Source organism: Lactuca virosa, chromosome 5, assembly GCF_052849685.1.
Source record: "Lactuca virosa cultivar CGN04683 chromosome 5, Lactuca_virosa_CGN04683_v6, whole genome shotgun sequence".
Lineage (NCBI taxonomy): Eukaryota > Viridiplantae > Streptophyta > Magnoliopsida > Asterales > Asteraceae > Lactuca > Lactuca virosa.
In genome coordinates, this window is record NC_136430.1 from 361,278,947 (window position 1) to 361,423,125 (window position 144,179).

At 36.7% G+C, this 144,179-nt stretch overlaps 9 protein-coding genes, 2 long non-coding RNA genes and 1 other non-coding gene across 16 annotated transcripts in view; 6 read left to right on the plus strand and 6 right to left on the minus strand.

The window, feature by feature from the left end:
• Nucleotides 1-171: 171 nt before the first annotated feature.
• On the minus strand, nt 172-4,568 carry LOC145116747 (heat shock 70 kDa protein 15-like). Its single transcript, XM_079053075.1, has 10 exons — nt 4,410-4,568; nt 2,526-3,757; nt 2,217-2,444; nt 2,035-2,130; nt 1,775-1,960; nt 1,496-1,690; nt 1,256-1,402; nt 1,028-1,177; nt 808-938; nt 172-698 (listed from the first exon to the last, which is right to left on the minus strand). The coding sequence occupies exons 2-10, from the start codon at nt 3,693-3,695 to the stop codon at nt 497-499; spliced, it is 2,505 nt and encodes an 834-aa protein (XP_078909201.1). The 5' UTR covers nt 3,696-3,757; nt 4,410-4,568; the 3' UTR covers nt 172-496.
• Nucleotides 4,569-34,503: 29,935 nt separating this feature from the next.
• On the plus strand, nt 34,504-35,636 carry LOC145111775 (uncharacterized). Of its 4 annotated transcripts, XM_079048027.1 has the most exons (3): nt 34,504-34,680; nt 34,744-34,879; nt 34,962-35,636. In XM_079048027.1, the coding sequence occupies exon 3, from the start codon at nt 34,987-34,989 to the stop codon at nt 35,509-35,511; it is 525 nt and encodes a 174-aa protein (XP_078904153.1). In that variant the 5' UTR covers nt 34,504-34,680; nt 34,744-34,879; nt 34,962-34,986; the 3' UTR covers nt 35,512-35,636. The 4 variants fall into 4 exon arrangements, with proteins under 4 accessions (XP_078904153.1, XP_078904150.1, XP_078904151.1 ...); XM_079048024.1 differs by having other exon boundaries at nt 34,744-35,636; XM_079048025.1 differs by having other exon boundaries at nt 34,833-35,636.
• Nucleotides 35,637-35,973: 337 nt separating this feature from the next.
• LOC145116751 (glyoxylate/hydroxypyruvate/pyruvate reductase 2KGR-like) lies at nt 35,974-37,569 on the minus strand. The gene is made up of 2 exons (XM_079053080.1): nt 37,000-37,569; nt 35,974-36,586 (listed from the first exon to the last, which is right to left on the minus strand). Exons 1-2 carry the CDS (start codon nt 37,420-37,422, stop codon nt 36,068-36,070), a joined length of 942 nt encoding a protein of 313 aa, XP_078909206.1. The 5' UTR covers nt 37,423-37,569; the 3' UTR covers nt 35,974-36,067.
• TRNAL-UAA (transfer RNA leucine (anticodon UAA)) lies at nt 37,544-37,626 on the plus strand. The gene has a single exon. It is a non-coding gene; the product is annotated as a tRNA-Leu (tRNA).
• Nucleotides 37,627-42,191: 4,565 nt separating this feature from the next.
• Nucleotides 42,192-43,665, minus strand: LOC145116752 (hydroxyphenylpyruvate reductase-like). The gene is made up of 2 exons (XM_079053081.1): nt 43,127-43,665; nt 42,192-42,888 (listed from the first exon to the last, which is right to left on the minus strand). The coding sequence occupies exons 1-2, from the start codon at nt 43,547-43,549 to the stop codon at nt 42,370-42,372; spliced, it is 942 nt and encodes a 313-aa protein (XP_078909207.1). The 5' UTR covers nt 43,550-43,665; the 3' UTR covers nt 42,192-42,369.
• Nucleotides 43,666-47,387: 3,722 nt separating this feature from the next.
• Nucleotides 47,388-49,451, minus strand: LOC145116753 (uncharacterized). The gene is made up of 2 exons (XR_013712286.1): nt 48,849-49,451; nt 47,388-48,062 (listed from the first exon to the last, which is right to left on the minus strand). It is a non-coding gene; the product is annotated as an uncharacterized LOC145116753 (long non-coding RNA).
• A 13,500-nt stretch (nt 49,452-62,951) lies between these two features.
• LOC145116755 (glyoxylate/hydroxypyruvate/pyruvate reductase 2KGR-like) lies at nt 62,952-64,412 on the plus strand. The gene is made up of 2 exons (XM_079053082.1): nt 62,952-63,460; nt 63,664-64,412. Exons 1-2 carry the CDS (start codon nt 63,032-63,034, stop codon nt 64,186-64,188), a joined length of 954 nt encoding a protein of 317 aa, XP_078909208.1. The 5' UTR covers nt 62,952-63,031; the 3' UTR covers nt 64,189-64,412.
• Nucleotides 64,413-75,052: 10,640 nt separating this feature from the next.
• Nucleotides 75,053-80,199, plus strand: LOC145116761 (rop guanine nucleotide exchange factor 12-like). 2 transcript variants are annotated; one of them, XM_079053086.1, is made up of 7 exons: nt 75,053-75,396; nt 75,510-75,638; nt 75,747-75,898; nt 76,006-76,080; nt 76,580-76,849; nt 79,102-79,422; nt 79,524-80,199. In XM_079053086.1, exons 1-7 carry the CDS (start codon nt 75,312-75,314, stop codon nt 79,731-79,733), a joined length of 1,242 nt encoding a protein of 413 aa, XP_078909212.1. In that variant the 5' UTR covers nt 75,053-75,311; the 3' UTR covers nt 79,734-80,199. The 2 variants fall into 2 exon arrangements, with proteins under 2 accessions (XP_078909212.1, XP_078909213.1); XM_079053087.1 differs by having other exon boundaries at nt 75,516-75,638.
• Nucleotides 79,894-80,783, minus strand: LOC145116762 (photosystem I reaction center subunit VI-1, chloroplastic-like). The gene is made up of 3 exons (XM_079053088.1): nt 80,594-80,783; nt 80,387-80,513; nt 79,894-80,263 (listed from the first exon to the last, which is right to left on the minus strand). The coding sequence occupies exons 1-3, from the start codon at nt 80,710-80,712 to the stop codon at nt 80,084-80,086; spliced, it is 426 nt and encodes a 141-aa protein (XP_078909214.1). The 5' UTR covers nt 80,713-80,783; the 3' UTR covers nt 79,894-80,083.
• A 13,460-nt stretch (nt 80,784-94,243) lies between these two features.
• On the plus strand, nt 94,244-94,935 carry LOC145117414 (small ribosomal subunit protein uS17c-like). The gene has a single exon (XM_079053709.1). The coding sequence runs from the start codon at nt 94,279-94,281 to the stop codon at nt 94,744-94,746; it is 468 nt and encodes a 155-aa protein (XP_078909835.1). The 5' UTR covers nt 94,244-94,278; the 3' UTR covers nt 94,747-94,935.
• A 35,824-nt stretch (nt 94,936-130,759) lies between these two features.
• LOC145116767 (uncharacterized) lies at nt 130,760-139,606 on the plus strand. Its single transcript, XR_013712291.1, has 4 exons — nt 130,760-131,061; nt 131,150-133,897; nt 139,023-139,242; nt 139,334-139,606. It is a non-coding gene; the product is annotated as an uncharacterized LOC145116767 (long non-coding RNA).
• A 3,105-nt stretch (nt 139,607-142,711) lies between these two features.
• The window catches only part of LOC145113526 (uncharacterized), an 8,819-nt gene continuing 7,351 nt past the window's right edge, over nt 142,712-144,179 (minus strand). The window contains exons 2-5 of the mRNA XM_079049598.1: nt 144,088-144,179; nt 143,543-144,009; nt 143,465-143,471; nt 142,712-143,389 (exon numbers count right to left, since the gene is read on the minus strand). The exon at nt 144,088-144,179 is cut by the window's right edge and continues 808 nt beyond it. Coding sequence (XP_078905724.1) covers nt 142,712-143,389; nt 143,465-143,471; nt 143,543-144,009; nt 144,088-144,179 — 1,244 coding nt within the window. The remainder of the gene's footprint in view (nt 143,390-143,464; nt 143,472-143,542; nt 144,010-144,087) is intronic.

Consider the following 144,179-nt stretch of genomic DNA (forward strand, 5'->3'; position numbering starts at 1 on the left):
TAAAAAAATATAACACTGTTTTGTAAAAATAAGAAAATATAATGTAAAAATCGCTTTCCTTTAATTAACCTATCAATTCCACTATTTGGTTACCTTGTTAAGTAATATTTCCACCATTTATCTGCTGTTAATAAAATGTTTTAAATTGGTGGTAATATGAACCCTCTGCAGTTACACATGAAAAGTAGCATTGAATAAAAGTAATTCGGAAAATAGATACAGGTCTCATTTGCGTCCAAAGAAACACCAAAACTCCTGCACTTTTTAACTTTAACAGACACTCACCATCACCATCATAGACCTACTAAACCATGAAAATTGAAAACAAAATAGACCACAAGAAGACATACGTGACATCACCAAAAATACCAGTGACACCTTTCCAGTTTTCGCCCAACAAAATCCAAATCCATCCATATTGACGACTTGAGTACGTATACAAATAAAACAAACCCCCCCACACACACATTCAACAAAACTAGGAAACCTTTTGGCTTTATTCAGGCTTCTCTGTTTCCATGGCTGCAGCTTCATCCGGGTTCCCATTGCTATCTACATTAGTGTTTGGGTCTGGGCTTGTGGTGGCTTGTGGCTCGCCTTCCTGGGCTGGGGCTGGTGCTGGTGAGGGTGGTGCCTCGGGTGGGGAGGCGGCCTTCGGTGGGGCTGGCTTCGGTTTCGACATTATTGGCCTGCATCCCCTGTAAAGACATATCAACAAATAAATAAATAAATAAATAACTCTTTTTTTCAAAATATATTCTCCACAAACACAAATTTTACAAAGAAAAAAGTCCAATGATTAATTACCTGTCAAGTGCCTCCGCTTTCCTTCTAATATCAGATGACAAAAGAACTGGATCAGCATGTTTTGGAAGGGACTCCTGCTGTTGTGTTTTCTCTCTTAGCCAGTTTTCAGCTTCTGAACAATCATTCAACACCTAAGGAGGAGGGAGGGAGAGGACCCACGTCAGAATACAAGAGAAAAAAAAAACGGTGCATAGAAAAATACGGAAGTTACAATTAAAACCTTTTGTTTCTCATTCAAGTCAATGTGTTCATATTTTGAATCACCGGATGCTGCAGCCTGTCTGTATGCATTAATAACACCAAGCAGTTGTTCTACAGCTGATCCTCTTTCTGAGTGCTCCTTGTAACGTTGCTCAATTGGATCACCTTGCTGCACGTGTTTTCTATGTATTAATTTTCATCTTAAAATAAATAAATAAATAAATAAGTGCAGAAAATAAAAACACACCTTTTTCAGCTCATCAAGTTTGGCAACATATACACCTTTAGTTTCGTCTTCACCGTCTTCATACAACCAATCTTCAGTTTCTTGAAGCTTACCAATTAATGCTTCTCTATCTGAATCCGTCACAAACTCTTGCAGTTTATCATGCAGCTGAATCAAACAAGACCATTTCTCATTCATCATCATGTATTGTATATAGTTTTCAGATGTAAAAAAATAAACTAATGGTAATTAATTAATTACCTTGTTCCTCATGTCATAGACATAGGCTTCCACAGCGTTCTTTTTGTCTTTGGTTTCTTCCATGACTCGGTCCTGTAATGCCATTTCAAACTCTTTTTCCACTGCTTTCTGCACATCTGCTGGTAGCATTGCTCCATAAACCACCTCTGAAACGGGTATGTTTGACTTTTTGACCTTCTTCTTTGGAGCCTCCACCTGTATCATAGCAAAATAACAAATCTTACTATATCTATACTTCAAAACTTTAAACCCACACATGTTCTATTATATTATACCAACCTTAGTATCAGTCTCCATCTGAACAGGAACATCTCCAGTTTCTGTAGCACCATTTTCAGCCACATTGGCATCCTGCATATTTACATCTGTTTCGTTACCAGATGCCACATCAGCTGGAGCCTTATCTGTATCCATCTTTGTTGCTTCTTTTGTCACTGGAACATCAACCTCATCTTCTTCAATAAGCTGGAATCACATAAAAAAGTTAAAAATACAATCTATTCTACACACTAGTTATCAAGATTTGATTAATAACCCACCTGTGCAGACTCCACAGACACAATTCCATGCAAATTCAAACGGGCTTTCACCTTCACCTTGGCACGTTCACCTTTTGTTGCTTGGAAGGGACCAATCTGGACACCATTTTCAAATTTAAAAGTTAAAAAGCAATCAGAATAACAATTCTATTAAACTATTTGAATTTGTGAGCAATGTTTACCGTATAGGTACTGATCTTTGCTGGTGCCTGCAATTCGCTGACATCAGCATACTGCACATCTACTGTGAACGTGCCAGCCCTGTAAAAAGTCAAAGCTTTCACACTTGGAATTGGATTTCCCTTGGGGAAAACAATTGTGCTTTGTTGATTCTCCACATTTCCATTCTGAGATTCTTGGGAAGAACCTTGCCATGTCAATGCAATTGAAAAAGGGAAGCTTTCTTGGACCTTCACACCAAATAAACAAAATCCAAATTAGGGTTTAATACAGTACAAGTTAAGACAAAAGTTGGGTCATGTAGATCATACCTGGAATTCTTTAACTTTAAATGTAGGACTGAGAATAGCACATTCCAAAGCACAACCTTTAGAGACACATTCACTCGCGTTCATAGTACGCCTCGGCTCCTTCCCAAAGAATTCTGTCAGAATCTTGATGACAGCTGGCACCCTTGAACCCGACCCAACAACCTCCACAGCATAAATATTATCAACTGTGAGTTTAGCCTCTGAAAGAGCCTTCTCTAAAGGCTTCTTCACACGTTCGAATATTGGGGCGCTGATTTGTTCAAATTCATCTCTTTTAATAAACCCTCTAACATCCTTGTCATCCATCAAGCACTCTATGTTCATAGGTGCCTCTGGATTTGCACTAAGCACCTTCTTTAGCTTCTCACAAGCAGCACGGAGTCTAAGGCAAGCCCTTGCATTCTGGAAAACATCAATTTTGTAGTCTGTCTTGAACTTTTCAGCAAAATGTTGGAATAAAACCTCATCAAAATCCCTCCCTCCAAGACACCGGTCAAATGAATGTGCCAATACCTTCAGTTGACCTTTCTTGAAACCTGCTATGCATACCTGCATGCTAGCATGTCCAATGTCAATGAAGGCTACATTGAGCTGCTCATTTTCAGGTAAGTCAGTTTTGTATATTCCATAAGCTAAAGCAGTGGCTGTTGTCTCATGCATCAACCGTAGAGGATGCAAACCGGCTATAGTTGCTGCATCCATTACAGCTCTTCTTTGAAGATCAGTGAAGTAAATAGGTACCCCAATGCAGCAATCCACAACTGCTGCATTCAAGTTCTTCTCAGCTATTGTCTTCATGTTTGAGAAAACCATTCCCATAACTTGTGTTGGGGTGAATGACTTTGTTTCACCAAGATACCTTGCATTGATCAATGGGAAACCATCGGGTCCCTCAGTAACTGAAAAAGGCAAAGCCTTGAGATCTTGTTGCAATTCAGGATCAGAAAAAGGACGCCCTATTAACCGCTTAATTTGGGAAATGGTGTTTTTTGGGTTCATCATACTGGTTGCAGCACCAGCTGTTCCAAGAAAACGCTGTTTATCACCAAAACACACAAGAGCAGGAGTCTCACGTTTTGACTCATCGTTAAGAACAACATCAATTCCCCTTTGTCTGGCAACTGCCACAACACAGCTCTCATTCCCAAGATCAAATCCAACTACGCTCATCTTTGCTGAGTAGAGTAACTCGTTTAATTAATGAGAAGTTACTCTGCCTCAAAGGAATCAATCTGCACAGATGAAAGGTAATTAGATTTGTCAACAATTGTTCGATTACTCATCTATATATGTACACACCATGTAATGAAATTTGAAGTTCCTTTACGTAAGCAATAGTACTAGTACTAGCTTTCACATTATTAATTATTGATTTGACTTTGAACTAAAACCCTCACACGTTTGTCTTTCTTTCTAGACGGTGACTATACCAACAAACAGATTTACTGCTGCAATTTTAACATGTAAACAGACTGATGTGTGCAATTCATATGTATAAAGCAGGAAGCTTCAATCCTTGGAAATATAACAATATATTCATGTCAAAGTTTTTAGTATCGTACAGCTTTAAAAAAAAACTTGAGAAACAAGTAATGGGATCTCTTTCGGTTTCTATCAAACTAACACAAAACGGTAATCATCACGAGAACACATTGGTCCGATTCTGTCTACATCCCTAACCTTTTCCTACTGCAAGAATAATCGACCACAAAACCTACTAAATCTGTAAAATTAAACGGCTGAAAAAGCATTTACTAAATCAAAAAGCAAATCAAACACAACTAACAAAACAGAAAGCATACTTAGATTGAATCTAGGAAGCTAATTGTAACAAAGACTTATAAAACGATACCCGATCTGATAAATTATAGATGGAGATCGAACCTAGGGAAGACGGAGATCGAGTACGGCTGCGGCGTGAGAGAAAAAAACCTTTGAATTCTCCAAATACTTTGGTAAAGCGGAGCTGTGGACTGGTAAAAAGATGGGGGCGAGAGGGAGGGGTTTATGTTGAATTTTTCACAATTAATAGAAGGCTCTTTTCAGAAGTAGATTCGTCCAGAAATCAGCTTCTAGAAATATCTTCTACATTTTGACCTAATTTGGGCTAGGGGCCAAATTTAATTGGGTTTCGTTTTTATGACCTAAGATAGCTCAGTGCCTTGGCCTCGCTCAATGACTCATCGGCCCACTGAAATTATAAATATTCATGAATCTTCTATCTTAGAGATACACATTTTTTTTCGAAAGAGCTAACTTAGTTTCGTCTCAAAATGGTTTGCGTTTTTCTGATCAAGTCTTTGAGTCGGTTTTTGCAGTCGGTTTAGCGGTTTTTGTATGCGTTTTTTCAATTCGGTTTCAGGATTTTTCCGATTAGGTTTGATATTGTTTTTTTTCGGTTTTAAGTTTTGTGTTGGTCTTTGACCAGTCCCGTACGATCTCGAAATGGTCCAATCTTTTTCGGACCGGTCTCAAAACAATTTGGTTTTTTCCAAACCGTCTCTGGCCGATCATTTTTAGTGCTGATTTTTCTTGGTCCAATCTCATTTAGACCAGTTTGGTCCTGACTTTTTTTCGAATCGATGAGAGACCAATCTTTTTGTTCATGTAATTTATCTTATTTAGTTCAGTCTCTGTCTTTGTTCACTAAAAAGATTTTTTTTCTTTATTAAAGGAACTTTTTCATTACAAATATGGTATGAAAGTAGCTTAATCTTAGAAGCTTCACGTCTATCAGGAATGATCATCAATATGTTGGACATCGCTAAAGATGAAAATCGGGCCATAGAATATCAGGGACCTCAATCCTCATCGCTACCCCCCCCCCCCCCAGTGGCGGAGCTTGAACAATTACCTAGGGGGGCGAAAGTATTATAAATTGAAATTAACATTCTTAAAAAAAACAAATTGTTTTCAACAAATAAACACCAAAAACACCTAGAAAAAGAATTACAACTCAGCCAATAACTCAAAATGAATGAACAGTTGATTCAATCAAAATCAAAATGAAGGAACAATTGATTATATCTAGCATAAAATATCTATAAAAATCCTTTCTTTTGTAAAAATAGTCTAGGGTTTTCATCTTTCCCATGATTATATCTATAAAAATCAAAATGAAGGAACAATTGATTCAATCAAAATCAAAATTAGAACAATAACCAATAACTCATTTAACAATTAACAGTGTGTGAAAACTGAAAAGTGAAACCAAATCAAATTGACAAATTGACAGCCAAATCAATTTTATAAAAATAGTCTAAGGTTTTCATCCATCTTTGTTTTCAGTTTTGTTTGAAGCATAACAAAATCAATACTTCCAGTTTGGTGTCCACTGTCCAGTTTAAGGTTTGAAGCATAACAAAAAATAGTCTAAGGTTTTCAGTTTATAAAAATAATCAATTTTATAAAAATATTCCATACTTCCAGTTTGGTGTCCCCTGTCCAGTGTCCTACTATCCTAATTCCTACAGCTTACAATAAATAGACTAGAAGGCTAAACAAATCATAATTGAATACTGATAAGTGATAAATCAAATTGACAAATTGATAGGAGAAACTCTAACCCCTAATTTGGAGTTTGGACCGAGAGAAAATAGGAGTCAGGAGAAACTCGCAAACAGCAGCAACAGTGCAACACAACATTCAATCAGAACAAAGAACAAGTGAACTGGAAAAGAAAGAACAAGATTCGGGATTCCATACCTAATTTTTGGTGAATGGCGCTTAGCGATGGTCGATGGCGAGAGTGAGAGTGTGAGACCAAGCGACTAAAGCGAGTGACTCAACAAGCCAACAGCGACAGCAGGCAGCAGCGATTCAGCGAACGGAATTGGGGAAGAACCGATTTTGATTTATAGAGTCTGAACTATTTCTTGGAGAATTCGGACTATGTTTGTTGTTTGGAGTCTGATTCGGGAGGGGTCAAAGCCCAAGTTTGAAGATAACAGGCCTGTAATTAAATTTTTTGAAGTATAATTCCTATTTCTAGCCCAAAAATCAGGGGGGGGCACTGCCCCTCCTGGCCCCATAGATACTTCGCCCCTGGTCATCACCTATTTCTCATCACCTAATTTGTTGGATTAATGTCTAAGTCCATAACTATATTTGGTATGTACTTGACCCGACCCGGCATGGTCCATTTGGGTTGCACTTCACCGGCACAATTTATAGAGTACTTGTGACAAAGGATCCAAGGAGGAGGACTTAGAGTGAATGCTGATGCGGTGTGAACGGTAGTATAGGGCCCGTACTACTGAAGACACCGGAGCAGTGCGCACCCTAAGTAAGAATCCATTGGGTACTAAGGAGCAAGTAGGGTTGAGTTATCGAGTGTGAGTATACTCGAGCGGGCCTCTGATATCTTATGTTGTATTTCAGAGAGACATCATGGTTGGGACACGCCACCGGCCAGGGACTAGCGAGGGGGTTGTGAGCGATGAGGAGCTCCGCCAGATGATTCATGATGAGGTGGCTGCTGCCATCCGCGCTGAGATTCCAGAGATGTTCGGGTCTATCAAGACCACGATGATGGAGGCTTTTGATGAGCGGTACGCCGCTCTTACTGATGCAGCTGTTGCTGCGGCCACCGCAGCCGTCACTGCTGCCAGGCCGCAGGGTGGTGATGCGTTGCTGTTTCGTGAGTTCAGCAACACAAAGCCACCGGAGTTTGACGGGACCCAGGACCCGATTGCAGCGATGAGGTGGATATCAGATATAGAGGGGTGTTTCTTTACTCGCGCATCACCAGAGCATTTGAGAGTCCGGTTCGCGTTGAACCAGCTTCGCTTGGGAGCGAAGGACTGGTGGAAGTTTGTGACGGCGCACTATTCGCCTACTGAGCTTGCTGCAGTGACCCGGGAGAGGTTCACAGCTATGTTCCGAGATGAGTACGTTCCCCAGGTGGAGAGGGAGCGTTTGGCCCAGGAGTTTCTGACCCTCAAGCAGGGTACTGAGTCTGTTACAGTTATTACGAGGATGTTCCATGAGAGGGCGATGTTCTGCCCAGAGCACGTGTCCTCCGAGCAGGCACATATGAGCCGATATCTGAGTGTGTTGAGGAGGGATATACGAGAGTTCGTGGCGAACTCGACGTACCGGACATTTGCTGAGCTTCAGGCAAATGCCCGGAAGAGGGAGATAGAGTTGGAGACCCAGGCTAGGGAGGAGGCTGAGTCTCAGGGGAGGGATCGGCGACCGGCACAGTCCCAGCCGGCTGCCAAGCGGGCTAAGCCCGCCGATTCGAGATCAGGGAGCCAGAGGGGCCGCACTTGTGTCAAGTGCGGCAAGAGTCATGATGGAGTATGCAAAGCAGGGTCTTGCTACAAATGTGGCAAGGAGGGGCATATGGCCAAGGATTGCCCCAAGGGGTTTGCAGTCTGTTTTCACTGCAACCAGACCGGACACCGGAAGGCCGAGTGTCCGCAGTTACGAGGGTCAGCTCAGGGAGCTTCTCAGGGATCTGCCCCTGCTGCTGTTCGAGCTACAGAGAGTCGGCCGGTGAAGGCCGAGGCGCCGAAGGCCCGCGGGAGAGCCTTCCAGTTGACAGCAGAGGAGGTCCGCACAGCACCCGATGTGGTAGCTGGTATGTATTCCTTCCTCTGTTTATTTTGAGTTTGTGGTGTTATGCTTATATTGTGATATGCGTAGGTACATTTCTTGTGTGTTCTGTACCTGCCTTAGTGTTATTTGACTCGGGTGCGAGTCGGTCTTTTGTGTCACTAGCGTTTATCAGCACATCAGTATTAGTCAAGAGGCGTTGAGTCGACCTCTGAGAGTCTCCATAGCTGATGAGAGGGCGGTGTATGCCACAGAGGTGATTCGAGGTTGTGTACTCGAGATTTTTGGAGTAGAGTTTCCGATTGACTTAGTCCCTATCGCGATGGGAGATGTCTGTGTCATCGTAGGTATGGACTGGTTGAGCAGATTTGGGGCGGTTATCGACTGCAAGCGACAGCTGGTGACCATACGAGACCCTAGTGGGGGAGTTCTTACGGTGTACGGGGAGGGTACACGTTATGGGTCGGCATTTTGTTCGGCCGCTAGAGCGAGGCAGAGTCTACAGCAGGGTTGTAGTGGGTTTGTGGCTTATGTGGTGGATATAAGAGTAGATGCAGAGAGACCGAGGTCGGTCGATGAGGTCCCGATAGTGCGTGAGTTCCCGGATGTTTTCCCCGAGGAGTTGCCGAGTGTGCCTCCCGAGAGGCAGGTAGAGTTCCGTATTGACTTGGTTCCGGGGGCAGCGCCTATCGCCAAGGCGCCCTATCGCCTTACGCCACCAGAGATGCAGGAGTTATCCTCGCAGCTTCAGGAGCTGCTGGGGAAGGGGTTTATACAGCCGAGTAGCTCGTCGTGGGGAGCCGATCCTTTTTGTCAAGAAAAAGGATGGTTCACACCGGATGTGCATTGATTACCGGGAGCTGAACAAACTGACGGTCAAGAACCGTTACCCCTTACCGAGGATCGACGATTTATTCGATCAGTTGCAGGGAGCGTCTTGGTTTTCCAAGATCGACTTGAGATCTGGATATCATCAGATGAGAGTACGAGATGAGGATGTCCAGAAGACAGCGTTCAGGACTCGTTACGGGCATTACGAGTTCGTGGTGATGCCTTTCGGGCTCACCAATGCACCGGCGGCGTTCATGGATCTCATGAACAGAGTATGCAGACCGATGTTGGATCGTTCGGTGATTGTGTTCATCGATGACATATTGGTGTAATTGAGGTCCAGAGAGCAGCATGAGGAGCATTTGAGAGAGTTACTTGGGGTTTTGAGATCGGAGAGGCTTTATGCCAAATTCTCCAAGTGTGATTTCTGGTTACGAGAGGTCCAGTTCCTAGGGCACCTCGTTAACCAGAATGGGATTTTGGTCGATCCGGCCAAGATTGAGGCAGTGATGAGTTGGGAGGTGCCGAGATCCCCCACCGAGATCAGGAGTTTCTTAGGGTTGGCTGGCTATTATCGGAGATTTATCAGGGATTTCTCCAAAATCGTCGTGCCACTCACCAGGTTGACCCGGAAGGGTGTTGCTTTTTCATGGGGCCCAGAGCAGCAGGCCTCCTTCGAGACACTTCGCCAGAGACTGTGCGAAGCCCCAGTGTTAGCCCTTCCGGAGGGGATGGAGGACTTTGTGGTGTATTGTGACGCATCGATATCGGGGCTGGGAGCGGTGCTGATGCAGAGAGGGCATGTGATAGCATACGCATCGAGGCAGCTAAAGCCTCATGAGACGAGGTATCCCACCCACGATCTGGAGCTGGGGGCAGTAGTGTTCGCCCTCAAGATCTGGCGTCACTACCTGTATGGGGTTCGGTGTACTATATACACGGACCATAAGAGCTTGAAGTATTTGATGGATCAGCCCAACCTAAACATGCGTCAGAGGAGATGGTTGGATGTGGTGAAGGATTACGATTGTGAGATCCTATACCACCCGGGGAAAGCTAATGTTGTAGCTGATGCCCTGAGTCGCAGGGCAGAGAGTGCCTCTATACGAGATGTTTATTTGAGATTGACAGTGATGACTCCGGTGTTGGACACCATTCGAGGGGCCCAGGCGGAGGCCGTGAGGCCAGAGAACCGTAAGAGAGAGCGGGTTATCAGACAGGTATCAGAGTTCGTTACCGATGGTCGGGGACTTATGACCTTTCAGGGTCGGATTTGGGTACCGTTTGTGGGCGGAACGCGTACCATCTTGATGGAGGAGGCGCATAGATCGAGGTTCTCGATCCATCCCGGGGCCACTAAGATGTATTTGGACCTGAAGAGAGAGTATTGGTGGCCCTGTATGAAGAGGGATGTTGCATGGTTCGTTGAGAGGTGTTTGACCTGTCGCAGGGTTAAGGCCGAGCACCAGAGACCGCATGGTAAGTTGCAGCCGTTGGAGGTTCCCGAGTGGAAGTGGGAACAGATTGCCATGGATTTTATCACCAAATTGTCGAGGACTGCTAGGGGCGTCGATGCAATTTGGGTGATTGTGGGCAGGTTGACGAATAGCGCTCACTTTCTTGCTATCAGTGAGAGCTCTTCTGCTGAGAGGTTGGCAGAGTTGTATGTGAGGGAGGTGGTATCGCGACATGGGGTGCCGATCTCGATTGTGTCGGATCTAGATGTACGTTTCACTTCCAGGTTCTGGAAGAAGTTTCACGAGGAGTTGGGCACGATATTACATTTCAGTACCGCTTACCACCCACAGACAGACGGGCAGAGTGAGCGGACGATTCAGACGCTCGAGGACATGCTTCGGGCATGTGTATTGGACTTCGGAGGGAGTTGGGACACATATTTGCCTTTGGCTGAGTTTTCCTATAACAACAGCCATCATTCGAGCATCGGTATGCCACCCTTTGAGCTGTTGTATGGGAGGAGGTGTCGGACCCCCATTTGCTGGGGAGAGGTAGGGCAACGTGTGATGGGTAGTACGGAGATTGTGCTTCAGACAACAGAGCAGATACAGCAGGTCAGACAGAGTTTGTTGACCGCTCAGAGTCGCCAGAAGAGTTATGCGGACAGGCGCCGGTCCGAGCTCGAATTTCAGGTTGGTGACTTCGTCCTCCTGAAGGTATCTCCGTGGAAAGGAGTGATCCGATTCAGGAAGAGAGGCAAGTTGGGGCCTCGGTATATTGGTCCTTTCAGGGTGATCGCCAGGGTGGGCAGAGTAGCGTATCGTTTGGGACTACCTGCGGAGTTGATTCAGATTCATGATACCTTCCACGTATCTCAGTTGAGGTAGTGTATCGCCGATAAGTTGGCAGTGGTTCCCCTTGAAGACATTCAGGTGGATTCGAGCTTGAACTATGTTGAGAGGCCGATCGCGATTCGGGATAGGAGGATCAAGGTTTTGAGAAACAAGGAGGTGTCATTGGTTCAGGTCCAGTGGCAACATCGGAAGGAGTCCGAGCTGACTTGGGAGCCGGAGTTAGAGATGCGTGAACAGTACCCAGAGTTATTTGCTGAGAGAGACTTCGAGGGCGAAGTCTGATTCTAGTGGGGGAGAATTGTAACATCCGGATTTCCAGGTACTGTATTTATCTAATTATTTTGGAGATTTTGGGAGTGACTCGGCGAGTTGGTGCTTAGACTCGCCGAGTAGGGTCGCGAATTCTCATCCGGGTTAATGACCGGACTCGGCGAGTCCATGAGTGGACTCGGCGAGTCCGCGCTGTTTAATGAAACCCTAATTCCCGGGTTTGGGACCTATTTAAAGGCCCTTAGGGCCGTCACTTGCGGCTACCAAACCCCAGAGAGAAACCCTAAAAGAGCTAGAGCGTTTGTGAGAGGAAAGGAGCCATTTCTTGATCTTTGTGGTTGATTCTTGCAAGAAGGAGGTGATTCCAGCTTAGAGGAGACCAAGGAGGTTGTGCATCTGGGGATTTCGAGCAAAAGACTTCATCTTTGAGGTATTATGTCGCCCCTTTATCTGTTTTGTTGAAGGAATCCATAGATGTAGAGTTTTTATGTCTTTTATTGGAAGGAGTTGTGAGAATATGGCCCCTATTCATTTTGAGACTTCGGATCTGGACCCATAGTGGTCTAAAGAGCTTATTCCAGCTTGGTTTATGTTGAGCTATGGAGGCAATGAGCTTAGGTTGTTGTTTTGGGGGCTAAATCACCAAGTGAAGCCTCATAGACATCACATGAGTGTCAAGATCCAAGCTTTACGTGATTATCAGGCTTGGGAAGGTCAGATCTATGGTTCTAAGGAACAGATCTGACCTCAGGAGGTCAATTGAGTTTGTGCATGACATGAACTCGCCGAGTCCAAGGGCAGACTCAGCGAGTAGGGTTAGGGTTTTCCCGTAAATCACTCAGTGAGTAACTTGCCGAGTTGGGGGAATGACACAGTAAGTCAGAAGGGGGATAGAGGGCTCGAGTTCACGACTGAACTCGCCGAGTCACATTTGTGCACTCGGCGAGTCTGGTCAAGGGTTGACCGTTGACTTTTGTTGACTTTTAGGGTTTGGTCAACAATGGAACTTGTGGACTGTTTGAAGGGTAAAATAGCCTTTTAGCCTTCTTAGAGGACATGTGAGAGTCTAGTCTAGCCTAGAGAGCCGTGATTGATTGAGATGATTATGTTATGTGTATAGGCAGAGGCTAGATCAGTGTATACACGGGCGGGATATTATCTGAGACATCCGAGGTGAGTCTTCTCACTATACTTTACCTAGTGTGGTAACAGAGTTATGTGCTAGCGTACTGTTGAGTTATGTGCCAGTGTATTTGTATGATATTTATGTGTTATTGTGATATGTGATATGCATGATTCAGAGTTTCCAGAGATAGGACCACTGGGTCCATAGAGTTAGGACCTTTGGGTCCATAGAGTTAGGGCCAGAGGGCCCACAGAGAGTTGGGACCGGAGGGTTCCACTGAGACACACTGACCAGAGGGTCAGCAGAGTTATAGCCTTGAGTGGCTAATATGTGTTAGAGTGGTATTTTGGGGAACTCACTAAGCATTTATGCTTACAGTGTTGTGTTATATGTTTCAGGTACCAGTGAGGATCACGGGAAGGCGCCGACTTGATCAGTACACACACGAGGAGTTTCTATTTTATGATCTTGGGATATGATGTTATGTTTTGACTATGTGAAACAATGGTGTTTTTGGTATAACAATTATGGATGAAAATGTGTTTTATAAAATGTGAAAAATTATTTGAAAATTTGGGTGTTACACCTAATTATCATCACCTAATTATCATCACCTTTCTATCATCACCTATCTCTCATCACCTAATGGTCATCACCTATTTCTCATCACCTAATTTGTTGGATTAATGTCTAATTCCATAACTATATTTGGTATGTACTTGACCCGACCCGGCATGGTCCATTTGGGTTGCACTTCACCGACACAATTTATATGGATAGTCTTTTGAGAATAGTATATTTATGATTTATATTAATATATTATAAGTTCTAATATATTAATATGGAATCATATTATTTAATTAGTATTGATCAAGAATTAATTTAGAATTAATTAAGTGATCAAAAAGAACTAATTAAATATGGACTCTTATATATATGGAATGGGCCAAGTTCATTTAGGTTGGGCTAAGCTTTCATGGATGGTCCATGGAGCTTTTAACCCATGGATCCTATGTAAATGAAAGGTCATGGGTATTAGGGTTTACATGGATGTAACCATAATCCTCCATAATATATAAAGGGGTCCTTGGCTCACAAAATTGGCACAAGTGTGTGAAAATAAGAGTGGGCCGATTTTAGTGTGTATACATATTCTCTCAAGTTCTTCCAAGGTGTTTTGGTGATTTGTGATTCCATTTGAGGCTTCCACACTATTGGGGCTAAGCTCTTAAAGCTTGAAGACATCAAGCTACATCAAAAGGTATGTCATCTAACTAGAACTTTGTAGTATAGGTGCTTCATAATATGCTAGTTAGGATGAAACCTTGGAATAGTTAATATTTGCATGTATAATAGAGAAAACATAGATCCAAGGTTTATAGGGTTGCATGTACACCATAGGAGTGTTAGAATGCTCAAAACCCAACAGTGGTATCAGAGCCATGAGTTGTTTTCTGTTATATTGATGCAAATGTTTTATTTTCAAGTTAAAAAAAAAAGGAAAAAAAAACATGACGTTTGTCAAATTTTAAGATAATTACTTGTTTTGTGAAAAACGAATTATTTGTAAAATTTGAATCATTTGTTATATGAGTTGAATTAGGTCAGATTTAGTAAAAGATAAAATGATATGATTATTTTATTAGTTTTAAAAGTTTGATCTAAATGTTTTAAGGAGTTACATATTTTGTCATAAAATTTTGGAGCTCAAAAGTTTTTTTTAAAGTTATGATCTTAAGGGTTTTTGAAACTTCCATAAGTTATGGATATGAAAGTTTTTTTTTTTTTAAAAAAAAATTTGATTCAAAGTTTTTATGGAGTTACATAATTTGGTGTTAATGTTTTAAGGAATTCCATAACTTGTTCTTAAGTTATGGAACATGGAAAATTTCATCATAAAACAACATTAAATCCATAAGTTATGGAATCCAAAGGTTTTCAAGAATTACAAAACTTGCCCTCAAGTTTTGGAATTTGAGAAAAGTTTTTTATGAAAAAAAGAATTGAATTCTAAAACTCTTGGGTTCATAACTTAAATAATTAATTAAATGGTTTTAATTTTGAGTTTAATAATTGGAATTATGATGTTTTGTTGAATAGTTCAAATTAACTCTTATGGACTTTATTAATAGTTAATTAAAGCATTTAATTAAAAGAGTATTATTAATCCATAAATATATGGTTTGAGTTTAATTAAATTAAAAGTCTAGTTTAATTAATAGATTAAACCACCAAGTATTTTAAATGTTTAAAATACACCCTTATATTATTATAATATTAAAAGTTTAATATATTATATATATATAAGAGCAAGTCGTCTTACCATTAGTAGGCCTCATTCACGAAGCCGGTCTATAAGGGGGGTATAAGGTTACTGCCTATAAAATGGCAGTTTAATGGGTGTCCACTCTCACTCACCGCTTCCGTGACCGGTGGAGGGTCGTTAGCCGAAGAGGTAGGACAAGGACTATAATTCTCCCTTCATTATAAGTATAATGATAAATACTAAGTAACTAAACACTTATAAATTCCCAATCTTAGTTACTTAGGAAAATGTGAATAAGGTGCTAATCCATGAAATTACACTTTGCACTTTGTTTAAGCTGTTAGTGGAGCGTGTGTGGTTAACCAGCACACTAACCTGGACTTAACAAGGTAGACAAAGGGTAACTTAATGTTTATCATAGTATCGTTGGAGCGTGTGTGGTTAACCGACACATCGATTGAGGGGTAAATATTAAGGGTACCAAGTATATTTGCATGGTTACTTCACACCTTGTTTTGTGATCCTCGGCATCCCAGTCACAAAACCTGAAGGGCACATTCGAGATTGAAACATGCCATTGAAAAGTTCAATGAATCTCAAAAGAATCTAGGAGTTTCAAAACCAATTAAAACCTAATAATACATTTCGTTTATCTTGGTGGAAATTGGTGAATCGTCATTTACCTACCTTCAAATATTTTATAGCTTGGATTACGGTATCCCTCTTCCAATTTATAAAATAGTTTGTTGAGTCCTAGCCTTAATATATTATATTGGGTGTTATATTAAGGACTTAAATCAACTTTACGTGAATTTCTCCCATTGTTGATGTCTGGTTTAGACAACAATGATCTTCCCAAACCAAGCTTTCCTAATGAATATGACTTCCCGAGTTTGGCTCATGGAAGTCATACTTCTCTTCCTCTACCTCCTCCAATTATTCTCCCTAACCCACAAGTTCAAGGTCACTCAAGCCCTAATGGCAAGCAAGGTCTATGTGTGATCACATCTTAGAGATGAAGTCACATATTGACAAGTCGGGAGAGTTAGGTGTCAAAGTCTTGAGAAAGTTGGATGTTCAATCACTTTCTAAGTCACATAGTGAGTTCCTTTGGGACTACTATGAAACAGACTATTACATGAACCTTAATGATCATATCTATTTGCTTGGTGCTGCTGAATCAGCAATGATTTGGAACGATAGTAAAGCAAATTTGATTAGAAGATCAACTTCCCAAAAACTTTATGGACAGTGACAATGGTGACACTGGAAATCCAGAAAAAGCATTCTCTTCCCAATGGAAAGGGATTGGCCATAGTCAACCCGGTTGACCAAATGGTAAAGAGAAAGGCTAAGTCTGAGATAGTCCCATTACCAAAGGGTCCATATGTTTATTTTGCCAAAGGAAGGGGCGTTGATTGCAAAGCTGCCAAATTTACCTAAGGATGTTAAAGTTAATAAGTTTGACTCTACATCAGGTAGAGCCCATTATCTAACTCTGTTAAGTTCTATTCTGAGATCCTCATTACATGATGTGACTGGGTCACATGTTGATGTTTTAAGAATCAAAGAATAGAGAGAAATCTTAAAGGAAGTATATGTTGATTCTGATCGCGAAGGTGGATTTCGATCGCATCAGAATTTGACCAGTTGCTTAAGAAGTTATGATATATTGCTAAGGAATAGATAACAACAATTTTCCATGTGGATTGTAAGGATAAGTTTTTCCGCAAAGTTTTAAAATAAAAGAAAATTATTTAATTTTATTTATTTGAAGTATCCTTACAATGGCATTTGTGGAAAATTGTTGCTTATATGATTCCAATGACAGCAATATTGGAAAATGGATTTGATTCTTTCATTTGTGGTAGTGTCTAAATTTACCAAATCAGGAAAATTCCTCATCGCCCAAGTTTCAATTGGACCGAAACTTGGAATCATGCAAGTTGAATAGTATGATGAATGAGAACTTTCAACCATTGGAAAATCAAGACTAATTACTTGTTCACATGGATGTGTGAGTCAAGTGAAGGACTAAAGGGATCGAGTACACATTCTTGTGCACTGGTCATGTCCACCACAAAGCTCGTTAAGACTATTTGATTTACTAAAGTTTAGTAGATATGGTTATACTTACAAGTTTAAGTATAATTCTGAAACATTTGTCATTATCCTTGACTTGTGACTATGGTTTTGACGATTCACATGGATAAGAACACATACACCATAAAATCTAAGGGTCATAAGGTTTCTCTCCGATTCATGAAAATGATGGTGAGGAAACACTTCCACCAAGTAGATTTGAAGCAGATGGCAAAAGTTCTAAACAATTGAGACTATGATTACGGCATCCCTTTTCATAGTTCTGAAATTGTTTAGACACACATGCATGCTATCTAAGGAAAGGTGTATGATTTTGATAAAGTTTTATCAAAGCATCTCATATCAGAAATCTGAACTTTGGTAAGAAAGTCAATAAAGTATTGATTTCTAGAAGTCTGAACTTTTGTTTTCTATAATTAACATTGCTAACTTGCAACACTAACAATAGTTATCATGCTCCCACTAACATGATGATTATTAGCATAACACTTATGCTCCCACTAGCTTTGACATGTACTCATAAATCAGGTGTATGATTTTGATAAAGTTTTATCAAAGCATCTCGTATCAGAAATCTGAACTTTGGTAAGAAAGTCAATAAAGTATTGATTTTTAGAAGTCCAGCTGATTTATGAGTACATGTCAAAGCTAGTGGGAGCATAAGTGTTATGCTAATAATCATCATGTTAGTGGGAGCATGATAATTATTGTTAGTGTTGCAAGTTAGCAATGTTAATTATAGAAAACAAAAGTTTCAATTCGTGAGGCTGCAGGGATTGAAAAAGTTGTTTTGCTATAATTAAGGGAGAGGATATACTTCATTTCAGCTCTAAACGCTTAGATTGAGACCTTAATCATCTTTAGTCAAGAATATATATATGAATGTCATGTTGGATTGGTTCAACTTAAGGAAATTCTATATATTACGTTCTCAAAATTCGATTATGATTACGGCATCCCTCTTCATAGTCAAATTTTGAAAACATGGCAAATAAAAATATTGTAGCAAAAGACTGGTCTAGAATCATGTCTTTATGTGAGACATCATGAATCGTGTACCATTTGCTTTGGGTACAGGATCGATTGCATGTGCTATAATATTTGTCATTTCTAAATTTTTCCAAATGCCCAGAGGCATTAAGAAGGGAAAAGGTCTAGAATTGGATATGACTAAAATGATTAAGCAATTGTCGAGGACAATATGAGGTTTACCAAAGATTGGTTGCTCAGGGAAAGTTGGAAGTATAGTGCTAATTTTGGAAGGACCATATTGACATATTCTGAAAAGAGGCGTCTCTTATTCAGAAGTGATAGTCAAAATGAGAATATGGAGTTGTCTCCATAGGTGGAAGTTATCTGTGTAAGATTAGAAAACTTAATGCAAGAAGCATGTCCAAATCAGTGTACTTTGAATATGAGACTTAGTTTCCATGGAGTTGATCTCCATTGGAATACCTTATAATGACTATTGACAAGTCTTTGTGACTTTGTACATATTCATTACAGGAGGGTCAATGGATATAAGTTTAAAATCTAAACAGATTTCGATAAATGATAGGAATTTGAAATTCTCACATTTTTCTATAAGGATTTGGGAGTGTGAAATTAGAATCATTGAAATTATGTTCAATTGGTTTATTTCACAAAGTAAGGATCATAGACAAACATAGAGTGCATACTTGGTGTATGGCAATGCTATTGGTTAAGAAAAACATAGTGTACATGCTTGGAGCATGGGACAACTAGTGTTTTTAATTCAAGTATAAAGTTGATAAAACCGAAACAATGAATAATGAGTAATCAGTATGGTGATAAATAAAAGTGTTTATTTATATTCATAGGGTTTGATACCGTATTTGATTCATTTATTCTTGTGTTTCACTTTGCATGTTTTGACTTCCAGAATAACTAAGTCGTTCTTCCTGAATGATTAAGTTATTCAAACCATCCACAGTCGGTCATATGTTGGAAGTAGATATGAATCAAGACTGTCATGGGTTGGTTTGTAGAGGTCCAAGTTGGTGGACAAAGTGGTGCTACAACACTCATGAGTGCTCATAAGTTCTGAGTATTGGATTCAACCCACGCTCATTTGAATCACTTCATGGATTTTATCACGAGTGATCATGAGACGATAATATCTTATATTCTTCAAACCTAGAGATATGAGTTGTTACTATGAGTTGGTTATACATTGATTGCACGAAAACGCATTTGGTAACTCGATGTTATAAAACGTGCCTTTGTGTATGATTCAACAAGTAGTAGAACAAGCCATATGAGTCGAAGTTTATCCATTCCTTTTACCTTCGGGATAAAAGTGATATCTGTGGGCCCCTCGATGATTTAGCGATGACACATGTGAGTGCTTGGCCAAGCCAGGACTGATTTGATTTGTTCAATCAGTCAGTCATCATAAATCGAAAATCGGGAAACAACAAATGGACAGAGAGAATGATTATAATCCATGTCTCAGTCCATATGATATCTAGAATGGAGGAATATATGATCCCTTATCTAATGGACAAGTCATTGACAAGGTCAGAGTTCGACAGCGGCTTTAAGAGCTACGATTGCCAGTTAGGTTTTGAAGTCATACTCAATAATAGTTTTAGACTTATCCAAGTGGGAGACTGTTGGATTAATGTCTAAGTCCATAACTATATTTGGTATGTACTTGACCCGACCCGGCATGGTCCATTTGGGTTGCACTTCACCGGCACAATTTATATGGATAGTCTTTTGAGAATAGTATATTTATGATTTATATTAATATATTATAAGTTCTAATATATTAATATGGAATCATATTATTTAATTAGTATTGATCAAGAATTAATTTAGAATTAATTAAGTGATCAAAAAGAACTAATTAAATATGGACTCTTATATATATGGAATGGGCCAAGTTCATTTAGGTTGGGCTAAGCTTTCAAGGATGGTCCATGGAGCTTTTAACCCATGGATCCTATGTAAATGAAGGGTCATGGGTATTAGGGTTTACATGGATGTAACCATAATCCTCCATAATATATAAAGGGGTCCTTGGCTCACAAAATTGGCACAAGTGTGTGAAAATAAGAGTGAGCCGATTTTAGTGTGCATACATATTCTCTCAAGTTCTTCCAAGGTGTTTTGGTGATTTGTGATTCCATTTGAGGCTTCCACACTATTGGGGCTAAGCTCTTAAAGCTTGAAGACATCAAGCTACATCAAAAGGTATGTCATCTAACTAGAACTTTGTAGTATAGGTGCTTCATAATATGCTAGTTAGGATGAAACCTTGGAATAGTTAATATTTGCATGTATAATAGAGAAAACATAGATCCAAGGTTTATAGGGTTGCATGTACACCATAGGAGTGTTAGAATGCTCAAAACCCAACAATTTGGCCCATTCGTATGTTTCCATCGCACAAGCACTAAATCGACCATATTGCGTCACAACTTCTTAGTCTTATGGTCAACGATTGCCTCAGGTTCTTCAATCAACCTCTTGTTTTCATCCAACCTCAATTCAGAAATGGGAATTATGTCGGGCACATCTCCCGTGAACTTTCTCAAATAACACACATGAAAGGTGTTATGAATACCCTCCAGTTCTTCCGGTAATTCTAGCTTGTAAGCTTGATTCCCGATTCTTTGAAGAACTTTAAATGGTCCAATAAACCTTGGACTCAAATTTTCCCTTTTACCAAATCTTATAAGTCCCTTCCACGGCGAGACTTTAAGTAAAACCGAATCTCCAACTTCGAAGGATATCAGTTGTCTTTTCTTGTCAGCATAGCTCTTTTAACGATCTTGAGCAGCTAACGTCCTTTCCCTAATCACTTTCAACTTTTCAGCAGTCTGATGGACTATTTCAGGTCCCATAAACTGCTTTTCTCCAGCTTCCAGCCAACATGACGGCGTTCGAAACTTTTCTCCATACAAAGCGTGATAAGGTGCCATCTTGATGCTCGAGTGGAAACTATTATTATAGGAAAATTCTACTAGAGGTAAGTGTTCATCCCAGTTACATTGGATTTCCGGGTACATGCTCTCAGCATATCCTCCAACGTTTGAATTGTTCGTTCGCTCTGACCATTAGTCTGCGGATGGTAAGTTGTACTCAAACACAACTTGGTACCCAATTCCTCTTGTAGACTCCTCCAAAAACCTTGAGGTAAAACAACTGTCACGATCGGATACAATCGTTAACGGAACACCGTGAAGCCTCACAATTTCCTTCACATAAGAATTCACAAGTTTATCCATAGACCATTTCTCATTGGCTGCTATGAAATGCGCACTCTTAGTGAAGCGATCAACGACCACCCAAATCATGTCGTGACCGTTCCTTGTTCTGGGCAGTTTAGTCACAAAATCCATGGTGATGTCTTCCCATTTGCCCATGGGTACAGACAAAGGTTCTAAACTCCCATATGGTTTCTGATGTTGTGCCTAAATCCTAACACAAGTTACACACTCGGCCACATACTTAGCAACATCGAGCTTCATCGTCGGCCACCAGTAATAGGGTTTTAGATCCCTATACATTTTTGTACTGCCAAGATGAATCAAGTACATGGTCTTGTGAGCTTCTTCCACCAGAAGATCTCTTACTCCTCCTGTCTTAGGTACCCAAATCCTATCTTTGAATACCTTCAGTCCTTGACCGTTTGTATCGAACACTAACGTTTTGCCCCAAACGTTCTTCCTTTCGGTCATTTTTCTCTAAAGCTTCCTCTTGAGCTTTGTTTATACTTTCCACAATGGTCGAGACAACTTCAAGTCTCAACGCTCTTGGCCTTTTATTTTCAAGATTTACCTTCCGACTGAGAGCATCAGCAACAACATTTGCTTTACCAGAATGGTAAAGTATCTCACAGTCGTAGTCCTTGAGTAACTCTAGCCAGCGTCGTTGCCTCATGTTCAATTCCTTCTGATTAAAGAGATATTGAAGACTCTTATGATCAATGAAAAGTTTGCATTTAGTACCATAAAGATAGTGCCTCCATATCTTTAAGGCGAATACTACCGCTGCCAACTCCAAATCATGAGTGGGGTAGTTCTTTTCATGCTCTTTCAATTGCCTCGATGCATACGCTATCACTTTATCCCTTTGGGTCAGAACACAACCTAACCCAACTCCAGAGGCATCACTGTAAACTGTGAAGTCATCAACTCCTTCAGGTAACGAAAGAATCGGTGCTTCACACAATCACTTCTTTAATTTCTCAAAAGCTTCCTTATGCTTCTCATTCCAAGTATAAACAACTCCTTTGTGGGTCAAAGCTGTTAATGGAGTAGCGATCGAAGAAAAACCTTGGATAAACCTTCGGTAATATCCAGCTAATCCTAAAAAGCTTCAGATCTCCGTAGGACTTTCAATCGTAACCTTCAAGTTACAAAATAAATCCTTATTGAGGACTCCTTCTTATTCTTAGAGTAAGTACTTTCCTTCATTTATTGTAACAGACCGATGGATCATGTTCTAATGATCTCTCATCGTATAAGGCACTACTTAGACTCAGATCTCCTAAGGACAAATTTCGGAACAAACTATACCTTCTTTCATGTTCAAATATGATACAATCACAGTTGAACATGTATCATTACTAACTACCAACTTCTTTAACAATGAGTGCGATACTTCTATTGACCGCTTTGATCATCTTTCACTTCAATCTTCTGGCTTAAGTCAAATACTATATCGAACTTGGTTCTCTGAATCACGTGACATACTCATCTTAGTCGGACTCGATTCGATATGATCTCTAAGATCGGAATAACCATCATCTTCTTAGTCATTACCGAAACGATGGTAACGACAAACTAGAACAAGACGGAATCAATTACTAGCTCCTTGGTAACCTTGTGACTTTCCCTGATCCAAGTACGAGTCCTGTGCTTCCGGTAGTATAGGCCTCTACTACCATTCACACCTACTCAAACTCGTCCCAAGTATTGTCTCGCAGTTCTCCAAGTCACCATACAAGAATTTCACATAGTCATTCAATTCATCAGATGACAAAACCATGGTTTATATTATTTCCTTGAAACGATTACACAGAGGTTCAAGTTTACCCTATACTTTGTCTCTAATAGGCTAAACCACTTGTTACTATTCACATTACTACTTCATAACTTGATCTTCGGGTATCAAATTTTTACTTCTAACTCCTAGCGTTGTTAATTGCTTCGTCAGGGATATTCTGAAATTCCCTTGGCGTTGGTGGTGCGCTTGGCCTTGTTACTTCATTTTTCTTCGGACAGTCCTTAGAAATATGGCCTTCTTCCTTACATCCGTAACACACCCCCTTGAGAATCGTACACTCATTCGCGTAATGTCCAATTTCTCCACACTTGAAGCATTTCACGTTCCTGTCATGATTCCCAGAGTGTTTATTTTTACACTTCCCGCACCATTTTCCTTTACCTCCTCTTTTGCCAGACTTTGAGAATATGTTGCTCTTGTTGGACCTTGAAGACTCATCAAATTTCCTCTTCTTGCCAACTTCAACCTTGTTGGCGGTCCTGTCTTTGATCATTTCTTCAATAGACTTAGCAACCCAGATAGTTGCCTCAAGAGCAGATGCCTGACGTACTGGCACAATAAGTTCATCCTTACTTTGTTGAAGTAAACGTTTTGTCTCTTCCATCTGTTGATCCAACATCGTAAGCACCATTTCCTGTACCCCAGCCATCGTGATTGGCTCAGGCTGCGGATTATCGTTTCCGAATCCACTTTGAGTACTCGTCATTTTGATCTATACACCAATCGTAGGAGAATTTAGATCGTTATTTTCGATAGACGTTAAATCTTCGTTATTACTCCGAAACGTTTACATGTTAGTTCTAATATCGTAGTCATACGTTTAGAATCCTACACACATAAGGTTTCCAGATCCGGTCGGCAACAGACCATAGATCCGAACAATTAATGGCATATATGGCAAACATATAGCATTTAGCACATAAAAGAATTTTAGGCATCTTTCCTAAAATAGACTAGTGCTCGTGTCTAAAATATGGTAGACACTCATCTCACAATCATCACTTAGCATTCTAAGTTTAAGTCTAGAAATCCTACAAATTCCTAGTTCGCTTAAACTAATGCTCTGATACCAACTGTGACATCCCCTAATTTCTCGGCCGGTTTTGTCGCGAAACTTCGACAGGTCATAACTTCTTTGTTATAACTCGGATTTTGGTATTCTTTATATATCCGTAATCCTTGTCACGACCACTACAACTTTCTTAATAGATATCGGCTTTATCTAATATTTATTTTCGATGCTCATTTTTATTCTTAATTAATTAAATCATAATAATTAAGCATAAAACACATAATATTCACATAATTCCTTTTCATTTCTTCAAAATGAGTTTCAAAGGTTAACCTAGACTATCATGTCGATATTAATGTCTGGCCTAGAAACACGGGCGTTACATTTAAGTTTAAAAAACTTCAAACCTATTTATAAATTACAAAAATGTTCATTTTTTTCATACTTGTTGGATAAAAATCAATAATTGGCGAGTTTGGATCGGTCAATAATTTTCTATATTGTTCTGGAAGTGCATGTGCACTACAAATATTTTCAAGGTAAAAAGAAAACAATAAACAAAGTTAGAAAGTATAAAATATAAAATAATCTTGAAAAAGTGAAAAGGTAAAAGGTAAAAGGACGAAATTAACCTTGCAGTAGGAAAACCCCCTAGGAGTTGATTAAACGGTTTAAAAGGCGAACTTAGCTCAAAGATTATATTTAACTTATAAAGATTCTTGCGATCAGAAGCAAATGATGCATAATGGTAAATATAAAACCTGGAAAAAAAAGTTTGAAATCAAAAATGAAAAAAAAAAACATAACAAAACCTTATATAATGCAAATATGTCCGATTGAAAAGGCAAAAACAATAATAAACACCTTAAACCGGAAAAATTATCACTGCCATGAACCAACACCTTCATATTAATAGTGCATCACCCAATAGGCTTTTTGTATATTTTAGAACATATAAAGAATTGCATCAAATAATTTTAAATAAAAATGTAACAATATAACAAGGATTTTATATGATGTCTACGATGATTTTACATCATAAAATGGTAAATAAATGGCGTAGTTTTTAATAGTTTTAGAGACTTACAACATCTCTCCTTATTGCATCCATCTCCTTAATAGTTTTAGTTGAAATATTCATAATACCGTTCCTTCCACTCGGGGGCGCCTAATTTAATCTGACAAACAAAACAGAAATGAAATTACTTATATACCCTTATATTATCTCAATCACAGTTTCTACTGTTTGTTCTCAAGTGCCTAAAAAAAAGACTTAAATAAACTAAATACTATAAAATGATGATGTAGTTACTAAAACCACCCAACTTCCAAAAACCATTATATAAACTATTTAATTTTTCCAGGTTTCTTGGTTGAGATTGCCAATAAAATAGAGTAATTTAAGCTAAAAAATTATTAACAGTTTTGTGATAAATTCACCAAATTAAAGAAATTTTGATCAAAGAAAATCTTCTGATTAAGAAAATGAAACACGAATAAGCAGTATCTGTCACAATTAAAGAAGAAATCAGATCAAAATTGAAGAAACTAACATACCTTAAAAATCTTCAATTTTTGAACATCACAATCTCTCACTCTCAACCTTTGAAGATATCGGAGTAATTCACAGGTCACCGGATTGGAAGTCTTCATTGATTGTAGGATATCTTCATTGTATAAATTTAGATGAAAAATAACACATATCAGTGAACTCTTTAATAAAACCTAATAAAAAACAATTCTTGATTACCAACAAAACATTGAATGTTGACAGACCTTCACAACACCTGTAGCTGCAACAAGATCCTCATTTGCTTTGTTTCCTGATGTACTCTGAAAATTAAAGATTCAACAATCACTTTACTTATGTCAGCCCAATAAAGTAAATGAATGGAGACATTATCATATAATCAGTTAAATATTAACCATACCTTAAGGGTGTAACTATCTTAAACTTAAGGGGAAACTAGAAATAGCAAGTGAGAAAGTGTAGATTACCGGAGGTGGAGCGTAGAAAGTCAATAGAAACAGGCAGGTGATGTTGTACTTCAATATTTGTGGTATTTTTCTTTCATGCATTTCATCGAGCACCTTTGGTGCATTTTTCTTCTCCCACTTTTTTTTTACCAGAATACACATTTAATAGATGAAGTGTAGGTGGATGTGAAGGAAATAGATGAAGGCTAGAGAGAACTCGACAAAATAGATTTGTATGCAAACCACGATCAATTCAGATATTACAAGAATGAAGGATGACTGTTATTGATCAGCGACAATAAAACCTAGATCGTTGGAGTATTACAGATTCCACATCGATTAGTGATAACCACTACGAAATCTGGGTCGATTAGGAGACGACAAGGAAGAAAGCGAGCGAGGAGGCGACACTCTTTGGATGATAGAAGGATGGAAGAAGATATCTCGTTCATTGTTGTGTGGATGGCGATGATTCCAAATGCTAGGGCTTTTTTTGGGGAAACTGGATTGATGAAGGATCGACAAGGATATATTGACGGAGAAGAAGTTTGCTGCCAGCATCAGAGAAGAATGTTTTTTGGAGGAGGAGGACAGATCGTGAATCACCCATCGTCAAGGAGGAGAGAGGGGGGGGAGAGAGAGAGAGAGAGAGAGAGAGAGAATAGAGAATGATTTTGACGTGAATTTTATCTGGGATATCATCCCTAAAATGCCCCTTGATTAATTTCATGAAGATACCCCCGTGTATTATTTTTCTGAAGTATTTACAAAAAATGTCACAAAGCATCTCAACCTTCTATCATTTTGATCCAACGACCCTTGTTTAGTTCTCGGGTTCTTGGGAAACTATAAGTTCTCAAATCATCATTCCCCCCCCTCTCTCTCTCTCTATATATATATATATATATATATATATATATATATATATATATATATATATCAATTGAGTTAAATCTATACATTTAAAAAATAAGGAAATAAGAGATCTTTTAACAAATACCTACAACTTAATTCCTCTTCCCGTTGTATATGTAGCATCAACATCAATAAATGTCATCAAAGCAACAGTTAAACTTTAAGAACAACGATGGAAACAAATGAATATAAGCTTCAAGAACAATGTCTATATTGCAAGAGAATGATGCTTAAAAGTTAAAAGTGTCGTTTCACAAGAAATTAAAGATAAACAAAGAAAAAATAAACTAAGTATAATGCTATAATAAGAAGAAAAAATGAAAGTAGAAGACCATATTATGTAAAAAAAAGTGAAAGTACATTGCTAGTTTTTGTGTTTAACCTAAAGATAATCATTCAAAGTTTGCTTTTCACAGGTGAATCCTAGATGTGCAAAAAAAACATTAACATATATCAGTCATAAACAAAAATTTGCCGAGAATGAGACTATGAGATATCATTAATTTCACCGTTGCGAGTATCACATTCTCTGTGCTCCAATAACATATAATGTAACATCCGGAATCCTAGGTATATTAATGGTGTGTTTATTTTGGGGTTTATTGAGTGACTCGATGAGTTGTGAGTCCAACTCGTCGAGTAGAGTCGAGTTGACTGCGTGGGTTTAATGAGCGGACTCGACGAGTCGGAGAGCCGACTCGCCGAGTAGGTGCTGTTTAGAGAAACCCTAAATCCCCGGGTTTGGGGCCTATATAAGGGAACTTATAGCCTCATTTGCGACTCATTAGTTGCCCAACTTCACTGAGAGAAACCCTAGTCGCCTTTTTGAGCTAAAAGAGAGAATGTTGAGCTTATATTGAGTATTTTGGTGCATCTTTGGAGGGGAAGAGAAGGAATTCATGCAAGGAACGAGAAGAGGCTGTTAGATCTATTGCTTGTCATCCAAGAGCTTCTGTAAAAGGTGAAAAGTTCATACCTTTATCATTCTTATGGTTAGATCTCTTGATTTTGGAAGGTTAGGGTTTATGCCACCTTTATTTGGGATTTCAAGCTTACAGAGTTGTCTTGAGGTTTAGACCTCAGATATGGACCTTGTGAGGTCTCTAGAGTCCAAAGGTCCCAACTTTATTCACCCATATGAAGGATATTGTGCTTAACACATTGTGAGAGCATGTTTTGGTATGTTGGAGCAAAACTACCATGCATGAACGTAAAGATTGAAGCTTTACGTGGCAATGGAGTCTTGGGATGCTAGATCTAGTGTTTGGAGTCGTAGAGCTGCTTTGAATCGTCTGAATAAGAAATCAGATTGAAGGGACTCGCCGAGTCTATGAGCTGACTCGACGAGTCGGCTGGGGTTTTTCCCCGATGAGTCTGGACATGGGTGACTCAGCGAGTTGGCGAGACAACTCGACGAGTCAAGGTGGACTTTCGCGATATGACAGAAGAAACAAGGGGACTCGACGAGTCACATAGATGCACTCGGCGAGTCGGGTCAAACATGGACTGTTGACTCGAGTTTGACTTCTGTTGACTTTAGGGTTTGGTCATACATGGAGGGGTAAAATGGTCTTTTACCCAATCCAAGAGTTAGAAAGAGAAAGAGAGGGCAACCTTTTGGTATTGAGTATGAATAGAGTATTAATTAGATATATTTATCCTATGTGATAGGCGGAGGCTAGTTCGAGATTTCCGTGTGCGAGATTATTACTTGTTAGCTTTCGAGGAGAGTCTTCTCACTATACTTACCTTGAGTGGTAACCTATGTGTGACCAGAGGGTCTTATGTGCATATACTGTGTATTGAGATATCCTGCTATTTGTCTTTGTGATATGTATGTTGTGTATTATATTGAGTTGTTGAGTTGAGGGACCGGAGGGTCCATCTGAGTTGTGGGGCCAGAGGGTCCCGCCGAGACACATTTGACCAGAGGGTCTTATCTGAGTTTATCCATGAGAGGCTGATGAGATATGAGTGGTATTTTGGGGAACTCACTAAGCCGGCTCGATTGTACACACGAGAGAAAGAGTTATGTTTGGAGGATCCTGGATTTGTGATAAAAAATTAAATAAAAAATTGTGTTGATAATTTGTTACTAGTGATTCTGAGGAAATGTGACATATGTTTATTTGTGTTTTGAAATGAAAAATTGGTTTTAAATTTTACGGTGTTACATATAATGTCATGACGGTTAAACTTTGTGTAGAATAAATGCTCTTATTTAATGTAGTAGAGGGTCTTATCTCATTGGTTGTTAACATTTTCTTTAAGTAGTTCATATTCCAACTTCATGAAAAAAAGTAGCTACACATTTATCAAATGACTATTATTCATTCAAGCAAACGCCAATAATGTAAGGAAATACTGTAAATTGTTTTGTATATGGATGACATTGTTATAATCAAATATATTATTAAAATATATCTATAATATTTATTTATATCTTTTTTTATGAAAATTTGGGAGAAATCAAGGAGATTGTTATCAGTTAAGAAGTACTGTAACTCAATTATGAGGAAAATGATTGTTTGGGGATCAAAAGATTTAATAATTCTATCCTTCAAAAAAACCACACTGTTAAAAACATACATTAGAATTAGGCCATGTTTTCCCCACTGACCAACATACACCATTCATTTATTCAATTAGCCATAAATTCATTAATAACATTGTAGCTACAAGAAGTTATAACTTCCTAATTATTTAGTTTACAATTTAATCATATTAAGTAATAATAAAAACTCTTAAAAAGTATAAAAAGATCTTTTAAAAAACTAACTTTATACAACTTTTACATTTAAATAAATCGAGATGCATTATGCAATTGTACTTTAAAATTAGTTACAGAATTGATCACATTTTTAAATAGATAGAAAGAAATCTATGAACACTATGTATTTTTTTTGCTGAAAATAGATGCCTCATTTTGATATCCAAGACAAATATTACAATTTTGTTGTCTAACATGAAGACTACTGCAAAATTCATCAAATGCTTCCTATCAAAAATGGTGGGGAAATACATATTGATCAAACTAAAGTATTCAATGTATCAGGTGGATTTTGTAACTTAGGCATTTTACCCAAGGATTTGTATCCCCACCTAAGTATGAGGATCCAAATTTCTTTAGAGACTTGGTACTCTATTCTAGAGTTGATTCACTTTGACTCTCAGAACCTAAGTACAAATACAGGAAAAGAAGGAAAAATGCCAGGAAAAAGAAAATGTTGGACAAACGTTTCTTCTAAGATAAATATGTTCTTACTTTCATTATGTTTAATGTTTCACAACGCTAATCGGACTTCAATTTAAATGTAATCTATATGAATCACAAAAACAATCATATAGTTTTGTTACATGATGATGGATATCAGTCGTATAATATAGTAATTGTTACCCAAAGCATGATCAATTTGTGGAATCCCTAACTTTCTTGGAATCAAAGATACTACACTATTCCAAATCCCAGATTTATAGTCCGACCTCCCTGTAAAAAAGGAAAACCTATATGTTTCAAATAAGAAATATTTTAAGTCAAGAATCTCCATAGTGTAACAGCCCAAATTTCCAATAAATTTTTTCATTTTTAGTAACGAAATCATTTCCATAAAATATAGCATTCCAAACACATTTGTTTCAAAAATCCATGACATCAGATAAATTATTCAAAACATCAGAGTGTCCAAACTAAAATGTCAGAGAGTGCACGCCGCGCCATCACACCGGGCCCTTGCCCTTAGATCCTGAAGTACCTGAAACAACCAACAAACTATAAGTTAATGCTTAGTGAGTTCCCTATAACATACCCCCACGTAAACCACATAATCACATAACCATATAAACCACATACATACTACATAAGCCATGCATACAAACATATAAGGATGTCGTGGACTCCCTCCAGGGTCTTACTCCAGGATGTCGTGGGCTCCCCCAAGGGGTCTTATACCTATGTGTCATGGGCTCACCCACATGGTCTTTAACTGGAATACCATGGGCTCCCCCACATGGTCTGACATCCAGCTGCCACGGGCTCCCCCGGGGTCTTCGCATAGCTAACCAATAAGGTACTAACACATTCACATACATACATACTAGGCATATCCATAATGATTCCACAATAATCATTACAACTAACTGGATGGGCCGGTCTTGGTGCCTTCGACCCATTGGTATGGTGATGAGACCCACCTCAAATGCGAACTGTAGGTGAGTAGGTCCAAACTCTGAGTATCAGCTCTGCCATTTTCCTAATCATAAACAATTCCTTAAATACAACAAAACCCTTCAAACCCTTAAAAGTCAATCTTGGTCAAGGTCAAAGTCAAAGTCAACGCTCCGAGTTGACCTAACTCGTCGAGTCCATCCAAAGTCAGAATAAGTAAAATGACGGAAACACCCCCAACATGCAAGGCACGTGGGGGTTTTAACTCCAAAATCAAACGGCAGGTTAGATGAGGGACCGGGCGTGTAATAAATCAAAGTATTAAGGATTGGCAGGGTTAAAAAATAGAGTTAGGGACTAGGCGCGTAACAAACACCAAACCATAGGGACCATTCGTGTAATTTGTCTCAAATAAATTTTTTTAACCCTTTTATATCCTGATAGTCTTCCCCATGATACTCTCTCTCTCTCTCTCTTGGATACCCATTACCCACGCCGAAGATCTTCAATCCACACCTTGCCGGTGACCTTCAACCCACTGCTCGCCGGAAACCGCTCCTAATTTTGCCACCTGCAAAATCGTTAACATATTTCAAGAAAACCACATGTTTAAGTACCAAAATTACCTTGCAAAACCATTCAAAACCACCATTAAAATAGACAATGTCGTCTTCAAGAAACCACCTGTAAGTATCAAAATCAAAACCACCTTTCAAAATCCATGGTGTTTAAAGGTTTTAAGATTCGATTTGCAGAAGAGTTCAAGTTTTGATTGGTTCAAGAGTTCTTTGAGGGTTCATCGTCAGTGACGAGTATGCTTCCGATCTAGTGCTTTCTAATGATGGGGGTGGGATGGTTTCTTGAAGACGATAGAGAGGCGGTGGTGGGAGGGCCTTTTCGGGCTAGCTTCGTCCCGTAATGGAATTGACCAGAAATGGGTGTTTTTATGGAAGTTCTGGTGATCCCTGTGTTTTTTATGGGTAAAGAAAGGAGGGTTTCTTGAGGACGTTGGAAGACAGGGAGGGAAACGAGTGGCCATTTATACACAAACACCGGTGTTGTAAATGGAAGAGAAAAAATGGGATAAAAGTATTAACAGTTTAACACATTTTGTTTAAATATAAATATGAGGGCATAATCGTCATTTTGTTTAAAAAGTTCGTGGATATATAAAAAAAACAGTGGAATTATCACCTTCCATATTTGATAGACGCGTATCGTGTAAATTCCACGTCATGCCATGAGCTTTTACACTCTTGTTGTGGCATGCGGTGCAGGGGTGATGTGGGATATCTATAAAAAAAAGGGAAAATTTCATATATACCCTAAATAAACAATGAAATATCATATTTGCCCTATTTAATTTCTAAATATCGTATATACCCTAAACAAGCATCTATAATATCATATTTGTCCTAAATATTTTTTTAATATTTTATAATCATTTTAAATCATTATTTTTATTTATTGACTATTATACCCCTTTTATAAAACTATATTTAAAATTTCATATATACCCTTAAATTGTCAAAATATCATATTTACCCAAAATGATCATTTTATGACTTAATATAAACAATAGTGTTTTAATCCATTAAGACCTTATTTTATATGTTTGTTATTAAAAAAATTAAATGATTATATTTGTCATTTAGAAAGATAAATAATAAAGATGAGAAATGAAAAGTACTACATCTAAGAACAAGAAATCAAGTTTACCAAATTCAACTAATAAACAAGTTTACCAAGTTTAAAAAATTAAAAACTAACGACATATTTTTTTCATGGGACACTTAACCTTGTGTGTCTCAAACAAGTTTACAAAGTCCTCAAAAACAAAATAATTTGAACTAACAATAAAAACTTTTGAAAACAACCAACTATCACGAGCACCGGTTCCTTTTTCTTGAGGTTGATGTTTCAGTTGGATCTAAATCTTCCATCTATCAATTCTCGATCTTGGTAAAAAAAATCTTAAAAAATAAGCAAAACATTAATATACATTAACATATATAAAAAAAACTATAATAATCTTAAACATCTAGAATATTATGTTTTTAGTTGCTTTATCATAAAATTGAGCAAATTCGGCAGCCTCATGATAGTGGGAAAAAACTTTAAGAGTCATGAACTACTCATCCACTTCTACTATTTCTGGAACAAAAAAAGGAATAAGCTGAAATTTGGGGTAGACATGGCCATAAGAGTCTTAGAGGGTGTTTGACATTGTTTTTAGATTGACTTTTTAACTTTTAACTTTTTCAAAAAGTTAAAAAAAACCAAAAGATGTTTGTATAATTGAAAAGTTCTTTTGAAATTACTTTTTGCAAAGAGTAAAAAAAAGGGTTTCAAAAAGTCACAAAAACATGACTTTTTGTGGCTTTGCATATAAAACTTAATCAAAAGTCATTTTGTTTAATCCAAACACTTTTTAAATAACATCTTTTGCAAAAAGTCCTTCCACTAAAAGTTATTCTACAAAAAGAACTTTTGATAAACACCCCCTTAATCAAAGAAGACAAAGGGTTGCCTTTAAACCGTGGATACATGCATTTGTAGAAAGAATACACACCATCAATAGATGTAATATAATATTGGCTTGATTAGGTTTATAAAGTAGTCAATTGCTTCCGGTTGAAGACTCAAAATTTAATGACGACACTTCTTGAAATTAATGCACATTAAAAGGCTTCAGTTTTCAAAAACAAAAAGTTTAGCGTGACAAAGAGCTTTAAAGCAATTAGTTGTTTTTGTGTGATTATGCATGAACGAATGTACAACATGTTTTTATGGGTCATAATTCTTGCAATTAATGTACTCTAAAAGCTTCAATTTTCAAAAATAAAGTAGATAATCAATGACATATAAACACCCAACCATCAATAGTATTGAAACACTCTGACACATAGGTGTATAATAACACTCCATGCAGGTATAATCAAGAACCATAGATGAAATCACTAGAGATATGAATGACATATTACCTGGTGTTGAAGCCGCTAATGATCAGAATCGCTAATTGGCTATGATCAATCAAGGTTTTCCGAAGCAGATGACGACGGGGCAAGAATGATGTAGGCGACGTGCGTGGATTGCATCTTTCAACAACGTAGGGCTTTGGTAATGTGTTTGGAAAGGGGTATTATGGTTAATTTATTTATTTTTTTCTAATTAAAATGATTTTAAATAATAATTACTAATTATAAAAGTATTAAAATTTAAAATTAGGGCAAATACGTATGATATTCTGGTTGTTCATTTAGGATATATATATATATATATATATATATATATATATATATATATATATATATATATTAATATATATATATATATATTAGTTAGGGTAAATATGATATTTACTTGTTTATTTAGGGTATATATGAAATTTTCCAAAAGGAAAAAAAAAAAAAAAACTCGTATCGTCACTCATCAGTCACCTTTCCACATTTGCTCTTCTTCTCCAAGGCTGTAGACACCGTTCGATTGAGCACATCGTCTTAATCCTTTGATTCATCGATCGATTGTTGAACATTCTTCCACGAAAATCGACGATTCCTCAACTTCTTCAAATATTCAAGTAAGATTTTTCTTTTCATGAGATCTGATATCGATTTTGAGTTTTGTTTGGTGTCGATTTCAGGTTTTGTTAACAAAGGAACAAAGCACCTTTATCTGCTATGATTTTATGACTTCAGGCTTGATTTTCATTTATTGCGCCTTTGATTTTAGGAGCCGATAGGATTTTGTTCCATCTATGCAGTGATTTCCGATTTTAGGTTTTCTATTTGATGATTTTGAAGCTATGTTGAAATTATACCACCTTGATTGTTGCTCCCTATGGATTCATACATGTGCTAGGGATTCAACTTCCAAGAATTTGCAAATGGAAGCCACCGGAGAAGCTAATATCGGTAGCTTGTTGGATAAAATCAAACCACCGCTACTCGAAGATGCAGGCCTTGAGGATTGTGCACTTCCTCCGGACTCCATACAAGAAGCCTTCCTGAAGGCAGCCACCGCTGTCCGCTCACATATTTTCCACGATTCCGATGATGAATCAGAAGGAGACTGCATCAATGATCCATGGCCTGGAAACGAATCTGGAGGTGACAGACTCATCGGAATCACAACCGAGGCTGATCCTCCGGGGGCTTGTGCTCCAAAGAAAGGCAGTGAATTGCCGGAGGTGATAGGAGACGAGGTAGTTATAGGCGAAAGAGAGGGTATACCGGATAAGGTGGTGGAACCGGAGGTGCCAGATGAGGCGGAGAAGTCATGTGTTGATGGACTGCAAGGATTGAAGATCGGAGATACCGATGGTAAGAAATCTGAAACTAACAAAAAATTGAACGAAGATGAAGAAGACGACGAGAAAAGAATCCCAGTTTTAACTGAAGTTTGTATATGATTAGCGACTGTTTTACTTTTATGCTTGTAGTAGCAGTAATATCTCTATCCATTTTACTTTATTGCTGTAACATGTTTGCTGCTTTGAGCCTTAGACCATTTGCTACGTCTTTTTTTTGTCAAAAATTTCTTTGTTGCGTCTACACCATACGTTGCTATCAAATGCACTTACCTATCGCCTTGTTTACTTCTTTGCAGATAGATTCGAGTTGCAATTTATTATTATTGTTATTATTTTATGAGTATTTTTTAATTACTAATGTTTTTGGATGAATTTACAATCAAACAAATTTTTCAAGCATTGCAAAGATCGTATCAAATTAAATTAAACAAAAATCAATCTCTCATTTTGACCAACTTCGATTGAAATTAGAAGCACCTGCAAGATTTATTTTTTGAACACCAACACAATGAACACAATGCTACATTCTGCTTTGTATATTTATTAATCTTCTATACGGGATCCATGAAATAGAAGTGGTATTGATGAGGAGTTTAAAGTTGCTAAAATAAGCATATTGACAACAAAGCACAAATGAATTGACGATAGTGTGTATTCAAACGACTGGGGTCAACAATGGGTTGTTGGAAAAATGAGCCTCTAGGTTTCCAACAACAAGATCAGCCATCACTATTCGTGTCTCAACAGTGCCACTCCCAATATGTGGCACGAGGACTACATTATCAAGCCCAAACAACTCCTCAGGGACATGGGGTTCATTCTCATACACATCAAGACCTGCACCTGCTATCCGCCTTTCAACAAGGGCGGATACCAGTTCAGGTTCATCTATGTGTGGGCCCCTCCCAATGTTGATGAGAAACCCCTTGGGACCCAGTGCATCGATGACTTGGCGGTTGATGATGTGGCGAGTTTCTTCGGTTAGTGCACACGCCACAACAAGGATGTCACAGTCGGAAGCCAATTCAACTACACTGGGGAAGTATTTGTATTTTGATTCTGGTTTTTGTGATCTGGAATAGTAACTTATTGGACAGTTGAATGCTTCAGCTCTCTTGGCAATTGCAGTGCCTATTCTTCCAAGACCTATGATTCCCACCTTTTTGCCACTGAACTGCAACAAGGAATATAAACATAAGATGAAAATTGTAGTCCAAAATGACATGAAGCAATCGAATCAATGAAAATGTTCTAGCTGAATATTCATTGAATCTGAGAAATCAGTGGTTGGCAACATTCATCAACGAAGACAAGAAAGTAACTATCATCAAAAGTCAAAACCCTAATTGAATCATGATAATGGGTGGAAATCAGATCATATACGTGGCACCTCCAATATTAGGTTACTAAATCAAAATCAGATCAGTAAATGTATGAAGCATCATCGGACTTTAAAGTGATATATCATCTGATATAGTAAAAATAACTATTTTTGATAATGTGAAGCAGCATCTGAAATGTGATTCAGTAAAACAGGAGATGATTAGAAAAGAAATTGCGAAATTCGCGTAGATGATGAAGTCAAACCTTAGTAGTCAATTTGAAGTCACCTTTCTTCCATAATCCACCTCTAACATACCGATCGCACTCACTGATCCCTCTTAAGGTCGTCAGCATCAATCCAATCGCTAAATCAGCAGCGTCGTCAGTCAATACATCAGGTGTATTGGTCACCCTAATTCCTTTCTGCTTACAATATCGCAAATCTACCTTGTCTAACCCTACACTGTAACATGATACAATCTCGAGAGCCGGCAACGAATCAATTAATTCTCGGTTGGCACCGACGTTAACATTTGCGACTACGGCTCGGATGGAACCGGAGTTGTCCTTGAAGAAGTTATTTTTCTGAGGGAAATTCCAGAGGCGGAAGAGATTGAAACGCTTATCGAGTTCCTGTTCAAGGTAAGAAGACATGGGGAAGGTGAGGAGTACACCGATGGCGTCCATTATCAAGGCGGCGGGTGAAGTTTAGAGTAACTAAAAGTCTACCGGTGTGGGAATTGGGAAAGATAAGTTTGCTGGTTTTGGTTTCTCGGAATACCCCAACACTTTACTCATTTTACATCTAGCTGGTTTGCCCGAGAGGTTAAGGGGGAAGACTTAAGATCTTCTGCATATAAGTGCGCATGGGTTCGAACCCCATAGCCAGCAATTACATCAAGTGTCTGGTGTGTCTCTGCGGCTTTGCTTTTTTAATTTTAGGTTGGAAAAAAGTTAAATACTCCAACTTCTTTCCTTGTTTCAGGAATTTTCATTTTTAGACGACGCGGTATGGGCCAGAACGAGAAGCAACGGAGCTGAGGTGGAAAAGGGAAACGGCGTCACGACGCGGGGAACACCGCCTCCCCAACTCGTTGTATCTCGTTATGGGGCATTTCGTTGCCGTTACCACTGGATTAAACGAGTATAATTTCGAACGTTACCAATTTTTGACCGTTGACAATATTAAATAAAAAAAAAAACTATTTTTTTTTCTAATTATAAATACATTTCATTCTCATCCATTTTATACACATTTTCATTTTTTCTTTCTATACTTCTATTTCAACAACAAAAAATTGAGCAAAACCCAAACACTCCAACACAACCATCCGTTGAAACGCAAACAGGAGGGAGAGGGAAAGCTATAGTGGTTGACATGGAAAATGAGGAAGATCTACATTGGTGGACACCGGATGAAGAAAATGTTTTGACGCAAGCATGGTGTGGTACTTCAAAAGACGAATGTCGCGGAAATAGGATGAAAAAAAGGTGTATATTGGGAGGCGGTGTGCAAAAAATTTCACACTATATTGAAGAAAAAACCATATCGAAATACGGACATGCTTAGTAGCAAATGGATTCAAATTAGCAACCGGTGAAACAAAATTCAATGACATTTATAACCGGCTTAAGGCACAACAACAAAGTGGAACCAACGGCGTGGATTTGTTCAACGCTGCAAAAGAACAATATCGGGTCGAGATGGGACATATGTTTGCGTTCGAGAAAGCGTGGGAGCTGCTGCGATTTGATCCAGTGTGGAATAAAACTACTACGTCGTAGTAAAATGTTTATGTATTAGGTTTAATTAATATTGTGTTTTAATGTTGTTTTTATTATAATTTTAATTTTAGATTTTTAAAAATTATGTCTTTTTTTGTTTTTTTAATATTATGATTTATAAAAATGTATTTTATTTAGATATTATGTTTCATTTTAATGATTAAAAAAATATAAAAACGAAAAAAACGAAAAAGAAAAAAAAACTAAATTCGAAAAAAAAAATCAAAAATAAAACATATTTATTCTCAAAAAGTTGGTGTTGCGTCTTATTGCCCATTTCCCAACTTGGTGTTATAACATCATTTGCTTAGGTGGCATGTGAGGTGGCACAACTTGGTGTTACATCTTGTTGCCCACACCAAATGCTCTTATTAACGTGTTATTTATGGTTTATATCAGCATTTTTTTTCTTTTAGAATTCGACTAATTTAACCATTTTCTATCTTATTTATCAAAAATTAACAAAAAAGAAAAATCTTTTTTGCCAAATTAACCACACTGAGTCCGTAGACAGCCTACACAAACTTTTTCTTTTTTGATTTTGCATAACTCCATACGGGTCCGCAAAGCTTGCTCTGCGGGTTTGTTAATAATAAAAATTTTGTTGCCATTGTATATTTTTATTTTTCATGAAAACACCACAAATATATATGAATTATTGTTTTGTTACATATTATAGTTGGGCATTTGAATTGTTTGAATGACTTTAATGCTCAAATTTTGAATTACTTTTCCAAAAATGAGTCTAGAGCAAGCTATGAGCACTTGGTCTCAAGCAATGAGGACTCGTTCTTGAAAAAAAATTGTTGTGTAGTTAGTTTTCCATGAAAACTTTACAGACATAGAAGAATTGTTGTTTTTCTATATATTATATGGTCAGTTGGATTTATGATCGCTTGAATTGTTCGAATAACCTTAGTGCTTAGATTTTGAATAACTTTTTTTAAGAACGAGCACGCAGAGTAAGCTCGGATAACTTGTCTCCAACTTTGAATACTTGTTTTTGAAGAAAATTTTTGTAGCCCATGTAAGTTATTATTATTATTTTTTTTTCGTAGAAACCCAATTGAGTACTAAAATAACAACAATTCTTATATATATGCGGAGTTTCCATGAAAACATTAAAAAAATACATTGTCCACAAATTTTTCTTCAAGAATCAGTCCGTAAAGAACTTGTATCCAACTTGGTAAAACTCATTTAGACTCCAGAGTTCTGCGAAATCACAAAAATAAATAAATAAATAAAAACCAAAGCAAAACTAGAAAAAAAAAATCCTTCTATTTATACATCTTGAGTCTGTAGAGACATCTTTTACGAACTCGATGATTAATTTTGGAAAACAAAATTTTCTTTATTTTTGGCAAATGGGGTAGGAATATGGTTAAATTCTCAGTTTTTTTTTTTTTTTGTTTTATTTCGATTACTAAGCTTTAATTTTAAACAAAAAAATTTATGGTAGTCTTTTTGTATTATTATTTTTAGTCTTTTACCATCATTACTATATTTATTATTTCTAATTTATAATAATTAAATCTTATTATCCTATTATCCCTATTTTATTTTTCATATATGAGCAAACCCAAACAAGCTGTATTTTTTATTATACTGAAATATTTAAATAAATCGTATATGAGCACCCAAACAAACTATAATTAGTTTGTATTTTTTTGTATTTCAATAATTGATTGAAATATTTTATGCTGAAATATTTAAATCAAGTTTAATGAAAGAAGATAAAAAATATTAATTGTTGTAGATCTTGTTTTAGCAGCTAAAGAATGAAGAAGAGAATAGGCATGAATGTTATTAGGACACAAAAGGGGCAATGTGGTCTAATTTCCCTGTCAACGTTACTTTTAGGATGACCCAGTAAGAGACGTATGGACAGTAAGACCCTTCATGTGGTGCTATCAAATGTTCTACCTCTGATTGAGTAGATGTAACCTATTACTAAATCGACAAAAGACTTATCAAACAAGGCTTTAGTTGCTGATGACTTTCAAATACCTTTGAAATCATTATCGACATTTAGTGTATTTTTGAATTTAATTAATTTCTATATCTTGAATGCATATAACTTTTTTGTTATTTTGCAAATACTGTAGAATTTTGTGAAATGAATGTAACATGTTTTGCAAGTTTTTAGTATGATATTTTACTTATTTGTACAACACCATATTATTTAAACAACCAAAATTTTCTAATCCATGTATAATAATACTTTTGTCTTTATTTTACAGTGACAAAGGACTTTCAGCCTAACGGTATCAGGTGTTGTTTTCTTTTCTTAAGGTTGGGGTTCAAGTCTCGTCCGGGACATAAGTGGATTAAGAAGTAATTTAGAAGTAGGTAGATTTGTCGTTAAAAGAAACAAATATTTGTATTTTTCATATAAATATATATCTTTTACGAAATGGCTTTAAGTGGTAATTAATGTTGTAACACCCGTAGATTTGACTTTTGAGGTTAGAAGAGCTTATTGAGTAAATTATTATATTTAATTTATATTTAGTTCATCATTAACTTGAGATTTATTTCAACGTGGATTGCAAATATGAGTTTACATATTGTGTGTTCAGCACGCAACGTTTGGGAGCGTTTGAGAGCTTTTAGCTTCTAGCGTTTGACAAAATGCTCCGTTTTGAACAAAAACCTTCGTTTGGCAATACAAATTTCTAGCGTTTAGTTTAAATAAAATGCTCCAAATCAAAATGCTACTTCATGCGTTTAATAAAACGCTACTAGCTAGAAGCTACCCGCTACAAGTTAATCGTTACCAGCTATTTTTGCCGAACACGTCCATAGAACCATAGAGGATTGGTGATGTAGTCATTTGAAGAGTCACATAAGTAATGTTGCATTCATTCATACTAAGATATGTTGATACTTGGGTATCCAAAAGAGAACAGTTGTGTTGTCATTGTGAAACGTTTTCGTGATACTTGGGGTGTAGTGTTTGAGCCTCTATTTAACATGCGTGCTTTGTTCTAGATTATAAAACATGCTTTACCTGACGACTATTTTGTAAGAGGGAAAAGGAACCCATTAAGAGATAATGAGAAGAGAGACATAGTTGACTTAGGATTTTGGTATGATATTCCATAGTCCATACTCCATACCATGCTTTAGACTGTTTTTGAATACATCATTTATCATTTGTTTGATTATTATTTAGTATACGAGTTTATATGTGATTCTTTCCTAAACTTAACAAACTGTCAAACGAGTTTAAAGAGTTAAAAGAGCTTGAAAGAGTTTGGAGAAGTTTTAAAAGTTGATAAAGGTTAAAAGAGTTTATAGAGTTAAGGTGTATAAAGCTTGAAAACGCTTATAGAATTGAAAATATTTTAAGAGTTTAAAAAGGCTGAAAGACTTTAAAAGAGCTTTTAAGAGTTTAAAATACTTAAATTAAAAGAGCTTTTAAGAGTTTAAAATACTTAAAAGAGTCCAAGAACTTGAAAATGTTTAAAAAAATGGAAAGAAAATGAAAAAAGTTTAAAGAGAGAAGAATTATTTTAAAATATAAAAATGTCAATTTTATATATTATTTTTATGGTTCATAATCATGCATAACTCATTTCCCTCTACATATCTTTCCAATCAAAAAGGCCAATTTTAAGTGTGGTTAGAATCAGTTGCAAAATCAAAATCTTAAAATACCAACACAATGCTACAATCTGCTTTGTATATTTATTCAATTTCCTTGCACAACCCATGAATTGAAAATGGTATTGAGGAATTTAAAGCTTTGCTAGAAGAATAAGCAGACTTTAAAAGAAGCTCACAAGTGTCAACAACATCTTTTTAAATGGTAGTAATTTAGTACCAATATCATCATAATCATAGTCAAACAACAGGGGTCAACAATGGCTTCTTGGAAAAGTGAGCCTCCAAGTTTCCAACAACAAGATCAGCCATCGCGTTTCGTGTCTCAACAGTTCCACTCGCGACATGTGGCAACAGAACCACATTATCAAGCCCAAACAACTCCTCAGGGACATGGGGCTCCTTCTCAAACACATCAAGACCTGCACCTGCTATCCGCCTTTCAACAAGGGCGGATACCAGTTCAGGTTCGTCTATGTGTGGGCCCCTCCCAATGTTGATGAGAAAACCCTTGGGGCCCAGCGCATCGATGACTTGGCGGTTGATGATGTGGCGGGTTTCTGCAGTTAGTGCACACGCCACAACAAGGATATCACAATCGGAAGCCAATTCAACTACACTGGGAAAGTATTTGTATTTTGATTCTGGTTTCTGTGATCTTGAATAGTAACTTATTGGACAGTTGAATGCTTCGGCTCTCTTGGCAATTGCAGTGCCTATTCTTCCAAGACCTATGATTCCCACCTTTTTGCCGCTGAACTGCAACAATGATTATATACAAAAGATGAAAAACAATATCACAGCAGTGAGAAACAGCATCCAAATCATAACTGATATAGTATGTTAGTCTACTGCGTAAATAGAGTGAAAGTAATTGCGAAATTCGATTAGGAAGATCATATCCATGATAGTGTGAATTAGCATCTAATATTTGATTTAATAGAACAGGAGATCGATTAAAAAAATTGCTAAATTCGCGTAGATGATGAAGTCAAACCTTAGTAGTCAATTTGAAGTCACCTTTCTTCCACAATCCAGCCCTAACATATCGATCGCACTCACAAATCCCTCTCAGCGTCGCCAACATCAATCCAATCGCCAAGTCAGCCACATCCTCGGTCAACACATCAGGTGTATTAGTAACCCTAATCCCTTTCTGCTTACAATGCCCCAAATCCACCTTGTCTAACCCCACGCTAAAATTGGATACAATCTCTAAAGCCGGTAACGAGTCGATCAATTCTCGGTCTGCACCGGCGTTGGCGTTTCCGACGACGGCTCGGATTGAACCGGAATTCTCCTTGAAGAAGTCGTTTTTCTGGGGGAGATTCCACAAACGGAAGAGATTGAAGCGTTTGTCGAGTTCTTGTTCGAGGTAAGAAGACATGGGGTAGGTCATGAGGACACCGATGGCTTCCATGATCGAGGTCGGTGAGTAACTGAGGTCCACTGGTGTGGGAACGATAAGTTTAATACTTTAATGGCTTTGGGTGATATGCAGAGTCTCGCGCGGATCTCACGTTTTCTTTCTCCTTATTATATAGGATTAATTGAAATATATATACCATACGTCATGTCATTTATGATTTTTATAACTTTGTCCCCGTTAGGTCATTATAGTTTTTTTTGTGAATATTATACCAACATGGTTGTTATAACCGTTTAAAAAGATAATAAAATTTTAATTTTGTCCACGTTAGGTCCTTAAGGTTTTTTTTTGTATATATTACACTAATATGGTTGTTATAACCGTTTAAAAAAGGGGTAATAAGGTTTTAATTCTGTCCACATTAGGTCTCTGTTTTTAATATTTTTATCATTTCATCTAACTTTTTTACAATTTATATTACTATCTAGTTAGAAGACTTCATCATTTCATCTTCTCCTTGTAGTCACCCATTCACCACAACCACAATTTCAATTGAAAGGTTATATAACAATTTTTTTGTCATTTTTACAAAAGAAAAAAAAACTAATAATAATCAAAGTCTTAATGATTAAGGCTATGTTTGGCGCACCACAACTAGCTGATAGTTTATTTTATGATCTTTTAAAATTTTCCAAATAAACCTCTTAATTAATTAAAAAAACATATTTTTTAAATGCCCTTTTATGTCATTATATAAATTTCAGATAGCTTATAAGTCAGTGGCGGAGCCAGGGTCAAAGTAAAAGAGTATCCCCGACAAGCAATGGGGTAGCCCATTACTTATCGGGGATACCTCATTACTTGTCGGGGATACTCTTTTACTTTGACCCTGACTCCACCATTGACTTATAAGTTATCTGAAATTTATATAATGACATAAAAGAGTCTTTAAAAAATATGTTTTTTTAATTAATTAAGGGTTATATTTAATTTTTTTTAATAACTAGTCTAAATAGCTTTTTAAAACGCTAGCTTATAAGCTACTTTTTGGTCTGCCAAATATAACAACTTAAAATAAAGATCGAAAAATAAACTAGCTTGTCAACTAGCTGTGTCGCGCCAAACATAGCCTTAATCATTAAGAATTTGATTATTATTAGTTTTTCTTTTTTTTTTTTTCTTTTTTTTTTTTGTAAAAATGACAAAAAGATTGTTATGTAACCTCAATTGAAATTGTGGTTGTGGTGAATGTGCGACTAAAATGAAAAGATGAAATGATGAAGTCATCTAACTAGATACTAATATAAATTGTAAAAGAGTTAGATGAAATGATAAAAATATTAAAAATAGGAACTTAATGTGGACAAAATTAAAACCATATTACCCCTCTTTAAATGGTTATAACAACCATGTTGTTGTAATATGTACAAAAAAAGACCTTGAGGACCTAATGTGAACAAAATTAAAACATTATTACCTTTTTTAAACGATTATAACAACCATGTTGGTGTAATATTCACAAAAAAAAAAACCTTAAGGACTTAATGTGGACAAAGTTAAAACCTTATTACCCTCCTAGGTCATTAACCCATTTATATATATATATATATATATATATATATATATATATATATATATATATATATTACTATTTTAAATATTTTATTTTAATTATTTTGATATACAGGTTGTAAGGGGAAATTTTGGTTATATTTTTGAAAAAAAAATTTGTGCAAATTTCGAGTATAATCACTATAAAGTCGATTTATTATTATTTTTGGTCATATTTTCGTATATAAAACAAGTTGTGATTATATTTTGACATGTATTTGGCTATTGTAAAAGTGTTCTTCAAAATGGTTTTTTTTGGCATGCTTTAAAAATAAGGTTTCCAAAACAGAGGAATCCTTACTTTTCAAGTGTTTTTGACATTTTAAACTGTATGAAAATGTTTATCAGATAACAATTAGTTAAAGATAAATAATATTAGAAAAATAATATACTCATAAGTTTTTATAATTATTTATTTGAAGATTTTTAATTATTACTGAATTAGCAGAAAATGAAAATGAGGACATCTTTGTGAAAAAGGATGTCTTGTGGAACAAAAGTAATTTATTAAAATAGGTTTTAAAAGGAGGGAAAAAATATAATATTATTAACCTTATTTGTCGACCAAGTTTTGTTGCAACTCATATAACCCTATGCATATGTCTCGTGAAAAAAAGTAATTTATTAATTTTTTTGCAAATGAAACTTTCCTAACCAGGGTTTTCGGGCCATCTTTCGTACACCGATTAATCCCTGCTACAAACATAAAACTATGTCTCTTGTCATGGAGTCACTACAGGCGAACCTCCATTGCCACATGGGCTGTGAAAGATTTATTAGTTAGTGTGTGAGAAACATGAAAGATTATTTTTGTCTTTTAATTTTGTATTTACATGAAAGATCTATACGAATATTGCACTAACAAACTACTACAATCAGATGTAGCCCCTCTACTAACAAGACGTGCGATGTTAAACATAAATCGTGAGGAAGTAAACAAACGTCTATACCGGTGATTACTTTGCGGATAATTATGTTTACGAGCCAAAGGATTGCAAAAGAAGATTTCATTTGAATAGGAATATATTTTTATGGATAGTCGATGCATTGGAAAGCATGTACCGTTTTTTTTAATTTTAATACATATTTACTATATCTTTATACAAAATAAATACAAATTTTTACATAATTAATATCTGTTTTGGTATAGATTTTTCCAACTGAGATATGATGCAGAGTTAGTCGAGGATTCACAACGCTACAACAATGTATTGCGGCCATTCGTTTGATGGCTATGGGGGAGTCACGCGATATCATGGACGATTATATGAGAATGTTCGTTCGAAAAAACTGTAAGAGAAAGTTTGTATAGATTGTCGAAATGTGTTGTTAAAACATTAAGTGGCGTTTATTTACGAAAACCTTTGTTGCATGATATACAAGAATTGTATGCAGCACATGAAGAAAGACATGGCTTTCCCAGAATGCTTGGAAGCATTGATTGCACACATTGAAAAGAAGTGGCATGGAAAGGGCAGTATGCAAGTGGTCATCATGAAGCGCCTTCATTGGTATTAGAGGTTGTTTCCAAGATTTATCTATGTCGCATGTTTTTTTCGGGGTTGTTGGTTCCAACAACGACATCAACGTTCTTGACCAGCCACCAATATTCGACGATAATTTATTAGGAAATACATCAGATGCTCATTTCATAGTGAATGAAAACAAATATAAGTTTGAGTATTACCTTACAAACGAAATATATTCTGCGTATTCCACATTCGTAAAGACATTCAGACACCCGGTGGAACCAAGAGATAAATTATTCAAGAGAAGACAAGAAATAGCACATAAAGATATGGAACGTGCTTTTAGAGTTCTAAAATCGAAGTGACGCATAGTAGAACATGCGACATGACTATTGGAGTTAGAAACTCTACGATATATTATATATGCATGTATCATAATGCATAACATGGTCGTAGTCTCTTTCGAAAAAAAAAAAAAACATTATGGTAGAAGAAAAAAGACAAAATATTGCACCTTATATCGCAACTGAGCCTAGACATGTTCAATTTCAATTGGGAACAACAAAATATTTGTAGAGTCGTTGACATTCAAGACATACAAAAACACAGACAACTTTGAAAAGACTTGGTGGATTATATCTACGATGGTAACGATGATGATGAATAATTTTATTTAGGAATAGTAAAACATAAATTAAACATAACATTTAAAATAGTAACATCTTCAGAAATGTTAGAACTCATGTTTAGTTAATAAGAACATAAAACATAAATCGGAAAAAAGTTATAGTGAAATAAGACAAAAAAAATAGTGAAAATCTGGCTCCAAAAATCAGACAAATGGGCATGGAGTTTTTTTTTTCCATACCTCTGCATCGTGTGCGAATTTTGATTTTTACATGATGGTTTTTGAGTTTTACGGTCAACATGACATGACAATACATGTTTTTCCAAAAAATACAATATTTTTATATTTTTTCAAATAACGTCACTTTTTTTTTGTAGACGCCGTCATTTTCCGTAGGCCAACGAAGTCATTTTTTTTTAAAGATCGAAAATCACACGACTCCAATTTTTATAGATATGACCTGTTAAAATAAAAACTATTTTAGATATTTTTTATTATTATGACTATTTTGGGTAAAAAAAAAGGTAAGTCATTTTCTCTATGATAAAATCAATTCTTATCTGGTACAGTTTGGCTGGATCTGTAACCGATATGTCCCCTTGTGGCTTCGTAACCAATGGTTTCCTCGGAGCTTCTTAACCAATTGTTCTGCACTTCTGCTGATTCCTTAGATTTTCTTGCGTCACGACACACCATAGTAATTCATTCCAAAATTATCGGCCTCGCTCCACACATTTCCTTCATATCTTATCCCTCAATCTTCCCAAAAAGAGTGATCAGCCAGATGAATAATGCAGTCGACGTTTCTTGCTCCCGATATCATGGACGATTATATGAGAATGTTCGTTTTAAAAAACTGTAAGAGAAAGTTTGTATAGATTGTCAAAAAGTGTTGTTAAAACATTCAGTGGCGTTTATTTACGAAAACCTTCATTGCATGATATACAAGAATTGTATGCAGCACATGAAGAAAGACATGGCTTTTCCAGAATACTTGGAAGCATTGATTGCACACATTGAAAAGAAGTGACATGGAAAGGGCACACATTGAAAAGAAGTGGCATTGATTGCACACATTTAAATGGTATGGAAAAAATAACTGAGCCTAGATGTTATGTTTAATTTAAATATTATGTTTTATTTAAATAGTATGTTTAAAATTATATTTGTTTTATTAATTATTAAAAAAACTTAAAAAAATAATAAAGAAATGATGACATAGAAATTCGTGGATGTTATAACATGATAACCATTTTCCACAATGGTTGGTGTTATAACACCATGGGTCATGTGACATGTGAGGTAGCACCTATTTGGTGTTATAACATGTTGCACATACATAATGCTCTAAATCAGTTAAAAATTATGAACATTAGTTGGGTATGTAATATCACTCATCAAGTATATTTGAACCTTTTTTTTGAACGGAAATTTGAGCCTTTTAAATGGATATTTGAGCCTTTTAAATGAATGTCAAAGCCATTGTAACCCTATTTCATGAGCAATACTTATATGCCTACTATGTAAACACTATTTAACATCAATAATGCTATGAAACAGCATCAATATTTGAATAAGTAAAACAGTACGTTGCGTAGATAAGATCACTGAAAGTTTTTACGAGCAGATGAAAAAATCTAACCTTAGTAGTCAATTTGAAGTCACCTTTCTTCCACAATCCAGCCCTAACATACCGATCGCACTCACAGATCCCTCTCAACGTCGCTAATATCAATCCAATCGCTGTATCAGCCACATCCTCCGTCAATACATCCGGTGTATTTGTAACCCTAACTCCTTTCTCCTTACAATACGCCAAATCGACATGGTCTAATCCGACACTGAAACTCGATATGATTTCCAGAGCCGGCAACGAGTCGATCACTTCTCGGTTGACACTGAAATTGGGGGTTCCGACGATGGCGCGGATGAAATCGGAGTTCTCCTTCAAGAACTCGTCCTTTTGAGGGAAGTTCCAGATGCGGAAAAGCTTGAAGCGGCTATCCAGTTTTTCTTCGAGGTAAGAATACACCGGGGTCGTCAGCAGTACACCGATGGCTTCCATGATCAAGGTTGGTTGTCTGAGGTCAACGGGGGTAGGAAAGATGAGTCCAGTGATTGTTGGATGCGTACCTATTTAGTAATCAGAACGCCTTGAAGACAGATAGGAGATTCCAATGACACAGATCGAAACTCTATTTACAGTTACACGACAGGACACGTACACATTCATTGATATATTGTGTCTTCAAGTAATTGGCGGATTCTAATATAACGACTTTTGATTTGTAGCTCTTATATTTGAATAAATGTTACTTATATTTTTCATATTTTTGTTGTAGAGAAATATAGCTACTCATTAAATTAAGAGAAGGACGGTTCCATGAGTACACCGACGGCTTCCAATGGGCGGACCTTAGCGGGGCAATTGGGGTCCCGGGCCACTGCTCAATTTGTGGCATGCAGTGTAAACTTTTTTTTTTTTTTCTATTAGGTGCACCCGTTTGAAGTACGATGGACACCCCTACTAAAACAGTCTGCGTCCGTCGCCACTGCTTCCATGATTTAGGATGGGTGTAGTAAAATGAGTCAATGGAACTCATGACGTAGTGGATTTTGTCCCGTGTGTTTTTAAATTTCATTTTTTGTGTTTAAACTTTAGACTATTATAATGTTTCAAAATAAATCTTTTATTTTTACAAAAAGAGTTGGTAAGAGAATTTCAAATTGGTTTTCTTTTTTAAATTATTAGGACAAGGATTTTATGATGAGAATACCTTTTAACACTAAGCTTATTGCTGTTTTTTTTTAAAGAATTAGCTTTTTTAAGTTGAAACTCTAATATTAAAGGCAAAGAGCCGGTTTAGTTAGAGCATGTTATGGAAGTGGAAAGTTTGATAAATCTTTTGTTTGGATAAAGTGTTTTCCTAAACATATGATAACTAATTTTCTATGTTGACTTAAAGCCGTAATATGGCATATATTAGTAGTACGAGCTTATCTTTTGTAGTTAAATTTCAGAAATAATGTATTTTGTTGTTAAATTCATAAGTACTGTATGTTAGTATAAATGTGTTATGCAATTTAAATACAAAATTAAGACACTACGTTTAAAAAAATATAAAAGACATTGAGTTTCTAAAAAAAATTATTTTGAAATTGTTACTTTTTCTTACAATTAGGAAACTAAGTTTTTACGTATTAGTAATTTTGACAATTTTTAATTTGTTTCAATGTTAACCACTTGACCAACCGAGTTGTAAAGTACCAATGCATGGTGACGTGTCATTCTTTGATAACGTGATTTTTTGGTGACATAATTTCTTGAGTGTCAAAAGTTATAAATAAAATAAACTGTAGTGACTTAATTGAAAATGAAACATAATATCAAAATCTAATTTTTCTGTGAATTTTGTGTCTTTTGTGCAATTTGTCTTTATTATAACATAATAATCGCAACTTGTTGGAGGATCGGGGACCCTTTGTGGGCAAGCTTTTGGAGCAAAGCAATAGAACAAAAATGGCGTCTACATATATAGTGTCATAATCTTATTGCTATTAGTTTGCATTTCAATCTCCATCTCATGGATTTTCCTCGACAAATTCTTGATTTTAACTGGCCACGATACTTTGATCTCGCATGAAGCCCGTGAATACTCTATCTACCTTATTACATTTATGATTTCAATGCAATTTTCAAGCCTCTAGTCATATTGCTCCAATCATGGAGCCTTACTATGTCATTGCTCATGAACTCTTCACATATTTTATGTTTCCATGTCCCTCTTAGTTGGGGTTTAATGTTCAAGTTAAAGATGGGTCACGTTGGTGCTGTTACGACGTTTTTTTTTAACGGTTGAAAATTATAAGAAAAAACTAGCAAGAAGTTAACAACCAAAAAAAAAAAAAACAATTACATTGTTAAATTCAAAAACAACTTTTGGAGCTAATCACTCCAAGAAATACTAACCTTATTATATTTATTACTAATCCACAAAAAATACACTCAACTATACTATCAAAAATACTATTTTTAATGGAATTTTATCCCCAAACACAACCTCATTCCATAATTTTCATAAGACCCACATGCCAACGTAAATTATCGCTTCTAACGCCAACTTTTGCAAAACAGTTAGAAGTAAATTATCAACCTAAGCAACCACTTGCATGAGAAGAAACATATGAGTAGGTTCAACATCAACCCACATAAAAACCTTCGGCCACATATTACTAGCCACCTCACTAGACCAAAGAACATGATCTGTCTCTTCCGACACCAACGAACAAACTGGACATAATAAAGAGTCTAACTCCTTCCCTTTCTGACTTAAATTCCACATTGTAGAAAAAAGGTTTATGAACAACTGTCACACAAGAATCAATACTTTTCTAGGAACATATCGGAACCACGTCATGGGAAAGTTTAGATCCGGAAGAATCGTATTATCAAATATGCATACGAGTATCTTTAACAGAAAAAGAAACTGACCCATTAAGCGACCACCTCCATTCATCACTGCCATTAGAAAGATCAACCTCTTCTAAAATTGAAATAAGATCAACCAATTGACTATTCACCTCCCCACCAAAGATTGGTTTAGACAAAGACCAATACCAACCATCACGCCACCTATCCGAGCGTATGACTCGTGGTGAAGCTAGACTGAAGATGGAGCCAACATTGAAGACTTATTTCATCTTTAGCAAAAAGCATGGGCCATGCCAAAAACACATGGTCAAGACAAATGGCCATGCCAAAAACACATGGGCAAAAGGCATGGCCATGCTAAAAACGCATGGCCTTATGGAAAGCACGTGAGCTTTAATAAAAAAAGTGAAGACGTCGCCATTTCAGAAAGGACGGTTTCTAGAGCAACTAGGGGCGATCTTGGGCGATTTTAGGAGAATTCTAGGAGCTTTTGAGAAGGCCTAATCATTGCAAACACTTTTGATTTCATTTTTGTAAGCATTAAACATTCAAATTCCATCTTTATACTTGTTTGATTTGTTCTTAGTCATGTGTGGCTAAGAAACCCTAGTTTCTAGTTCTTGTTCAAAACATGTTGATTGCTTGACTTGAAACATATGATTTGATGTTTGATTTGTGATTCTATTCTAGTGATTATGTTTTTGTTCAAACTAGAATCCTTGAATTTGATTTGTGTTTGATTGGCCACTTTCATGAATTGAATTTTTGTGTAGTTAATTAACTTTTAGAGCACCTAATCATTCTATAAAGTTAATAATTGGTAACAAACAATAAGTTTTCTTATTGTAAAACATATATCACATGTTTTCACACTTCCGAGCGTATGAGAAGAAATGAACATTGTTGGGAAGCTTGTACAAAACTTAATGCAGTTTTTCAATACAATCTAAGAGCGTGTTTAGGTTGAATTAGTAAAGCTAGGTCTAGTCAAAGAGCGTGTTTTGGTTAGATAATCTGACAAGCGAGAGGTATTAGAGCGTGTTAATATCTTTCAGTACCAACTTAGAATAGCAATCATGAATTACATCAAGTCATAATCAAGTTGAACAACAACATTGAGAACTAGAACTAGAACTAGAACTAGAACTAGAACCATTCAATCAAATTGTTTACAAGTTTATTTTATTTTGTGCATGATTTTGAAGTAGATTGTTATTTTATTATTTTACTTTTTCAAACAAATCTCCCTTTGTGATCAAAGTACCTTGCGCAAAGAGGTATAGACTTTTGTCCCGTGACTCTGTGGTTCGACCCTGCTTGCCTTGTACTACTTTTTAGTGCATTAAAGTAGTGTATTTGGAGTCCATTGTACCCCTACTATTTGTTGGGTTTGACACCCCTAACAAATTGGCGCCGTTGTCGGGGACACGGTGTTACTAATTGTGTATGCCAAGATCTCTTCGTACATGTATACCACTTCCAATTGACTCGGAGATAGAGAAGACTGCAAAGAGGATACGGAAGCAAGCTAAGCTTCGTAAGAGGCAACCGGTTTTCGAAACATCTTCATCATCTACCTCTCCGGTCATCAACATTTGGGAGGATATACCCCTCTCAAGTGTGTCAGAAACTGAAACAGAAACCCTCTCACTCTCACCTCAACCATCCTCATCCAAAAATACCACTCCACCCTCTTCACTTACTCATAACATCCCAAACTCCATACCCACAGAATCCTCAATTCCTACTCATACCATGGGAGATAACCATGGAGGGAATCCACCTCCAAATCCTCCACCCGAACAAACCCTTCGCCAATGGGCGATGCAAGAGGTTACTCAACATCCTCTTTGCATCACATATCCGGCAGCCACAAACCTTGAACTAAAATCCGGTCTTATCCACCTCCTCCCAAGCTTTTGAGGCCTAGAAAATGAAGATCCCCACAAATTCCTCACAGAGTTCCATGTTATGTGTGTTGGCATGAAACCACACAATGTCACGGAGGACGAAATCAAGCTTAGGGCATTCCCCTTTGCAGTGCAAGACTCGTCAAAAGATTGGCTTTATGACCTTCCACCGGGAACGGTCAACACATGGGTAGATCTTGCACGCCTCTTCTTAGACAAATACTTCCCATAAATGAAAGCCTCGGACCTAAGAAGAGAGATAATTGGGATCAAACAACACAAGAGAGAAGTCTTTCATACATATTGGGAGAGGTTCAAAAAGCTTTGTGCATGTTGCCCAATGCATGGTATTAGTGAGTATCAAATCCTCCAATACTTCATTGAAGGCATGACAACTTGGGAAAGAAGACTTCTTAATGCTTCAAGTGGAGGATCTTTGACTGACAAGACCCAACTGAGATTCGAGATCTTATAAAAAACATGGCGGAGGATTCAAAGCATACCAGTCAAGATGAAGATTGGTACACGGATGCACCCCGAGGTGTAAAAGAGGTGCACACTCCTCAAATTGAAGCTCAACTATCCGAGTTGACTAAGGTGGTAATGATGCTTGCTAAGGACAAAGGTGTGCAATCCACACCCTGTCCTTGTGGTATTTGAACTCAAGTGGGACACCCGACCGATATGTGTCCTCAATTGCAAGAAGAAGAATATGAAGAAGCAAATGCAATGGGAGGCTACTCCGGGAATAATCAAAGAGCTTATGATCAGCCCCAAGAAAATCAAGGGTGAAACCATAATCAAGGCATGGGTTATCAACCAAGACAACCACCTCTATACCAACAAAGACCATTATTTCAACCTCAAAATTTCCATCCAAGGCAGCCACAACATCCACCTCAACAATCGGGTTCATCAAGTATGTCCTTAGAAGATATAGTGAAGAGTTTGGCTACTAGCACCTAAACCTTTCAAAAAGAGACAAAAGCAAGCGTCAAGAACCTAGACCAACAAATTTCACAACTTGCTACTTCGGTTAGTAGGTTGGAATCTCAAGGAAAGTTACCTGCCCAAACTGAGACAAACCCAAGGCACAACGTATGTGCTATCACATTGAGAGGTGGAAAGAGTTATGATGGCCCATCAGTATCGGTTGATCAAGAAAAAGAAATAGAGAAGATAGTGGTGAAGAAGTCGAGTAATGAGGAGGAAAATAAAGAAAAATCCAAAAAAATGAAGTCTGCCACCACTGAAGTCAAATATACTCCAATCGCTCCATTTCCCGAAAGATTGGTGAACACAAAGAAAGAACGAGAGGAGAGTGAGATCATGCAAATGTTTCAGAAAGTTCATGTCAATATCCCACTCCTTGATGCCATCAAACAGGTACCTAGATATGCTAAGTTCCTAAAAGAACTCTGCATATCTAAAAAGAAACTTAAAGGTAATGAAACGGTAAAAGTTGGTGAGAACATTTCAGTGGTTTTGCAAAAGAGGATGCCCCCGAAGTGCAAGGATCCCGACGTCTTTAATGTGCCTTGCAAATTGGGGAATCTTCATGTACCTCAAGCTATGCTTGACTTAGGTTCATCTATAAATGTCCTACCGTACTCTGTTTACAAATCAATTGGCGTAGGAACATTGAGCAAAACCGGTGTAAACATTCAACTTGCTGACCGGTCGATAGTACACCCAAAAGGTGTACTAGAGGACGTGTTAGTTCAAGTCAATGAAATTGTTTTCCCAGTTGATTTTTATGTTCTAGCTATGGGAGATGATGACTCTCCAAATTCAAGTTCCATACTTTTGGGTAGACCTTTTCTTAAAACAACAAAAACCAAAATTGATGTCTACAATGGAACTTTATCAATGAAATTTGATGGGGAGGTCATTAACTTCAATATTTTTGAAGAGAAGAGGTACCCAAGTGATGTTCACTCTTTAAATTGTGTGGATATTGTTCAGCCTTTGACTAAAGAATGCTTTGAGTTGACTAACCATGATTTTTTAGAGTTGGCTTTAAGTAGGAACTTTGATAAAAATTTGGTCAAGGAGATTCCAAAAAAATTCAAGTTGGATAATGAGATGTTGGGAAATGTGGAGTTTATAGATGAAAAGAAGAACATGGGGTTCCATTAAAAGGGTATTCTCTGAAAGGCAAAGTTTCAAGAGTTGGCGGAATTCCAAATTAAACCTTCGAGAGCTTACGCATCTACAAAGACAAGACCAAAGTATTCCATGATAAGTACTTCTCCCGTAAGACCTTTGAGATTGGTCAAAAGGTATTACTCTATGACTCTCGACTTAAATGGCTTTCCGGTAAGTTACGGTCCCGGTGGGTGGAACCGTTCATTGTTACTAATGTATTTGATCATGGTGCAGTTGAGATTAAGAGTAACAAAACTGGAAAAGTGTTCAAATTTAATGGTCACAGGTTAAAGGTCTTCTATGAAGGTTTCCAAGAGAAAGACATGGAGGTTGATAGCTTGGAACGCCCGAACTACATTGAGTGAATCTAAAGGGCAAGGTCGAGTCAAAGACTTGAAACAAGGGCAGCTAACCGAGAGGCAACTCGGGAGTATTTCTTTCCATTTTCTTTATTTTACTTTTTTCTTCCGTGTTGCAATGTTTTTGAGTCTTTTCGAGGGTTCCATACAAATAATTTTCGTATCTAATGGTCGAGAGTAAATTGGTTTAGAAAAAAAAATCGTGATTTTGATGTTTACAGAAAGGAAACGCACGGGCCTCACGAAAAAAGCACGGGCTCATGCTAAAAAGCACGACCTGATTTTTAAACAATGTGTGTGCATCGAGGTTTTTAAGAAAAAAAGTTTTTTGGCACGGGCTAGCTTGAAAACGCATGGACGAAGGCAAAAACGCACAGTCATTTTTTTTACCCGTGCGATGCTATCGAGGATTACAAGAAACAGGTAAAAAAAACACACGGCCTAAGCTCCAAAACGCACGGGCTTAGAAAAAACGCATGACCCTTGCTTAGACCGTGCGTCCGCATCGCATCTTCCCAATAAAAAAAATAAACTCACGGCCATGGTCCAAAAACGCATGGTCCATGTATATTGGTCGCTAGCTCCCGATAATCACAAAAAGCGTACAGCCCCTAAACACTAATTAGAAAAACGCACGGCTAGTAACTCACTGACGAATCGAGAAAGCACAGCACAGCCTCGATCGAGCGACCTGATAAACACAAGTTTATTCGATTTTCAATTAACCGTGCGTTTCTCCTTCTTTCTTTCTTCTCACGATCGTGTGATTTTCTTTCCCTCCTTCCCTCTAAACCTATCTTCGGCCGAATCCTCCTAAACCCTAGTCTAGGGTTCGATTTCTTTCAATCAATCTGAGATTAAGGCGCAAAGGTATGTTATTATGGGTTCCTAACTTCATCTCATTCACCATCTAGGTCGAATTCATCATGCATTGGGTAAAAATTGATTTTTTTTTTCATAAACCCTAGTTCTTGATTTATAAAGTTCGAATTAATTCTTGTATTGAGTTTCAAAATTCTTGCATAGGGTTTGAAGAACAAGCTTGGGGAGGTGGTTTTGGAGGAAAATTAGAAGCTTTCATCTCCAATCGGGCATTCCGCCATTGAAGAATTCAAGCTTTCTTGAGGTTGAAGATGAAGTGAAAACGTCAAGCACACATCACAAATTCAAGCATTCGAACGATACATTCCTTCCATATCTCAAGTTTTACACATTGATTTTAAGTTTGTTTGGTTAGAATTGTTGCGAATCCGTTCATATGTTCTATATAGTTATACATCCGTGTCTTAGTGGGTTGCCCTACCCTCTCCAAGCATCGAGGACGATGCTTAATCTTAAGCTTGGGGAGGGGTCTTTGTACATTAGGTTCTAGTTTTCACATACATTTCATCAAAAAAAAAAATTTTTACTTTTCTTATTTTCATTTTTTTCATGCACTAGGTTTTAGTTTCTACATGCATTTCATAAAATTAAAAAAAAAACATTCCCAAAAAAAAAAATCCAAAAAGATTTTCTGTTTTTAGCATTTTTTTTAATCTTTTTGAATATATAAAAAAACACAAAAAAAATCGTTTATGTTCTTAGTTTCCATTTTTCTTCCTAGTTTCTTAAAAAAACAAAAAAATAAACAAAAACCAAATAATACGAGACGAGGACAATATTCACATACGATAGCTCCGCGAAGTGGGAAAATGAAAAATCAAAATAAAAAAAAAATCCAAAGTGACCGGATCGTTACCGGAAGTGTAGAATCAGCTGTCATAACTAGGAGACCCAAACATCGTAATTCGAGACACCGACTTTAGATAATAAAAAAATAGCATACTGAAATGTTTTTGTGGGCGGTAATAACAGTTTTAGGATGATTTGCTTCTGAATGTTTAAAAAGAATCCTTATCGACAACTCTGGACCCACAGAACACGAACCTATTTGTTGACACGCGTTACCCTCGCGGTAACAGAGAGCTTAAGTATCATATCCACACAGTCAAGAATGAAGAAAGGGTACAACCGTCATATCCGGTACCCAAAATCAAAATTCCAAGCGCTCAATCGAAGAAATTTTAAGAAATTAAAAAAGTTGATTGAAGAACTCAAGCTCAAAACGAAGATACAAATCCAAGTTCAATCAAACCAGAATCCATCTCAAAGTCAGATCTGGCGAATGAAGAACTGTGTGATATGATAGTTGTGGCTCTCGAAAAAGTGAAAGCATAGGAGCTGGGCCCCTTTGGGTGGGCTCACTGCTTCGGCGAAAGCTGATTTGCCGTGACGGGTTCTTAAGGATGCGTCGATTCTGATTCTTGACTATCTAGTCTTAAGGACATGAGATCCCGGACTATGTTATTTTCACTCACAAAGCTAATTAAGAGATAAAGTTTAAATAAAACTATGGTTGGATTATTGGGTTACATCGTTTCGTGGTCTTCCTCACTTTGGGTGTCTGTGATACATGAAAGGTAGCAGGATGGTCGCCTAGATATTAGTGATTGGAGCCCCATCGATGTAAAGTCTGATCGTTAAAAAAAACAAAAATAATAATAATAATAATAATAACTAATAATAATAATACAATAAAATATTATTTGTGTTTTTGAATTTTTATTTGGTTCATTCTTCTTTGTTAATCTTTTTTGTACATATGTTATTTTCATTAGTTTTTCTTTTATTTCATGCATTCACTCTTAATTCCCTTTAGGTCCTTTTCGTTCCTACCATTTTCATCTTAGTTTCTTTTTAGTCGCCTATCGTCTTCTCTAGGGTGATTCTTAATTTTGTTCTTTCTTGAGGACAAGAAAAGTCTAAGCTTGGGGAGGTTTGATAGGTGCATTTTATGCACCTATTTGGCATGTTTATTTCCGTCCTTTCATAGCATTATACTTCATAATTCTTGCATTTAGTTAATTATTTGGGCAACTGTATGTTTCATTAAGAATGTCTGGTATTTCACTGTTTTTGATTTATTTTGCAGACAATATGGAGCGTGGAGCTTGGAGCTTGGAAGCATGGAACTTGGAGTATGGAGCTTTGGAGCATGAAGAGAAGATGAACCGGTCATTCCATGGAGGAAAGCATGAAGACATAACCCGAGTCATTGTTGCATTGTCATCATAGCAAAGGACTAAGTTTGAAACACGGTTCCTGTCACACCGACACGGGTCGTTTTTGTCCTTTATCATCTTATATTTAAGCAACATGACTCGTGGTGAAGCTAGACTGAAGATGGAGCCAACATTGAAGACTTATTTCATCTTTAGCAAAAAGCATGGGCCATGCCAAAAACACATGGTCAAGACAAATGGCCATGCCAAAAACACATGGGCAAAAGGCATGGCCATGCTAAAAACGCATGGCCTTATGGAAAGCACGTGAGCTTTAATAAAAAAAAGTGAAGACGTCGCCATTTCAGGAAGGACGGTTTCTAGAGCAACTAGGGGCGATCTTGGGCGATTTTGGGAGAATTCTAGGAGCTTTTGAGAAGGCCTAATCATTGCAAACACTTTTGATTTCATTTTTGTAAGCATTAAACATTCAAATTCCATCTTTATACTTGTTTGATTTGTTCTTAGCCATGTGTGGCTAAAAAACCCTAGTTTCTAGTTCTTGTTCAAAACATGTTGATTGCTTGACTTGAAATATATGATTTGATGTTTGATTTGTGATTCTATTCTAGTGATTATGTTTTTGTTCAAACTAGAATCCTTGAATTTGATTTGTGTTTGATTGGCCACTTTCATGAATTGAATTTTTGTGTAGTTAATTAACTTTTAGGGCACCTAATCGTTCTATAAAGTTAATAATTGGTAACAAACAATAAGTTTTCTTATTGTAAAACATATATCACATGTTTTCACACTTCCGAGCGTATGAGAAGAAATGAACATTGTTGGGAAGCTTGTACAAAACTTAATGCAGTTTTTCAATACAATCTAAGAGCGTGTTTAGGTTGAATTAGTAAAGCTAGGTCTAGTAAAAGAGCATGTTTTGGTTAGATAATCTGACAAGCGAGAGGTATTAGAGCGTGTTAATATCTTTCAGTACCAACTTAGAATAGAAATCATGAATTACATCAAGTCATAATCAAGTTGAACAACAACATTGAGAACTAGAACTAGAACTAGAACCATTCAATCAAATTGTTTACAAGTTTATTTTATTTTGTGCATGCTTTTGAAGTAGATTGTTATTTTATTATTTTACTTTTGCAAACAAATCCCCATTTTGTGATCAAAGTACCTTGCGCAAAGAGGTATAGACTTTTGTCCCGTGACTCTCTGGTTCGACCCTGCTTGCCTTGTACTACTTTTTAGTGCATTAAAGCAGTGTATTTGGAGTCCATTGTTCCCATATTATTTGTTGGGTTTGACACCCCTAAAAAAGGTGTTTTCCACACCAGTCCCTACCCCATGGGAGCCAAGGTTCGGTTCGCCTTGGATCTTCTACATCGGGCGGCAAGGAGTTGCTGGGAATTGATTGCGCGATCTATTACGCTTTCTGAATTGGAGACTATGTCTTGGGAGGAGTTTGTGACCCGATTTAGGGCAGAAGATGTTCCAGCTGTTGTAGTTCAGCCGTTGGCGAGTGAGCTGGTGAGCGTGACAGGGTGTCAGAGCTTAAAGGATATGACTTCCAGAGTCCGAGGATACGAGATCGATTTGGAACACATTGGGAAGAGAGGGTCGTGTCAGGTGCGTATAGTAGAGGGTCCCGAGAAGAGACCCAAGACTTCTGATCATCGGGTGAAAGGCCAGTAGGGCTGGAGTCAGTGCAACACGTGCGGGAAAGTGCACAAGGGAGTTTGTCGTTCCAGGGCTTTAGGCTGCTACAAGTGTGGCGGGGTTGGTCATGTCAGCAGAGATTGTTCTCAGGGGGCAAGCCCATTATGTTTTCACTGCGATCAGGTGGGCCACAAGAAGGCCGACTGTCCGAGGAGGAGGGCAGGAGCCCCAACAGATAGGATTCAGGCCCTACAGTGTCAGGCAGGAGAAGTCAGGACTCCAGCAGGCGATGTTGCAGGTATGTATCTTTGCCTTCTTTCAGTTTTATCTGCACATTGTTGTGGGAATTTTGCTTTGGTTTGGAATACTGTAGTAGATTGAGTAAGTGTATCCTTGGTTTATTTCTTTGCTCCTGTTGGGGTACATCTTCAAATATTGTCATATGCCATTTGCATACCGTGAATCACTAAGTAGTTAGTGAAAAGCCGTTTCCCTTTTTTGCCGGATCGGGGTGTTTAGTGTTATCACGGTTCAAAGTAGAGATCGGTCAGGGGTATTATGTGGAAGGCCTGTGATTAGCTTTATCGAGCTAGTCCACCCGTATCGATGGGATATAGAGGTTTCATCATATGTTCTGGTATGATCGACGGTGGCCTATGGGAGAACTTCTGGGTTCTAGCACTACTGTCACTAGAAGAGAAGCAGTAGCAGAAAGATACGAGTGTTAGACGCATATGTGTTTGGTCATTGGATGTCCAAGAGAATTGTAATTTCGCATGGGTTGTGTTAGGTTAGAGTTCAGTGGTGCTGCGAGAATGGAGGTGGGAACGAGGGTTCGTCAGTCATGGTAAAGATTAAGGCCTCCGGTCGCCAGCATGGGAAGTGGATTGAGGTATCGGACTGGACCACATTTCAAGAGTACTCTTCAAGACTTCTGAGGATGCGCGGTCTTAATTCAATATTTTGTTACATTAGTTCAATATTTTTGTTGTTATTTTCGTTAATAGTACTTTTGACTGGGATAATCCCTACAACTTTTTAAACAAGGATAAACTTGTATGTTTATATTAATTTTTTTTTTGAACAACGAAAATTTATTAAACCTCTAGCAAACAGCAAAAGGCCAGAAGAAAAAAAAAAAAAAAAAAAAAGAAACTCTACATGTAGGTTTAAGAGACAGAAAATGGAAAAAATACACCATGAAACCCAATTTAAGGAGATCCTTTTCCCTCTATTTGCACCCAAAGGAATGTAGTCGCCTGTATATCTTCAATCACTCGAACCGGAGAATAGGGAACTTTGTTGAAAATCATGTCGTTTTAGCTCTCTAAATTGGCCATAGAGCATACATGATCACCGTATGAGTCACCTTTTTTGATTTGGGATTGACAATAAACATGAGAGATGGATAGGAGCTCCTCAAGAGAAGAAATATGTGAAAAGTCCAGATCGCACCAAGATTGGAGCGAAGTCCATATCTCTTTCACCCAAGTACATTGCAATAGAATGTGAATGGAAGACTCATCCTCAAACCCACATGTCTTGCAAGTAACCGTTGTCCTGACTCCCCTTTTGGTAACTTAATTTTGCAAGGCAAACAGTTTAGAACCAACATCCCCAACAAAAGAAATTGAGTTTGATGGGAACCCAAATATTCCAGAAATGTTTATAAGTAAGCGAATGACAAATCTTTGAATCCCAAATAGCCATAATCGAACTCACTAAGAACAACCCCAAGGATTGCCCAAGCCAACACCAAGAGGTGAAACCAAGAGTCACGTGAGCTTCCGAGGGCCGAATCTGAAAGCATCTTCACACAATCTACCAGCTCAACATTTTCAGTTGCAACTCTCGATGATCTATTCCAACTCCAGGTAACAATTAGTGACCCCTCAGTTTTGGAACATCTCTCTGGAAAAAAAAGAACAATGTGTTTAGACTTGGATTCTTGTCTTTTGAGGAAACATTAAAACTCAAGGTGAAAGTTGATATACACTTCAAACATCTACTTAATTTTAACTAATCATTATAACCTTACAGACACAATTTCAATCTTAGTAAATTAATAAAAATTTTCAAATATTTAATTAGTCATTATAATTAAAAATTATTAATAATGGTTTTCATGGGTTCTAATAATTACATTAAATTTGAGAAGCTTTTTCGGATCGGGTCCAACTGGCCCGTGTGTAGTGTGTGTGCTCTCTATCACTAGCCCCGTAGCGGCAGCTTGGCCAGTAAACTTACCGACCTCAATCATGGAATTGAAAGCCATCGGTGTACTAATGACCTACCCCATGTCTTCTTACCTCGAACAAGAACTCGATAAGCGATTCAATCTCTTCCGCTTGTGGAATCTCCCTCAGAAAAACGACCTTTTCAAGGAGAACTCCGGTTCCATTCGGGCCGTCGTCGGAAACACCAAAGTTGGCGCCGACCGAGAATTGATTGACTCGTTACCGGCTCTGGAGATTGTATCCAGTTTTAGTGTAGGGTTAGACAAGGTGGATTTAGTGCATTGTAAGGAGAAAGGGATTAGGGTTACTAATACACCCGATGTGTTGACCGAAGATGTGGCCGATTTGGCGATTGCATTGATGTTGGCAACGTTGAGAGGGATTTGTGAGTGCGATCGTTATGTTAGAGGTGGATTATGGAAGAAAAGCGACTTCAAATTGACTACTAAGGTTTGATTTCATCATCATCATCATCATCTCCTTTTTTACTATTTCAACCTATGCAACATAATTACTTTCATTCTATTTACATTGTAGAGAAAAAGGTCGGATCATGAATCGTTTTTCAAGATTGTTATGTTTTCAGTGTCGTATGCCATGGATGCTATCTTGGACTAGTGTTTTTCATATTTTGTTTATAATCCTTGTTGCAGTTCAGTGGCAAAAAGGTGGGAATCATAGGTCTAGGCAGAATAGGGACAGCAATTGCAAAGAGGGCTGAAGCATTCAACTGTCCAATAAGTTACTATTCAAGATCACAGAAACCAGAATCAAAATACAAATACTTTCCCAGTGTAGTTGAATTAGCTTCTCACTGTGACATCCTTGTTGTGGCGTGTGCACTAACCGAAGAAACTTGCCACATCATCAACCGCCAAGTCATCGATGCACTGGGTCCCAAGGGTTTTCTCATCAACATTGGGAGGGGTCCACACATTGATGAACCTGAACTGGTATCCGCCCTTATTGAAAGGTGGATAGCAGGTGCAGGTCTTGATGTGTTTGAGAATGAACCACATGTCCCTGAAGAACTTTTTGGTCTTGATAATGTAGTACTCGTGCCTCATATTGGGAGTGACACTGTTGAGACTGTAAAAGCCATGGCTGATCTTGTGGTAGGGAACCTAGAGGCTCATTTTTCCAAGAAGCCATTGTTAACTCCAGTGTTTATAGATTAGAAAGCTACAACTAGGATCTCACACATGACACAACTTTCAATGATTTTCATCTGTTATGTAGTTAAACTACATTTTTAAGTTTAAGAGATGAAATTGTAATCTATGTGGTGTTCACACATCTACATGGATCATCAATGTCTTACCATGTCTTTGAGAGATTGTTTATGACTTCTTTATGTGATTCATTTTTCTTAAATTGGTGCTATATGATTTGTTCTTATGCATGCTTGAGAATTGAGATTGTATAATTCAACAATTTGATCGCTAGTACATAGCCTTTGCATGTGATTGAATTCTATTTGACCATGTATTGACATGTCGCATGCGTTTTATGTGATTCATACATATAATATATTGGTATATGATTTTCTATTTGATATTCTTTGTTTACTTTCTTTTTATTTGTCCATATCCTTCCAAACTTATATTTGAGTTTTAATCCCTTTGAGGTGTTCCAGAAGTTATTTTTCCACCTTTTGTTCACCAAAAAGGGAGAAGAGTTCATTTTGTTATTTCGGTTTCTACTATTGGGGTAGTAGTTGATTTGATGACTTCTTTTTATCCCAAAAAAAAAAAAAAATTGTTTGTCATCATGAGATTATCGGCGGATGCGATTAACACTATTTATCAATCTTGTTGGTTTTGATGATCGGAAACAAGTAGCCCGAATTGTGTTGTTTACTAACCATTTTATATATTGTGAAAGAAGTTATTCTTACAATATGGTGAAATCCGCAAATCGAGTTTCAATGCCTTACTCTAAAATTGAGTTAGGATATGAGTGACGCTTGGACTTTATTCGATCATAAGAACATCCATAATATAAGAGCTTTTTAGTTAAGCTTTTCGTTAAAAGCTTATTGTATCTCTCACAATGTGAGAGCTTTTTATTTTTTATTTTTTTTATAGGATGTCTGTATATGTTCTTTAGCTATAAGTGGTTGAAAAATATGAGAAGGACACAAACATTAAAAGAACTCATGAGAAGAGCCGAAGAGCTTTTTAATTAACAAGCAACTTGAAAATGTTTTGATTTACACAGACATTAAAAGAACTCATAAAAAAAGCTTTTTAATTAACAAGCAGCTTGAAAATGCTTTGATTTGAAAAAACTATCTTATAGCCTTTTCAATTTTCAAGAGTTTTGGTTTGAAAAAACTATAAATAAGCCAGTATTGTGTATGCTCTAATATCTCGAAGATTGACACACAAAAAAAAAAGATTATACATCCAAGGATATGAAGATTTGTGGAACTCATGAAAAATTTAAACTGTCAATTTTTTTTCCAAATTAACTACGTGATTTTACTGCGTTGGTGCTTTTGAGACGTTTGAGGCGAATGAGTTATTGCCTACATTCGTGGGAAGGAGATCTACGATTAGGGTTGGATGAAAAGCAATGGTACCATATGGGAATGCTAGCACGAAGATGTAAGATTAGGAGTTGAGATTCAAAGGAGTTGATGTTGATAAATGAAAACGTCCAGCTAAAATCGGTGTTGATAGTAAACTGGTATGAACCATAAGTTTAAAAGCTCGGATAAGATCTCAATAACATTTGATGTGACAGATTTTTCAATGTCAGTGGAAACTTAAGACTTAGTGTGGGACGTAGGGAAAGGTGTCAGATGTTTACATTGCTAGAAAGCTATCAAAGCTAGGAATATGTTTTGCATTTGTTCATCTCTTAATGGGGTGGACGAAGGAGAATTAGCAACAAATATATATAGTATATATAGAGGACATGATCATGTATTTGGGACATATAAGTTTTTTAGAGACGAGAATAATAGCAACAAAATGAAACCAATCCATATCGAAAATAACATGAAGGCTGATATGCAAAAGAATGAGTGTTTATCGTGTTCTTTTGTGAACCTAGTAGCCGGAAAGTTTGGGGAACAAGTATAAGAGGGTCGTTGAATGCAAGCAAAAGCTTATGTTATTGTTAGATGCCGGAGACTTATTGATTACTCAGGATTCAACATGTGTTGTTTTGGTTGAAGTAAAGGAGGTATTAAGCACTACGAATCTCCATCGTTTGTGTATGGATGAAGGTTTTGTGGACTTGGAGATTAGCTACATTGATGGCGCTTGGGTTTGGATAGTGTTTAAGGCTTGAAGTTCTCGTGTTAATTTCAAGCAGCATGATTTGCTTTGCCAAAAAATTCAAGGACTTATGCTCGGTTACCAAATCTTTTTTGTTAAGGAATGTTTAGTTTGGGTGGAAATTGAGGGGTTGCCTTTAAGTGCATGGATAACTAATTCTCTTAAAAAAGTTGCAAACATATGAGGAACATCCATGTTTGATGATGAAGATCAAGAGGAGAACATTACGTCTGGGAGGGTGTGTATGAAAGCATTGGAACCTACAATCATAACATATAAGGTGATGGTTACGATGGAAGGTGTGGTTTATGATGTCTGAATCAAATAATATTTAAGGCGGGTCTTGAATATAACCAAAAGAATATGAGAGAAACATAGGTAAGGCTGAAATAGATATTTTTGATGAAGAAACTACAGATGGTGATTGGTGAAGTATTGGGGAGAGAGGAGAGTGATATCGAGAAGGTGTTGGAGTTGAGAGAGAGGATACAATCTCTGATTCGTTGTTAAAGCCCCCCATGATTTGATGGAACTATATATAACAGCCATGTGAAACTTGTTCTGGTGCCCCCTTGAGAAGTGGGGCCTAGTGGTACTAATCATGATCATATTAGGCCATCTCCAATGCATTGAACTTTTAAGAGTTCAATGGATTGTCACATCAACATTCCACTAACTATACCATTTAACCTATTAAACTCTACACTCCATTAAAATCTTAAGAGTTCAATGGATTTCCACATCATCATTTTAATTTTTTTTATAAATAATATTAATAAATAAAACTAGAATATTACATTAATTAGAAATTCAAAGTTACAGTTACTAAATATTAATTAAAGATTACAATTTAAAAATTAAAAGTTACAAATAATATACTAAATAAAAAGTACAATATCTAAAATACAAATTTTACTTCATATTGTATTTTATTTTAATCTCGTCACAACGGTTTCTCCAAATTTCACGTCCATCTTCCGACATGGTATTGGGATCCATGAAAATGCTTGAAATTTCATCATTCTTTACCTTTTCTTCTTTAATTTTCATCTTTCTTTCTTTCAATGCATTCTTCATATCCAAAGAGTTTTGATAGCGTTCAAAAGTCTTTTTATTTTCTTCTATATGTTTTTCAAGTATTTCATCAAGCCTATTACCAGATGACGAAGTGGAATTGGTAGCTTTCCCTTTTGCTGCTTTTTTTTGCCGCATTCCTACCAATTGGACGAGTTGTAACTTCATCATTATCGATGCACTGCTTGAACCTTTCCATTTATGTTCATTTTTAACGATATTCCAAATATGTTCGTGCCTAAAATCGGCACCATATCTAGCATGATAATGCTCAAAAGTTGCACGTTTGAGATCATCCTCAGACCATCCAATGAGGTGTTGACTTTTCAACACTATATACATTTGATTAAATGCAACTTCAAATGGGTTCATGTAATGCCAATGCGTTTTGAGGTTGGCTTGAGTTCTTGCAACGTTCGACGTGTTGCTTTTTTCATATGGAGCATATTTGGGAACGTTTTATTAATATGTAATATCACTATGTTGTATTATAATAAATAAGATGTTATCTTTTTAAAATGTTTTTAAGATTTATATATTTTTTTATTGTTTAGAATAAAAAATATGAACTAACTTAATAAAAATATTTTGAATATAAAATAAAATAAAGTATAATATATATATATATATATATATATATATATATATATATATATATATATATATATAGTAGCAGTGTACCCGCGCAAAGCGGCGGGGCGCGTAAGTTCTTTCGGTAATATGTTTCCTTTACAAAAATGTTATGTTCCAAAAGAAAGTACATGTTGAAGACAATATAATCAAAGCGATGATTAATTAATTGTGGTGAATTGTTTACTTGTGGCTATTAAATCAAACTAAAAAAATCATTAAGTACTAATGAATTTACAAAATATTGATAATTCTGTAGTTCTTTAGTTCTTAAAATTCTCAAACGCAGATAAATCTATTTCTGTGTCACTTCCTTGCAAATTACAACAAAACATTAATAAAGTTAAATCTAAATAACCGTCAGATTTTAACTTGTTTCGAATCTTTGACCGGTTTGATGGGTTGTGAGTTTATAATATTCAACTCGATTTTTTATTTTCAGTCCGCGCAATGCGGCCGACGTCAAGCGGGACTCTGTGAATAGTTTTTTTCAGTGAATTCTTTTGTTTTGGCTAATAGTTTCATTCGGAGATTAGACTTTTGGGGTTTAGACAAGGGGGTGAGGTGTCTCAATAGAGATAAATACCAATGGTGTTTTGTTTTTAAAAATAATATTTTGTTTTTGTTTTGGATTTAAAATATATGTCCTAGTTTTGTAATAAAAATAAAAGTAAATTGTTTTCGGATATAAATAACATCTTATTGGTTTTGGTATGAAAGAGAAGTGTGTCGATGTGTTTGAATTTGTTGTTTAAATTTTTTGATTTTTTTTTTGGGTTAAAATGGTTTTAAGTTTTTTTTTAAATGTTACTTTTGTATCATGGTGGTTTAATGGACAACAAATATATTACCTTTATTGAATTACTATATTAATTTCCTTTTGATTAGTGTTATTTATCGTTACATTTGTTGCGAATGAATCACCTCCCTTACATTAACTTTTAATTTTTTTCAAAGAAATTATTAAATAACACATAATTAATTGGCATATAGCTTCCTTTTAAAGATTATGTTCCTTTTAAATATTTTCTTTTAAAGATTATGTTCCTTTAAGAAACATGTAACCATGCATGTTCAGGTATAGACAAAATGTATGATAATTTTTTATTGATCGATTTTCTATAACAACTAATTATGTATGAAAATATAATAGACACAAAAGTAAAGTGAGATAGGAGATATATATAGAGTTTGAATGAAATACCAAACAAAAATTTGTACGGACACCAAATAAATAAAACACACTTTCATTTCATTTATAATTAGGTCTACAGGCTATAGATTTGTTCCCAAAATCATTCAAATTTCTAAAACCATTATAAAACTTGTATACCTATCATATGTAATGTTGTAGGTAGCAGGAGCCCTGTATATCCTTCACATTCAAAAACAAAATTAATGGTTAAAGGAAAACTCTTATTACGGAATAATCGATAGAAAATACCTAGATACAGACATGAATATTAATACCAACCAAGAATAGGCTTTATGACATGTGATCGTATGGTTGTCATCATTTTGGACCATTTGTAGCTTGATGACCAAGACGGTTCTATAAGTGTGTAGAAAGATAGAGTTAGAAGGGTAATATTTTCTTATAAAATTAAAACAAAATGTTAACATAATGTGTAAGAAACCACAGAGGGTTTCCAGTTGAATATTTATCTAGGAAGAGCTTAGGAAGAAAGAAATTATTGGCATCTACAAACATTAAAAAAAACTTTGAAAATCTAACAATTGCTACCAAACTGAACAACAGAAACAAACGTTCATTTGGGAAGATACCTGATATGATAAAAATTTATTTAATTAGACATAAAATTGCAAAAAAGAATCATGTTGGAGTTTCCTTTATTAAATAAGCTAAATGATACAACTATCAAAGCTACAATGTCTAGTGATGTCACTATTTGGTTTAACAATACATTTTGTTTGCAGTTACCTTTTCTACTATAATTGCAGTCAATAAAAACTATGAAACTTCCATGAAAATGAGTGTACAAACTGTTACTTGCCCATTAAAAGTGCTGAGCTGCTGATGTTATCTCCATCAAAAACATTAGAACCTTTTGTATATGAAGACAATGATATAAGGTGGACAGTGAGTGTTTCCTTTCTCGAAATGTTCTCTTTTGGTAAACAATTATCTTTTGGCGAGCTTTCACAACTATGTGCATAATACGCCTAAACTCACTCTCATATTGTACATAAAAAGCAACAACAACATCCAACTATATCAACAACCTATTTTTTTGGTTAGTTAAGAACCAATATAGGAAATGTGCTTTACTTTCATAAGAGATAGACATTTTCAAATTGAAAGTAGCAACATCTCCTTGATCCATGACAGACCGTCCACTCGAATCCTGAACAAAATCCAAAATATATATCAAACTTGGTCAGAAAACATGTTAATCTCATACCCAATCCTTTATCTCAATGTCTTAGAAGAGCCTCCGACGAACCATGATGTATTTTAAAGGAATATGGCTAGTTGGATAATATATGTCCAAGTATCTAGTCATTCAAAAAGCTCATGCATACTCAACTCAAATGTTTCTTGGACCTGGAACATACAAATGATACAAAATCTGGCTCCCAAACATTAAATGTAAGACATTAGCTAAATTAATTAAATTAAACAAACTTTATGCAGATATGTATCAGAACTAAGTATCTATTTGTTGAAAAAACTCCCTTAATCACCCATGGTTGAAAGTATTTTCAAAGCATAGGAGCTGAAGGTCTTCAAAAAGCAACATGAAATCCATGGCAGCATGGCTTCTGAAAAACCATTAAATCCCCACTTCACTCATATCTAATACTTTTTATTTCTCTGTTTCCCCTGTTTTCAAATTCCAATCAAGTAAATTTCATAAAACAAACAACAAATCTAGCTCTTCTCAAAACTTACTATTGATAACGAAAGAAAATACAACTATCTAAAACACTAACAGTTGATAACCAGAGAAAAAACAACAATCTAATACACTATAAGACATAAGCTTAAGCCGTTGATGTTGGGGGGTTACCTGGATGAGAAAAGGAACAAAGATTAAAGAGAGAAAAAAAAACCTTTGTATCTTAATCAGCAAAAACAATATATAGGGGTACTTTGTTGAGAAAAGAAAGAAAATGTTGGTGTTGTGCATATTTTCTCTAAGCATATGTTAAAACAAACAAAAAACCCTACATAGATGAAAATATGTCAGGTGTTTTGTTTTTTTAAGTACAGAAGCAGAAACCATGGAGTTCCAAGATCAAACCCTAATCACAAAACATACGCATATACCATGAAATAGAGAAAAAAAAACCTACAGAGGCAAAGTGAAGCCCTTAGAGATATGCTCTTAACATGTTTTCAAGCTTGTTTCTCAAGCTCCTTTCTTTGTTTCTCACCCAACATCGGAAGCATTAAATACGTTTTGGGCATGATAAGAATTAAAGAGGATTAGGGCTTGATTCATGGTGAGAACATTACTTTCTTACCCGAGCAGGTTTGACCCATATTTTATTGGCTCGCCGAACAAGTTTGACATGTCTTTCAGGGCTTGATTCAAGGATAGATAGAAGATTAGCGACACCGTAGCAGTTTTCATGGTGGCATAGGGGTGTGCGGCTGTGAGTGGTGTGGGGTGTGACGGTGATGACGTTGGTGGAGAAGGGGTCCAATACTCCATAGATCTATAAAAGCCTGAAAATTCATCATTCCGTCATTAAAATTAAAAAAATCTTGTGTAGTACCTTTCAAAAACAGAGAAAGGTACATGGATCAAGATGATCATCTGGATTGCTTCTCCTTTGCTTCTTATAGAAAAAATTACCTGACATTACATAACAAAATTAGGTTATTTTAGTAGAAATGCATGCTTATTTCCTTCTGGAACAAAATAATGGATTCAATTCGCACATGTATTTTGTTGCTTTGAATTTCTGGGCGACAAACACTACAGTGGAGGAGAAAGAGACGATAGTCGGTCCCCATAACCAAAAAGAAAAATAAAATATTATCGATGAATACCTGGAGATTGGGAGAAGCATCAAATATATAAGAAAACCTCGACGAATTTCCCCTAAATCTGATACCCCAAAAACACATGAGGAGAAAGAAGCCTCGATTGTGAGGAATACCGGGTGAGAGCTGCGTTTAGGGTTTTGAGTTTTTAGACATAGTAGAGAGAACGTGTGTTTACATAGAAAAATTGATGATTTCAAATGAGGGAGGGGAGAGATATTCATCTGTAATGAGGGTTTTAATTGAGAGATAGAGAGAAAGCGAATCGTTGGATTCGATTACGGAGAAACAAAGGATGCATATATGTTGGATTCAAGTTTTCGTCTTCAACCCACCATAGATCTAACCTGCAACCAATCGAAACAGTAAACGAAATGATTAGAAGAAACTAAAATCAAAACTATATACAGAAAAACACTCATCGATGGTAAATAGAGGTAGATGGCCGCGTTTAGGATTTTTATTAGAGGTAGCAGAGAGAGATGAAGGAAGGCTGAGAGAGAAGTTCAAAGAAAGATTCGGAAGTAGCCATATTTGCCGAAATCTCAGTATTCAATGTAGACTCAATCAAATTAAGGGATGGATCAATTCTTCTATGCATAAAATATTTGTAACTTCAGTTATAAAGTTTGGACTATTTTAAATATAATACTATTTTATTGATGGTTACTTGTACTATTAGCTTAAAGGTTTGGACGTCTTAAAAAATAATATTATTATATTCGATCTATTTATAGAAATAGTAAGATTTCTTTTATAAGATAGTATATATATATATATATATATATATATATATATATATATAGTTTGTTTATTGCAAAAAAAAATATTAAATATTACTTTCTATATAAATTGAGAAAGAAAAACAAAAAAAAATAAAGAAAAAATAAGTTTTATAATAAAATGAGAAAAAAAAGGAAAAATAAGTTTTTATAATAAATTGAGAAAAAAAAAGGCATACCAGATTAAACCCTCCATTCAATCAACCCACTCCACAATGCTTTGTATATTCATTCAACTGCTACATAAGCCTTTTTTTTCCCATTAAACTCTCCATTGAATGACCATTGGAGATACCTTAGTCTGTTGCATGTTAGTGAAGCTTCGACATCAAATAGATTTCCAAGCACTTGGAAAAAACTATGATGATTAGGACTAATGAAAAAAACAAGACAAAAATTAATTGCGCTTCTCTCATTGACAAGATGTTAAAATATATCGAATTTGGTGAGGTTTGGGGTTATGAAATGGATGGGTGTAAAACCAACTTAGAGAAGTTTCTTGCTAGAATTGGTAAGAACAAGGTAATCCAATGAATTTTCTTTCGGTAAATGTTTGTGGGATCGACTCATAGAAAAAGAAGTTTGATTAGAAGTATTTTATATGAAGAATGGTGTATATATGTAAAACAGATATGTAAAATACCTATAGGAAGTAGATGGAGGCATATGGGGGACGTGAGAATAATGTAACAGGGAGTTAGATAATAGTTTTTTTGTATTGAAAGAAAAACTCGATACTTGGTTTCTTATAAGTGAAGTGAGAGGCTCTTTTTATAGATGAAGGAAAGACTTCAAAACATTCAATATCAAACACCCCTTTTGGAAATAAAATAATACAACTTAACACATTAGTAAAACCAATGAAAAAACAACATTACATAAAGGATAACAGACTTAAGAATTATACAATATTAAACATAAATAAAGAGTTAAGAGTTGAGAACTATACGATATTACTTTTATGGGATATATACACTAAAGTCTCAATATTTTCATCGATTTGACAAGAAAGTCCTAAATTTTATTTTTTTGACAGTAAAGTCCAAATTACCGGCAATTTTTGACACTTTTACCCTTTTTTCCCGGTTAGCCGGTAATTAGGATTTTTTTGTCAAAAAAATAAAGTTTAGGACTTTCTTGTCAAATCGTCAATTAGGACTTTACTGTAAAAAAAATAAAGTTTAGGTCTTTCTTGTCAAATCGTTGAAAATATTGGGACTTTAGTGTATATATCATTTTTTTTTGTTAGAAATTTAATGGTATGATACTCTTTAAGCATAAGAGTTATTGAAACATTCTCTAGTCAGTTAGATCCTATTAAAATCCTTAACGTTTGTTTCTTGTTAAATCGTTTTTTTAATCTCAACAAATCGACATTGAAAAAAATGGAGATAATCAAGAAAGATTATCTCCATTTTTTTCAATGTCGGTTTGTTGAGATTAAAAAAACAATTTAACAAGAAACAAACGTTAAAGATTTCAATAGGATCTAGCTGACTAGATAATGTTTCAATAACTCTTATGCTTAAAGAGTATCATACCATTAAATTTCTAACAAAAAAATGATATATACACTAAAGTCCCAATATTTTCAACGATTTGACAAAAAAGTCCTAAACTTTATTTTTTTGACAGTAAAGTCCTAATTGACGATTTGACAAGAAAGTCTTAAACTTTATTTTTTTGACAAAAAAGTCCTAATTACCGGCTAACCGAGAAAAAATGATAAAAGTGTCAAAAATTGCCGGTAATTTGGACTTTACTGTCAAAAAAATAAAGTATATGACTTTCTTATCAAATCAATGAAAATATTAGGACTTTAGTGTATATATCCCTTACTTTTATTGACATGTATTCCAGTTAAATTTTGAGTTGTGTGGAATACATCTTTTGTAGATGATCTGGATTCTGGGGATTAGCAAGAGTGAAACACTAGTTCGGGTGTACGGTTTTGGTGTATCTTGTAATGTTGAAACTATTATTGAATTATAAATTGCAAAAATATTATTGCAAATGATGTCGTATTGTTGCTAATTCCCAATGATTAAAGTTGAGGTGTTCCATAGGGATGATTAATTTGTATTCTAGAATGATGAAACTATAAAATTATAACATAAGTTTTAGATTTAATTGTTCAATGTTATAATAAATAATAATTAAATTAAGTTATCTAATATGCAATTTATCTGTTTTTTACATGCAAAAATTAAATTTTCTGCGAAAGAATTGCACAGGCTAAAAATCCAACATAATTGTGGTATATGGTTACCCTTTATCCTTTTTTCCCCTTCTTCCATGCAAACCACCATCCTTCAATCTCCCTGCTAACAAACCATCTCCATTGTTGTCTCTCCAGAATCCCCAATTCTTTCTTTGCAGAATCAACCTCCCAAATCCCTCTTTTTTTCATCTAATTCTCGAAGGAAAAAAAATAAAAGAAGAAATCGTGCGTGCAGTTTGTTCACCGGTTTGTCTTCATCTTCATCGTATTAACCTCGCTGCTCGAATTCAAAATGGTTCGAGCAGCTGAGGATGAACAAAACATGAATCCCGGAGTAGGTGATGAAGGCGCCACAAACAATGACAGCAAATGCTCAGGTAATCGCCACTTTTTTCCCGAGTTTTATTCGGATTTCATGTTTTAATGATTTCGTTGTGCCCTAAACCTGCAATTTCGTTGGATTGATTGATTAAATTGGGTGAGAATTTAGTTGCAGTTTCAGATTTGGATACGGTGAAGGAAAAGTTCGCGAAATTGCTTTTAGGCGAGGATATGTCAGGTGGAGGAAAGGGCGTTTCATCAGCTCAGGCTTTGTCAAATGCCATTACGAATCTAGCAGGTTCTACAGATATTATACCTATACATTCTGATTTTCAGAATTATAATTCGATTTTCTGAAAACTGTATTTGATTCATTGATTGATTGATTCTCGATCCATGTATTCAGCTGCTGTTTTTGGGGAACAATCACGATTAGAGCCAATGCCACCGGAAAGAAAAGCAAGGTGGCGGAAGGAAATGGATTGGCTCTTATCTGTCACCGATCACATTGTTGAATTTGTGCCCTCAAAACAAAACACTAATGGCGTAAACATGGAGGTACACGTTCTCTTTCTCTGTATCGATATATGCATTTTTCTTGAATATTAAATGGAGGAGAAAGGGTTTTGAATATGAATAAAATGCTTAAATTTTACTGTGACCAGATTATGGTTACAAGGCAACGGAGCGACCTCCATATGAACATTCCTGCATTAAGGAAGCTTGACGCGATGCTCATTGTAAGAAGAAGACAAACCGTATCTTATACTTAGGCCTTTTTTATTCATTAAATGTTATTTCGATATAAAATAATGTTTAAAATAAGTGTTTAAGAAAATGATGAAACACTTTAATGTAAACAAAGTTAAACACTTTAGAGAAAGATGATATTATTGGGTTGTTTAATGTCTGATCTCTGTTGAGATTTTCTTTGTTAGATTTTGGATATATGTGACGTTTAAATTATTAACTATATTATCAATAACTATCAACATCGATTTTAGTTATTAATCATGTTCTTAGTAAATATAATTATATTTGTATCATTATTTGTATAAAAAAATTGAAGTTTTGAATATTTTTAATCTTTTATCATTCATAATTTAAATTTATTGCGGTTCTTAAATTCATACAATATATTCAGTCCAAAAATAAACGTTTTTCTTTTCATATAACACTTATCTCAAACAAACATCATGTTCGACATTTGCGCCTAACATGTATTGTGTGGGTGTGTAGGAGTGCTTGGATAATTTTCAAGGCGAACATGAGTTCACGTATGCATCAAAAGATGACAACGAAGCAAAAAGCCAAAGAAAGAGGGAAGAAGATAAATGGTGGTTACCAACCCCAAAGGTCCCTGCAGACGGTTTATCAGAGTCTACAAAGAAATGGTTACAATTTCAAAAAGACGCAGTTCACCAAGTACTCAAAGCAGCCTTAGCCATTAACGCACAAATTCTAATGGAAATGGAAGTCCCTGAAAGCTACACCGAAACCCTCCCAAAGGTACTTCACTTCAATACATCAAACTTTTCTACCAAAATTTGAATCTTTATAGAAAAAAAAAATTTAATCTTGATGCTAAAAGATCGAATCTTAATAGAATAAAGACAAAATTTCACAATTGGTCCCTGTGGTTTACAGAATATCGCACTTTGAGAACTTCCTAGCAAAAAGTCACGCGACTGGTCCCTGTGGTTTGTAAAATTACATGAATGGTCCCCCTGCCGTTAAATCTAACTTTTCTGCCGTTAGATTTTAAGGAAAAAGACTATTTTGCCCTTGTACCAATATTGCAATACACTACAAACCTCAAGGACCATTCGTGTAATTTTCTAAATATGAAATTATATATATATATATATATATATATATATATATATATATATATATATATATATATATATATATATATATATATATTATAAATTTCGCATTTTGTAAATATATAAATTATAAATATAAATTTTATATATATGTATATATATAATTTCAACAATTTGATAACTTTTTTTTTATCTTTTTGACATTTTGATTTCTATTTTTATTTTATAGTTTTAGTAATTTATGGCTTTTTGTTATATTTTTATTTATTTTGAATCAAGTAAATAAACTTAAATTCGATAAACCATGTCGAAATTATTTTTTCCTTTAATTTTTCTTATTTGTGAATTGAAGCGTTAATATTATTTTATTTTATTTTAATTTTATGCTGTTATTGTTAATGTTTTTTTTATCACTCAATAGTTAATATCGTTAGCAACTTTATGTTTGCATTTATCATTATCCTTGTTTGACCTTTTGTTTTCTATTTTTGTTATAATTTTAATTATTTATTATTCTTCTATTGTTTTTATTTATTTTGATTCAAGTAATGAAAAATAGAAACACAAAAAACAAAAACTCAAACATCAAATTCTAATATACTCTAATATATTAATACATTTTAAATTTTCATCTTTTTTTAGTTTTTTCGTATTTTTTTTAATTTTTTTGTATTATTTTTTTAAATTTTTTCATATTATTTTTTAATTATTTCCTATTTTTATTTTTTTTGTTTCGTTTTATTTTTCATCAACTTGATAACTTTTTTTGACCTTTTCCAAAAAATGTAAAATGTATGAATATAGTAGAGTATATTACAATTTTGGTGTTTGAGTTTTTTTAGTTTTTTTTTTTTATAATAATTTTGGTTATTTATGGTTTTTGTAATTTTTTTTATTTTCATTCGCGTAAATAAAATAGTTATATTTACAAATATAAATAAAGAAAATAAACATAACTTTTTTATTTACACAAATCAAAATAAAAAAAAGTTACAAAAACCATAAATAACAAAAATTAATAAGAAAAATGCAAAAAAAAAACAAAAAATATGAAATGTGTAAAATGTATCAATATATTAGAGTATTTTACAACTTTGGTGTTTGAGTTTTTTGTTTTTTTTTTGTTTTTCTATTTTTCATTACTTGAATCAAAATAAATAAAAACAATAGAAGAATAATAAATAACTAAATATATATAAAAAAAACAATAAAAGGCGAAATAATGATAATGATAAATGCAAACATAAAGTTGCTAACGATATTAACTATGGAGCATCAAAGTAAAAAAAAAAAACCGTAACAACATAAAATTAAAAAAATAAAAAAACATTAGCGTTTCATTTCATAATTAGGAAAAAAAAAGTTTCGATATGGCTTATCGAATTTAAGTTTATTTACTTGAATCAAAATAAATAAAAACATTAAAAAAACCATATATAACTAAAATTATAAAAAAATAAAATAAAATGTTAAAAAGATTAAAAAAAATATCAAGTTGTTGAATATATATATATATATATATATATATATATATATATATATATATATATATATATATATATAAATTTATATATATACGGAATTTATATTTATAATTTATATATATACAAAATTTCATATTTAGAAAATTACACGAATGGTCCTTGAGGTTTGTAGTGTATTGCAATATTGGTACAAGGGCAAAATAGTCTTTTTCCTTAAAATCTAACGGCAGAAAAGTTAGATTTAACAGCAGGAGGACCTTTCATGTAATTTTACAAACCATAGGGACTAGTCGCGTGACTTTTTGCTAGGAAGTCCTCAAAGTGCGATATTCTGTAAACCACAGGGACCAATTGTGAAATTTTGTCTAGAATAAATTTGAATCTTGACGAAGTTTTATTAAATCTTTATAGATTTTTTTTGAATCTTGATGATTATTGATTGTTTCAGAATGGAAGGGCGAGCTTGGGAGACTATATCTATAAGAGTATAACGGTTGAGCACTTTGATCCGGATCACTTTCTTTCATCAATGGATTTAACGATTGATCATAAAATCGTTGACCTCAAGAATAGATTCGAGGCGTCTGTAGTGATATGGAAGAGGAAGATGTCTGCTAAAGATGGAAGATCTAGTTGGGGTTCGGGTGTTAGTTTGGAAAAAAGAGAACAATTTGGAGATCGAGCAGAGACTATTTTATTAATTCTTAAACAACGTTACCCTGGGATTCCTCAATCCATACTAGAAATCAGCAAAATTGAACACAACAGAGTATAACTAACTAACAACTTTTCACTTTTCAAACCCCATATCATGGAATTAGACATTAGTTGTAAAAATTCATTAAGTTTTTTGTTTGTTTGATTTTATAGGATGTTGGGCTTGCTATTCTTGAGAGTTATTCAAGAATCTTAGAAAGTTTGGCACATAAAGTGTTGTCACGTATAGAAGACGTACAGCATGCAGATGCTCTTACACAAAATCCATCTTTGGGAGATATGAAGACCAATTCTCTTAAAGATTCAGTCAAGATATTAACATCAGGTAAATTCCCAGATGCAGTAGAAGAGATAGAAAGCTGAATCATTCAATGACATTGCCACATTCAACACAAAAGTTCACAATTTCAGACCTACATAGAGTTTCGATTTACTGTTCTTTCTTCCTATGTAAAATGTAAAATGTAATAGAAGAGAACAGATTGTATATTGTGTTTGGTGTGAATTGGATTGGGGTTGAAACTGATTGAATTGGGGTTGAAACTGATGAATCAAATGTACAAAAATATTTGTAATGAACACGAATTCATGCTTGATTCTACCACATCATATACTTGAAAAGTGAAAGGAGTTTTGGAGTAGGAAGCAAACATGTACTTACAAGTTGTGGCAAAGATACATAAAAGACATAACTATATAAATTGTTGATCAGATTAGATTTTGCCACGTGGACCTAGCTTAGGTGGTAGTTGTGGGCCCTTGACGATGGGTAACACGTCACCTGTGGCGGTGGAGCTGAAGTAAGCAAGGGTGGAACCACCTCCAAGAATCAAGAACTTGAGTAGCAATCCTCTCTTGGTAAAAGGCGCAGCAAATGTCTCGAAGAACTTGCTCTGCAATAAAATCATCACCACTTAAACTTTCTTTTTGTATAATCCATCGACTTTGGTCAACAATTAAACTCTAACTTTGATCATTTGGTGTTAATTAACTCATTGAGGCATTAAGTCAAATACCTGGAGGGGGTTGTAAGGTGAAGGAGCATCGGAACCGTAGACATCCCACTGACCGGTGGTGTTGCCCAAATCTTCCAAATCGAAGTACACACTTTTGTCTCCGTATTTAGCAACCACAGCTACAGATCTACGCATTGATGATTAACAACATCAATGAGCCATTGCGAATGTAGATGTAAAGACGAAATTATGAGTTGAAATTAGTACCTTTGAGATTTGGGTTTGAGACTGAGGCGAGAAGGCTTGAGGTTAAGCTTGGTTCCGGAGAGGGAACTGCCGGCAAGGCCGTTAACGGTGGTGGGTGCGAAGGTTGCAAGAGACGCCATTGTTGCAAAACAGCAGAAGCTTACAACCTGTGATTTGAGTGAATGTGATTATTTCTATAGTCGATCGGAGAGTATATGGAACGATGGCCAAGAATCTGAGGAGGGTATGGTGGGGTCGTTTGGATGTAGTTGCATGGATCGGATGATGCCATGTGGGAAATTGGGTTTGTAGGGAGAGATATGGTATCCACCCATTTAAGAGCTGTAGATTACGAGATTGGTTGGAGATGGATAAGCCTATCTCCTCCCGATTCTTGAAAATAAGATGTTAAATTAGGGTTTTGCACCGGTTAAAAATAGGAATGGATCCCAAACGGAACACGTTTAACGGAATATGTTACCGGTAAGCTAGTTTATACGGATTAGAGTTGGAATTCACAAAAACTGACATAAATGTTAATTTAATAAGCGGGTTTGAATGAATTGTGGTAATATGATGACATTATTAGAGCAGTGGGTGCGGGTCATGTTATATGGCGTTAGTTATGGTTGATGCGGCAAGCTATAATGGCGTCATAACACCATGAACATCACCCCCTCTTGGTGTTATGTTGCATCTTGTGGCCGTTAACGATCAACATATGGTTATTCAATTTTTCTGGGAGGTAACTTGGTCTCATGGAGCGCTAAAAAGCAACCTATTGTTTCAAGATTCAATTGTGAATCCGAATACAGAGCTATGGCAAAAACAACCTCTGGAATTATTTGGATCACCCACCTTTTGCGTGATCTAAATGCATTAACGACTGGTCCGCCTACTTTTTTATGTGATAATCTCAGTGTTGTTTTTATGAGGCAAAACCCGATTTCTCATAAACGTGCAAAACATATTGATATTGACTATCACTTCATTCGTGAGTTGGTTTTAGTTGGGAAACTTCATTCCAAATTTGTTCCTACCAAGCTCCAAGTGGCAGATATACTCACCAAACCGCTTCCTCAACCAACATTTGAGTTATTTTGAGATCGTTTAGATAGGTATAAGACCGCCACTCATTCGCTTGAAGGGGGGGGGGGAGTATTAGCGATTATAGATAGTTTGATATACATTTTATATTAGTTTAGCATATATTATGTATTGTTGTATTTCCTTATTTACCCTCCATGTACTTTATATATATGATTGTGTTTAATGTACAACGAGATTATTCATCCATATTCTTTCTTTATTGTTTCCTAAGAGGTGGTATTGGGGAAACACGTCTTCATGGGAGATTGAGGGTTAGCCACTTTGTAAACGAAGAACAAAACGAATAAGGGGTGATACCAAGTAAAGAAGCGATTTACTGAATTGTATATATCAGTAAATGTAATATACAGAAGATCACTTGTTGCGAGCATAAGCAGTGATACTACATTAATGATGATAAAGTCATTGATATGACAACTAGGAGTTTATTCTTTAGAAAGAGGGCTACAAAAATCACATAAGCAGAGCCATAATGAGCTTTGATTGATTGTAAGTAACAGAAAGTGAAAGTTCGAACCCAGGTGGGGGAGAACCAACCATTAAGACAAAAGTGTGAAAGGCAACTCAACTTCGGATTCGACGTCAAGATCCAGAAGAGTTGCAACACAAGAAGCTAAGAGAGAATTATTAGCTTTAGGTTTTGATATGTAAATGATAAAATGGATGTTTTGGTTGGAAGGTGAGAAAATGACATTTATATCATGAAGGAACTTGAGACCTTTACTTATGCCTATGTGTGACAACCCAAAATTTATTTTGTCACTGTAACCCACTTCCGTTAATAAAATTTATTATTATTATTAAAGTTTTTCCGTTAACTTTTAAGTTAAATAAATCATTTAGAGTTATTGTCGTAATTTCATACGTGTCGGAAAACGATAAATCACGCGAAAAACCCCGTTTGTGGTTGGTGTTGGGTGGACCCCCACCGTAAACTCAACCCTATATAAGGGTTGAGTGGTCTTCATTTGAACCCTTTTTCACAATCTATGAACTTTCTCTCTCTACTCTCTCTCTACAAATCGGGTTTTGATCGAAAAACGCCCCTTTCGAGCTTCACAACTGTAAGTTAACCCTCCTAACTTGTTGTTTAGCTTAGTATACTTTCAAATTCATGGTTTAATCACCCAAAAACCCCAAGAACATGGGTTTACGGTTTGGGAACATCCCAAAACCGTAAACACCCTAAAAGGGGGTTTTGATGCCCCAAAACCCTTCCAATGCTTGGCTAATGACCTAGAAACTTGCATGAATGATCTTAGAACCCCAAAACTTGAAATGAGAGGAGTAAACATGAGTTTACGGTTTGGGAAGGTCTCCCAAAACCGTAAACACCTTCTAAAGGTGTTTAAGTGCCCTTAACACCTTCATATGCTTGTATAAGTGACTAGAACCTTGCATGCATGAGTTAGAACCACCAAAGCACAAGAGAAATGGACAAACATGAGTTTACGGCCGTAAACCCATGTGTTTACGACCGTAAACACCCAAAGGAGTGGTCCAAGGACCGTAAACTCCATAAAGTGTCCATTTTGAGCCCCAATCACTTCCTTAGCCCTTGATTCGAGTCTAGCATAATTCCTTGAGTGAGATGAGACCTTGGAACACCCAAATGCACCATTCCCATGAGTTTGCGGCCGTAAACTCATGGGGGATATGGTCCCTCAACCGTAAACACCCCTAAGGCCACCACTTGAAGAGTAAACTCCATAATGAGGCCATACACTCCTTAGATGCAACCCGTATCATTCCTAACACTTGAAATAAAGTGTTTTCGCGCATTAGAGTGTATTTACTTACTTAATTATTGATTTAATAACTAATTAGATACAATTATGTATCACTTCATGTTACATAGGATCCTCACGTGTGTTCAAGTCCTCAATTGACACCTAGCATCCTACCCGGCACGTCCATTCATTCCACTCACAGCAGGTGAGTTCATACCCCTACACTTTTCCGAGTTTTTCATGTTTTCAGGGGGGGAATACAAGCAAAACATAAAAGATTTCGTAATTTAAAACTGATGTAATTATAACGACTTTCTATCAAACTTATAGATACCTTTACCCCTTTTGTAATATGCGGAGCATAAGGGACGCTTTCTAAATATAATTACATAGTTTTCAAAACAGCGTGGGAACTTATCAAACCATTCAAATTATTATGGGAATAATTTGGGATTTTTCATTACTTGTTTTACGGATTCGAATTTCATGCAAAGTCAATATATAAACTATGTCTGATTTAGTTTATCCATTATTAATCTAGAGTATCATGCTAAATAATTACCTTGTGTTTAATTATTTATACTCTACTTTGTTTCAAACGATTTCGAAACTCGATAACGACCAATTATCCCGTGAATTAGTTATTACTAGCTTGTGAGACTTATCTTCGTTATACCCTTCGGGGTACTAGTAAATCCTCTCCGGAAGTATAACCAGAGTCTCCTGGAGGGAGAGCGTGAAATTTGTGGATAGATCTATTCGGGACTGACAATCCCACACCTAAACTGCTAGCTACAGTTAAGCGGGCACGCTTGGGGTGACAAATTTTGTAAATCGAACGACGCCTGAAGAACGTCAAGGAGGTCGCGGGTCAAATCAGTATGGTTATACGACTCACAATACGTATAAACTAACCTTGTTCACGGATTTCTTTCTTTCTTCTATAGTTTTATTTATGTAATAAAACTACCTACCTACTTACTGGAGGGTATTCCAGGGACACAACTTATGGTTTTATCTTAAGTAGTAAAACTACTATACTTACTGGTGGTAACCAGGGTTTTCTTATCATATGGGAATTGACAAACATGTTAGAAAATATGGGATTTTCTTGGAAAACATGCATATGTATTTCATAACTCAGTAATAATGGTTTTCGATATTTACTGCATTCTTTATCAATGGAAATGAAGTATTTTCACAAGATTTAGTAACCAGTTTTTCCTTACAAAACATGTTTATGAACTCACCAGCTTTATGCTGATATATTTTCAAACCGCTTGTATTTTCAGGTCAACGTTAGACAGGTACCTCGATCACTTTTGGAGAAGACAGAGCATATAGAAGTCTCGTCTTTACTTTTGTTTATACTGATGTATATGAAATATGTATTTCTCCGCTTTCAAATAAATGTAAATATTCTTATGTAATGTAATGGTTGTGTTTACTATGCTTACTATGTACAATGGTTGTGATACTACGCATGACGTCCTCCGCCCCGGAACGTTTCCGCCGTCGGTTTCGGGGTGTGACAGATTGGTATCAGAGCTTTTGTTTATAGTGAACTAAGTATACCGAACCTTACATGGTATATAACTATAAACACTAAGGGGCCGAAGCGCTCTGAACTAAAAGTATACTTTAAAATACAAGTATTTTACAAAAAGTATACAAGAATACCTAAATATCAGAAACAGTAACCACAAGTAGAACAAAACAAAAGTAATTGGGTGTCGGGCACTGCGGTTAAACCTGGGCAGTTATGTAGTCGTGTCTATGGTCAATATAGCCTGATCAATTATATTCATTCGAGACACGACCAACATGTGCTGGGGAGTGACTGTGGTGTACAACAGGCCTAAAACTTACCAAATATCCAAACATCAAGTCATCGTCACAACCAAACGTAAAATACTATAGGAGTATTTTCTAGAGTCAAATTCGTTATAAAGATCCTCATCCAAGTGTTGCTACTCATTCCCTTTAGCGATAATTCTTTTGCATTGGTAGTTTTCCTATATAGTATCGCGTAGTAGAACACCTTATCTATCATAATGAGATATCTCTTGTTTCATATCTCTTGATTCAATCCAGAGGACTTACCATCCTCTCTTTCCTGATCATTTCAGAACAAGATGCCCTCCAAAGAAAAGACCCAGCTCAAAGAACAACAATCCTCCTCCGCCACCTCCCCAGTTTGATCCCGCTATGTTTCAGGCAGCTGTCACTGCTGCTGTGGCTGCCGCGATGTCACAGATGAATCCTGGCGGGTCTGGTGGACAGGGAGGTGGTATGCATCCCCAGAACCAGGAAGGTGGTCAGGGACACCAGAAGGAGTGTTCCTATAAAGATTTCATGAATGTGAAACCCACATCTTTCAATGGCAATGGAGGTGTTATTGCCCTGACTCGATGGTTTGAGAAGATCGAGTCTATCTTCGAAATCTGTTCCTGTTCGGAAGCTAACAAAGTGAAATTCGCCGCCTGCACTTTCACTGATAAAGCATTGAATTGGTGGAATGGCCGAGTCAAATCCTTAACCCTACCAGTAGCAAATGCAATGGGTTGGGAGAGCTTGAAGGAGCTCATGCTTACCGAATACTGCCCGCGGGGCGAAATGCAGAAGCTGGAACACGAACTCTGGAACCTAAAGATGAAGGGTTCCGATATTTCTGCCTACACTTCTAGGTTTGAAGACCTAGCACTCCTTTGCCCGGGGATGGTCACCCCGGAAAGCAAGAAGATAGAAAGGTACATTTGGGGATTGACACCCCCAACCCAAGGGAATGTCTTGGCTGCTAGGCCAAACACTTTTGATAACACCAAGTGCCTGGCGCAGACCCTTATAGATCACGGGGTCGATCTAGATAAAGTAACAACCACTTCCGAACCAGTAAAGGAGGGTGGTGAGAGTAAAAAGAAATTCTGGAACAAGCGGAAGGGTCAGAGTTCGCAAGGATCCTCCAAGAAGCAACAAACTGTGGCAGTCCACGCTGCTACTACACCTGTCACCGCCCCTACAGCTCAAGCACCTACCAGTGGATATATTGGTACCCTTCCTTGGTGCAACAAGTGCAGTTACCACCATCGTATCCCCGGTCCATGTCGTGAAATGCTCTGCAACAACTGTGGCAAGAAGGGTCACCTTGCGCGAAACTGCAGAACACCAGCCCAACCAACCAATCAAGCATCCGGAGCAGGTGTCAGTCAAGCCTGCTATAGTTGTGGTGAGGTCGGGCATTACAAGCGAGACTGCCCCAAGGCAACAACAACTGGCAACACCGGGAGAGTTCTAACGATGGGGCAAGAGGAGGCAGTCGCTGATCCCACCGTTGTCACGGGTACGTTCCTTCTCGACAACTCTTATGCATGCATCCTTTTTTATTCTGGTGCTGAAAGAAGTTTTGTTAGTCATGCATTCAAGCATCTTCTTAAACATAGTCCTCAAACGCTAACCGAAACGTTTACCGTCGAGATGGCTAACGGTGAGAAAGAGAGCGCTAATGATATATATGTAGGCTGCACCCTTACCCTCAACGACCATTCTTTTCCCATCGACCTTATGCCAGTCTCTATAAAAAGCTTCGATGTTATCATTGGCATGGATTGGTTAAGCCCCAATCATGCTGATATCCTTTGTTACGAAAAAGCTATTCGTCTCAATCTTCCCTCTGGCCAGACCCTCATGATCTACGGCGATAAACTTAGTTCCAACCTTCGCATCATTTCATGCATCAAAGCTCAAAAACTTCTGCGAAAGGAGTGCCATGCATTCCTAGCTCATGTGATAAACGAGAAACAGGAAGTTAAAGACCTCGAGAGCATCCCCGAAGTCTGCAACTTTCCTGATGTCTTTCCCGAAGAGCTCCCGGGAATTCCTCCCGAACGCCAAGTCGAGTTTCGCATCGACCTAATTCCCGGAGCTACCCCCATAGCCAAGTCTCCATATCGCTTAGCGCCAACATAAATGCAGGAGTTATCCAGTCAGCTTAATGAGCTACTCAGCAAAGGGTTCATCAGACCGAGTTCCTCACCCTGGGGAGCCCCGGTGTTATTCGTGAAAAAGAAGGATGGATCCTTTCGAATGTGTATAGATTATCGGGAATTGAACAAGCTGACCATCAAAAACCGTTATCCTCTTCCTCGAATAGACGACCTTTTCGATCAACTTCAGGGAGCCAGTTACTTCTCGAAAATAGACCTTAGATCCGGGTACCATCAGCTACGAGTTCATGAGAGTGATGTTTTCAAGACAGCATTCAGGACTCGATATGGTCACTACGAGTTTGTAGTGATGCCCTTTGGTCTAACCAACGCACCGGCAGTGTTCATGGACCTGATGAATCGGGTGTGTCGTCCCTTCCTAGACAAGTTTATTATCGTGTTCATAGACGATATACTTGTCTATTCAAGAAGCGAGGAAGATCACAAACAACACTTGAGATTGGTGCTGGAAACACTTAGATCGGAGAAGCTACACGCAAAATTCTCCAAGTGTGAATTCTGGATTCGGAAGGTAACTTTTCTAGGTCACGTGGTAAGCGAGGAAGACATACACGTGGACCCTTCCAAAATCAAGGCGATAGAAAATTGGTCGGCACCGAAGACACCCACAGAAATCTGTCAATTCTTGGGTCTTGCCGGCTATTATCGTAGATTCATCCAGAATTTTTCTAGAATTGCCAAACCCCTAACTACTCTGACACAGAAAGGTGTACCCTTTTGTTGGAGTGAAAAGCAAGACGCTGCATTCCAAACGTTGAAGCGAGCCTTGTGCAGCGCACCTATCCTGTCCTTACCCGAAGGGACGGAGGACTTCGTTGTCTACTGCGATGCGTCCAATCAGGGCTTAGGCTGTGTGCTTATGCAACGAGGAAAAGTTATTGCTTATGCCTCAAGACAGCTGAAAGCACACAAAGTCAACTACACAACTCACGACCTAGAGTTAGGAGCAGTGGTCTTCGCACTGAAGATTTGGAGACATTATCTCTACGGGACCAAGTGCACGATCTTCACTGACCATAAAAGCCTACAACACATCTTCGATCAGAAGGACTTAAACATGAGACAACGACGATGGGTAGAGCTGCTCAGTGACTATGAGTGCGAAATCCGCTACCATCCCGGCAAGGCCAATGTGGCGGCAGATGCCCTTAGCCGAAAGGAAAGCTCTGGCAACAAGGCGAAGACACTAACAATGACCATCCATTCTCACTTATCCGCACAGATCCGAGAGGCTCAGTTGGAAGCCCTAAAACTAGAGAACGTGTTGAATGAAACCTTGAGGGGAATGGATAAGAATCTTGAGATCAGAGGCGACAGAGTCTATTATTTCATGGATCGAATCTGGACCCCAAAGTTCGGAGGGTTCAGGGAGGTTGTCATGAACGAAGCTCACAAGACTAGATACTCCGTGCACCCAGGTTCGGATAAGATATACCTAGATCTCAAGAAACTATACCGGTGGCCAAACATGAAAGCCGAAATCGCTACCTTCGTGGGCAAGTGTCTGACTTGAGCCAAGGTGAAGGTCGAATATCAGAAGCCCTCAGGTCTACTCCAGCAGCCCGTAATACCTGAGTGGAAATGGGAGATTATTTCTATGGATTTCATTACCAAATTACCCAAATCTCTGAGTGGGTACGATACCATTTGGGTAATTTTCGATCGATTGACAAAATCCGCTCACTTCCTACCGATCAAAGAAACGTTCAAAATGGAAAGACTCACGCGAATCTACATCCAAGAAGTGGTCTGATTGCATGGTGTGCCTGTGTCCATTATCTCCGATCGAGATAGAAGGTTTACCTCGAGATTTTGGCAGTCCCTACAAAAGGCTCTTGGAACTAAGCTAGACATGAGCACAACTTATCATCCTCAGACAGATGGGCAGAGTGAGAGAACTATCCAGACCTTGGAAGACATGTTGAGAGCATGTGTCATCGATTTCGGAAAGTCGTGGGACACTCATTTACCTTTGGTTGAGTTCTCTTATAACAACAGTTACCACACCAGTATCAAGGCTGCCCCGTTCGAAGCCCTCTACGGTCGAAAGTGCAGATCCCCTTTGTGCTGGGCCGAGGTAGGGGACATGCAGCTAGCCAAGAGTTGAGTCCTCGACAGTGTTCTCACTGGTCCTGAAATCATCCGTGAAACTACCGAAAAGATCATCCAAATCCGAGATCGACTGAAAGCCTCTAGAGACAGACAAAAGAGCTACGCCGATAAACGACGAAAACCCTTGGAATTCCAGGTTGGAGATCGTGTCCTGTTGAAGGTCTCGCCCTAGAAATGCATGGTACGCTTTGGAAAGCGCGGGAAATTAAACCCAAGGTACATAGGACCTTTCGAGATCCTTGCTAGAATCGGTCCCGTAGCCTACAAACTCCGATTACCTCATGAACTTAGCAATATCCATCCTGTATTCCACGTCTCTAATCTTAAGAAGTGCCTATCCGATGAAACCCTTGTGATCCCTCTTGATGAGATCGAAATCAACGAAAACCTGAACTTCGTGGAAGAACCAATCGAAATCATGGATCGAGAGATCAAACGAACAAAGCAAAGCCGCATCCCGATAGTGAAGGTTTGCTGGAACGCCAAACGAGGACCCGAATTCACTTGGGAGCGCGAAGATTCACAGAAACGGAAATATCCGCATCTCTTTCCAAATCCATGATTTGTATCTAAATTTTAAATTTCGGGACGAAATTTCCTCTAACGGGGGGATGATGTGACAACCCAAAATTTATTCCATCACTGTAACCCACTTCCGTTAATAAAATTTATTTTTATTATTAAAGTTTTTCCGTTAACTTTTAAGTTAAATAAATCATTTAGAGTTATTGTCGTAATTTCATACGTGTCGGAAAACGATAAATCACGTGAAAAACCCCGTTTGTGGTTGGTGTTGGGTGGACCCCCACCGTAAACTCAACCCTATATAAGGGTTGAGTGGTCTTCATTTGAACCCTTTTTCACAATCTATGAACTTTCTCTCTCTACTCTCTCTCTACAAATCGGGTTTTGATCGAAAAACACCCCTTTCGAGCTTCACAACTGTAAGTTAACCCTCCTAACTTGTTGTTTAGCTTAGTATACTTTCAAATTCATGGTTTAATCACCCAAAAACCCCAAGAACATGGGTTTACGGTTTGGGAACATCCCAAAACCGTAAACACCCTAAAAGGGGGTTTTGATGCCCCAAAACCCTTCCAATGCTTGGCTAATGACCTAGAAACTTGCATGAATGATCTTAGAACCCCAAAACTTGGAATGAGAGGAGTAAACATGAGTTTACGGTTTGGGAAGGTCTCCCAAAACCGTAAACACCTTCTAAAGGTGTTTAAGTGCCCTTAACACCTTCATATGCTTGTATAAGTGACTAGAACCTTGCATGCATGAGTTAGAACCACCAAAGCACAAGAGAAATGGACAAACATGAGTTTACGGCCGTAAACCCATGTGTTTACGACCGTAAACACCCAAAGGAGTGGTCCAAGGACCGTAAACTCCATAAAGTGTCCATTTTGAGCCCCAATCACTTCCTTAGCCCTTGATTCGAGTCTAGCATAATTCCTTGAGTGAGATGAGACCTTGGAACACCCAAATGCACCATTCCCATGAGTTTACGGCCGTAAACTCATGGGGGATATGGTCCCTCAACCGTAAACACCCCTAAGGCCACCACTTGAAGAGTAAACTCCATAATGAGGCCATACACTCCTTAGATATAACCCGTATCATTCCTAACACTTGAAATAAAGTGTTTTCGCGCATTAGAGTGTATTTACTTACTTAATTATTGATTTAATAACTAATTAGATACAATTATGTATCACTTCATGTTACATAGGATCCTCACGTGTGTTCAAGTCCTCAATCGACACCTAGCATCCTACCCGACACGTCCATTCATTCCACTCACAGCAGGTGAGTTCATACCCCTACACTTTTCCGAGTTTTTCATGTTTTCAGGGGGGGAATACAAGCAAAACATAAAAGATTTCGTAATTTAAAACTGATGTAATTATAACGACTTTCTGTCAAACTTATAGATACCTTTACCCCTTTTGTAATATGCGGAGCATAAGGGACGTTTTCTAAATATAATTACATAGTTTTCAAAACAGCGTGGGAACTTATCAAACCATTCAAATTATTATGGGAATAATTTGGGATTTTTCATTACTTGTTTTACGGATTCGAATTTCATGCAAAGTCAATATATAAACTATGTCTGATTTAGTTTATCCATTATTAATCTAGAGTATCATGCTAAATAATTACCTTGTGTTTAATTATTTATACTCTACTTTGTTTCAAACGATTTCGAAACTCGATAACGACCAATTATCCCGTGAATTAGTTATTACTAGCTTGTGAGACTTATCTTCATTATACCCTTCGGGGTACTAGTAAATCCTCTCCGGAAGTATAACCAGAGTCTCCTGGAGGGAGAGCGTGAAATTTGTGGATAGATCTATTCGGGACTGACAATCCCACACCTAAACTGCTAGCTACAGTTAGGCGGGCACGCCTGGGGTGACAAATTTTGTAAATCGAACGACGCCTGAAGAACGTCAAGGAGGTCGCGGGTCAAATCAGTATGGTTATACGACTCACAATACGTATAAACTAACCTTGTTCACGGATTTCTTTCTTTCTTCTATAGTTTTATTTATGTAATAAAACTACCTACCTACTTACTGGAGGGTATTCCAGGGACACAACTTATGGTTTTATCTTAAGTAGTAAAACTACTATACTTACTGGTGGTAACCAGGGTTTTCTTATCATATGGGAATTGACAAACATGTTAGAAAATATGGGATTTTCTTGGAAAACATGCATATGTATTTCATAACTCAGTAATAATGGTTTTCGATATTTACTGCATTCTTTATCAATGGAAATGAAGTATTTTCACAAGATTTAGTAACCCGTTTTTCCTTACAAAACATGTTTATGAACTCACCAGCTTTATGCTGATATATTTTCAAACCGCTTGTATTTTCAGGTCAACGTTAGACAGGTACCTCGATCACTTTTGGAGAAGACAGAGCATATAGAAGTCTCGTCTTTACTTTTGTTTATACTGATGTATATGAAATATATATTTCTCCGCTTTCAAACAAATGTAAATATTCTTATGTAATGTAATGGTTGTGTTTACTATGCTTACTATGTACAATGGTTGTGATACTACGCATGACGTCCTCCGCCCCAGAACGTTTCCGCCGTCGGTTTCGGGATGTGACACTATGTATAAATGGAATGATATAACCTTAGATCTTATCATCAAGCTTTCCATGATGATGTAGAACCACGATATGTCATGAGTCAAATTTGACCAGGTGATAAAAGTATGCATTTATGGGCATTTTATACATGGAGAATTGGTCTATAAAGAATGTTTTCGTAGACTCATTATCATGAATAAGTAAAGATTTTGATTTAAGATTATGCTTTTGTTATCTTAAAAAAAATACTTATGTTAGCGATAATGTGAAAACTGTTGCAGTCCAACAAAGTCGAAACTCGAAAAGGACACACAGTAGTTAAATTCATGAACTTTGTCATTTTTGTATACGAAGAATAGTTGTGTGAGGAAATCGATTTAAAAAGGTCGCTTATATAAAACCTTAATCAATAGAGTTAGTGATTATGCAAGTAGGCCGACATGTTGTAAGCTGTCAAAAAAGAACCTAAAATATTGTGTTTTGAGTAAGTCAATTTAGTACTATGGGTGCCAAGTACATAAACAATACTTACATTGGGATCGGAAGGAGACTTAAGGAATTACTACTCAGAGCTGTTTATTTATATCAATATAATTAAACTTTCCGATTTATATAATAAAATATCAAGATGTAATGGAAGTCGAAAAAATAAAAACTACAGAACAAAAAAGTCAGCAAAAGATTTTCTAGCATCGATTTTGCGTTTATATGATCTTTATGTACAATACTAGAGTGTGCCAATATTTTTATTTCATTCGTACATTTCTCTAATGTCACTACATATAAAATGGCGTTTAAAATTATATAGTCTTCGTGTATGAAACAAATCTTTAACTTTCTCAACATCCATTCAAGCACAATGCTTTAATAATCAATATTCTATTTAAACAGACTCATTTTTGCATGCATCTCAAAACGAAGCTATCATGTAGAAGTACATAAACTCATAAATCATTTCTGAATTAGAGTTAGAACTCAACTTCGTTTTCGGGTCCAAAGTGGGCACACAACTCATTTCTCCAGCAATATAAACATATCAATAGGGAAATGGACGAGATTGTCTGAGAATTATAACAAAAACGAATGTCAAGGTTAGATTATAAATTTGTTAATTGTTCTAATACACTTTGCGAATTAATGAACCCCATATTCATGGATCATCTAGCGAGTTCATTTTTATAAACAAAAAATTACTTCATTAATTTACAAAATTACGAAGTTTGTAATTATTTTGTTGATAAATAGTTAGAAAGATTGTCTTGTAGCTATATGTAAGTTCCAAATTGCTCATTTTAGTAGTTTTATCCCAAAAAAATATATAATCAACCAATAAAACATGTGATTAGGAAGGTGAAATAAAATCAAGTTTTGAGTTTGTATCACACTACCTATGGAGCTCGAGCTTGGCTCAGTATCATTGAGTCATTTCATTTGTAACATGTAGCAATTACCCTTAAATTCTAATCAGCTTTGGTAAGTATAATCAACGGTTTTGCAGGCATGCGTGCTTACGTGTTACGATCTTATTAAAACGAACTTCTTTACAAAAGTAGGCGCGAAGCACCAGAACACAAATACCCAATCCCTAAATATCATCATCTTCTTCCACTCTTATCCAGTGAGCCATGTCTCTCCTCCAACTTCAACTCCCTCTCTCCCAGTTCAAATCCCTCAATCTTTCAACCCCTTTCCTCCATGGCAACTCCGTCGTCTCCACCAAACCCTCCTCCTCCACCTCCAACCACCACCACCAGCGCCACGCTTATCTCCCCCCAATTCGCGCCATGAGATCTCTCCAAGGCCGCGTAATCTGCACCACCAATGATAAGACAGTGAATGTTGAAGTGACTCGTCTCGCGCCTCACCCAAAATACAAGCGCAGAGTCAGGAAGAAGAAGAAGTTCCAAGCTCATGACCCTGAAAATCAATTCCAAATTGGGGATTTGGTTCAGCTTGAAAAGTGTAAACCTATTAGTAAGAAGAAAACTTTTCTCGCTATTCCGGTTCCCAAGAGGACAGCCAAGCAGTCAAAAGAGGTCGCGCCACAGGACGTTGGAATCCCGTTGGAATCTGATTCTTCTTCGCAAGTTTAGAGTGAGAAGGTTTGTTGATTTTTGTTTATCATTGTATTGTTTACGATTCGACTACTGGAAATTAAGTTGGTTCAATGTTGGTTGGATTTCCTATGAGGGTTTGTGCTATTTTGTTTAATTGTGATGTAAACTCACCTATGTCTGATCAAATGAATACCTCTTCGAGGCGCTCGATTCCAATTTAATAAATTCAATAGTTCATGATAGAAACGAAGATAATGTGTTTGATCAAATGCCCCAGAGACCGAGGTATAATGATTCAATCCAGCATTGTTTTTATTCCTTCCGGACGGAAGTTATTTTGAGCTTTAGTTAGGCCACATAAACAAAGGTTAATCACAAAATAGCCTGAAAATTGAACTATTGAATCACGGGTTATTCCCTTTATCGGAATGTCTAAATTTTTGAAAGTAGCTACCAAGGCCGTGTGTTATAATACTCTCCTTTATGGGGAGCGGCGAATCTTGAACTAAAAACCACGTGGTTTATTATGTAAATGCAACTAAAAAAATATGAAAGTATAAAAAATGCTAGTGGTGGAGGGTTAGGTTGTATGGCGCGTCGGGTTCTATACTTGGTCGTTCAAGTGGATCAACAGGTAGTGAGTTTAAATCAACCTTCGTATACTTATGTTGTTGTTAGCCATCTTTTTTCTTTTTATAAAACTTATGCAAAGACATTCTTGAAGGATTGAATCTTGATTCTTGATTCTAAAATTGAATTGTTGTTGTTAGCCATCTTCTTTCTTTTTATAAAACTTATGCAAAGACATTTTTGAAGGATTGAATCTTGATTCTTATTCTAAAATTGAATTATGAAATTGAATCTTCTTATATCAAATTGACAACTCTAAATAAATAATAACAACTGAACATTGAACAATGTTAACTCTAAATAAATAATAACAACTGAACATTGAACAATGTTAACATTATATCAAGTACACAATAACAACTCTAAATAAATTTTGAAATTGATTGTATATCAATCAAATATTAACATAAAAAATTCTAAAATCTGATCAATAGGTGAATGAAAATTATATATATATATATATATATATATATATATATATATATATATATATATATTATACAATCATTAACCATACAAAGCCACAAAGGGTTTCGATTTCGAACAAAAAGAAATTATGTAATTTGAAATTGTATAACTTACAAACTTGAAATGAGGTCGTTGACTGAGTGTTGAGGGAGAAGAAACTGACGGGTTGGACTGTTGTTGGCAGTCGTTGGACGACCGGTGGAAGTAGACGTCGGCGGCCAGGCCGGACGACGACCGGAACAGCCGACGACCGGTGGATGATGATCGATTTTGGAACATGGGACATGTGGACAACGAGAAGCCGAGAACGAGATAGTATGCGACGTTCGGTTTCTTATTTTCTATTTCTTATTTTCCTTTTAATGGATCATTGGATGATAAGGCTATTGATTAGTAGATGTGGGCTGTTAAATATGAAAGATATGAACTTTTGATAAAAAAAATTGCCAAAAAAAAACTTGGTAGTTTCTTTGATAAAGATAAGGTAGATCCTTATTTTTTTATACATACTTAATACATTCGAGAAAAAAGGTAGGTCCTAGGACCTACCTTCTCCGTCTTTACCTATGCCACTGGGGAGCAGGGATCCAACATGGACAACATGCAAGGGCGCCACCCTCCTGGCATCTTACACCCCGTTGTTGAATCATCCCCCCATCTCTCTCTCTCTCTCTCTCTCTCTCGCTCTCTCTCTCTCTCTCTCCTCCCTTTTCCATCTCTTGTGAGATGTCTCTTTCATCTATATTGTACATTGTGTTGCATTTACTTGTGCATTGCTATTGAAATGTGAAAGATACATATAACATGGTTTGAAAGAGGGTGTTAAAATGAGTAGGAGAGTGATGTGGCACAATACGGTAAATGTTGAATGAAGAGTATAACACAGTCTAAAGGTTCGCAACAAGAATTTCTCGGTCTACAAGAATTATCCCATATTTGTTAGATAGAGACCAAAAAGAGTTTGGGTGTTTTTTTTGTTTATTTAGAGCGTTTGACTACCGATCTGTGGCTTTAGATGGTCTCATCGACAACACCGCTATGATGTTTTGGTTACGTTTGACACATATATATTAGGGATATTGTAACGAGATTCAATAGTGATTGTGTGTTTATAGTTTAAAAACAAGTATTTATTAGGGTTTTGAAATAGAAGTTAAGAACAAATAGTTTGAATTAATACCAACACCTCCTAACTAAATAAATGTAAAACTTTCAAATGACTAATTTTAATTCTATATATCTAAAAATTGAAATGAAAAGAGTTTTTAGACAAGTTTCATGGATGAAAGAATGATAAATTCTAGAAGACAAAACTGTTGTTTTTTTTTGTTATGTTTAACTTTGGAAATGGTGAAATTCGACAATTTTAAGATATTTATTGTTAATTACTAATGATTTGATGTTTTTAAGATATTAGTTGTTTGCGATTTAAGTTAATTTTCTTATACCTTATGAATTTTTTTATTATTACAAAAAAAACCACACTGCAAAAATAACCACCTAACCACACCGCAAAAATAACAGCATCAAACGGTTTTGAAAATGGATTAACCGCATTTGCGGTTAGTGGTGATGTTTTGACCAATAACCGCATCACACTCACTCCTATTCATTGGGGTTGAATCCACATGACACAAAATGATTAGTACCCCATTATACTTAAAATCTATTTATGTAAAAGAAAAAAACCAGAACTAAAAATCAATAAAAATTCAACTTTAAACAAATCCGTGAAAAAATATATGTAAGAAAATGGTGAAAAAACCTGAAAATCAATAAAAAAAATTTAGAAGATAAAAATGTTGGTTTTTTGTTATGTTTAACTTTAGAAAATGGTGAAATTCGACAATTTAATATATTTATTGTAATTACTAGTGATTTGACGTTTTTAAGATATTAGTTGTTTGTGATTAAAGCTAATTGTCTTATACCTTATGGTTTTTTTTATTACAAAAAAAAAACCGCACCGCAAAAATAATCGCACCAAACGGTTTTGAAAATCAATTAACCGCATTTGTGATAAGTGGTGAAGTTTTGACCAATAACTGCATCGCGTTCACTCCTATTCAATAGGGTTGAATCCACATGATACGAAATGATTAGTATGCCATTATACTTAAAATCTATTTATGTAAAAGAAAAAAAAATAACTGAAAATCAATAAAAATTCAACTTTAAACAAATCCATGAAAATTATATGTAATAAAATGTTGAAAAAAACCAGAATTGAAAATCAATAAAAAAAATTTTAGAAGACAAAACTGTTGGTTTTTTGTTATGTTTAATTTTGAAAAATGGTGAAATTCGATAATTTTAAGATATTTATTATTAATTACTAGTGATTTGACGTTTTATAGATATTCCTTGTTTGTGATTTAAGTTAATTATCTTATACCTTATGATTTTTTTTATTACAAAGAAAAAAAAAACAAAACCGTAACACAAAAATAACCGCACAAAGCGGTTTTGAAAATGGATTAATTGCATTTGCGGTTAGCGGTCACTGGTGAGGTTTTGACCAATAACCGTATCGCGCTCTCTTTTATTCATTGGGGTTGAATCCACATGATAAGAAATGATTAGTACACCATTATACTTAAAATCTATTTATGTAAAAGAAAAAGACCAGAACTAAAAACCAATAACAATTATATATATATATATATATATATATATATATATATATATATATATATATATATATATATATATATATATATTAAAATTCTCCTACCTTGTAAAGTGGCAGTTGTTTTGTCTATTTCACCCCTTCTACTTATACTTCTCATTTCTTTTATCTTTGGTCTTTCTATTTTCTGTATTTGTCTTTAGTGCCTTTTTTTTCATTATGTCATTTTGTAGGTTGTTCGTGTACAGGTGGCCTCACCGTTTTATCGACCAATCAGGCTTCGATTTCTGGCTTTATCAACAGTAGATAACATGTACACATTTACATGGTGGTTGGTTTCATTCTCTCAAAACGCTTTCCATCTCCAACCTCTGACGAATAAAGGAGACCCTAGGCTAGCAGACATCATGTAATCAGACAATTCTATCATGTAATTCCTAAAGATCCCTGGCCTAGTACTAACATATTGTTCTAACATATCTCATAATCAAATAACTTGTATGGTATTTTGGGGTCTACTTACTGGCTTCGGCTGATCGTACACCCTGCATCCTCCTTTACTTATTTTGAAAACCTTTTTGAAAAATCATTTTGAAAGTCCTTCCTTGATTTGAGACTGGAGTTACTCGAGTGCTCCTCCAATTCACTCAAACCAAGGCTCTCATACCAACTTGTAACACCCAAAAATTCAAGCCAATTTAAAACTTTTTAAACAACCCAAAAACCATTAGTTATTACAAACTTGTTTTCCAAATGTATAATATCAGAGTATCCCAGAAACATAGTCATAAAAAGTGAGGAACTGTACGATCACGCCTTTGCCTTGCCACGATCCCCTGATGTACCTGAAACAATAAACTGAAACTGTAAGCCCGAAAGCTTAGAGAGTTACCCCCAAAATACCGATACACATACAGTCCACATAACCATGTCAGTAACATCATAACATAACAAACTGAACAGCATGTAATGGGTCCACAACTTTACATGCTGGATTACCCCTGGGCCCTCAGTTCGAGTCTGGAATGCCTACCGGGCCCTCAGCTCGTATCTGGAATACCATCGAGCCCTCAGTACAAGTCTGGAATACCATCGGGCCCTCAGCTCGTATCTGGAATGCTCCTGAGTCCTCAGTATGAGTCTGGAATGCCTACCGGGCCCTCAGCTTATATCCGGAATACTCTCGAGTCCTCAGTATGAGTCTGGAATGCCTACCGGGCCCTCAGCTCTTATCTGGAATACTCCAGGGTTTGTTGGCTACCGCACGGAGCAGTACAACCTCAACCCATCCCACCTAACATATCAACATATAACATAACTACTGAGCATGCAATAATCATATAACATCACAGGTAGTCCTACAGATCTACCTAACTGGCGTAACCACTAGCATGCAACACTAACTCATACTCAACATCTAACACTGCTAGGATAACATATCCAATGGGCCGGCCTTGGTGCCTTAGACCCCTTAGTATAGTGAGGATAACTCACCTGACACTGCTGAAGTCCCGCTGATACCACTCCAGCTGCTGGTTGACAGATTCCTGAACTGTCAAACATCAAACAACACCCAATTAATAATTGGGTTACAAGCCCAAGGTCCAACTCACACTACAAAAGCCCAAAAGTCAAATAATGGGTCAAAGCCCCACATATGGCCCAATTTTCCAAATTGGGCCCAGACCTTTATATGGTCTTTCCTTAAGGCCCATTAAATTATTCCAAACCAATTCCCATGGCCCAATATCACATAATCATAAAGGCCTAAACATGGCCCATTTATGGCCTAATTTTCCAAATTGGGCCCAAGTCCTCACATGGGCCTTATCCTAAAGCCCATCTAATTACTCTGGTCCCTTAACTTGTTCTTGGATGATCCATCAATAGTCCAATTGCCAAAGCCCAATAGGAAGGCCCAATTCAAAGCCCGAGTGAGATTAGCGCTTTCACATGAAATGATGATTAGAGTTAAGTGTTTCTTACTTAACCCTTAAAGGACTTAATCCATTAAGTCCATTATTGCTAAGTTAGTTTGCCAATGATTATTAATTATTATTTTAAGTTTAATAATTAATTCTCGTGTGTGTGTCCCAAACAATTTCCATAATTAGGGTTTCATGGCATTAGGGTTTTCCAAACCCTAATTAGGGTTTCTAACCCATATTAACCCAATAGGCCCAATAGCTAAGTCCTTAAGCCCATTAGGATTTCCACTAGGCCCAGCAGTCTAATGTTTGGGCTTTTAGGTCCAATAGGGCTTTATTGGGCCCATTAGGGCTTACAAGGCCCATTAGGGTTTAGTAGCCCCTTGTCCAAACATCCAAATGAGGTCCAAACGCAATCAAAGCACACCGCCACCCGACACGGCGACCGGTGGCGGCAACCACCACTCTACGGTGGTGGTTTGGGTTTTTTTCTTCATTATTTCAATTTTTGTTACAATTACAATGCTAAAAAAAACAAATAACCCACACACACTAACACACCTAAATCCATAGCAAAACACACACACACAACCACCCTTGTGGTGGCCAGTGGTGGTTCACGGTGGCAGCCACCACCTCACGGTGGTGGTGGTGGCCCTCAAGCATTTCCCGGCTAAGATAACTACACACAAAACCATAGAACACACACCCATCCATACTTGCTTCTGATCTGTGAGATGTACCCCAGCCACCGCCCCGGTGGCCCACGGCAGCGACAACAACATCTTGGGACGACAGCCACCACCACACGGTGGTAGCAGGGATCTCCTTTGGTTCTCAGTCAAGCAGCATCACATCCCGACAAGACCTTGCTCGGAATCTGGACGCAACCACCAATCAGTGGTGCATAACGACGACAGTAACAGCCACATCGGTGGTTCAAGGCGGTAATGGCGACACTGCAGCAATGAACCAGAGAAAATGAGGGTTTCGCGACGTCACAACCACGTTCCAGCTCTACCGGCTTCAATGTAACAGTGAAGGATCTAACCATTTACGAACCACACGTCGGTGTTCGGGGTTCTCGGCTTCTCCGACGGCAGGAGCTACAGCGTCGGCATCATGGTTGTTTTCCGACTAAGAGGGTGAGGTAGCGGTGGCGCCATAGCTCTTGGGCGTTTTCTCCGGCCATTCTCGACGTCACAGCCGACATAGGCTGTGATGGTGGTGCTCTACGACTCCAACAGCAGTGGTTGCGACTCGACAGAAGGGGTAGCGGTGTCGGAGATAGGAGGAAGAAGGGATGGCGGCTGGGGTGAAGGGAGGCATAAGGTGGTTATTGCGGCTGAAGTGGGATCCCCTAGGGTTAGGGCTTGACGGGTAAGGAAGATATATACCCGGTTCCATACAACTTTGGCCCATAATTACAAAACCGGTCCTTCCTTCTCCATTTCCTTTCAAATTTAATCCAAATGTTACCATTCCCACCCTGTCTCCTAAAATCCTTACAAAATAAATCCGATATTTACTTTTTAACCCCTGTTTCCATAATGTCTTTTATATTAAGCCCCAAATAATACCAAACACTCCTTGACTTATGAAAATCTTTACAAATTAAGTCCCAAAATTACACTTTAGCCCCTGGAGGTTCAATTCTTGCCATTTGACTTCCTAAAACCGACACCCACTAATTATTATTCGATCTTGGGCTATAATAGTATAAAATAATCATAATAATTACTTCTCGGGGCTCCTGATTTATTATTTAATTACTCTATTTAAACGGGATGTTACAGAATATAAGACAGGGACCAGAAGGCATCTTCATTAATCAGGAAGCATACACAAAGACTCTGTTGGCAAAGTTCGGCATGACGGGAGATTCCAAAGTAAAGGTTCCAATGGCATTTGGCACGAAGCTAACTCCATCTCTTGAGAAACCGGCTGTTGATGTGACTCTCTATCGTCAGATGATAGGATCTCTAATGTATTTAACAGCAAGTAGACCGGACATAATGTTTTCTGTCTGCTATTGTACCAGGTTCCAAGCAAATCCAAAAGAACCTCATATGGTTGCAGTGAAAAATATCTTCCGGTATTTGAAGCGAACCTCGTCTCTCGGTCTTTGGTATCCTGCAAAATCCGGCTTCTTTGTTCAAGCTTTCTCTGACGCTGATCTTGGTGGATGTGGATTGGACCGAAAGAGCACAACCGGCGGATGCCAGTTCCTTGATGGCAAACTTGTCAGCTGGCAGTCCAAGAAACAAACTTGCGTGTCTCTTTCCACAGTCGAAGCTGAGTACATTGCTGCAGCATCCTGTACATCACAGGTCATATGGATACAAAGCCAACTTAGAGATTATGGCTTAGGCATGAAGAAGATCCCTCTCTACTATGACTCTGAAAGTGCGATTCGAATATGTCACAATCCAGTGCAACATTCCAAGACTAAGCACATTGCACTGAGATACCACTTCATCAAGGACCACATTGAAGATGGTAATGTTGAAGTTCACTTCGTTCGGTCCTCAGATCAACTGGCTGACAACTTCACTATGGCCTTACCAGAAGCAAGCTTTAACAAGATACTCCAAGGCTTGGGAATGATGGAAGCTGAGTCAGTACCGAAACCCCTTTCTTCTCACTAAAAATGAACAAGCGACATAGATCGAACGCTCGGTCTATTTCGGCTCTCGAATTTTTCGGGAACCGAAATGAACCGAACGCTCGGTCTATTTCGGCTCTCGAATTTTTCGGGAACCGAAATGAACCGAACGCTCGGTCTATTTCGGCTCTCGAATTTTTCGGGAACCGAAATGAACCGAACGCTCGGTCTATTTCGACTCTCGAATTTTTCGAGAACCGAAATGAACCAAACGCTCGGTCTATTTCGGCTCTCGAATTTTTCGGGAACCGAAATGAACCGAACGCTCGGTCTATTTCGGCTCTAGAATTTTTCTTGAATCGAACGCTCGGTCTATTTCGGCTCTGGATTTTTTTTGGAACCAAATTGAACCGATCGCTCGACCCATTTCGCTTCATCTTTTCTATGGTATGGTTTCGGTTGTATATTTTTGAAAAGCTCTCTTATTCTTTCGTGTGTTTATATTTAGTATTTATTTTCTTTTCTGTTTTTATTATTTTTCAGAATTTACAAAAATCCAAAAATATTTTCTTTTCTGTTTTTATTATTTTTCAGAATTTACAAAAATCCAAAAATATTTTCTTTTCTGTTTTTATTATTTTTCAGATAAATCCAAAAACTACAAAAATATTTCTATGTGTTTTTAAGTTTTATCTCTCAATTCTCAAAATTGATTCAAGTTCACAGATGCGAAACACAATGAAGTTGGGGCAGGTATAACATTCTTATCTATGTACTAGTTAAGTGTCCCTAGAAGCATGCTGCTGCATGTAGACCGAAGCCTCCATGACTCTGAGTGAAGCCTTAATGATTCGATAAACACCAATCGTTTCTTCCTAATCAGGTTGCTAAAATCACTCAAGTCATGAGCTACCTTACTCTTCTCATAGTGAGTTAAGAGTTTTCTGCTTTGTCATTCTTATGTAGCAGAGGTACTTTCGGTTCCTTCACTATCTCCTCACATTTCTCCATTAAGTTTCGCTTCGTAAAAGTAACCCTTGAGACTCTCAGCAATTACCACTGAGGTTTATGGTTACACAATCTCTGTGTTGATGATCTTAGTTTCGTTTACCACGTGCTAAGTGATACCCAAAATCCAACACCTTGAATGAATTGACGGTGAACGCTAAAATGTTCAAGCTGTTACTTGTTACCTCACAAAATCTCATTTTATTTTTGCGTGATCTTTATGAAACTGTCTAACACCAGGACGTTTCTTCCCATAAGATCCAGTTTCTTTTTTGTTTTTGAGATTTCTTATTATTATCCAGTCACTGTCTATATTCTCCAACCTACTTGTTCAACAAACCACATCGGTCTCACAAGTAATTCATCCATTTTTCGGTCTTATTTTATGTATCGATGTTCGGTTGAAGATAAACTACCCACTAAAGCCTATAATTGAAAATATGTCTATAATTGAAAAGATGTCTTTCAATGTTTTTTTACAAACATTTGATCGTGTTTCTTTAACTACTTGAGTGGTATCAGAGCCTGGTTGGGTTTAAGTGTTGCGTCTTTGGGCTCGTTTGTTAGTCCATTTTGTTTACCCGGTTTGGGCCTGTCCAACCGTGGTTTTTCATTAGGGTTAGATTATATATTATGCATGCATGTATAACTTTAAGATCATCGTTCTCATTAATAGCTTTTGCATTGTAACCCTAGCACACCTCTACAGTCGAAGTTCTTCATCGAGCTCTTCTAAGGTGTGAGATATTAATCATTCGACACTATTTGATCCATTCTTGTGTTCTTTACTCGATTAATATTGTTTTTCTGTTTAGAATCTATCGATCTATAATGCTTTATTCCCATCAGAAGTCATAAGTTATTTGATTGTTAAAAGGAAGTTTAAAATAATGATTTTATAACTCATCCAAAACTCCAAGTCTTAAGTATAAAATAAAGTTTTATTAAGACTGTTACTGGTTCTTAAAACCGATCTACGATTAAACTTTAAAATACCGGATTTTAGTTTATAATTGATCGCGGTTAATTGCAAATAAAATGAAGTTTTATTTGGCACCTAGAGAAACTCATAACAAGTGATATGAATTTTACAAAATGGTACATGAATTGTTGGATGCATGCAATATTCATGAGACCATGTTTTTATAAACTATAATTGTAAAACATATATATATATATATATATATATATATATATATATATATATATATATATATATATATATATATATAAACCGTTATTTACAACTTTTCAAATCTATGCAATCCATTTAAAATTCATTTGGGATTTTTGTGTAGTTTATATGGATTTAGGGTCACCTTATTCATTTGAGTTGTCAAATTCAAGGTGTTTTTGTATTTGCATATGGGATAAAGGTCACCTAACCATTTATGAAATAGAACTCACATGTTTTTTAAATGGATGATTTGATCAAATTCTTATATGATAAAGGTCACATAAGTATAAGAGTTTTGAGGCATAGATGGGATAAACATGCCAAACTAAACAATAGTTTTTAGGATCCCATAATCTAGGAGTTACATATCGTATGCAATTGGTAATCGCTACCTACCGAGTTTGATTAAGTTTATGGGATAATGGTCGCCTAACCATTTACTTGTTTCGTTACTTGGATCCTAGAATTTAATAAATTAATGTTTTAAGATACAATATAAGGTATTAATTTTTAAAGACTAAATATTGAAAATACTAAATGAAACTTTGTTAAATTCTGTTGATAACTGTTAATAATTTTACGCGCTACAAAATCTCTCTCTCTTGTTGAGTTTCAAGAGACAGTAACATTTGATGGTTATAATTTCTATAACTGGTATACTATCTTGATGTTCTACCTTTAAGATAAATAGAAATTATATATACTGAACATCTCATACCTGAATAACCTCTGCAACTAGTTAGTCTGATCATTATGCTTTGAAGAAAGTATAATTATGATGATATTGATGTGTCTCACATCATACTGGAGAAATTAACCTTGACTTGCAGAAAGTTTTGGATAATTATGAAACATATCAGATGTCTCATCAAGTAAAGTAGATATTCAATCAGAACACTAGAAATAGCTTCAAGTCTGTTCAAGCATTGAATAAAAGGAAGTCTAAGAGATTGTGCACTCATATAGACTTATAGTTCATTTAAGGGAAATACAACATAAACCCAGAAATCAAGAAAGGACCAAATGATTAGTGTTGTTTCTATTGTGGAAGAAACTAGACACTAAAGGAGGAATTACTCCTATCATCTCATCGAACAGAAGAAGTCTGACTTGGACAAGACTTCAGATGTCTATATGATAGAACTATTTATTTTTCCATCATTTACTTGAGTATGTAATACTTCATGTGACACTAATAATTGATATTATGTGTTGATGATTGGAAGAAATAATCAACTGATTACAAACGAATGGTATTTCGTGTTGAAGATATAACAAGTGTTGTTATAGTCTTTTATTTAAACAATAGATTTATTGTACCTATCCTTATAGGGACATGTAACAGTTGTAATTTATGAATAAATCTAGATTTACTTATCGTTTAATGTATGTTCACATTCATGTTCTGAAGCGATGTATTCTGTGTTAAAGAATATTTTCTCATAATGTTATTTATGAAGTAAATCTATAATCTTTCATTAAGTTAATAGTTCTTATCATAACACCTATATAATCAAATGATATTTGATTGGAACTTATCTATGTCATAATCATCATGACAATATATATAAGAAATACATATACCAACTTCAAAAGGATGGATTTTTTAAGGCAAATGAGCTTGATTCATTTGATATATGTGAATCCTATTTATCTGGGAAGATGATTCACAAGTGTCTTTTTCTATTAGTAGTTAAAGAACAAAAGGCTTGACAAAGAGTTATACATAAGTGATGTATGTAGTCTTTTTCAATCCATTAATAGATTTGGTGAAAGATGTTTATTCAATTTCACTGACAACTTTTATTCGTTATTGTTGAAACCTTTGATTTACTCAAATTGTTTCACAGTGAAGATTGAAATACGACTTAATGAGACCATCACTAACCTTTCGTTGTGATAAAGAAAATGAGTTTTGTAAACAAAGTCTTCTTGAACATCTTAGGAGTTGTGGAATTGATTCACAACTCATTCCGACAAAGACACTCACTTGTCATTAGTATGTTTCTTGTAGCACATGATCACCTGGTCACTTGAATCTATCTTTTGATATTCGAGGTAGCCTTTGAATTCTCTATTGGGATAGGGTCACCTGGCTACTGGTTGAATGTTGATAGTACAAGTTTTTGAAGAGGATAAGGATAGACCTTTCAGTCTATTATATGATGTTTTAAGAGAACTAATTACTTTATAAAAATTTTGGAATTATGCTCACTGTAACAAATATATATTGAATATATATTCCAACCAAACAAGTGGATTAGATACTTATATTAGACTAAGGACGAAATGGTTTATCCTTATCTAAAAGGTATGGATTCGTTGAGCTCATGTTAGACAATAAGCTTAACCACTCTAGTATCTACTAATTGCATTTATGTAGAATATCCTAAATGATTGTTTAGGATGAAGTTTCTACTAATCCCACTAACTGTCATTCCATAAGACAAGTGATTAGAAGTGATTTTTCTAAGTGGGAGATATATGGAACTTTAAGAGCTTAATAATCATAAACTAATTGCATCATAGTTTGAAACTAGAAAGTTTTCAACTGTTGTTGAATCTGGTCAATGGTTGCTCAGAAACTAATAAAACACATAGAGATGCATTCATGTATGATTATCAAGTATGGGCTTGATTAATCTTCCTCGATATAGTTTGACTACAAAGAGTAAGTGAGTTTTCATGTAACATCCCATTTTAAAGAGAGTAATTAAATAATAAATCAGGAACCCCAAGAAGTAATTATTATTATTATTTTATATTATTAGAGCTCATATTTTAAATAATAATTAGTGGGGTGTTGGTTTCGGGAAACCAAATGGCAAGAATTGAATATCTGGGGGTTAAAGTGTAATTTTGGGACTTAATTTGTAAAGATTTTCATAAGTCAAGGGGTGTTTGGTAAGTTTTGGGCTTATTATGAAAGGATTTTGAAGACTGAGGGTTGTTGGGTAAATTATGGATTGGATTTGAAAGAGATTTTAGAAGTTAGGGTTTAGATGGTAAATTTTGGGATTTAAACTGAAACAATTTCGTGAGGAGGGACTGGAAGTGCTAATATGGCAAAGGGTTTAATATGTGACGGGGGTATATAACCCGTCACCCATGCCTCGTTCAAACCTAACCCTAATTCACTATGCAGCCGCCACCCTCTCCACCATTGTCCCTCCAGCTGCCACCACCTCCTTCTTCCTCCGATCTCCGGCGTCGCAACTCCCTTTCCTATCGAGTCACAAATCGTCTTTGCTGGATTCGTCGAGCACCACCACCACAGCTAATGTCGCCGGTGATGTCGTGAACGACTGAAGAAACCCCACCAAGATCGAGGTCTGAGCCGTGAACGAGGAGGAACGGGTTGCTAACGTCCAAAATCACCTGGTGGGATCAATCTCATCTCGCACTTTTGTTCCCCTCGGGGGGTCCGATGCCAGGTGTGTCGTTGTGGCCGTCGGGCATGGCTTTATGGTCGCCATTCCGACTCGTTCAATACCACCAGCCGCCTAGTCGATTTGAACATGGTTGGGTGCTGCCGAGGAACCCGAGATGTCATGGATGTGTATTACTGGCCGGAAACTGAAGAAAAGGACCACCATGGCCGTCAGCCATGGTGGCCGCCGATGCTGCAGCCGTTTTCCGGTACCGCTGCCGCCGCCTTATGCCACCAGGTGGGTGGCTGGACTCCTTTTATAGCTGAAGACGTGTGGGAGTTTTTTTTAGTGTGTGCCATGTGTGTGTGGTCATCTTGTCCGGATTTCGCAAGAGGGCCACCACCACCACCGTGAGGTGGTGGCTAGCACCTCCGACCACCACCGGCCGCCACAGTGCGGCTGTGTGTGTGTGTGTAATTAGTATATGTTATTAGTGTTTGTGTGTGTTAAGTGGGTAATATTGTAATTAGTAACCGAAGTGAAATAACAGAAAAGTCTAAACCACCACCGTAGGGTGGTGGTTGCCGCCTCCTGCCGCCACCGGCCGCCGTGTTGGGTGGCGGTGTGTTTTGATTGCGTTTGGACCTCGTTTGAGGGATGTTTGGACAATGTGGGATCAAAGAAACCATAGTGGGCCCAATGGAACCTAATGGGCCAATAAGGCCCAATGTGACCTAAAAGCCCAACCAATGGACTAATGGGCTAGTATTGGGTTGGAAAACCCTAATTAGGGTTTGGAAAACCCTAATTAGGGTTTGGAAAACCCTAAGGGCATAAAACCCTAATTGTGGGAATCGTTTGGGACACACACGAGAAATTAATTATTAAACCTAAAATAATAATTAATAATCATTGACAAACTAGCTTAAGGCAATAATGGAATTAATGGATTAAGTCCTTAATGGATTAAGTCCTTAATGGGTTACGTAAGAAACACTTAACCCTAATCATCATTTCATGTGAAAGCCCTAATCTCACTCGGGCCTTGAATTGGGCCTTCCTATTGGTCTTTGGCGATTGGACTATTGGTGGGCCATCCAAGAACAAGCTAATGGACCAAAATAAGTAGATGGGCTTTAGGATAAGGCCCATGTGAGGACTTGGGCCCAATTTGGAAAATTGGGTCATAATTGAGCCTTTATGACTATGTGATAATGGGTCATGGGAATTAGATTTGAATAATTGAATGGGCCTTAAGGAAAGACCATGTAGAGGTCTGGGCCCAATTTGGAAAATTAGGCCATATGTTGGGCTTTGGCCCATTATTTTACTTTTGGGCTTTTGTAGTGTGAGTTGGACCTTGGGCTTGGAACCCAATTATTAATTGGGTATTGTTTGATGTTGACAGTTCGGGAATCTGTCAACCAACAGCTGGAGTTTTATCTGCGGAACTTCAGCAATGCCAGGTGAGTTATCCTCACTATACTAAGGGGTCTAAGGCACCAAGGCCGGCCCATTGGATATGTTATCCTAGCAGTGGTTATGTTGAGTATGAGTTAGTGTTGCATGCTAGTGGTTATGCCAGTTAGGTAGATCTTTAGGACTACCTGTGTTGTTATATGAATATCTGCATGCTCAGTAGTTATGTTATATGTTGATATGTTATGTGGGATGGGTTGAGGTGATACTGCTCCGTGCGGTAACCAACAAACACGGGAGCATTCCAGATACGGGCTAAGGGAGACTCGTATTGTGGGCTCGATGGCAATCCAGATGTGAGTTGTGGGCCTGGAAGGCAATCCAGACTCACACTGTTGGCCCAATGGAAATCTAGTAGGTGGAGCATTCCAGATACGAGCTGAGGGAGACTCGTACTGTGGGCTCGATGGCAATCCAGATGTGAGCTGTGGGCCCGGTAGGCAATCCAGACTCACACTGTGGGCCCAGGGGTAATCCAGTCTGTAAAGCTGTGGACCCATTACATGCTGTTCAGTTTATTAAGTTATGATATGGCTGATATTGTTATGTGGACTGTATGTGTATCGGTATTTTGGGGGTAACTCACTAAGCTTTCGGGCTTATAGTTTCAGTTTATTGTTTCACGTACATCAGGGGATCGTGGCAAGGCAAAGGCGTGATCGTACAGCTCCTCAGTTTTTATGACTTTGTTTCTGGGATACTCTGATAGGATACATTTTGAAAACAAGTTTGTAATAGTTAATGGATTTGAAATGTTTTTAAAAGTTTAAATTGACTTGAATTTTTCGGGTGTTACAAGTTGGTATCAGAGCCTTGGTTTGAGTGAATTGGAGGAACACTTGTGTGAATCCAGTCTCAAATCAAGGAAGGGATTTTCAAAATGGTTTTAAAATGATTTTAAAATAAGTAAAGGAGGATGCAGGGTGTACGATCAGCCGGAGCCAGTAAGTAGACCCCAAAATACCATACAAGTTATTTGATTATGTTAGATGTTAGAACAACATGTTAGTGCTAGGCTAGGGATCTTCAGGAATTGCATGATAGAATTGCCTGATTACATGATGCCTGCTAGCCTAGGGTTTCCTTTATATGAGATTGACATCATTATTGTAGTTGCTTAGTGTATGCATCACGGCTATACATAATTAAGATCTTATAGCCTGAGAATGTTTGATTTGGCCTTATGTTCTGTTCTTGTTTGATTGGGAGCTTAGGGTAGGATTGGATATTCAAAAGTCTATAGGGTCCAGCGTTATGTATGGCTAGCATACACTAGTACTGCAGGGTTGGTGGAAGTTTCGTGGATGGGTGGGTTGTGTGAGACCGGTAGGTCAGTTGTGAGACAGTTAGCCTCCCTCTAGGAGTGAGGTTGAGCGACCACCATGTGTATGTATAGTGTTAGGGTGTTGTGGTGATACTTGAGACAAATATGGGTAGGTGTGGAAGGTAGTAGGGGCCTATACTACTTGAAGCACAGGACCCATACGCGTAGCAAGAAAGTCACAACCCCTAGGGTTTGGTTGGGAGTAGGTTCCCTGTCGTTATATGGGCTATCAGAGATCTTTCTGGTGTATTACCAGAATGGTGGTTACGAGATGTCTTGAGACCGGATCCAGGTCAGGATCGAGAGCTGGTAGCCAGGATAGGCCAGTATTGTTAGAGGACCGTGTTAGTGAGATCATCTAGGAGGAGGTGATCGGGGTTGTCCGGGAACAGTTCCGGGGAAGTTTTCGGTTTATCAAGACCGTCATGGTTGAGTATTTTGATGAGCGTTATGCAGCCATTGCCGAGACGATTGTCGTGGCAGCTTCAGCAGCTGTAACAACGGCGGGGGGAGGATCCAGTCGGGCTTTCCAGTATCGGGACTTCGATAATGCGAAGCACCAACTGTTGATAGGGTTCAGGACTCGGTTACAGCCATGAGGTGGCCATCTGACGTGGAGGGATGTTGCTTCACACGTTCACATTCTACTGACCAGAAGGTCAGGCGCGCTCTAAACCTGCAACGGTCCGGGGCGAAGGATTGGCGGGGACTTGTTACTGGGACATATTCTGACGAGAAAAGGGCTGCAGTTACTTGGGATCAGGGAGATGTTCTATACTTGTTACATTCCGTGGGTTGAGCGGGAGATTTGTTGGAACACTTTGGGAAGAAGGGTATTATATGGGAGGTCTGCGGATAGGGTCCCACAGGATGGTTATTCACCATTGTCAGGATTCAGTAGTTTAGTAATCGTTATTGGTTAGCGGAGGAAAACGCCAAGGGAAGTAGCTTGTTGCTGAGATGTTAGTTGGAGCATCTATCTTTTGGACTTCAAGATTTGAGTGTGGGATCATTCAAGAATTAGGGACTGTCGGTTTCACTGGGATTCAGGAAGTGTTCAGCTAGTTCTTAGAAGTGTGTGATCACTTGTGGTTGGCTAGTAAAGGAGTGCTAGTTGGAAAGGTCTGGTTGTCGTCAGATCGATCGTTGGAAGGTGAGAAGGATTCGGAATTCTCAAATTTTCATGTATTGTGAAGACTTAGTTGAATCTAAGTGGGGGAGAATTATAATGAGATTCAGAAGCAAGAGCGGTTTTGAAAATGGGATAAGTTTCGCATCGTTTTCAGAAAGGAAGACAACCCAAGTGGCTGTTTGGTTTAAGGTTGCATGAGTTAGGAGTTCGGTAAAACTACCCAGCATGTGAATCGCTTCATCTCGGTGTTTGATAGCAGAATTGGGGATTTTCAGGATTGAACGTCAGCCATTGAAAGTTTTGTCTGTTGCTGTTCAGATTGCGGTTTCAAGAAGGGTCGGACAGGCGTTAATCGGTGAACCTTCTAGAAAGCGGGAAATTCTCCGAAGGAAATTCAAGAGGCCACAGTTGAGGAGCTAGGAACGCGTCAACAATTTACTTGTGTAGTGTGCTTACATTTCCTAAGTCTTTGGGGTATGTTTCCCCTCAGTAGTGGAATAGACTTTTGATTCTTATCGGACTCGGATTTTCGGTACCCTTGGGAATAACTGTGGAAGTTTTCTTGGACTAGCTTTGGTATTAGTAGAATCGGATCAGTCTCGATCCAGTATGGGCTTCGTGGCGAGTAAGTATGGAGTTAGGGATTCCCAAATATGTGCATGGTAGTGATTCTTTGCGTGTATCTGTGGGTATTCAAGGTGGCAATAGGGTTGGTACGGCTTACGTGCTTGATCAGGTTTGAGATGTAGTTTGAAATTGGATTCAGAGTTCGGCTATCATACTTATCTAGGGTCATGTGCGATCGTGAGTTGTAGGACTTTGCTTGGATAGCAACTTATTATATAAGTGAATCGTGCATGGTGGGATTTCAGCATCGTGACACTGGTTGGTGTGTGAAGGACGTTGGTTAGGTTTTTCTTTTAGACAAGGTTGATAGTTTATCAGGAGCATTCCAGTCATGAGCTGAGGGCCAGGTGCGGCATACCAGACTCATGTTGTGGGCTCAGAGGTAATCCAGACCTATGCTGAGGGCCTTGTAGGGGTATTCCAGTCATAGGTTGTGGGCCTAGTGATCCTAGTAGTTCATTCTTCTGTTGGAGCGCTTTCGGAATGGACACATTGTTGAGGTTCGGGCGAGCCGTAATCGGCTACGAGGAATCAGAAGAGTTTGTGTGAAATACACAAGTAGGTCCCTGAACCTCAAGTTGTGATTGTAGACCAGAGTTTGTATATAGTGGTATTCTGATCTAGGGTATTCCAACCCGAGGATGACCGGACCCTATGATTGATTGGACTTAACATGTTTGGTATTCCAACCCGAGGGTTGATTGTGCCAAACATGTGCAGAATACGAGGGTATTCCATCATGAGGATGACTGGACCCGTCATAGGCATGCCTGGTATTTCAGCCCGAGGCTGACTTGGCCAGGTATGGGTGTTGGTGCTTATGAGTCGGTTATTATGTATATGGTTCAGGAACCAAAGGAAACATTGTTATGTTGATCCAAAAGGGGTTCATCAACCAGTTTGCATCTCGTTGTTCATTATATCGCTAGGAATTGGTTATCAGAACGAAATTCTCTTGAAGGAGTACTTAATCTCTTGTCAAGAAGAGAATTACAGGTAGCAGTGTGGGATTTGTGACTCTGTTATCGGGTGGGAATCCCAGGTTCTTAGCAGTTGAGTAGCCAATTCGGAGTTAAGTGCAAGGAATTCCATCTCAAGAATTCAGATTTCAGATTAAGTACATGTGATCATAGTGCAAGGGATTCGTTTATTTCCAGGTTTTAGAACCCTACGAGGGTTAGTTGCGGTTTCCTTGGAAAGGCTAGGGTTATGCTCGGGATTGTAGCCAAGTAGTTCAAGTTGTTGGCGTGTAAAGGATGATAAGAAACGATTTCGAGGACGAAATCAAATTTAAGCGGGGGAGAGTTGTAACATCCCATTCTAAAGAGAGTAATTAAATAATAAATCAGGAACTCCAGGAAGTAATTATTATTATTATTTTATATTATTAGAGCTCAGATTTTAAATAATAATTAGTGGGGTGTTGATTTTGGGAAACCAAATGACAAGAATTGAATCTCTGTGGGTTAAAGTGTAATTTTAGGACTTAATTTGTAAAGATTTTCATAAGTCAAGGGGTGTTTGGTAAGTTTTGGGCTTATTATGAAAGGATTTTGAAGACTGAGGGCTGTTGGGAAAATTATGGATTGGATTTGAAAGAGATTTTAAAAGTTAGGGTTTAGATGGTAAATTTTAGGATTTAAACTGAAACAATTTCGTGAGGAGGGACCGAAAGTGCTAATATGGCAAAGGGTTTAATATGTGACGGGGGTATATAACCCGTCACCCATGCCTCGTTCAAACCTAACCCTAATTCACTATGCAGCCGCCACCCTCTCCACCCTTGTCCCTCCAGCCGCCACCACCTCCTTCTTCCTCCGATCTCCGGCGTCGCAGCTCCTTTTCCTATCGAGTCGCAAATCGTCTTTGCTGGAGTCGTAGAGTCACCTGGTGGGATCAATCTCATCTCACACTTTTGTTCCTCTCGGGAGGTCCGATGCCAGGTGTGTCGCTGTGGCCGTCGGACATGGCTTTATGGTCGCCATTCCGACTCATTCAATACCACCAGTCGCCTAGTCGAGTTGTACATGGTTGGGTGCTGCCGAGGAACCCGAGATGTCTTGGATGTGTATTATTGGCCAGAAACTGAAGAAAAGGACCACCATGGCCGTCAGCCATAGTGGCCGCCGCCGTTGCTGCCGTTTTTCGGTGCCGTTGCCGCCGTCTTACGCCAGCAGGTGGGTGGCTGGACTCCGTTTATAGCTGAAGATGTGTGGGAGTTTTTTTTAGTGTGTGCCATGTGTGTGTGGTCATCTTGTCTGGATTTCACAAGAGGGCCACAACCACCACCGTGAGGTGGTGGCTAGCACCTCCGACCACCACCGGCCGCCACGGTGCGGCTGTGTGTGGGTGTGTGTAATTAGTATATGTTATTAGTGTTTGTGTGTGTTAAGTGGGTAATATTGTAATTAGTAACCGAAGTTAAATAATAGAAAAGTCTAAACCACCACCGTAGGGTGGTGGTTGCCGCCTCCTGCCGCCACCGGCCGCCGTGTTGGGTGGCGGTGTGTTTTGATTGCGTTTGGACCTCGTTTGAGGGATGTTTGGACATTGTGGGATCAAAGAAACCCTAGTGGGCCCAATGGAACCCTAATGGGCCAATAAGGGCCAATGTGACCTAAAAGCCCAACCAATGAACTAATGGGCTAGTATTGGGTTTGGAAAACCCTAAGGGCATAAAACCCTAATTGTGGGAATCGTTTGGGACATACACGAGAAATTAACTCTTAAACCTAAAATAATAATTAATAATCATTGACAAACTAGCTTAAGGCAATAATGGAATTAATGGATTAAGTCCTTAATGGATTATGTCCTTAATGGGTTAAGTAAGAAACACTTAACCCTAATCATCATTTCATGTGAAAGCACTAATCTCACTCGGGCCTTGAATTGGGCCTTCCTACTGGTCTTTGGCGATTGGACTATTGGTGGGCCATCCAAGAACAAGTTAATGGACCAAAATAAGTAGATGGGCTTTAGGATAAGGCCCATGTGAGGACTTGGGCCCAATTTGGAAAATTAGGCCATAATTGAGCCTTTATGACTATGTGATAATGGGCCATGGGAATTGGATTGGAATAATTGAATGGGCCTTAAGGAAAGACCATGTAGAGGTATGGGCACCAAGGTCGGCCCATTGGATATGTTATCCTAGCAGTGGTTATGTTGAGTATGAGTTAGTGTTGCATGCTAGTGGTTATGCCAGTTAGGTAGATCTTTAGGACTACCTGTGTTGTTATATGAATATATGCATGCTCAGTAGTTATGTTATATGTTGATATGTTATGTGGGATGGGTTGCTCCGTGCGGTAACCAACAAACCCGGGAGCATTCCAGATACGGGCTAAGGGAGACTCGTACTGTGGGCTCGATGGCAATCCAAATGTGAGCTGTGGGCCCGGAAGGCAATCCAGACTCACACTGTGGGCCCATTGGAAATCTAGTAGGTGGAGCATTCCAGATACGAACTGAGGGAGACTCGTATTGTGGGCTCGATGGCAATCAAGATGTGAGCTGTGGGCCCGGTAGGCAATCCAGACTCACAGTGTGGGCCCAGGGGTAATCCAGTCTGTAAAGTTGTGGACCCATTACATGTTGTTCAGTTTATTATGTTATGATATGGCTGATATTGTTATGTAGACTGTATGTGTATCGGTATTTTGGGGGTAACTCACTAAGCTTTCGGGCTTACAGTTTCAGTTTATTGTTTCAGGTACATCAGGGGATCGTGGCAAGGCAAAGTCGTGATCGTACAACTTCTCACTTTTTATGACTTTGTTTCTGGGATACTCTGTTATGATACATTTTGAAAACAAGCTTGTAATACTTAATGGATTTGAAATGTTTTTAAAAGTTTAAATTGGCTTGAATTTTTCGGGTGTTACATTTCAAGGGAGAAAACATACATGATTTAAAATATTCTCAGATTTAAGCTAACATCTCAAAGTGAGAATCTTCTTTCTTATAATTTAATTACATGGTGTGATTTAATTATGAACCTAGATGACTCTTGTGTTTTTCTACAAAGATAGTGGGAGCGCAGTAACATTCCTAATGTCATATGTAGTCGACATATTAATTCATGGAATAAGGATCTATATAGATAGATCATGGCAACTTAAAGGATTAAGTAAAATTGCATTAATTGTCAAGTATCTTAAAGGAGCTTAATATAAAGGACTCCGAGAGAGTTATCTTGTCAAATACCACATGAAATAATTTTGAGCAAAATGCTAGTGCAAATGTTTTTGAACTAGATAATATAATTGTATTCCGTATGCTGATGCAATTGGATTAATCATATATGTCATGATTATGCATAAAGGCCAAATAAGTCGTATGTGTAGAGCATGTCGAATGATACCAGTATAATCCGAGAACAAGTCAGTGTGTGACTTATAGGAATATTCTAAAGTACTTGCGAGAACTAGAGAAATATTCCTAGTCTACGGAGTATTTGAAAGAAAGTTATGTTTAAAGTTGTTACACATGTGCTAAATTTTCAAATAGCTTGAGATGACTCTCAGTCACAATCGGGCATGTCCTCATTATGAATTAAGAGATAGTTACATGGATAGTGGTTCCATGTAGATTTCAATTACAGTTACACAGAAGAGTTAGAGTACCTCGTGGTTTGGAGAACCACGTATAAATATGCTTGATGTATAGTTCATTATGACTATGAGTAATCCCATTACGCAAGTATTGGTATCTAAGTCATATTCAAGCATATAGTTTATTCTCAATAGTTTTTCTTTATATATGAGTTATATATAAAACTAAAAATGATTGTATTCGTAAAGTTTATACAAATCAAGTTTGTCAAATCTACTTAACAAAGCTGCTTCATTAGCTAAAGCATGAAAGTCAAGCTGGTGTTATAGAGCATTGTTGATACAAGTAGATGTATTTGATTGAAATTTAGTATTTGGATATTGGAACAATAAAGCAACATATATTGTAATGAATGATATATTGGATATGAGTCTTTCATTAAATAATTGTTGTGTTCTGTATTAGCATGTTTAAATCCTTGAATAACTAGGTTATTCTAAATGTCCATAGTCATTCCTAGTTTGGGAGCATTTATGAGGTAAGACTAATATGAGTGGATTGGTGGATTCTCATGGAGATGAGAATGGCAAAGAGCTGCTACCAACTTCATAGGTACTTGATTAGGAGAATAAGTATTGGACTAGACCCGCATCAAAACCACTTTATGGATCGTAGTCATGAGTGATGTTTTGATCAAGGTTGTATCTTTTTAATCTTAGACCTGAGATACATATTTGGGACTTGAAGTGTAGGGATTGTTGTGCTTAGACATGGTTTAACGATGTTTCGTAAAAAGCAGTCATAGCCTTTAGAAGCATGGGAGACAAAAGGTGGAAGGTTGAAAAAACAACCTCCCACACCATGGTTTCGTCCTTCCACCTTTTGTCTTCCACGATGTTTCCTCTCTTTTCTCTCTAGAACTGTGGTTTCTTCTTCTCTTCTTCCTCTCTCTCTTTTGAAGTTAGTTTGGTGTTTATAAGACCTCTTGAGTTGTTCCCTTTAGTACTTAATTGATTTAAGCACTTAAAGGCTTAAGACACTCAAGAATACAAGAAGGAACTAGCATTCCAAGTGCCTTACTCTTGATGGTGGATACATGTAGAGAATATCATACACTTTGATCTTTTGTTATATTCATCAAATCCCCAAAACCAACTAGGTTCAAAGGCTTCAAATGTTATCTATAAAAACATCCTATGGTTGGTTTTATTTCATTCTAACCTCTATAAATGGATCCATGATGGTTCAGTTTTGTTATGAACTAAAAATAAACTTGTTATTTTTAAAGCCTTCCGTTGCTGTTTTTTATGAAAAACAAACTTTTATTTCGTATCAAAACCCAACAGGTAGCAATGGTGGTAGTAACGGTGGTGGTGATGAGGGTGGTGGTGGCGGAGGTGATAACGGTGGTGGTGACAATGATGGTATGGTCGTGGTTGTGGAGGGGGAGGATGGTGTGTGATGGGTTTTGAGCATTACAGCAATCCTATGGTGCACATGCAAACCCTAAAGCTTTGGATCTAAGTTTCTATAATTGTACATGCAAATCATCCAAAGCTTGTAAACCCTAATACTAGCATACAAAAAATCGAAAAACATAACTAAAGTAGGGTTATGAAATTACCTTCCAATTATAGCTTGAAGATCTTGGACTTTGAGAACCTAGCACCTCAAATGCGATGCCTCTAATGAATCACAAACACCAAAGCAAGTTGGAGAATAACAGAGAGAGAGGGGAAGGCTAAAATCGGCTCTTGAACTCTTCTTAGGGTTGTGGTATCCGATTTATGAAGCCCTGGGGTCCTTTATATCGGTGAGCTGCTAGGGTTTCAGTCAAAACCCTAATTGGATAGCTTAGGCCTTAAGCAGTCCAAAGGAACCTTCCAGAATAAGGCCTTGGACGAATTCAAGGTGGGCTTCCCTCCTTGATTTCGTCCACCCCCTTCTAATGGATCCTCAGCCCAAAATCCAATTATCTTATAATTGCAATTCCAGTCCCCTAGGTTCAATTAATATCTTTTGATCACAAAATTAATTTCTTAATTAATTCTTGACCAATATTAATTAACCAATATGATTTCTCTGGTGAAGGCAACCCAAAAGGACCATGCTACAACCGGGTCAAGTACATACCAAATATAGTTATGGGCTTAGACACCTAATCCAACAGTCTCCCACTTGGATAAGTCTAATAACTATAGATGCAAGTACGACTTCGAAATCCGATTAACAATCGTAGCTCTCAAAAGCCGATGTCGAACTCTGACACGTCCTTTAGATAAGGGATCGTATAGTCCTCCGTTCTCAAGATATCGTGCGGACAATAACATGGAACATAGTCATACTTATTTTCCAGCAGTTTGTTTCTCGATATTTGATTCGTCTGACATAGAACTCAATTGAACACATCAATTTTGTCTTGACCGGGCCCGACACATAAGTCAAACCAAATCATCGAGGGGCCCAAGATATCTCTTTTACCCTCGTAGGATAAAAGGAACAGATAAACTTCGACTTATATGCATTTACTATTTACTCATCAAATCATACACAACAATGTGTTTTATAACATCAAGCTACTGATGCGTTTACGCATTATCAATGCACAACTAACTCGCAAACAATAAACCATATATCTAGGTTTAAAGACTATATGATATTATCGTCTCACAATCACTCGTGATATATTCCATGAAGGGATTCAAGTGAGCGCGGGTTTAATCCAATACTCAAATCTTAATTCAAGAGCACTCATGAACGTTGCAGCAAACCTTTGCTATGTATAAACACTTAGACAATCTACAAGCCAATTCATGACAGTCTTCTTTCATACCTACTTCCAAAGTATGAACGACTGTGGATAGTTTAAATAATCTTATTATTTAGGAAGTCAAAACATGCAAAATGAAACAATAGTAAATAATTGACATAAGACAGTAACATTACTTATAAATAATACTCCTTTATTTAATCATCAAAATGTTAATTACAATTTATCTATTACAAGTTTCTATGGCTATTTAATCACTAAAACTAATATCATCCTTCATCCCAATGCTCCCAGCGTGCTGTAAGTGCTTAACCCTACTCAGTTCCTTCGTAAGGGGATCTGCTGGGTTATCCTCTGACTATACCCTCTTCACCATGAGGAGTCCCTTTTCTACCTGATGTCTAATGAAATGATATTTTTTGTCGATATACCTGGATCTGCCATGATCCCTCGGTTCCTTGGTTAAGGCAACCGCACCTTCCTTATCGTAGAAAATCTCCATAGGCTCCTTTATGGCTGGTACAACTCCAAGGTCTCCGATGAAGTTCTTCAACCATATTGCCTCCTTTGACGTTTCGCTCGCTGCTATGTATTCTGATTCGCACGTTGAATCAGCTACGGTCTTTTGCTTGGAACTTTTCCAAGTCACTGCTCCTCCATTCAGGGTAAAGACCCAGCCTGACTGAGAGTGGAAGTTGTCTCGGTCGGTCTAAAAACTGGCGTCAATATACCCTCTTACCCTTAAGTCATCACTCCCACCGAGGATAAGAAACCATTCCTTAGTCCTCCGAAGGTACTTAAGAATATTCTTTACTGCGGTCCAATGTGCTCTACCAGGGTTCCCTTGATATCTGCTGACCATGCTCAAAGCGAAGTCCACATTAGAGCGAGTACAAGTCATAGCATACATGATTGATCCAACTGCGAAAGCATAAGGTACTCGACTCATCTCTGCTATCTCGGCTTCGGTACTCGGGCTTTGAGTCTTACTCAACTTGGTATTGCTTTGGATTGGTAACTCCCCTTTCTTGGAATTTTCTATACTAAAACGCTTTAGTACTTTATCTAAGTAAGTACTTTGACTAAGTCCTATTAGTCTTTTACTCCTGTTTCTCACTATCCTTATCCCAAGAATATAAGCAGCTTCTTCGAGGTCCTTCATAGCGAAGCACTTCCCAACCCAGGACTTAACTTCCTGCAGGGTTGGGACGTCGTTTCCTACGAGCAGTATGTCATCGACATACCAAAAGAGAGAGCTAACTATACTCCCACTGGCTTTGACATATACACATGACTCATCCTCGCTTCGCAAGAAACCAAACTCTTTGACTTTCACATCGAAACAAAGATTCCATCTGCGAGATGCTTGTTTTAATACATAGATGGATTTCTCAAGCTTACACACTCTATTAAGGTGTTTTGCATCGACAAAACCCTCTGGCTGACTCATGTAAACATCTTCAGCCAACTTCCCATTAAGGAAAGCAGTTTTGACATCCATCTGCCATATTTCATAATCATGAAACACAGATATGGCTAGCATAACCCTTATAGACTTTATCTTCGCTACAGGTGAGAAGGTCTCATCATAGTCAACTCCGGGAGTTTGAGTAAAGCCCTTCACAACCAATTGCGCCTTATAAGTGTGTACTTTCCCATCCATGTCGGTCTTCTTCTTGAAGATCTATTTGCACCCGACCGTCTTACGACCCGGTACATTGTCAACCAAGTTCCAAACTTGATTGTCATACATTGACTGAATCTCGTTGTCCATAGCCTCTTTCCACTTCGAAGACTTCGGGCCTGCCATGGCTTCCTTGTAGCTATTAGGTTAATCCAAATTTACTAGTGTACTATCACTAATAAACGTATCACCCTTACTTGTTATATGAAAACCATACAACACAGGTGGAACACTAACTCTACTGGAACGTCTAAGAGGTAGGGACTCGTCAATCGGTTCAACAGGAGTTTCCTCCATGGGTTGAACACCAGCGTTAGAGGTTTCTCCATCGCTTGATTCTTGAGGCTCTTCAAGATCAATTTGCCTCCCACTGTCCTCTTCGCTTATGAGTTCTCGCTCTCGGAAAACCCCTCTCCTCGCAACAAAGACAACATTGTCACTCGGTCTATAGAAGAGATAACCAAAGGAATTCTGCAGATAGCCGATGAAAATACACCGCTCACTACGAGGTTCGAGCTTTTCGTGAGTCTCTCGTCTTACGAAAGCCTCACAACCCCAAACCTTGATATGTGCCAACGAGGGAACTTTCCCTGTCCACATTTCGTGAGGTGTTTTGGCAACCTTCTTAGTCGGGACTAGATTAAAGATATGGGTGGCAGTCTCTAAGGCATACCCCCAAAATGAGATAGGTAACGAAGCACGACTCATCATGGAATGAACCATATCCAACAAGGTTCGATTGCGCCTCTCAGCCACACTATTCAACTGCGGTGTCGTAGGTGGCGTCAATTGCGAAACAATTCCGCATTTCTTGAGGTAATCATGGAATTCAAGACTAAGGTACTCACCTCCTCGATCGTATCGGAGCATCTTAATTTTTCTACCCAGCTGATTCTCCACTTCCTGCTTAAACTCTTTGAAATTTTCAAAGGTTTCTGACTTGTGCTTGATTAAGTAGCTATACCCCTATCTACTATAATCGTCGGTAAAAGTCACATAGAAGCGGCTTGCATCCCTTGTGGTCGATCTAAAGGGCCCACATACATCGATATGTATATGATCCAATAAACCCTCACCCCTTTCACAAGTGCCAGTGAAGGGTGACTTGGTCATCTTTCCAAGTAAACAATACGCGCACACGTCATCGTCCCTAAGGTCGAATGACTCTAACACTCCATCCTTTTGGAGTTGGGCTATGCGCTTCTTGTTGACATGTCCAAGACGACAATGCTACAAGCATGCTTTATTCAAACTATTGGAAGAATCGATATGCAACACATCATTTCATACGTTGTCTACAACCATCACAGTTTCATATATACCATTACAAGGAAATGCTTCAAAATAGAAAGAACCATTCAAGAAAGCATTAATAGAACCCTTTTCATCATCAAACAAAAATCTAAAACCTTGTTTATACAAACCATGAAAAGAAATAATGTTTCGTGTCATTTCTGACGAGTAACAGCAATTATTCAAATCTAAACCTAACCCACTACTAAGTACTAAAGAGTAAACTCCAATCTTGGTGACAGGCGACGCTTTCCTATTCCCCATGATCAAGTTTATATTCCCATGCTCCACATCCCTACTTCTTCTTAGACCCTGCAAATCAGAACAAATGTGAAAACCACATCCTATATCGAGGACTCAAGACATAACATGTGATGAGTTAATAGATTGAATAGTATAAATACCTGCGAATGATGGCTTTATCTTCCCATCCTTGATATCTTGCAAGTACTTCGGGCAGCTTCGTTTCCAATGCCCTTTTCTCATGGTAGTAGTAGCACTCTGCATCCTTTGGGTTGGAGGAGGGTGCAGCGGGACCAGCCTTGGTTCCACTAGAAGAGGTGCCATCGTGGGACTTTCCCTTGTGGCTCTTAGAAGGAGCCTTCCTCTTCTTGCCCTTTCCTTGCCCAATTGCCAAGACGGGGGCGGTAGTAGGAGTTGATGCAACGGATTTGTCTTTCAGACCACTCTCAGCAGTCCTTAGTAGGCCTTGAAGCTTGCTTAGAGTGACCTCATCCTTGTTCATGTGGTAGGTCATGCAGAACTGGTTGTAGCAAGGATGTAAGGAGTGTAGAATGATATCTATGGTCAGCTCCTCATCGAAGTTAACATTTAACTTCAGCAAACGGTCCACATACCTCTGCATTTTCTGCAGGTGGGCCGTGATGAACTCTCCATCCTTCATCTTGTTAGTGATCATCGCACCAATGATCTCGTACCTTTCCTGCCTCACGCTTTTATGGTACTTATCCATCAAATCTTGATGCATCTCGTAGGGGTAGTAGTCCTCGTAGGACTTTTAGAGTTCTGCGGTCATGGTCACGAGCATGATGCAATGGACTTTCGTAGCATCTCGCTCGCGAGCCTCGTAGGCAACGATCTTTTTGGGAGTAGCAGTGTTGACATTCACCTCTTTCAGCTCCTTATCGAGAACATACTCCTTGTCCTCGTAACGGGTGACCATTCAGATATTGCAGATCCAATCATTGAAGTTGGACCCATCAAAGATCACCCTCCCACACAAATTCATGAGTGAGAACGAGCCGGAAGGGGTCGAGCCTGAAGCGTTGTTGTTCTTCGAAGTAGACATCTGAAATAGAAAAGAGACAAAGTTTGATTAGATAAGAATCCCCAATTAAACACCCAAATGAGAAATTAGGGCTAGGATCCAATAACATTATTTACAATTTAGAAGAGGAATGTCGTAATCTAAACTGCAAATAATTTGAAGGTAAGTAAATGACGATTCACTAATTTCCACCATGAAAAACGAAAAAGAATTAAGTTTTAAATGTATTGAAACTCCTAGATCTTTTGAGATTCATTGAACTTTTCAATGGCATGTTTAAATCTCGATATGCCCTTCAAGTTTGTGACTGGGATACCGAGGATCACAAACAAGGTGTGAATAACCATGCAAATATACTTGGTACCCTCGATGTCATTTACCACCTAATCAATGTGCTTGTTAACCACACGCGCTCCATTGATCTATGATAAACACAGAGTCACCCTTTGCCACCATTGCTAGTCCATATTAGTGTGTCGGTTATCCACGCACACTCCATTAACGACTTGGCAGGGTGCAAAGTGTAATTTCATGGAATAGCATCATTTCATATTTTTTCCTAAAGTGACTAAGATTGGGAATTTTATAAAAAAACATTTAGTTACTTTATTAATCATTATACTTTTAATGAGGAATTAGTTGCCCTATCCTACCCGTTCGGCTAACGACCCTACACCAATCAAGGAAGCGGTGGGTGAGAGTGGACACCCATTAAGCTGCCATTTTATAGGCAGCAACCTTATACCCCCCCTTATAGACCGACTTCGTGAATGAGGCCTACTAACGATAAAACTAGCTTAATCTTATACATATATATTATTAATATTATAATAGTATAAGGGTTGAATTTTAAACTTGTAAAATTCTAGGGTTTAGAATTTAAATATTTCAAAATTAAACTTTTAATCAAAAATTTAAATTCCAAAACTTGAGGGCAAGTTTTGAAACTTTTCAAAACTTTCTAGATCAAACTGAAAATAATTTAATTAAACAATTAATTAGTGATTATCTAAATTTGACCTAATCCAATTTTATGGCAAGATAATTCAATCAAATAATTCAAATAATTAATATTAATATATAAGACAATAATTATCTAATTAATTGACAATTGTCTTCTATTTTGATAAGGATAATCATATCTATTTAATAAAAATCGGATTTTATTAATCAAAAATATTTTTGGTAACTATCCCAATCAAAAATAGGCCAAAATCTCGAAAGATCTGCTCTCTGACTCTCCGACTCGCCGAGTCACTAACTGGACTCGTCGAGTTCAGCTGTCAGAGGGCAAAAAATTCGATTTTGCAAGCAATGAATGATCAAAAAAGGCATCAAATACAATAGAAAAGATCCTAGGCTCTGATACCACTGATGGGTTTTGAGCATTACATCAATCCTATGGTGCACATGGAAACCCTAAAGCTTTGGATCTAGGTTTCTCTAATTGTACATGAAAATCATCCAAAGCTTGTAAACCCTAATACTAGCATACAAAAAATCGAAAAACACAACTAAACTAAGGTATTGAAATTACCTTCCAATTGTAGCTTGAAGATCTTGGACTTTGAGAACCTAACACCTCAAATGCGATGCCTTTAATGAATCACAAACACCAAAGCAAGTTCGAGAATAATAGAGAGAGAGAGGGGAAGGCTAAAAATCGGCTCTTGAACTCTTCTTAGGGTTGTGGTAGCCGATTTATGAAGCCCTGGGGTCCTTTATATAGGTGAGCTGCTAGGGTTTCAGTCAAAACCCTAATTGGATAGCTTAGGGCTTAAGCAGTCCAAAGGAACCTTCCAGAATAAGGCCTTGGACGAATTCAAGGTAGGCTTCCCTCCTTGATTTCGTCCACCCCCTTCTAATGGATCCTCAGCCCAAAATCCAATTATCTTATAATTGCAATTCCAGTCCCCTAGGTTCAATTAATATCTTTTGATCACAAAATTAATTTCTTAATTAATTCTTGACCAGTATTAATTGACCAATATGATTTCTATTTTAATATATTATTCAAATAATATATTAATAAACCATAATAACCTCTTTCTCCATTAATCATCCAGTCAAGTTGCTCTGGTGAAGGCAACCCAAAAGGACCATGCTACAACTGGGTCACGTACATACCAAATATAATTATGGGCTTAGACACCTAATCCAACAGTGTGGAGGTAACGGTGGTGGAGGTGGCGAGTGATAGTGACGGTGGTGGTGATGGGTGGTTGTGACAGTGGTGGGTGGTGGCGGATGTGGTGGTAGCGAGTGGTCACGACGGTGATGTGTGGTGGTGGTGATGAGTGGTGGTGGTGATAAGTGGTGGTGGAGGTGACGGTGCTAGTGGGTGGAGGGTGGTAGTAGCGAAGGTACCGGTGGTGTTGATGGTGGGTGGCAGTGGAGGTGGTTGTGGTGGTGGTGTGTAGCGGTGGTGGTGGGTGGTGGATGATGGTGGGGGTTGCGATGGTGGTGGCGACAGATGGCTTTCATATGTAGTGTTAAAAGTAAAATGGGTAATATGTTAACATTCAACATTCTCATTTGAATGGAATTTTAATTCCTTAACTTTTTGGATGGAATTTATTTTCCCTCATTGGAAGGAAAATTTGCTCATTTAGGAATGAAATTCCTTTTGAAAGCTTGAACCAAACAAAGGAAAGTGATGGAATTAGATTCAAATTCCTTCTAATTCCAATGGATTACAGTGAACCAAACGACACCTAAGTTTTTTATTTTTTTCACCATATACTATCATACGTTCATGTTAAATACTTTTATAACAGAAAGTTATAATGTTAAATCTGCTATTGGGACCATTTCTATCAAATAATTTTATTTAAATTTGATTGGATATACTACATGCATACAATGGTAATGTACTTTAAATTAGTGGCTATTAATGCATTTGTATAAGAATAAAATAAATCCATATGTACAAGTGAAAATCAATTCTATCAATGTAGTAAGATTGTGAAAGAATGGTATTAAAATGAAAATATAATTCACATGTGAGCCTTTTTGCTATTTTTTCATTGGTATAATAGAAGACACCCTAGGATTATAGTGAATCAAGAAAGCTTAAAATGGTCATTTACTCATATTTGATGTAATCATGTAACTATAGGCTATAGCTATAATAACAAGTCTTTTAGGGGTATACCTGTCTGATAAAATAATAAATCTTTGGTTTGCTGGAATTTCAAGAGCTTCTTGAAGTAGCAATTTTCCGGCTTCAATCATGGTTGATTCACCCCCAATTTACCTGCAATTAACACTTAAATTGTTTCACAAGATAAGAGACAATTTGAATGCTATTGATTTGAAATTTGATTATTATAAAGATAAAGAATCAATTCATAGAACATTAGGAAATAAATATAAATATGAATGTTTGATTACTCTATGGACATACAGACAAAAGAACAAATCCCAACAATTTAATACTTATGAAGGATCCATGGAAATGTTCAAACTTAAACTACTATCAATGAAGTTAAGGGAGCTCAAATAAAACAGAAAGTTGATATAATTGATTTCAAATAGTGCATCCAAGCACCCCTGATTCGTTTATGTTTTTAGTAATTCAATATTGATCGAATCAAGCCAAGTATTCATTTGTTTAATTGTATTTAAATCCAATCAAATGATACAGAATTGAAGAATAGGATAATGATGTAATGTTAGAAAAATGTTTTTAGCACCGACCTCGAAGAAGCTTTGCCAAATGAAATCAAGAATCAGATTGTGATCGACTAGAAACAAGTAAGCAATACTAGGGTTTCCATAATAATTAACCTTCGTCTAACACCCAACACCACCACAAACCCATCACCACCTATTCAAAACCGCCGCCAATGATCGCTCCCGTCACACCTTGCCGGGAAACAAGCCATCGTGAACCAGAATAAGGAACGAGCATAGAGTTTTCTCGGTTGCGCTTTCTTACTCTTTCACTCATGTTGATTCAAGATGAGTGGAGAGGGAAACAACATATGCTATGATCTTTTACCAACCATCAATTGAAGAACGGTGGTGTGATTTTGTCCTTGCGGGTGACTACCTGCGTATTACAAGAAGAGAAGAAAGAAAGGACTTTTTCTAATTTAACATTTTGGGGAGAAGAAAACAAGAAGTAAACAAGACCGATTCACTTTTTTTATTCATTTTGGTTCATTGTTTTTATTCAGTTTGGTTTTAACATTAAGAATTGTTTTTTATCTATTTGTTACAGTTAAGCAAAACAGACGTCTTAGCTCTTGATAATCAGGTCGTCAAAATCCTATACGTCCTCTTTATTTGCTTTTGAACTTAATTTAAGTAGCTTTATGATGCTATATCATCTTAATAATGTTACTATCATATCATTTCAAAAAAATATGTATATTAAGTAATTATATGAATTTTTATATATATATTTTTTTAAAAACATTAAATATCATAATGTTTAATACAAATTCATTAGTTTTATATTTAATACAAAGATTTATATGGGTTATTTTTTTCAAATATGTTTATTTATGTTGATAAATGGTTATATGTTTATTATGATTTTATTAAACCCATTATGTTTTCATAATTTCAACCAATCATTATATCATTATTATGAAATTACTGACGTAACATATATCATTATTAGCTATTAAAATTTTTATTATCATTTCTCAATAATTAAGTTATAATTTAATTTAAATTATTTTTAAATTTCATACCCATGGTGTCCACGGGTTATAACCTAGTATTAAATATTGAGATCCATTATATATTGGGAAGTTAAAATTTGAGATTTATTAATAAAAAAATCACAAAACATATCATTTGAATAATAGAAACGAAATAAAATTAAAAACCAACACAATTGTATTATGTATATAATATTAAAAAACTTTTATTTATAACATACTAGTTATAACATGTGAAAAGCAGGATGAGAAAGGAAAAAAAATTACAAATAAATCATAAGGTAATGATTCACTAATGATAAGAAAACATTTATTAATTTATAATAGAGAAATTTTATAGGGTTGATGTGTTACAAATTATTTTGGATTTTCTATTATCCAAACATAACTTTCTAATTTTTCTCCTCTTTTTAGCATTAGTATAATCACATTAGTATGATTACATGACTACATAAAAGGTTGATAAATAGATAAAACATATTACATATATAAAATAAAGTAAGAAAATTAATGTATTGGTTAAAATGAATATCATGTGCACTAGATATATGTTGAAATGATATCCATGTTCTTGTTTGGTAAATAATGACCAATAATAAAGTTAAGTTTAAAATAATCATAATAATTTGAAAATAAGGGTTACTGAGAGTTGGTAAGGTGCATCAATCCACAAAATTTGAATTATAATCAAATAGTAGATACATGAATACGTTATTTAAAGGCATATACATGTTAACATATGATAAAATTTATATGTAATTCATATATAATTTTGATGATTAGTTTAAAAATCCATAAAATATATAAAATATGATGAATAAAATTAAATTACATTAAAATAAAAAAATAACCTTAAAATTTTAAACTTAATTATTTTTGTAAGTAATGATATTAACGACATTTGTGGTTTTATGTAGAATACACGATTATCTAAACAATAACGAATGTTGTACATAAAACATAATTCATATATAAGTATAATAATGAATAAATTGTAAACTTATAAAAAATGATTGGCAAAAAATTTAAAATTAAACAGATATTTTAAAATACGATTAAGTAAATATGACATAACAATTTTAAGATATACAATATTATTTAATTTATATTTTTTAGTACTTGTTTAGCAATCGAAATTATGTAAATATCTTTATTATCAGTCATTAAAAAAATTTTAAAAAATATATAAATTATTTTTATATTTATATTAGAACAATAAATAAATATAGATTAATTATGTTACTTAATCATGTGATCTATATAATAATATTAATAATTTATATGGTTAGCATTAAGATGATTATTTTAGTTGCGATTATATTAACAAATAAATATAAAAATATTGATTTGGCTGAAATTTGTATTTAATTTGAAAAAAAAAAAAAAAAAATTTATGTCCGAACAAACCCACCGACGAACTTACCCTTCATCCCCACCTCCTTTACGTCTTTACCTATATCAGTCGAATATTACATCTCCTAATTTTTTGCCCTAGTGATCGACGTTATACAAAATTCTGCCACCAGCGTCCACCTTTGCTCCTTCAAAATTTCTCAAATCAATTGTTATGCCCATTTCGAATATACGTCCAGAGAAAAATTCTTAATTGAATACAAAAGTACATGGATTATAAGCTGATGTTGATCGGTAATAACATATGTCGACCAAAGCAATGGAGTATTTGGATATCACGACAGCAAGATCGAAGGTATAACACAATAAATTGTTTCCGATTATTCGTTATTTTAACACATCATAAATATGTAGATATAAAAACCAACCTGTTTAATTTGCAGGAATCTTGGCTTTGAATTCCGGTAGTTTTGGTTTTTTTCTTAATCTAAAAATATAAAAAGTTAACTTAATTTTAAACAATGTTGACTAATCCTTTAATTCTAACGTAAATTGTTAGGCAATGTATTAAATTCAAAATCAAGATTCTCAATGGTCAAACAGAGATTTCGGTCATTCTTTTTTTAAAAACACGTAATTTTGAGATACGTTTCATTGTTTCCTTCATTCACAATTTCTGTACAATTACAAATCAAAGATTCATATCATTTCCAAAATCGAATTTGTAAATTATGTATAAGTACAATCTCATTCATATGTTATCACATTTTCTTGAAAGAGTTTGTTTGCAGCATTACGTTCGGACTTGGTGCATAGCATGTCCACCATACAAAATTGAAATGTTAATCAACGATTATGATGTTGATTTTGTAATTTTTATTTTGTTTATTTGGTTAATAGATGGTATTAGGATAACTTGGATTGTGTGTGTGTGGTATCAGGCCATTAACTTCAATTATATATGAGGTCTATAACTGTGTATAATGGTTATTCTGTTATAACTTGCTCAAAGTTTTAATCTTTTACCTCTTTTAAATACTCTTTTGGCTTTACGGTGGGAATTTTTATGTGAGAATTAGTTTTTTCGAAGGTGTAAAAAATAACTAAGACCAGGTATCACTTCCAAAATCTTATGAAAAAGAAAAGATTTATTTTGTTGTTAAAAATCCCACATGAAACACAAATTTCTGTTCATAACCTCTGTTTCTACACTTCCTTTAAAGGTGTAAACACTAACCAAGACTAGGTGATACATGGAGATTCAATATTATTAGAGTAAAACTACTTTTTTGGTCTTGCGCTTAGTTGAAATGAATATATTTTTCTTTCTTTTTTGTCCCTCTTTTACTGTTTCATAACGTTTTTGGCCCCATTCTCATGTCTTTCATACGAGTGCATTCTGGCCTTTTCCTTGAGGTTGGAATATGCTCCTTTTTGGTTTATTGTTAAAATAGACATGTCTAAAGTTTTTTCATGTTTCTGTGTTGGCTAAGCTGTAAAAGGAAAGACATAAGGATTAAAAGTGAGGGGCTAACTAAAGGGTATTTTGGTCCTTTTCAAGAATTAAGTAGTAAAATGGGTCTTCATGTTTCATTTAAATTCATTTTTTCTTTCTTCAGGTTTCATTTGTAATAAAATGGGTCTTTTACTGTTTCATAACGTTTTTGGTCCCATTCTCATGCCTTTCACACGAGGGCATTCTTGTCTTTTGCTTGAGGTTGTCAATATGCTCTTTTTTGGTTTATTGTTAAAATAGACATGTCTAATATTTTTTCATGTTTCTGTGTTGGCTAAGCTGGAAAACGAAAGACAAATGGAGTAAAATTGAGGGGCTAACTAAAGGGTATTTTGGTCATTTTCAGGAATTAATCAGTAAAATGGGTCTTTTTCACGATTTCATTTGGAGTAAAATGATATATTAATATACAACTTTTTAAGTAAAATTTAATAACTTCAAACGTGTAAGTTGGTTAATAACAAAGCAAAATAGTATTTGTTTTTTTTGGTTAATATTATAATTTGCAAGTTTATTCAAGCCTTTATGCTTCTGGAGTTTTTTCTTAGGAATAAGAAAAGCAAAAATAGAAGTAATGAGTGGTCATTAGGTATTTTAAAGATAGATGATGTTTTGCTGCAATAATATGAATAAAGGGCAATATGATATTTTTTTGGTTCTTGTTAAAATAGACATGTCTAATATTTTTTCATGGGCAATATGATATTTTTTTGGTTCTTGTTAAAATAGACATGTCTAATATTTTTTCATGTTTCTGCACTTCCTTTAATGGTTTTAACTTACTTTTTCTGCACTCCCTTTTAAGTTTTAATGATTTCAATTCAATTTTTTTTCTTCATGTTTCATTTTTAATACATGGACCTTCACTATTATTAGAGTAAAACTACCTTTTTGGTCTTGTGCTTAGTTGAAATGAATATAGTTTTCTTTCTTTTTGGTCCCTATTTTACTGTTTCATAACGTTTTTGTTTCCATTCTCATGCCTTGCACACGAGGGCATTTTGGTCTTTTCCTTGAGGTTGGCAATATGGTCTTTTTTTGGTTTATTGTTAAAATAGACATTTCTAATCTTTTTTTCATGTTTCTGTGTTGGCTAAGCTGGAAAACGAAAGACAAAATGAGTAGAATTGAGGGGCTAACTAAAGGGTATTTTGGTCCTTTTCAGGAATTAATCAGTAAACTGGCTCTTTTTCACGATTGGACTTGGAGTAAAATATTTGCTCTTTTTTTCGTTTTAGTCGTAACCATCAAAAAACCTTCTTGCTGTGTCTCATGCGATGTACTATGTTTTCTTTGTTAATGTTAGAAATTATCTTGATTTACTTGCATTAAAATACATATAAGGAAAGTCAATTATACTACTAAATCATTGACGTAGACAACTGAAAATCAGGAACAAATTTTTTCCCAACTGTATGATTGTAATCTCTTCCTAAATCGTACAAAATTTTCACAACTTTACATATCAAAATTTCACCATTTACCTTTACAATTGATGCGCCATTAACTTTGTTGATCGAATTTAGAATTTTTGTCAAATCGTTTACTCTCACCATCTACAATCGGCAACCATAGCCACTTCTATTTGGTTGCGTTTTATCTTTATTTCCTCTCAGTTACGGCATCTGATAAAACTCTGGAGTGGTGATTCCTTCGATCGATACAGGGAGTATAGGTAAAATTCTTATGAACAAACTTGGTAATTACATAATTTCATTATAATAATTAACCGAATGCGAAATCACAGAGTGACTGTAATTGTAATTAGTGTTTTGGACAGTTTTACACTTAATTTACTTTTTCTCCCGATTTTGATGTTGGAATCATTGTTGTATTTGTTCAATAACCGGTTTTTCTGTTATAACTTGCTCAAATATTGAATCTTTTACCTATTTTAACTTCTTTTTTTTGACTTTTCAGTAGGAATGTTTTTTTTTTTTTTGAAATCTTCATGCCTGTTTTTAACTCCACTGCTTGAAACTATTAAACTTAAATGTGAAACTGAATATTGCGTAGTATTAACAACATCAACCACAATGGTAGTTTTGTCAATTTGAATGAATGTTTCCAATTCTTTGTCTGATTAATCTCATCCTGCGTCAAAAGAATGCAATAATAAGGCCATTAAATACATCATTCATCAAAAACTTAGATATGAGGTCTAAAACTTTCAAACTAATTTATGTTGTTAAAACTTTGAATCTAATGTAAGTAGAATGTTATGAATGGTCGAGTCGTATAAGTACAATACCTTAGAACTTCATAGCACAACAGCAATTAATCTTTTTTTGTGAAATTGACAATTGTTTCCGTTTTGGTGAATTTGGTCATTTTGACCATTTTTTCCTTTTTGTCATTTACACAACATAAAAATGATCAAAAATGTTATAATGTTATGAAAAACGTATAACAGGAAGTATATTTTTTTGTCATCATCAGTTTATAAATACGTATGTTTTTATTTTATTTGTTTATATATTGAAATAGTTAAGTTATTCATTATAGATTCTTGTCTTTATGTAAAATCATTACTAAAATAACATGTAATGCTCACCTATATATATTAATTTTTTTTCTTTAAAAAATCTGTGTAATACACGGGTCTCACACCTAGTGTGAGTATATGTTTAAGTTTTGAAATTTGAAAATCCTAAATATTAGGCTAAATTGTTTGCAAAATATTAGACCATCTGTTATACCTACCACATACCACATATGTGGTGGATGCCACATCAGCACCACATTCCCCTACCACTAACATGGGATACCTACCACTAAACACAACACTCCACCTTATTTTTTTTAATTAAATTTAATTCAAAAATACATAAAAATTCATATAATTGTTTTTTTAAATACTAATTTTCATTAATTTAAAATACTAAATTAAATTAATTAAAAACTACATTAATTAAAACGAAAAAAAATAAAAATAACTTTAAAACTAAAAATTATATTAACTAAAATAAAAATAACATTAAGAATTAAAAGGCTAAAAATACCAAACTTCTAATTTGTGTTTTTTTAAGCAAGGTTATTCCATTTTGGAGAATTCTTCAATTTTTGCCAAGCTTTGACATGTCTAAAACGTTGATGATTTGTGTTTTCATATTGCTCCATGGCCACATTAACCGGATCGATATCGGCTTCGTGTATGTTATTTACAACAAAGTTGTAAATTCCATTGAACTCAGAACATTTGGGCCTCATATCGCGCCACTTCAAGCATATTTCATCAACATTTCGAATTACACAACCCATTAAACCATGGAAAACACTTTCAACATTTATCCAAAAAGAACCGGAAGTTTTACCAGCGTCGTCTTCCGAAACTGTCACCCATGCTTGTGCTAATTTCACTTCTTTCTCTTCTGACCATTTCTTATTTTTGGGAGGCATAGTTTTTGAAGGATCAAACAACAAAAATGTATCTAAAGGGGAGAAGAATTGTATGAAAGTAAGAAGATGAGTGGTAGTATTTATAGGTGAATGTTGAAGAAATAGAAAAGAAGTCGTTAGGGAGGGGAAGAAAGTGGTCAAACGAGATTTAATGCAAGAAGTGAAACTATTGGCCGTTTGGGTTCGTTGTCGGGAGCATGGAGGGCCACGACCATGACCCACCACGAACCACCGGGGTGGTGTACACGGTCGTGGTTCATGGCCACCTAGACCACGACCCACTTCGTGGTCACCATACCGGTAGGCCTTAATCTAATTAATATGGGTAAATAACAGATTTATTGTATTTGATATACCTTCCAAATTTGTATGACGTGCTAATTGTATAGAAATAAGATTAAGCTTCCAGTTAGAACTTTCAGATTTTGGGTATATACGAATGCAGTTTACGAAGGAAGAATCTTGAAAGTGCTTTAACTACAATTTGTCCTATTTTACACTTTTAGGATACAAAAGGATTGGGTTACAGATAACACTCCTGTTGTCCTAACAATTGTTTATATATATATATATATATATATATATATATATATATATATATATATATATATATATCATATCATATCATATCATACTATCATATCATACTATATTATAAAGGAAGCATTTTTTCTTTCATCACATTCATTTGAAACTCTCATTCATTTTTCTTTCACCACATTCATTTGAAACTCCCATGACTTTTCAATTTCTTTCTAATAATGATTATAAGTTGATTAATAAGATTAAATAAATATCAAACCTAAAGTGTAATCATATATAAACAAAATTTCAATATTAAAAGAATATATTTACTTCGACTTATAAAGTTATGTTTTTTTAACTATTTACATATTATACTTAATTTATTAGTTTTAATATATTGTTGGATGTAAACCATTATCATTTTAAAGCTACAACTTTTGAACAATTTGTATAAAATATTTAAATTATAAACTTAAATATAACATTATGAGACCAACTTAAATATAAATTTTAGTTTAACTTAAACAACCCAAATAATATTTTGTAAATAGTTAAAAGTGATAAATTGTAGTGTCTTTCTAATAATGATTATAATTTGGTTAATAAGGTTAAATAAATATCAAACCTAAAGTGTAATTATAAATAAACTAAATTTCAATACTAAAATAATATCTTTACTTTTACTTATAAAATTATGTCTTTAACTTTTAACATGTTATACTTAATTTATTAGATTTAATATGTTGTTGTATGTAAACCATTATCAATTTAAAGCTAAATGCAAAAACTATATTATAATATCAATTTAACTAAAATATTTTCTAAAGATATTTGTATAATCGTTAAAAGTTTTCAAATAAGTAACTTAAAATAACTTACAATAACAATAGTTAAAAATAACTCTATATAAATGATTATATTGTTACCTTTAAAATCAAAAAAACAATGTATGATGTTTTAAATAATTATAATGATAGAAATTAAAATGTTAAGAAAGTAAATTTTAAAAAATTAATTAACAATAACAAAAACTATAAATATCAATAAGCCATATATTATATTTAATTTTATTCATGAGTAACTCGTGGGTAGAAATCATTCAAACGGTTGAGATTATGCAGTTATAATAGATGAATATATTATCATATAATTCAAAATAATCAACATATTATATCAATTTAGTATACAAATTATTATATCAAATTTAACAACAATGTTATTGTTATATTTAAAAAAAAACATATATTTGTAAAGATTTCAACTATATAGGTGTTTCTGCGCAAAGCGCGGGCATTCGCCTAGTGCATATATATATATATATATATATATATATATATATATATATATATATATATATATATATATATATATATATATATATATATTAGCAGGATACCCGCGCGATTAGGGGTGTTCGTTTGGATGGATCGTTTGATCCAATCCAATCAGGTGAATCCAAATTGATTTCGGTTTTCAAAACGTGAATCTGAACTGTCCAAACGAAATTCAAATCCGATCCGAACCAATCAAATTACAATTCGGTTGGATCGGTTTTTACAACTCGGTTTTAAGAGATGGGACATTTAAAAAATTATATAACATGAATATTAGTGAACTTTAAACAAATATATATTGTTTGGTTGAGAATTAAAATTTATGTACAACTATTAAAAAATGGATTATAATCTAATATTTTATAGATAAAAAAGACTTTTGAATAGCATACATTGACTTATTTTATTGGATAATACTTTGGAAACTATTTAAAAATATAATTTAGCAAATTAACAAATAACTAAAAGATATATATTTGAAACAAATATAGGTACATAAATAAAAAATAAACTCTTATCCGAATATTCAAACCAAATAGTCTAATCCAAATTGTCCGATTGGATAATTCGGTTTTATCCGAATAATGAACAACCCTATGCGCGATGCAGCGGGGCGACGAATAGTTTCATTCTTGAGATTAGCTAATTTTAACCGGAAGATGAATAGTTTGCTTCTACGTATTCGGGTAATCACGACTGCTTGTTTTTGTACCGTTCTTTTTCGATCTGGTGTTTTTTCTTACTCGTCTTTTTTTTTCCGATCCGGTTTCCTTCTGAGGGTCTTTTTCATTCACTTTTTTTGTTTGAATTCAAGTTTTTTCGGTTTGGTATTTGTTTTTTCGTTTCAGTTCTACCTTTATGGATTTTAATGTCCGTGTTTTCGTTTGACCCGAACCTGCTTAATTATATTAGTCAGTTTGCATTAAATGAGACTAAAATTTTATTAACCAAGACATTGAGCTATATGTAACATTATATATGTTGTCATATTACATCAAATTGAAAATTAACATTTCACTTTTAAATGTTTTATGTTATGAAGTTTTAATAGATATTTTGATTAATTTATATAATCCGTTAACATTTAAATAATAAAAATCTAAGCTACAAAAATATTGTATTACAAAATTTAAACTTTTGAATTGGACCTAATATTGGATATGATATGATATTCAACTTATTTTTAATATCGAATTGCAACTGTTATAGATAATTAGAACATATAATTTTCAAAATAAATTTTTTATTTTTAATAAATGGCGTTAGACAATATTAATTTTTTTACCTTTACATCTTATACGTATATACATGGGAAAATGACTTGAGAGGGTAAGTTACTATTTGAAATGTACACATTTAGTCCTTATTCTTTTTTTTTGTAAAATAAGCCATTATACTTTATTAATATGTACACAATAGATCCTTTTGACCGGCTTCTGTGGGTTTTGCTGATGTGGAAGCACACGTGGCACTAACAACAACTGCATACAAATTAATTAGCGTAGTCACTCCTTATAAACGAATGTTAACATCAAAAATCAGGAAGAACCACCTTCAAAGTCGAACACATAGTAGATAAGAGAAGTGGGGAATTCGTAGAAGAAGAAAGAAGATGTCAAGTGGCTCAAGAATCTCCACAGGTTCAAGCAATCAGAGAGTAGATAAGGAAGTCCTCTGTGATTGTGAACTCCCTTCAAGAATTCGTACCTCCAAGACCAAAGATAACCCTGGAAAGAAATTCCGAGTGTGCCCTAACTCATTGGTAAATACCTAAATTGATTTTATTTGTCAAATCGCATCAATTATCTTCTTCTTACCTTCTATGTTGTTGATTTTATTACTACATAAACCAGGGAAAAAGTGTAAATTTTGGGAATGGATTGATGAAGAACCTGAGAATATGAAGCCCGTTACAGAGGATACTCTTTTAGATTTTGCAGATTGTCTTATAAACAGTTTTAGAGAATGTGACATATATTAGAGAAGAAGTGAAACAGTTGAAGGTTATGATTCAGATACTGATTCTGCTGGTCATTGTTAAGGTTATGTTTTGGGGTTGAAGATATGCTTCTGGTGGTTTTAGGGGATTTTGATGTAATAGACTTGTTGTGTAATTCTTGTTTATGTAATGGATGTTGATGTACTTTATGTTTATGTAATGGTAAAGTTTATTACTATTATATATGGATGTTGATGTAATTAAGTCAGTCAAATGGAGGTAAAACCAAGACAAATTACAGGAAAGATTCTTATAAAGACAATTGGATGTAAAGACAAATAAAAGTGGATGACAAAAGGCATCAAGCCATTTAATAATTACAAAAGATAAGCCACCAGTAGGGGTAATACAGTAATTTAGTTCAAAAGATTCGACAAGTACATCAAAAGTAAACAACTAGTAGGGGTAATACACATCACGCGGTGCGCGACGATGGAGAGTGGCTTGGGCTTAGCAGCCAACAATCATGGAGATGTTACGTGGGAGAGCGTCGCGTGGAGTGGATCGGTTTTGGCTGCCAGCGATCGTAAGCACATCACGCGGGAAAGCATCGCGTGGAATGGATCGGGCTTGGCTGCCGGCGATCGTAGATAAATCACACAGAAGAGCATCGCGTGGAATGGATCGGGCTTGGCTGCCGGCGATCGTAGATAAATCACACGGAAGAGCATTGTGTGGAATGGTTGGGGCATGTTGCTACACTGGAGTCGGGCTGAGAAGCCAGGCGACTCGAGGCAAGACTACTGAACCTCGCATGCGGAGCTTGCCGCTATAATGGAGTCGGGCTGAGAAGCCAGGCGACTCGAGGCGAGGGTTCTGAACCTCGCATGCGGAGCTTGCCGCTATAATGGAGTCGGGCTGAGAAGCCAGGCGACTCGAGGCGAGGGTACTGAACCTCGCATGCGGAGCGTGCCGCTATAATGGAGTCGGGCTGAGAAGCCAGGCGACTCGAGGCGAGGGTACTGAACCTCGCATGCGGAGCTTGCCGCTATAATGGAGTCGGGCTGAGAAGTCAGGCGACTCGAGGCGAGGGTACTGAACCTCGCATGCGGAGCGTGCCGCTATAATGGAGTCGGGCTGAGAAGCCAGGCGCCTCGAGGCGAGGGTACTGAACCTCGCATGCGGAGCGTGTCGCTATAATGGAGTCGGGCTGAGAAGCCAGGCGACTCGAGGTGAGGGTACCGAACCTCGCATGCGGAGCGTGCCGCTATAATGGAGTCGGGCTGAGAAGCCAGGCGACTCGAGGTGAGGGTACCGAACCTCGCATGCGGAGCGTGCCGCTATAATGGAGTCGGGCTGAGAAGCCAGGCGACTCGAGGCGAGGGTTCTGAACCTCGCATGCAGAGCTTGCCGCTATAATGGAGTCGGGCTGAGAAGCCAAGCGACTCGAGGCGAGGGTACTGAACCTCGCACGACTGGGCGTAGCACCCTACAATCTATGTGTCTAGCTCGTGTGACCAGTCTGAGTTAAAGCGGAATGGTACCTGATGCTTTGCTGCATCGCTAGTCGTACTAATAAATGATGCCTCACTGTCTTGGCTGTTTGTGGAGAGCTATGTGGCGGTGCTACTTATAGCTTGATAGTGTAGCTGCCGTCAAGTGGTGCGTAGCGAGACCGCCGTCAGGAACTGGTCAGCAGCGCCGCTGAGGCCCGGGGAGCGAGCTGCTAGCGATAGGTGAGCAGCGCGACCACCGAAAGCTGGGCAACGAGACTACCGAGGGTTGAACCACGAGGCTGTTCTTTCGATCTAGAATATTAATGTTACCCCGAGTGCACAACACTATTCCCCCCCTCTCTTTTACTTTACAGGAGGCGAGGACGGATGTATAGCCGCTGAAAGGCGAGATACATAGCTGTTGGAAAGAGCTGGGCGACCCAAGTACTAACAAGAACTAGGTTGGCGCGGCTCCCAAGAGCTGGGCAGCGCGACCGCCAGTCCAACAACGTAACTACTGATGGCTAGGCCTTGCAGCTGTTGAGCTGCGTCGCATCGCTACTGAGAGTCAGGCTGTGCAACCGCTGAGAGCCAGGCAGCGCAGCTGCTGAGGGCTAAGCAGCGAGACTAACGAGGGCCGGTCAACATGAGTGGCGAGAGCTGAGTGGCAAGGCTGCCTGAAGTTGGTCAACACAGTTGTTGATAGCCGAGCAACACCATTGTTGAGGGCTATTTTGAAATTCTTCACGAGTAGCAGTAGTAGTGTACCACTCTTCTCCCCCTCCTTTTTTTTTTTTTTTGAAAATGTTGAGCATATTCTGAAACGTTTTTTCTAAGCGGGGCTTGGGGCATGCTAGCGTTAAATTGTTGGTTATTGTCTTTGCAAAGAGTGACCCATTAAGATGAAGAACTGATGTAAGATAAGCCCATATTGCTAAAATAAATTCGGGAGCTCATTTGACTAATAGATAGTCCGATTTTTTTTTCTTTTGAAAATGTCGGGTGAGTCTGAGCCGCAACGCATGTTTTGAAAATGAATTTTGTTTAGCGGAATTGCGCAGACTTTATATTGTTGATCCTCATCTCACGGGATTAGCCAATTAAGTTGCTGAGCCAACCCAATATAAAAGGAGTCCAAATTAAATGTTGTAACCCATCTTTGAACTATAGCCCCAATAATATATTCACGAGCCCATTTGTTAATTTAAGCCCAATGGTCATTTCTTTCTTTTGCGTTGTGTGCATAATCAGATTACACAAAGGTGGCCCACGATGCTTTTATCATTTTGAATTAAAGGGTTAGCAGCTGCTCCTCACTGTCATGGTGAGAGATGCCAACAAGGGAAAGGAATGGATGACTAGAAATCTGGCAACTACCCGTGGTTATAGGGGATTTTGATGTAATAGACTTGTTGTGTAATTCTTGTTTATGTAATGGATGTTGATGTACTTTATGTTTATGTAATGGTAAAGTTTATTGCTATTATATATGGATGTTGATGTAATTAAGTCAGTCAAATGGAGGTAAAACCAAGACAAATTACAGGAAAGATTCTTATAAAGACAATTGGATGTAAAGACAAATAAAAGTGGATGACAAAAGGCATCAAGCCATTTAATAATTACAAAAGATAAGCCACCAGTAGGGGTAATACAGTAATTTAGTTCAAAAGATTCGACAAGTACATCAAAAGTAAACAACTAGTAGGGGTAATATAGTAATTAAGTTCAAAAGATTACCCCACACTACATCAAAATATATATCACATGTATTACCCCACTACATCAAAACCTAATTACTCTAAGGTCACAGGTTTGTCTTGGCTGCATCCAGTTCCATCCTTGACTTTAACATTTTTCTGAAGACCAATTTCTGTGATTCTTTCTGAAGACTTTCTCACCCTACCAGCATCATTCAAAGGAACCTTCTTCATAGGACCTCTCTTCACAGGACCCTTCTTCACAGGAGCCTTCTTCACATGAGCTTTCTTCACAAGAGTTCTCTTGACAGGAGCTGGAGTTGAATGACTTGGACCTGCTGTGCTTGAATCTGGAGTGGAATGAATTGGACTTGCTGTGCTTGGAGCTGGAGTTGGCTTACTTGGGCATATGGCTTTGTTGTGGCCAGTTTGGTGGCAAATGGTACATCTTAGAGGAATGCCTGCCCTTGACACAGTATGCCTTGTGTGCCCACTTAGCTCTCTTTCTGCCTGATCTCTTTTTCTTTTGACACATGGCCTGCCAGGTAACCTCCTCTTTAATGGAGGCAAAATAGTATGAAGTGCTTCAACATGTGGCCACTCAGAACTGTCATTGAGTGGATGGTTGTTATACTCATAACTACTATGGAAAGAGGCTTTAGTATGGGAGTTTGATACAAAAGCCTCCACATCTAGGTTCAATGATGAAATTGCTGATATGGCATGTACACATGGAATGCCTGTGAGTTGCCAGCTTCTGCATCCACATGCCCTCTGATTCAGATCAACAGCATACCTCTCATTTCCTTAGAACACTTCAAATTCTTTGTAGCCACTCACATAAGGTACCCAAAATCTGTCAATATACAAGAAGATAGTCAGTTACCATTATAAAACCAATGTATAAATAATGAAATAGTTACTAACCTTTGCAATTCTTTCAAATCCTCTATTTCCCTTCTGATACTTGGGCATATGTCCAAATCCCAACTCAAACCATTTTGCTTCTGCATCCATAACCTCTGCATTGCCCAACATCTTATGTCCTCCAACATTGTTATCAATGGTTTCCTTCTAGCATCAAGTACAGCAGAATTGAAACTTTCAGAAACTCCATTTTCTACTGCATCACAGTCCATACCCTCTCTAAAAAAAGCCTTTGACCAACACCTTGGATCCCTGTCTATGAGATAGTCATAAGCCCTACTTTCCAAGGACTTAATCTCATTCATTGCTGCTTCAAACTTTGGTACAGTTGTTGCATTCACAGCCCTCCAAAATGGTTTAAAGTATTGTTCTCCTTTAAATTTTTTGTGGAAATTAGCTAGAATGTGTCTAGCACATAATCTATGCTCCACATCAGGAAGTCTTTCCTTCACAGCTTCAAATAATCCCTGATTGAAACAATAAAATGATTAGTTAATTAAATGATCAAAACAGTTAAATTTAATTGAAAAAAATAGAATGATTACCTTATGGCCATCTGAGAGGATTGTAATGCCATGACCATTCCCCCCTCCAATGTCTTCCATCAGGTTGTCCAAAAACCATTTCCATGTCCTTT

Bases quoted from the DNA above. Each gene is read 5' to 3' on its own strand.
- LOC145116761 (XM_079053086.1), top strand. From the start codon at position 75,312: ATGGTTCGAGCAGCTGAGGATGAACAAAACATGAATCCCGGAGTAGGT. The intron at 75,397-75,509 runs GTAATCGCCACT...GTGAGAATTTAG, and splicing joins CAATGACAGCAAATGCTCAG to TTGCAGTTTCAGATTTGGAT. The intron at 76,850-79,101 runs GTACTTCACTTC...TGATTGTTTCAG, and splicing joins ACACCGAAACCCTCCCAAAG to AATGGAAGGGCGAGCTTGGG.
- LOC145116752 (XM_079053081.1), bottom strand. From the start codon at position 43,549: ATGGAAGCCATCGGTGTCCTCATGACCTACCCCATGTCTTCTTACCTC. The intron at 42,889-43,126 runs GTTTGACTTCAT...TCATTGTTGCAG, and splicing joins ACTTCAAATTGACTACTAAG to TTCAGCGGCAAAAAGGTGGG.
- LOC145116755 (XM_079053082.1), top strand. From the start codon at position 63,032: ATGGAATTGAAAGCCATCGGTGTACTAATGACCTACCCCATGTCTTCT. The intron at 63,461-63,663 runs GTTTGATTTCAT...TCCTTGTTGCAG, and splicing joins ACTTCAAATTGACTACTAAG to TTCAGTGGCAAAAAGGTGGG.
- LOC145111775 (XM_079048024.1), top strand. From the start codon at position 34,906: ATGTTGAAATTATACCACCTTGATTGTTGCTCCCTATGGATTCATACA.
- LOC145116751 (XM_079053080.1), bottom strand. From the start codon at position 37,422: ATGGACGCCATCGGTGTACTCCTCACCTTCCCCATGTCTTCTTACCTT. The intron at 36,587-36,999 runs GTTTGACTTCAT...TCCTTGTTGCAG, and splicing joins ACTTCAAATTGACTACTAAG to TTCAGTGGCAAAAAGGTGGG.
- LOC145116762 (XM_079053088.1), bottom strand. From the start codon at position 80,712: ATGGCGTCTCTTGCAACCTTCGCACCCACCACCGTTAACGGCCTTGCC. The intron at 80,514-80,593 runs GTACTAATTTCA...ATCAATGCGTAG, and splicing joins CTCAAACCCAAATCTCAAAG to ATCTGTAGCTGTGGTTGCTA. The intron at 80,264-80,386 runs GTATTTGACTTA...ATTTTATTGCAG, and splicing joins CACCTTACAACCCCCTCCAG to AGCAAGTTCTTCGAGACATT.
- LOC145116747 (XM_079053075.1), bottom strand. From the start codon at position 3,695: ATGAGCGTAGTTGGATTTGATCTTGGGAATGAGAGCTGTGTTGTGGCA. The intron at 1,961-2,034 runs GTGGGTTATTAA...ATGTGATTCCAG, and splicing joins TGTCTGTGGAGTCTGCACAG to CTTATTGAAGAAGATGAGGT. The intron at 939-1,027 runs GTTTTAATTGTA...CCTCCTCCTTAG, and splicing joins ACTTGAATGAGAAACAAAAG to GTGTTGAATGATTGTTCAGA.
- LOC145117414 (XM_079053709.1), top strand. From the start codon at position 94,279: ATGTCTCTCCTCCAACTTCAACTCCCTCTCTCCCAGTTCAAATCCCTC.